The sequence below is a fragment of the Carettochelys insculpta genome, chromosome 1 (assembly GCF_033958435.1).
Source record: "Carettochelys insculpta isolate YL-2023 chromosome 1, ASM3395843v1, whole genome shotgun sequence".
NCBI classification, from domain to species: Eukaryota; Metazoa; Chordata; order Testudines; family Carettochelyidae; genus Carettochelys; species Carettochelys insculpta.
In genome coordinates this window covers 312,042,312-312,181,517 of record NC_134137.1, presented here as the reverse complement: position 1 = coordinate 312,181,517, position 139,206 = coordinate 312,042,312, and the positions used below count along the sequence as shown (strand labels likewise).

The 139,206-nt window shown below is 45.6% G+C and overlaps 2 protein-coding genes across 14 annotated transcripts; one reads left to right on the top strand and one right to left on the bottom strand.

The window, feature by feature from the left end:
• The first annotated feature begins 17,628 nt into the window (after positions 1–17,628).
• Positions 17,629–42,692, top strand: MDM2 (MDM2 proto-oncogene). Of its 11 annotated transcripts, none has more exons than XM_075013186.1 (14): positions 17,629–18,615; positions 19,036–19,120; positions 21,181–21,219; positions 24,954–25,028; positions 25,653–25,786; positions 27,423–27,468; positions 27,597–27,637; positions 27,739–27,788; positions 29,206–29,273; positions 29,403–29,493; positions 33,266–33,420; positions 34,463–34,621; positions 36,310–36,387; positions 41,051–42,692. In XM_075013186.1, the coding sequence occupies exons 1-14, from the start codon at positions 18,269–18,271 to the stop codon at positions 41,615–41,617; spliced, it is 1,935 nt and encodes a 644-aa protein (XP_074869287.1). In that variant the 5' UTR covers positions 17,629–18,268; the 3' UTR covers positions 41,618–42,692. The 11 variants fall into 11 exon arrangements, with proteins under 11 accessions (XP_074869287.1, XP_074869278.1, XP_074869315.1 ...); XM_075013177.1 differs by having other exon boundaries at positions 17,631–18,615; positions 33,263–33,420; XM_075013239.1 differs by lacking the exon at positions 17,629–18,615 and adding an exon at positions 18,790–18,938 and having other exon boundaries at positions 33,263–33,420.
• A 15,561-nt stretch (positions 42,693–58,253) lies between these two features.
• Positions 58,254–133,942, bottom strand: CPM (carboxypeptidase M). 3 transcript variants are annotated; one of them, XM_075013143.1, is made up of 9 exons: positions 133,821–133,942; positions 133,506–133,662; positions 96,493–96,590; positions 81,376–81,548; positions 78,846–79,030; positions 78,434–78,604; positions 71,390–71,542; positions 64,097–64,245; positions 58,254–60,239 (listed from the first exon to the last, which is right to left on the bottom strand). In XM_075013143.1, exons 1-9 carry the CDS (start codon positions 133,824–133,826, stop codon positions 60,006–60,008), a joined length of 1,326 nt encoding a protein of 441 aa, XP_074869244.1. In that variant the 5' UTR covers positions 133,827–133,942; the 3' UTR covers positions 58,254–60,005. The 3 variants fall into 3 exon arrangements, with proteins under 3 accessions (XP_074869244.1, XP_074869264.1, XP_074869254.1); XM_075013163.1 differs by lacking the exons at positions 133,506–133,662; positions 133,821–133,942 and adding an exon at positions 94,642–94,836 and having other exon boundaries at positions 96,493–96,557; XM_075013153.1 differs by lacking the exons at positions 96,493–96,590; positions 133,821–133,942 and having other exon boundaries at positions 133,506–133,804.
• Positions 133,943–139,206: the final 5,264 nt, after the last annotated feature.

Below are 139,206 nucleotides of genomic sequence, written 5' to 3'. Positions count from 1 at the left end.
CAACCCCCCTACCCACCACCCCCGCAGCCCTGGGTCCAACCCCCTGCAAGCCCCAGCTGAACTGCACCCTCCCACCAGCCCTGCCACCCTAACCTGCCCCAGGCTTAACACCCTGCACCCTCCCAGGGCCCCAACCCACGCCCCCCCCAAGCCCTCACTGACTGATGTGAAATCAAGGTACATGAGGGTTGAGTGGAACACAACCCTCAGGTACCTTAAGGGATTACTGTAGTAGCATTGGAACACCCACTGCACAGTGTACAAGGAACTTTGTCTTGGAATAGATGTCCCGATTGGTCACATTATGAGGATGGTAACAGAGTAAGCCGTGCTAGTCTATACGCTGTCAAAACAAAAAGCAGTCAAGTAGCACTTTAAAGACTAGCAAAATAATTTATTAGGTGAGCTTTCGTGGAACAGACCCACTTCTTCAGACCATATCCAGACTAGAACAGACTCAATATTTAAGACACAGAGAACCCTCCTTGCTTACTGTTTTTGGTTCTCTGTGTCTTAAATATTGAGTCTGTTTTAGTCTGGATATGGTCTGAAGAAGTGGGTCTGTCCCACGAAAGCTCACCTAATAAACTATTTTGCTAGTCTTTAAAGTGCTACTTGACTCCTTTTTGTTTTGATTATGAGGATGGGTGATACACGGATACTAAAGAAGGTCTTCTATGGCCAGCTTGCTCATGGAAAGCACCTATTGGTGGTTAGTATAAGCGCGATAAAGACCCCTTAAAGGCCAATGTGAAGTCACGCGGCATATCTCCCAGTGATCTGGAAACTTGTTCAGGACAGATTGTCCTGGTGGCAAACAACTATACAGGCTCTTAATTGCTTTGAGAGTCAGCATATCCAGGCACTACAGGAAAAGTGAAGGCCCCGTAAAGAAAGTATGCTTGCAGTTGACGGCTTTTTATGATCGGCTCTTCTGATCAAGGATTGGTTTAGTTATTCATCAATGGCGTCATAGAAGATGAGATCCATTGATTAACAGCTTAGTCCAAGAAGAATCCTGTGTACGAACTTCTCCTTTTTCCATCTTTCTTTCCTGGCTTTCAGGGGAATTCTGCTGCTTGGGAAATGTTATGATAGCTGGAAATGCCATATATGACTTTGGTGCTTTCAGTTTGTTTTTGCCTCCTTACTTCCATGTAGGTGTCCTCATGATTAGGGCAGTAGTGAGGTCTCTGGGAGTAGGTCTACATTAGAGACATTCCAGAATAGTTTACTCCAGAGTTGTTATTCCAAAATGAGCTATTCTGGAATAATGCATCCCTACTACAGTGAAGCCCCAAAATAAGCACAATGTATTCCAGAATAGTGTGTCCACACACAATAGAGCCTTTTTCGGATTAGAACCCCAGGAAGCACTGATTCCAGGCCTCTAATTCAAAATACTCTGTCTACACAATACCTTTATTTCGAAATAGCCCTTATTCCTTGTTTACACAGCCCCTGTTCTCAAATAGCTATTTCAGAATAGGAGCTATTCCTCTTAGGGTGAGGTTTACTAAGTTCGAAATAAACCATCCGCATTGTATAGATGCTCACAAAGTTGTTTTGAAATAGTGGCCATTATTTTGAAATAACTGCTGTGTAGACATGCCCTCAGTGTGCAGATGGGTCACCTCATCTCAAAAAATATATATTGGAATTAGAAAACTTTTAGAAAAAAGCAACAAAAATTATTAGGGGTATGGAATGGCTGACATGAGAAAAGATTGATAAGATTGGGACTTTACAGCTTGGAAAAGAGGCAAATAAGGGGAGATATGATAGAGGTCTATAAAATCATGACTGTCGTGGAGAAAGTGAATAAAGAAGAGTTATTTACTCCTTCCCATAATACAAGAACTAGAGGGTCATCAAATGAAATTAATAAGTACGAGGTTTAAAGCAAAACAAAATTCTTCACATAACTCACAATCAGCCTGTGGTACTCCTTGCCAGACGATGTTGTGACTGGGTTCAAAAAGAGCTAAATAAATTCATGTAGGATAGCTCCCTCAATGGCTGTTAGCGAGAATGGGCTGGGATGGTATTCCTAGCCTCCATTTGTTGGAATCTGGGAATGGGTGACAGGGGATAGACCATTTGATGATTTATCTGTTCTGTTTATTCCCTCTCTTGCACCTGGCATTGGCCACTGTCAGAAGACAAAATACAGGGATGGGTGGACTTTCGGTTTGACTCACTATGGCCATTCTTGTAACTTGTCTTGTTGCAGCAGGAAAGGGGATTGTCAGCCCAGCCCAGCAATGGAGGAACTTTTTCCTCATCACTGAAGTTAAGGGAGGAGAAGTGGGACCGACACAGGAGTCTATGATTAGTCTCCCTCATTCAAAGACCTTTTGCAGTGCATCAGGTTACAGCCTTTCTTCCAACTGTGCCAGAATCTCTTCCTGAGTCTGTGGATACATTCCATATCTCCTGATTTACACAGACCAATCTGTGCCCCAAGACCTGCGTGTCAACTTGGCATTGGCCAAGATGGCCATCCATTATACCAGGAGAAGGATGCTTAGTGGGGAGTTCTCTGCAACTCTGAGGCCTACTTCTGATCCCTTGTTAAGTCACACATGCAGGCTGAGTTACTCTAGGTGGTGTCCACTGACTCTTTAGTCCTCTTTCAGGAGACACAGGTGCTGTTGGGGTGATTCTTGGCTCAGTGTCCCCTTTCAGTTTATCCTGTTTTTCACCTTATGACCTTCACGCCCTTCCCTACTTTTCCACTGGTTTATCCCCAGGATTTATTTTGTGGCCTGGTTGAGGGAGAAGGCCTTTAGCTTTGGGAGGGCTTGGGCCCACATTTTCCTGGCAACCACAGTAGCTACTATAAGAAAATCTGCAAAGAATATCTCATTGTTAGTAATACCAGTTCAGTAAACAGACAATGACAAAATGTATGGAACACACTGCCCCCTGCTCTCCCAGTGAGTCTCAGTTCTGGAAGGGCACCTGCACATTCAGTATCTTGAACATTAGTGAGTTAAATCTCTATACCAGTCAGGTCCTTAGCCTCTCTTTTGAAACTACCATAAAGTGTGACAACACTGATGGTTTTCAAATCATAAAACCCCCCTAGTAAGTCATTTTGTATGGAGAATACCAAAGTCTTTTTTATCGATTAGTAGAGATTTAAACAAATGAGCTGGAGGTGGAAGGCTCTGCATCTCTTCACCAAATGCCTGCATCCACCCATGCCTTCTTGTAAAATATTAAAATGTGATGGAAAACTAAAAACAAAGACTAAGAAATTTAAAACAAGTTTCATTATGAGACAAACTTAAATAGAATCAAAATGTAGGGCAAAGTATATGTAAGGTGAGCATGGATCATCAGATAAAATTGAGTACAATTCATTTACTATTCAAATTATGCTCCACTTTAGCAGAGGAGTGGATTAGAGGATCCAAAATACATGACTTTATAAAACTTCTATGATCCTATTTTGCTTGGTTTTTACAGCACTGCCCCCCCCAGGTGGCATTGTTGCCAGGAAACAATTTTTTTTGGCTGAATATCTGCTACAGAGAATGGATCTTAACTCTCTGTCTGATTCAACCCACAACAATGACCTCTTGAATATCTTTAAAAGATGTTCCCCTAAAAGTCCCTTGGCAACAACAGCACAGTGGTCTTCTCCAAGAACTAGGAAGCTTCACAGTTTGCAACTTTTTTCTCCTCTGCTTCTCACCTCTTTCCTTTTTAGTGCTATTTTTTCCCCCAGAAGCCTCATTTCTTTCTTTTCTTCAGTTTCTCCTGTAGTTTGGCAGATTTGGTGGATTTACTGCCGTGATGTCCTCATGGGTCTTTGGCTCCATCGATGATGATAACCAGAAGGCTGCTTGCGTGTGCGTTCAATGATGCTGGCACAATGATCCAGCAGAGGTCCCCCAACAGCCACAAACCAGATAAAGATTGAAGGCACCGGGCCAGGTTTATTGTAGAGCAGTAACACTTGTCAAGTAGACTGGACTGAACCACTGAACATATGTACCTGCCACAATGGACTGAAATTTCCATTCCCCCCTAGGTCAGACAAAGACATCCAAAACACCACATTATATGCAAGTACAAACAAGTCACACCTCACTGCTGACTAGTAACAGAGAGGGAGCCGTGCTAGTCTATACACTACCAAAACAAAACGCAGTCAAGTAGCACTTTAAAGACTAGCAAAGTAGTTTATTAGGTGAGCTTTCGTGGGACAGACTCACTTCTTCAGACCATAGCCAGACCAGAACACACTCAATATTTAAGACACAGAGAACCAAAAACAGTAATGTCCTCCTTGCTTACTGTTTTTGGTTCTCTGTTTCTCACTGCTGACATATCAGATTGCCACCCTCTGATGTTGTCACGTTTCCACCCTCTGACACCACTTGGATACCACCATCATGCTGTACCTAGTGGTTTGATTAGATCATCTCTTATCCAATCATGATATCATTTTAGGTTCTTTCCTCAGCCTGGGTCTGTATCTGTGAGGAGTGAGTACCGACGTTTTTTTAATGAGCTGGTGGTACCTTGTGATTTTAACTTATGACCGGTACCAATTATTGTTCTAGTCCTAGGCTGATTACCAATTAGCATTTTGCACTGCCAGCCCTGTCTGTACTAAGTCCTGTTATCAGGGGCTTGTCTCTTGCTCCCAGCTTAGCTTTGCTTTATGTTAGCCATGTTTTGTCCATTGCTAGCCTCAGACCAGGCCTGTGCTACATGCACTTAGGCCTTCATCTTACTACAGTTCCTTAGCCAGCTTGATTTCATAAGTCTTGCACCAGTTTTTCCAGTCTGGTGAGACCTGCTTGGAGCAAGATTTGAGCCTCATAAGCTACCAGTGGGGGAATCCCCTGTGTCTTCTCAATTTCAGAGTAAGTCGAAAGAATTTATTCTTAGAACAAAAACAAGTCACCTGCAAGAACTGCTCAGCTTGATCAAGTTTCTGTTCAGTGCAGCCCACTCCACAAGACCATATGCTGCATTGAGTTGAACGTGTACAATGTTAGCAGTTTTCCTTTCCTGTGGCAGTGTGATACTTATTTTGGGCAACCTTGTGTCAACCACCTGGGGCATATTTGCCTCTCTCACTGAAGTAGTCTGATTATTCATCACTATCGTGGGGTAGGAGTATATCTGAGTCTAGATTAGTGTTCCCTGTAAGTTGAGCACTTGGGTGGCCACCAGGAAAAATTCAGATGCCACCAGCTGGTTAGCAGAGCACCCACAGATTACTTGTTTGTCTACTGGTGGTACACATCTGCAGGTGCCTGCACATAAAATTTGTTCTGCACATGAATGAAAAAGTAGAGGGAACATTGCTCTAGATGCAGGATTGCTTCACCTTACATTAGCTGCCTTTGGGGGAAGCTAGGGGGAAGATATGATGGTTTAGTGACAGTTACGTTGCGACACAGCAGGAAAGAGAAGGAAGGAGAGGAATGAAACAGAAACAGATTAAAATACATCGAACATAAGTAAATATGTAACTGTTAAAATAAATCCCTCTCCTGTTATCTCCCTCATGCCTCTGCTTTGCCTGTGGACAGTAAGTTGTCTGTGTATACCCCAATCCTATGAGCAGTTTTGTACATGCTGGCATAAAGGGTAAGCAAATGTGTTAGCATAACTGGGGCTGTAGGTGTGGGGGACATGCTGGAAGGTGAAGAGGCAATGCATGAAAGGAAGAAGTGAGAAGGACAGGCAGATGATGTAGGAAACAGAAGAAATTCAGAGCTGAGACAGGCTGTTTCATGAGACTGTATTCTAGTTTCAACCCGCCATGTCTACAAGAAGCATTATAAATGTGTGTAACAAAGAATCAGAAGGGATAGGAAAGGCAGACAAAGGTTGCGATAGGATTCTAAGGGGTTACACTGGCTAAGGCCACGTCTACAAGAACTTGGGTCTGAGTCAGCCTTTTTTTTTTTCTGACAGGATATCAACACTACATAATAACATCAGAAATCTCCCTAAGCTGCTTGCCTAGACGTTATCAGTTTGCACCAGAGTCTTGATTAGCGACTGGAAGGGAGGATGGGTAGTGACTTTATGAATTAGTGGGAAGTGTGGAAAGAAGCATAAGAACATTTACAGGAGTGGGGAAAATTGTGCTAACATCATCAAGGCAAGATCAGGTATGTAGTGTGGTGCTACACAAAGAGAAACCTTACTGGACGGAAAAATCCCACAGGGATTTTTTTGTTGGAACCAAATGGAAATGTAAGCAGACTGCAGTCATCCAGTTAAAAGGCTGCCTCTTATGTATCTTTCCTCCACCCCTGCTCCAAATTGAAGCCTGGATATACTCCTGTACCTGTGCCTAATCCCAGCAACAGCAGAATCTCTGTTAAGGGGAGGGATGGGAAATAACTTTTGATGGGGGTGCCACTCCAAGATTTTGGTACGTGGTCAAGGACTGTACTTTTCTATGGAGGAGGTCTTGGGTCTGGGACTGAGGTTTCCTGCTGAAGGGAGCTCAGGATGGGGGACTGAGGTGCATTACAGGGTTTGAGAGGGATTTTGGTTGAAGGAGGGGATTGTGATCTGGGGTAGAGTATTGAAGAGCAGAGTCCAGGAGGGGATATGGGTGCAGGAGAGGATTCTGGCCTGGGGGAGGGATGGAGGAGCGGGTGGAGGGTCTGGGAGGGAGTTGGAGTTTAGCGGCAGGAGCAGGCTCTGGCCAATGGAAGCTGAGAAATTGTGCTGCCCTGCCTCCAGCAAAATCTCCCAGCTCCTGTTGGTTGGTTTTGTGCATTGCTCCCACCTCCAGCAAAATCTCTCAGCTCCCGTCGGATGTTTTCTGGCCAACAGGAGCTGAGAGATTTTGCGGGGATAGGGGCAACATCTGAAGCTCTCCTCTCTCTGCAGCCTTAGGGGAAGGCCATAGGCCACATCAGAAGACTTGGTGGGCCATATCTTACCTGTCCCTGCTATAAACTATTAACGTTTGTTGTGTTTTCCTCTAGTTTTCAAACTGTAAGTGCTGGTTTAGCTGTGCCAAAACAGAGCACGACTCCAAATGTCTCTGGTTCCTTTCTCTTCTGTAAGATGGTGAGAAGCAATCCTTTTCCAGGTTCTTCCTGTTTTTCTGGCTCATCTTGGTTCAGTCCAGGGGTGAAAGTAACTTAAATTTCTTACATGTACTCTTGTATCTCAAACCTCTGGCGGGTGGGGGAGGGGAAGAAGGCAGGGCAGGAGGCTGAGGGGGTTATGATACAACAATTCCTGTGAGAAATTTCAGCATAGGGTGTAGTGCAGGGGGTTGGGGAGTATCAGGGGGTGGAGGGCTCAGGGCAGGGGGTGGGGCTGTGGAGGTGCACAAGTCAGGGCAGGGGCTTGAGTGTGGGAGGCTCAAGGTAGTGGGATGGAGGTGCGTGTGGGGGTGCAGGAGTCAGCACTGGGGTGAGGAAGGGCTCAAGACAAGGGCTTGGTGTATGGGGGTGCAGGAGTCAGGGTTGGGGTGAGGAGGAGCTGAGGGCACGTGGTGGAGATGTGGAGGAGTATAAGAGTTAGGGCAGGGGGTTGGGGTTGCTGTGTGGTGGGGTATGCGGGGAAGACGGGGGGACTGAAGGGCGAGATGAGGATCAGACAGCTAGCAGAGGAGAAGCGAGCGCACAGAAAGCACACTAAAGACTTACCAGACACCCACCACATCTGCAAGAGATGCAGCAAGGACTGTCACGTCACAGTAGACGCTGTTAATGAAGTCCTCAATTGAAACTATAAAGGGTGCGATCCATAGTCTATGCAGACTGAAGGATGCCTACTGAGGGGGACTGAAGCCACTTCCCCCCACAAGAGTCCTACCACAGTGCTTGCTGCTCCTGTTCCTGTCACAGATGGGGAGCGAGAGCTTAAATGCACAGCTCCTCTGCCACCGCCCCCTCCAGCCAGAGCCAGGAACCCAGCAAACAGCACTTCCCCTTGCTGCCTGACAGTGGTGGAGGGGAACAGCAAGCAATGTCCCTCCTGTGTGACTCTGCAGAGAGAGCAGGTTCAGCCTCCCTGCCATCCCTAAAGGGTTGGAGGCTTGGGGCTGAGGCAGGGGCTGAGGGCACACCCCCATTTGCTTGTCTGGCTCCTGCTACTTAGTATGGCAGCCTGTTGCAGAGCACCAGCACGCAGGCTGGGAGCGGGCAGCAACCTCTTGTGCAGCCGAGCACCCCAGATGGTTGGCTCCTCGAGCAGCGCACTATGGCGCACTGGCATGCATTCACCTCTGGTTCAGTCTCTTTCAACATACTCTGAGCTAAGGCAATTATGAAGACTGTACTTGATTGGGTGGTTGTCTCTTCTCTGCTTTGTTTTGTGAGAGGCAATCCCACTGGGCACATCCCGTTTTCCTGGCACAACCAAACCCTTCCGTTGCTTTTAAGTTATGAGAAGATGTTGCTTTACATTATGGTAAGAGGAAGCTGTATACCAAATTGGGTGATCCTGTATGTCACTGTTCAGGAGGGGTTCTTGATGAAACAGATACACTCTCTAAAATACATAGGAGATGTTCTGACTAGGGAGTATCAGAGGCGTAGCTGAATTAGTCTGTATCTTCAAAACCAACAGAAAGTCCTGGGGCACTGGGGAAGTATAACATTGTATAAGTATAACGTTGTATAAGGGGACATGCTGGATACATTGTATATGAGAGGGCATGCCAAAATATGTTACAAAGTATCTGAGGGAGCACACGTAGGGACAGTTAGCTTTTGAATGGAGAAGCAATTAAGATGGAGCCAGCACGTCTAAGAAGCAGGCATCAGAATGGAAGGTGTGAAGGGCAATTAGTTAAGTTAACTGGAAGCTGTTAAAGGAGATTGTTAAGGGTGGCAGGTAATTGAAGAAACGTGACTGGTCTCAGGGATCTTGAAGGGTGGTGACTAAACTCTTTTTCTTCTTTTGTCTGTAACTTGTCTGTAACTTGTTCTCCAAAAAACTGTATAAATTAAGAGACACAAGCCCCACTCGGGGGGGCTCACTTCTAAATGTATTAGCAGAGCGGCTTTGCTAATAAAACAGAGTGGTCTGATAAATTGTGAGTCTGAGTCTAACTTTGACAGCACCTTATAGACTAACAGATATTTTGGAGCATAAGCTTTCGTGGGCAAAGACCCGCTTCGTCAGGTCTGACGAAGCAGGTCTTTGCCCACGAAAGCTTATGCTCCAAAATATCTGTTAGTCTATAAGGTGCCCCAGGGCTTCTTGTTGTTTCTGCCTAGTAAGGTCACAGTTGAACTGAGTGTTTTTTATAAGTCAAGAACACACAACGAGTGTTTGTTATAAAAAGCATTTTTGGGACTGTACTAGCCGTGTGTTTTTAAGAAGCCATGGTACCTCAGGTTGTGGTTTTGTCAAATTAAACACTGTTGGATCGGGTCATTACTTTTGCTCAGGAAAACACAAGGAGCTGTGTTGGCAGTTCAATAAGCAGTGCTCTTCCCTCTGAGGCCCTAGCCCTTAAAAAATATTCAAGGTGGCTGAACTGGAATGGCGCTAATGGAAATCACAGCAGGCATTTCTTCAAGATAGTTGAACTCCGGTGCAGATGACTGCCCTACCGTGCTCCATACAATGCCTTCTGGAAAGCCGTCATGTGATTGTGCTGCTAGCTAGCCTCAGGCAGACCCCAAGGCTCTCCCTCTGACTGGGATCCAGATAGAACTGATTAATTCCACTATCTGAAGCACTCACTATGCCAAAGATGGGCCATCTTCTGACTCTGGATGACACTGAATAGAATCCTAGATAGTGCTGTGACAAAATTAAGGACCTGAAGGAGCAGTATGAGGTCCCGGCGAGGGTATGTCCGTACTACATGTATATCTACTACAAGTGGTACAGCAGTAGAGCTGCAACACTGCAGCAATACTACTGTAGCATAGAGTGCTTTTTCTGTCACTACAGTTACTCCACCTCTTCAGAAGCAGTAGATTGGGCAATGGAAGAATTATTCTGTTTGCTGACCAGTTTCTACACCAAGGCTTAGGTCAGCTTAATTATATCTCAGGGACCCCGGGTGACCTTGCTAGGGCCATGTCTGCATTACAAATTTTGGCTGATGCAAACATTGGCATATACTACTGACGTAAGCAAGATCTGAAGGAATGCCTCCCTCACAGCCAGCTGGAAGGGATGAGAGACCCTGGGGTGTGTCTGTGTAAATCAGGGGTGATCCCTGGTGGGTCCCCAACTCCACATTTACCTCTACCTCCACAGGTATCGGGTAATCACACCTCTCATCGGTTGCAGAGGGCTGTTCACAGCCAATGAGAGTGGCAGGAAGCAGTGACCCAGTCCATTCCACATTCTGCTGCTCCTACTGGCGGTGAACAGCAATCCATAGCCAATGAGGGCTGCAATTGCCCGATCCTTGCAGAGGCACAGATAAGTACAGTGGCAGCTGCCCCACCAGGGACTAACCCACCCACCTATCAATAGAGTTTGCTCTTGCTTTACACATACACATCTCACAGAGCTGGAAGGGACTGCAGGAGGCCGTCGAGTCCAGTCTCTTGCTCTCTTAACAAGGCCAAGCACCGTCCCTTTTTTTTTTTATATAACCTGTTCACCCCAGATCACTACATGGCCCCCTCTGGATTGACTTCACAACCTTGGGTTTAGCAGGCCAAGGCTCAAACCCTGAGCTACCCCTAGATTTGCTATTCAGCTGATGGAGTGGTATTTTGCTCATTGTAATCAACATGATTTTTGACACCAACAGTATTTGTATTAAATGAAGGGATAGCTGAAATATGGTTACCAATGTTTGTAATTTTTGTGGGAATACAGGAAAGTAGGACTGTGCTGAATCTGTTACAAAGGGAAGGGCTCGCAATTAACCAGAAAAAAAAAAAAAGAACTTGCTAACTGGGGGCTTAACTTTCAGAGCTCTTTGAGGGTAAGAGAGGGAAAGTTAAAGCAGGACAAGCACAGAGTCCTGCATTTGGGACGGAAGAATCCCAAGCATTGTTACAGGCTGGGGATGGACTGGCTAAGTAGCAGTGCAGCAGAAAAGGACCTGGGGATTACAGTGGATGAGAGGCTGGATATGAGTCAACAGTGTGCCCTTGGAGCCAAGAAGGCTAATGGCATATTGGGCTGCATTAGGAGGAGCATTTCCAGCAGATCTAGAGAAGTTATTATTCTGCTCTATTCAGCACTGGTGAGGCAGATCTGGAGTACTGCATCCAGTTCTGGGCCTCCCCCCCACCAGTACAGGAAGCATGTGGGTGCACTGGGCAAGGTCCAGCAGAGGGCAACAAAAATGATTAGGGGGCTGGAGCACATGACCTATGAGGAGAGGCTGAGGGATTTGGGCTTATTTAGTTTGCAGAAGAGAAGAGTGAGGGGCGATTTGATAGCAGCCTTCAACTTCCTGAAGGGGGGTTCTAAAGAGGATGGAAAGAAGCTGGTCTCAGTAGTGATGGATGGCAAAACAAGGAGCAATGGTCTAAAGGTACAGGGGGAGAGGTGTAGGTTGGATATTAGGAAAAAATATTTCACCAGCAGGGTGGTGAAGCACTAGAATGCATTACATAGAGAGGTGGTGAAATCACCTCCCAAGAGGTTTTTAAGTCCTGACTTGACAAAGTCCTGGTTGGGATGATTTAGTTGGGGTTGATCCTGCTTTGGGCAGTGGGCTGGACGAGGTGGCCTCCTGAGGTCCCTTCCAGCCCTACGATTCCGGCAAAGGTTATTTTGGACGGAAGGCTTATAAACCTGCACCAACTGCATAGACTGGTTTGACAGGTTCCCCCTTCTACTCTGTGTCTCCCTCCCCACCACAGATTAAATAAAGTAGTTAAATAGATGTCATTAGCAGCCTCTTTCTTATGTTAATTGTGGTGATGTTTCTTCTATCCTGCCTACTCTGAGCTGAAATTACTGAGAGCGGAAATCTCTTGAGACTGATGGGCAGAAGTCAGACCCAAGAGACGGATAGCAGCAGATGATGACTGACAGCCAGCAGGGCAGCAGTAGTGAGACATGATGAGCAGCCAGTGGAGCGACTAAGATGCCTCTTTATCTCTCTCCCCACCCCCTCCGATGGACTCTCCCAATGCACCTCTGAACTCTGGGCTTGCACTGACCAAGGGCAGCAACTGTAAATGGGCATGTGATGGGAACATTTTCACTGCTGGACCTAAGAATCTGAGGGGAAAAGGGACATGACTAACTTACTTGAGGTGGGACTTTTACTCATGGTTTATGTTTCTGAACACTGTTTGCAATGTTTTACCAAATGAATGCCAAGTTACTTCCCTCCCTTTTATTAAAAGTTTCTGCAATCAGAGTATATGCTTGTGAGTTGGGAAGTATTGCCTCTCAGAGGTGCCCATGGTTGGTGTGTTAATTGCTCAGGCTAATATGTGGGGTCTGAACCTGGGTCTGTATTGGATTGATGGACAGGAATCCTAGATATTGGCTACGTCTACACGTGAAGCCAACATCGAAATAGGCTATTTCGATGAATAACGTCTACACGTCCTCCAGGGCTGGCAACGTCGATGTTCAACTTCGACGTTGCGCGGCACCACATCGAAATAGGCGCTGCGAGGGTACGTCTACACGCCAAAGTAGCACACATCGAAATAAGGGTGCCAGGCACAGCTGCAGACAGGGTCACAGGGCGGACTCAACAGCAAGCCGCTCCCTTAAAGGGCCCCTCCCAGACACAGTTGCACTAAACAACACAAGATACACAGAGCTGACAACTGGTTGCAGACCCTGTGCCTGCAGCATGGATCCCCAGCTGCCGCAGCAGCAGCCAGAAGCCCTGGGCTAAGGGCTGCTGCCCACAGTGACTGTAGAGCCCCGCAGGCCCGTAGAGCATCTCTCCAGCTGATGGCCGCCATGGAGGACCCGGCAATTTCAACGTTGCGGGACGCGGATCGTCTACACGGTCCCTACTTCGACGTTGAACGTCGAAGTAGGGCGCTATTCCGATCCCCTCATGAGGTTAGCGACTTCGACGTCTCGCCGCCTAACGTCGAAGTTAACTTCGAAATAGCGCCCAACGTGTGTAGCCGCGACGGGTGCTATTTCAAAGTTAGTGCCGCTACTTCGAAGTAGCGTGCACGTGTAGACACAGCTATTGAATCCAGCTCTGGCTGATGCTGTGCATCTGACTCATGCATCTGACGAAGTGGGTCTTTGCCCATGAAAGCTTATGCTTCAAAATATCTGTTAGTCTATAAGGTGCCACAGGACTTCTTCTTGTTCCTGGTAGAAGGGTTACACTTAGAATCATAGTTTCGGTGGGGGTAGCTGTGTTGGTCTGTAGCTACATAAAAAACCAGCAGTCCTGTAGCACCTGAAAGACAAACAATGTTATATATTAGGTAATGAACTTTCATGGGCAAAACCCACTCCAGGAGAGCTCATAATCTTATCTGCTCCAAATCTGAGGAAGTGGGTTTTACCCACAAAGCTCATTACCTAATAAATAAAATTGGTAACCTTTAAGGTGCCACTTCAAATCACGCATACTTGTCTGCTTGCGTTTGTGTTTCCTGTTCTTCTGTAATTGGTACCATTTGTGTGTTCTGGACTAGGGAGAGGAGAGATCTTGGTTCACAGCACTGAATAGATGGAAGACAGCACCCACACCTTCATGGGGCAGCAAAAAAAACCAAAAGAAAAACAAAAGACATTCATCTCTTTTATATAGACAAGTTCTCAGCATTGCAATGGACCTTTCTCAAGGTTGCCACTATTAATGTTCTCTGGTCAGAAATAGCCAACTTTGAGGGATGAAATGACATCTGTCTACTTTCCGTTTACACACTGTGATTTATGCCTGGTCAACATTAGGAAGGATTTGCTGGTATAATTCTACCAGCAAATTCTTCTTGCAGAGCCAGGGGGTGGGGAAACTTTTTTTGGGTTGGGGGCCACTGACCTGTAGACAAATCAGTCATGGGTCACACCAAAAAACAAAACAAAACAGAACAAACCTCCTCAGTGATGTGGTTTCCAATTGTAGGGGGGCCTGGACTATGGGGTTTGGGTGGGAGGGAGGGTGCAGGAGCAGGCTGTGGGGTGAGTGATCTGGGCCAGAGGGGAGTACATAAGTGTGCTACGGGTGGGGAATCTGGGTGGGAGAGAGCAGGGGTGTGGGTGCAAGGGTTTGGGTGTGGGGTCTGGGAGGGCGGGGTCAGGGTGGGGCTGAGGGGGCAGGGTGGGGATGGGGAGTTGGTGGGAGCGAGGGTGCAGGAGCGGGGGTCTGGATGGGATGGGGCACAGGAGCGGTATAGGGGCATGGGATCTGGGCAATGGGCATGCAGCCTACCTGCTCACTCCCAGATGCACATGGCTCTGTGCCCCCTCCCTCCTCTCCCAGGCACTGCCCTCTGCTGCTCTGATTGACCAGAATTCTGGCCAATCAGAGCAGTTGTATGAAGCCTCCAGGCAGCACTGCTGAGGCCACTGTTGCACCCCCCTTTCCTATTCCCCCTTCCCCTTCAACTGGGGGAACATCACAAGCTGCAGCAGCACCTGGAGCTGCTTCCTGCCCCGGCAGAGACCACGGTCTGGATCTGGCCTGTGAGAGTTGGGGCTGTGCACCCTCAAACCCATCGCCGGCGAGATGCTATGGGGGGAGCCCCAAGCCTTGGGGTCCAGATTCAGACAAGTGGTGGTCCAGCTTGTACTTTGTAGAAGCTGAGCATTCCCCAGCCCTTTTGTAGAGACACAGGTTATACTGCCAAGAGTGCTTTTACCAGTATACCTCAACGTGTCCCAAACAAAGTCTGCCGACAAATGGACACCTTTTGCTAGTATTAATGTGTCTACACTAAGGTTTTTGCCAAAACAACCATGTGATTGAGGGGGTGCATTTTTCTTTGTACTCATAACTGATATAATTATGTTGGTAATACTTTTGAGTGCGGGCCAGATTTTAAGTGACACTAAAATGGTGCCTAAACTTTCCAGAATGTTTTATGCATCAGGAGCTGACCCTAACTACAACAGCTGGATAAGTTTCTACATTCCTTGAAGGTGACATCCTTTGTCAAAAATAGCTCTTTTGAGTCTATTTTCTAGCATAGGTGCAGCTTACAGCTCATTTATATGGCATAGCAACCTGGCTTTCCCAAAGGAGAAGCGTCTGTTGTATCAGAGAGGTAGCCGTGTTAGTCTGTATCTTCAAAAACAAGAAGTCCTGTAGCAACTTATAGACTAACAAATATTTTGGAGCACAAGCTTTTGTGGGCAAAGACCTGCTTCATCAGATGCATGAGTGGGGGGTCTGTTGTAGTATACCCCATACAGGTGTGGGGAAAACCTATTTCTATCTTGCAAATGAAGTAATTATGAAGCATGTCATTAGGTGGAGTGTTCCTTTTGTATCAGAATGGCTTCAATTTCATCATCGTCATCATCATAAATAACTGTGGGCTCAGCGCCAGTTGGTGTCTGATGCCTCTCTCACTATTTCCTTCCATCTTTCCCTATCCAGTGCAAAGTGGCTTAGTTTGTGTAGACTAGCTCTGCCCATGTTCCAATGGATAGCATATGTGTTTGGTGTAATTTTCTTTCGGTAGCCAACTTATCGACCCAACCCTGATTGCTCGATTGGTATCGCAGACCTTGTTTATCCGGCAACGTCCAAGCTGGCATCTTTTAACATTTGGTTGTATTGGCATCAGATTTCATTTGTATTGTTGTTTGACAGTCAGCACATTGACACACATCTGACCAATCCTCCTCCTTCATCCAGGCTTGGGACTAGCATGGAGCTCTCAGTGGCTTCATGGTGGAGTTCTTCAATTTCCCTGTCCCTTAATGAGCAATCACAGACATGTTGGCTATGGCCCTAATCATGTCACTGGTGGGCAGGGCTTCAAAGTGTAATGGCCTCTTTTTGTTTCTGAGTCATTGGAACAGTGGGAATATTTACTTACCTAAGGGCACACTCTGCCATTCAGCATAAAAGTATCACACTGTTTTGTCTATTCTAGAAAAAAATAGTCTTACAATAAAAATAGACTTGTATTGCAGCAATTGCCTATAATCCTGCGACTGTACCTGTGGTAGCAAGCAACAGTGTAGGCACTGTAAGGAAGGGAAGAGAAAAAAGCTCATTTGCTTTAACATCACATAAAAAACTGTCTGTACCAGAGGCTTAGTATTCAATTGCCAATTTAAAAACAGAAAAGTAGATTTTAAACTAGACCAATTTTCCATGGACTGGCTACAAATTCTTCCTGAGAATCTATTTTTATCCAAAAGTTAATAAAAAATCATGGTCAGAAATCGTTCCCTGTTTTCTGGGAATGGCAGTTATCAGCTGGCTTAATAGTCAAGCTTGCTGGCTGAGGAATGGAAAATGATAAACATAACTACCTGTTTTTGAACATCTGGGCTATACTAATCAGAAAAAAGCTTCCTGGTGATTTAAAAAAACAGGAATGCCAATAATATACAGCCAAAACAAGATAATGTTACAAACTCAGCTACAAGGCCTGATACTTTGACATATATTTATAAAGACCAAACAAATGATCTCTGTTTTGAATGTAATAGCTGCTGTTGTGTTGTTGATGTAAAATGTATTCTCTGTGTTTTTATTTTGCTTCAGTTTACTAGCTGCATTCTGTGTAGAAATGACATCAGTTTAATCATTTCCTACGATTGAGTAAAAACCATCACTGCTGTTTTAAGGCCAACTGGAAAATTTCTAGCACGTCAACACTGCACACTTAAATACTTTTTGTACGCATACTGTTCTTGTAATGATTAGGTTAGGTTCTGGCTACATTTGGTTAGGGAAACAAAAAAGCAGTCAAGTAGCACAGATCCTGCTTTGTCAGCTGCAAGGCTAGGGCATTCCATCCTCATGAAAACAATCTTTCTGCATTTTGACATTCTGGAGATAATGGAATGTAAACACAGCTCAAGAAGTCTGACAATTATTTAAATGCCACTCGTTATAACTGCTTGAACCTTGAGCTTTGTGTTTTAGAAGGATAACAAGACTGTCTTGCAAATCCAAGTACTTACACAAACATCCAGATTTAATGATTAATGGAATTTTTTACAAGATCCAGTTGCTGGACAAATACAGTTTTTCAGTGAACAAGCCCAGGCATTTGTCTGTCTCTTGTACAGATGTGAGCATAATTACATTATGACTACAGCTGTGCCACTAGTGTCATGGCATAGCCGCTTCCTATTGATGGAAGAAGTTTTTCCTGTCTCTGTAATTAACCTACCTCTCTGAGAAGTGGTTGGTAGCTAGGCTGCTGGAAAAATTCTTCTATTGAGTGAAAGGTTTCTACACTGGGGGGTGAGGTAAGCCTAATTGCATCAAATAGTGAACAAAATTTCTCAGTCTTGAGTAATGTAACTAGCTCAATCTTACTTTTAGGCATAGACCACGCCTATATTAGTTGTCATGAGCATATAGCTTTATTGAACTTTGGTAGCTATCACTCATTCCTAACAGTAGTACATCTTTAAACATTATCTAAAACAAGATCATATACTATAGTGAAAAATCTCTCAGTATCTGAAACAATTCTCAGATAACTTCATATTCTCCATGATGTTCTAATTTAAGCAATGCTATACTATATTACAGTTAGAATGGTTACATAATAGAATTAAACACCCTCCTTCTCACTTTTCCTCTCCTAGCACTCCTAAGTAATACAGGTAAAGGCATGGAGCTCTATTACCTAAACAATTAACAGTATAATTAGTAAATAATATTATTACAAATGAATTCTATTTAATTTACATCTTTTTAATTCAAAAGTCCTGTATATTCAGTCCCTGAACTAGGGATGATGGTGAAGCTTTTCAAGCCTGCTCAATAAGCTGTGGCTAGGTGACTGAGTGCTGTTCAGCAGGCCAGGCTTAGACACCACCAGATAGGGGCAAACCTCTACCCAGCTGCTCATGTGGTGGCCAGGCTGGCCCTTGGTGCTGCATGGGGCCCAGCCACATTTATGCACAGGTGAAGCATGAAATAGTTTATAGTCTTAGATTAGGCACAGCTACTAAGCCACACGTTTGTGTGAGCTGCTCAAGGTACACATATCTCATAGAGCTGAAAGAGACCTTGGGAGGTCATCAGTTCCAGTCCGCTGCCCTCTTCGTAGGGCTAAGCACCGTTTTTTTGTTTTCGTTTTTTTTAAAGTGTATTTGCTCCACCTGCGTACATGGCCCCCGCAAGGGCTGAGCTCACAACCCTGCGTTTAGCAGGCCAGTGCTCAAACCACTGAGCTATCCCTCTCCCTTGGGTGGCCCCCGCATGGAACTACTCGGGCGGGCGCTGCGCGGGCCACTTGTACCCGGGGAAATCCCACTCCCCGGTTCACAAAAGGGTCGGGGCGCGGCGCACAGCCGGGCTCCCCCCGCCGCTGTGCCTGGGCGGCTGGAGACAGCACCTTGGCGCCACGCCCGGGCTAAGGACCAGCCCCTCCCCCCGGCCGCTCGCGTTCAACGCGCAGAGGCCCGGATGCAGCGCGGGCCGGGCAGGCGCTCCCGGCCGCGAGGGGGCGCCGCGCGCCGCGGAGGGGAAGCGCGGGTGGAACGGCGGCGCTCGGAGCGGCCCTGCGCTCCGCGTAGCGCTCCCCCTCCCCCGCCGGGCGACTGGCGGTGCGTGGGGACGCAGACGGGGCGCAGGGCCTGGCTCGGGCGGGGTAGGCCGGGCGCTGCGCGGGGCCTGCCCGGGAAGGGACGCCAGGCGGCCGCGGGCGGGGCGCGAGGGGCCGGAGCGAGGCGGCGGCGGCGGCCCAAGCCCTGGGGTGACTCAGCAGCGCCACGCCCCGGGTCATGCTCAGACATGCCGGGCCGCGGCCCGCGCAGGAGCTAAGCCCCGACTTGCCTGCGCCGGGTGACGCTATTTAAAGGCGGCCCGGCCCCGCCGCCAGTCGCCAGCGCCGCAGCTCGGCCGCGCGTTCTTTCGCGGGGGCGCTTGGGTGAGGCGGGGCCCGCCCAGCAGGGAGCGGTCAGTGCGGCTCGGCTCGGCTCGGCTCGGGCCCGCGCAGGCTGCTCACTGCGCTGTCTTCATTGCAGGCAAATGTGCAACACCAAGATGTCCGCTGGGCCGGACGAGCGCTTGGCCGCCTCTGCCGTTACCCCCGCCGGGCAAGAGGCGCTGGTGAGTAGCCCCCGGCGCTCGGCCACCCCCGTTGTGCTGCGGGGTCGGTTTCAGGCACCCTGCCGGGAGAGGTAGGTGGCGAGAGACGTGGTGCTTGGCTGATTGCCCCTGCCTCGCCGCTGAGGAGCTGCTGTCGGGAAGTGAAGGCGGGTTCCTGTAATGGCCCGGTTGTGGGGTAAATGAGCTTTCCTGGTTGGGCACGGCCAGCCAGCCTGCCTGGGCCTGGGCTCGGGGGTGCAATTACACCTGTCCTCAAAGGACCAGTTGTGACTGGTGTGCGACTTGAATGCCAGGTCTGAGCCCAGACCGATCCTCTGGGCCAGGCAGCGTATAAAACCTACAAAAGAGCACTTACAATTGAAAAGTTGAGACTCCTACTCAGAGCCCTGGGAAGGTGCATGTTCTGCACCGCATGGTGTTTGTTGCATTTCTGAGAGAATGTCAACTGTGTTCTTTCATTTTAACCAGGGGGCATTGGTGTGGGGCTTCCAGGGGAACCACTAGTTGTGTGCCCTTGCTCCACCCTCTACCCGCTCCTGCTCCGGTTCTGGTTCCACCTGCCTCTTGTGAAAGTGTCACTCCCCTTCCAGTGAGTGTGGGGACTGCCCTTGCACTCTCTGGAAGTGGCAGGATGCTGTTGGGGTGGTGGTGGTGGTGGGGGCACTGAGGGGTACATGTGACATCCTGTGAACTCTCATATATCACTCCTGCATTTAACTGTAGGCTCTTTGAGAGCTTGCTTGTGTTCATCCAGTGTAGTTTTGTGTGCTTGCCAAATGCACCTGTGCTGGAAGATTTTCCCTTAGCAGAATCCGTAAAGAAGCCAGGTCAGGCCTCACTGGAGTGACCCTCCCATGCAGCACTATGTAGAGTGCTTCTGGCCCCTCCACCCTCAGTTCCTTCTTGCCACCAGTGACAGTGGTTGGAACCTGCTGATCTCAGCATTAGCTGTTGGGCATTTTGCCTCTTAATAGAAGCTATTTTTAGTGAACCTCCGGGCATACTACTTCCAGTCACCAAGATTTAATGGATGTGAACAGTAGCTTGACGACAGCACAGTTACCTGTTTTCTTAACTGGTGTTTTTCAAGATGTGTTGCTCACCTCCATTCAAACTCCTGCTCTCTTTCCCTACTGACTGGGTTTTCCAGCAAAAAGAAACTGGTTTCTGTGGTTTCTTTCACATCATATGTGACTTAGGTTATTTAAAAAGTTAGTGTGCTATTCCAAATGAATTTACTTTGTTAGAATAGTTAAGCAGTTTAACAGCCTAGAAAGGTAGGAAAACATGCAAAAATGCCAGATGTTCATCAAAGAATACCATGCAAAATCAGAAGCTTTGTCAGGGAAGTTTAGGCAGTAATTGTAAGGGTTTGCAATGTCTGGGTGAACCTTTGTGTTTGTGTAGAGCAGTGGTGGGCAATCTGTGGCCTGACGGCCACCTGGGGCCCACAGACCCCATGGCTACCTTCTTTCCCCACACACTTCTCACTGGGGCACCAGAGCCCCACACTTCCTACTCTGTCCCTTCCTTTCCAGCACTTTTGGAACACTGAAATCACCTGATTTGCACTCTGTCCTTGAGCCTTTTCTTCCTTCCTCATAGAGCTGGAACACTGCAAATCAGCTGTTCCTGGTTGTTTCAGCTCTGAGAAAGAGGGGGAAGGGTGGGGACAGAGTGCTAATCAGCAGATTGGTGGTGCTCGAGTCCTGGGAGGGAGCAGGAGGATCAGATAAGTGCAGGGCTTTGGTGCCCCCACTGTGCAAAGAGGCACATGAGGGAGAAGGGGCTACAGTTGGAATCCCAGTGGGTTCATGATTTGTGGTTGCCCATCACTGGTATAGCATCCCATTGAAATTGCAAGGCTCTTTTTGTATATAAGGTTCCTCTCAGACCTATGTAGTTGGAGGATCAGAGCTTAAATAATTAAGTTCTGCCTACCTATGTCTCTATTTTAGTGGGATGTTGTTTCATTCCCTTTAGAAACCCATTGTTAAAATTACAAATGGTCACTCAGTCAGGCAACAGTTCGTCTAGCCCGGAATCTTGTCTTCCTACAGTGGCTGCTGCCAGATGCTTCAGAAAGAATGAATTATATGGTGTGATGTATTCAGTGATCCATCCATCCCTGTTGTCCAATCCCAGCTTCTGGCAGTCAGGTTTTGGGACACCCATGGCATGGACGTTGCATTACTGGCTGTGTTGGCTAATACCCATTAATGACCTTCTCTTTCACGCAAATGGTCGGACCCAGCTTGGTGCCAACTTCCTGCACCCAAACTCCTTCTCGGAGCTTGCACCTGTCACCCCTCCCACACTACCCTTTGACCCCAACCTACAGCCACCCCTGCAAAAGCGAGTGAGGCTGCAGGAGACTGAGTGATTGGGGGGGAAGAAGTGGATGGAGTGAGCAGGGTGGGGCATCAGGAAAGGGTGGCTGCTGGCTTGCCCATAAATTTAAAAAGTGAGATGGGGCATAAAGAAGTCAGAGACCACTGATCGATAGGTATTCTATTTAGTGCCTCATTTGCCTTTCTCTTAATGGTTTCTAACGTTGTTAGCTTTTTGACTGCCACTGCACATTGAGTGGATATTTTCAGAGAACTGTCTCCAGTGACTACAGTAATCTTTCATATCTAGCAGCCCCAGTACCAGGAAGTTACTGGATATTTAAATAGTCTAGGTTACAGAGAGGTATACCTAGCAATGCATAACACTAAAGAAAAGTAAGATGAGTGGTTAAGAAACAAACAAAAATGTGTACAAACAATAGTAGTATTGTACACTTAAACTTATAGGCTATGTCTACACAAGACTCCTCTATCAACAGAAGTGACTGTTGGAAGGGATTTCCTGGCAAAACTTCTGTTGACTGATTGCGGCTACACTGGAGAGTTTTGTTGACAGAAGGGCCTTCTGTTGACGTAACTCATGGAGCGCCTACACACTTAACGCATTCTGTCAACAGAGCCTCGACAGAACTCTGCATTTTCCTCGACAGTATTATCCCTCCAAAATTTGAGGCATAGCAATCTCTGGATGCAGTTCTGTGCACAGAAGTGCAGTGTAGACACTTGTGTCGACAGAGGGCTTCCACTTGCCAGGGAGCCCTCTTTGCAGAGCTGCCATTCTGCTTTCTGGCACCAGGGGGCAGTGCAGCCTGGCAGTTCTCTGTCAGTGGAGCAAGTTGTGAATGGATGCAATCTGCTCTGTCAACAGAGAGCAGCCAGACTTCCCAGCCTTCTCTCGACAGAATGGCTGACCAGTGAACTGGAAACCTGTCGTCAAAAGGGCCCTGAAGCACCTACACAGCTGTTTTGTCGACAGGAAATTATCAAGAGAGGTGTTACGTGGATTGGTGTAATGCTGCTGGCGGATGTGCTGGGTTGAGTTGACAAATCACATTTTGCATGTAGATGCTCGGCAGTTTTTGCCAAAGAGCTGATGGAGTACAGTAAGCCAGTCCTGCAAACCATCCCTTGGATGCCCCTCCAGATGCTACCACTGCTCCTTCCCTTCAGGGAGGGGAAGGGAATCTGGACCCGAAAGCACTGGCGAGCAGAACACACACCCAGTTCATCCTCACTGCAGACTTGCTGGGGGATTTCTTGTGATTTCAACTCATGTTAATCCAAGACATGCAAATTGAAATTGTGTAAATTGGGGTTTACTGTATGTAAAAGGTTGCTGCGAGGAGTAAATTTGTCCCAGGCAGTGTGACCTGGGGAAGCTGGTGGGTCAGAGGGCCCAGGGAAGCCAGTGGGTGAGAAAGCTGGGGCTCTTCCCCAGCTCTGGCTTGCTGGCCACTTACAGCAGGCCAGTGAGGCCAGGGAATGGAGCATGAGGACTGGCAAGACTGGGCAGGAAGACAGCAGGCAAGCTTTGGCCTCCCTGGGTCTGGCAAAACACCTGTTCTGGGACCCCTCAGGTTCCAAGGATGCCAGACCAGGGAGGTGAAATCTGTACTGAAGTTAGATTTACTAGCCTGTAATTTCAGTAATTTTTTTTAAAGAAGAAAACACTTTTGTTAGCTATCTGTCTGATATCTGGTATAGAAGCTACTTTAAACAATAGGTTATATACCACAGTTGTTACTCTAGGTTCATGTTTGAATTCCTTTAGAACTCTTGGATGAATACCAATCTGGTTCTCGTTACTTTTTACACTTATCCATTAGTTCCAGAATTACCTTTACTGATGCCTCAGGCTAGGATGGTTCCTCAGCTTTGTTACCTAACAAGAATGGCTAAGGTATATGGGAATTTTCCCCGTATCCTCTCAGTGAAGTCCAATTCAGTGGCCTTGTCTTCCTTGACCGCTCTTTTAGCGTCTCAGTCTCCAGTGGTCTCACTGGTTCTTTGGCAGATCTACTGCCTCTGATGTCTATTTTAGAAATTGCTAGCTTTTGTGTTTTACTGGTTTTCTCTTTACATTCTTTTTGGCTTCCCTAATTGCACTCTTTAACACCTGATTTAAGTTTTTTGTTTTCCATTGTATGTCCTTCAGGGATATTGTATTGTCTGTTCCTTTCTATTGTATGCCTTTCAGTGATATGTTTGTATTGTTGGGGTGAGCCTATAGGTAAGCTGCTTAACACTTTCCATGCAAAAATAAATGTCATGGACTCTTTTTTGTTTTTAGAAGCTATAACTGGTTCGTAGTTTGCATCACACCTTCAAAATATGGCAGGGGGAAGATCCTTGAGCCAAAGAGCTGTCTGTTTTATCCCATGATATTTTGCTCAGGCTTTTGCTGAGATCTTCATTTTGGGGGGAAAAAACCGTTTTCCTTCCCTCACTTATTCAGAAGTATTTTGTCACAATGCTGAAGTAATTAAACTTGAACGTTTTAGGATCAGATTCATGCTGCTGTTGAAGCAGCAACAGTATCATCACTCTCTCTACTGGGAACAGTTAAGAACTGTTAGATCAGATTTAGTCTTAGAAGGGGGTGGGGAGCAGGGGAAGAGACAGGGGAGCTTACACTCAGCAAATAGCTCCCATGAGCTCTCTTCCCTTTGGTTACCATATGGGCAGGTGTTGGTGAGAGAGCTAGGCTGACTCCACCTCTCCGTCTTTAGGATAAGTCTTCTACTTACAAGCCAATGTTGTGCCTTATAATTCAAGGAGGAATAGTCTTTGCTACATTGGTGAAATTTCAAGGTTCACAGCCAAGTGATTGTATGATTTGGGACTGGGGGGGATTGTTGGTTTTATGTAGTAGGATGTATCTCTTCTTGAAAAGAAAAACCTAGGAAACGCTTAAGTGTGTTTTTTAAAAAAAATATTTAGACTGCAAAGACGTTGCATGTGCAACCTTGGTATAACCTCCTTGTGCGTACCATTGGTCCTTTCCTTTCTTTTTTGTTCCATATGCAGAATAAATTTTACGTGTGTTGAGGCATATGCAAATGTGCAGTGAGTAGAAACACACAATGCCAGGTGGGTGGTTGTGGGTGCTTTGCTCATCAGCTAGGCAGCATTTAAATCTCTCCTGGGTGGCTGCCCAAGTGCACTCCTTGCAGGGGACACTGGCACATACATACTTCTGCACAGTTTTTAATTAGGTGGTTATACGTGGATTTTCACAGGGTCCCAGTTTCATTTGTTGCAAACAATGAATGCATGGTGAGCAGACACAATAAGATTGCAAAGGGAACAAAACATCTGCCATTTCCTAACTTTGAGTTTGATAATTAACCTAAATAGCACACTTTTTTTTTTTTTTTAATGAAGTTTTTGTGGGTGTAATCTATGGTGCTTTGGACTCTGGAGAGGATGTGCATTATAAAAATGCAATATGTTGTTTGCTTTCATCGTGTTTTTCCCCCCAGGTTAAACCAAAGCCCTTATTGTTGAAGTTGTTAAAATTTGCTGGTGCCCAAAAGGACACTTTTACAATGAAGGAGGTAAATTATCAGAATTTTGCATTAATAATAACAAAAATATCAATTTCATTCTTACAAGTTTACCGTACTTGTTAGTTACTCTATAACAGAAGAAAAATAGTGTGGTTTATTAGATAAGGAACAGTTGTAGAAATTGGGAGATTGTTCTGATCCTGGCTCTACCACAGTCTTGCTTTGTGACCTTAATAGCTATATCACACTGTAGCTGTAAAATGGTGTATTGCGTATTGCTCTGAGAACTACAAAGGAAAACCGCTATGTAAAGTGTTATTTTTTGAAAAACCTTTTTGCTATTACTGTGGAGTTGCAAGTGATACAGGTTGAACCTCTCTACTTTGGCAAGTGTTCTCTGCTGTTTAACTGTGATTTACCCCCAATGTCTTCTAAGGGCCCCATAAGCAGAGAAAGTGTTGATAATACTGCTAGACAACGTTGACCTTCTGTGGTCTGGCAAATTCTCTCATTAGGCACTGGTCAAGTCCCTAAGGTGCCAGACTAGAGAGGTTCAACCTGTGTTTGAAATGAGAATAGAATCTTCAGGGTGTTTGTAATATGTTTTATATTGGTTTTATACTATAAAGTTAGAAATATATTTACATTACCTCTGTTTGACTTACATTGTAGGTAATATTCTATCTTGGCCAATACATTATGTCTAAACAATTATACGATGAAAAACAGCAGCATATTGTGCATTGTGGAGGTGATCTTCTTGGAGATCTATTTGGTGTACCAAGCTTTTCGGTGAAAGAGCACAGGTAAAATTTCATACTCTCATCATGAGAGATCGGTATGAAAAATATGTAATATATTGAATATAGGTATGAGTTTCCAGTTTGTCGCGTATTTTATTTGTGTAAGTCACAACAGACGAAATCCTCAGTTGTATGCTACCTGACCACATGTCTAGGTTTTTAAAGGGAGTTGCATTTATAACTACCAGGCCACCAAAGCAACACAGACTTCTGAGGTTCAATCTTAGGGCTTTTGTCCACTTTGAAGAGAGGTTCTCCAGCCCTTGCATTAATAGCATCATAATTCATACTGTGCACATGTACTTAAGACTATCTCCTTCCAGTTATGATCTCCTTAATCATAAGAGATCAAGTATAGTAAAATGGGTTGTAGAGAAGAGTCACATGCTGTTTTGCTTTTCTCCAATCACTTACGTCAGGGGTGGGGAACCTTTGTTTTAGGTCAGGGCCCTGACTCACAGAAAAAGTTGTTCGGGGGGGCCACTCTCAAATTAAAAGGGGGGAAGAAATTCTCATGGATGTTTCCCATCTGTTAAGCAGGAAAAATAATACAAGAGGTGCTCATCTCAGTCAGTCAGTCAGCTCAGGACACCAGGGTTCCCCTCACATTCCAGTCCCATAAGTGGCTGAAGCACCAAGGCTCAGGGCTTCCTCTTAGTGATACATTAACTCTTCTGGGGGCCCAGGGCCAGTAGATTCCCTCCCCCACACCCCTGAGGTGAGGCCAAAGTAAGGGTTTCCTTGCGTGGCAGAGGACTACTGGAGAGTAGGGTGTAGATGTGGCATCTTAGCAGAAAGTAGGGTGGGGCGGGTGTCAGGGAGAGAGGGTGTGTGCAAGAGCAAGCTGGGGGATTGATTGGGTGTCTGAGCAGGATGGGGCAGGGGATTAGTGCGTTTACCTGGCTCAGCTCCTGGGGGAGGGTGCAGGTGCCTCAGCAGTGCCCTTTGCTAGTAGACACCACTCCTTTCTGCTCTCATGGGCCAGGAATCTTTGCAAGCTAGTGCAGAGGATACAGATTCCCTCCACTGCCATTCCCGGAGCTTCTCTTGATTGCCATTCCTAACGCCATCCAGGCAGAGCCCTCAAGTTGAATGAGGCCTGGAGCTTGCCCTGGTCTGGACCATAAAAATCAGAGCTGCTCTTCTTCCCTCAACCACCCCACCCCACCCCCCTGTATGGAGGCTCAGCCAGCTTGCCTTGCTGCGGAAGGAAAGGGAGCCCCAAGCCACCAGACTGGCTCAAGGCAACCTATTGGCAGTAGGCGCCTCATCCGTGACCTGTACAACTTATCGGTGCACAGTGACGGTGACTGAAGATTTCCCTTTGCAGCCTGCTTGACTTCTTTCTGAAATAGATTATATTGCTTCAGAGCCAGCGTGTATGGCCTGGGCCTTGATATAGCCCTAAAAGTTGAAGATGATGTGCTTTGGATTTAATCCTGAAATAGCATTATACACTAAAATCATTTTGAACCATGCTTAGTGTTAATCCAACTACTGTTTAATTGAGAACTGGCTTTTTGACAAAACTGAATCTTTCAGAAGAAAATGTCTGATCTTGTTGATATTTCTCACTTAAGAAAATTTCAAAATGGAGTTTTAAAAACTCTCTTTTAAACGTTTTTTCCCTGTTTTATAGTGGTGTGGGGAAAGAGGAGAGAGAAGCTTACAGAAGCAAAATACAAGTTAGTGTAATTTTCCCTCATCAAAATAAAATGAAAACTTCAAAAAATTCTGTGAAAATACTTAAGCAAAACAGAAACATTCTTATTTCTTTTGAATTTTTTCATAAAATGCACTTTCCTCTTTTCAGTCAACTCTAATCATGACCTACAAAACAGTCAGCATTTTCAGGTTGGGTTACTTCTACTGTAGTTTGGTTAAATTTACCACAGTAAATATGAACACCTAATTTATAAATAAGTGTACAAAATGTCTGTTTTGTCCTTTTTAAGGAAAATACACTCAGTGATTTCCAGAAACTTGATAGCAGCCAGTCAACAAGGTAGGCTAATGTTTTATGGTGGCTTTCCAGTGTGGAGTGTTGCTTTCATTAAATGGAGAAGTTCTGAAAACTATGTTATCTTACATTGCAACCAGTAGTCGATTAACTTGAGTCATTGATAGTGGATGAAATTATTTTCATTTTTGGAAAAGCTGTTGGAGGTGAATTACATCTTTTACAAAGAAACTGTTTAAAGTCCTTGATGGGTCTAGCACAGAAAATGGACTTGGACTTGAACTTGCTCATAATGAAGTGAGTGGCAAAACTTCCATTGTCTGCAGAGGAAATACAATAAATAGGGTGTGTATGCAGACTTTGATTTTGCTCTCTTTAAATATTCAACTCACACTAAGAAATACATTTTAAAAAAATTGAAAATTTGTTCCTCCTTAGCTATCCTGTATAATTTGAACTAATATTTCTTGTGTAATAGTAGAAGTAGTAAGAAAGGAACCTATTCTTGTGAGCTTAATAAATCATATATAACAAGTTCATAAAATGAATTGCACTCTATTTAAATTTATCCATGTCTGCAAGAGAAGAATGGGCTGATGCAGCTGAGATCTAACTTAAATTTAAGAAATGAATTAAATAAAAGTTTAGAAAGGGATGAAATATTTGTCTCTCAAATCTATATACATTTAATCTGCTTGTTATGTTGTGTGTGTGTGTGTGGTCCCCCCCCCCCAGTGTTCACCACCTAATATCTCCCATTGACTTCAGTGGGTGCAGTTGGTTGGTCAACACTTGAACAAATCAGGTAAATACCCTAAATATGGATTTTGGGGCTTAACATTAGACTCTTGCTTTTGAAAATCTTGGCTAGAACATCAGAGTAGATGGATAGAATTAGAGAAGATCCAAAGATAAAATCAAATCAAATAAAGAGTATATGTGCTTACTAAAGTTTGTTCTAAATGGAAAATAACTAGTTCCATTGTGTAGTTCACAGTTCATCCTAACTGTGTAGTTAGGACAGTCAATTTTGTGTCTGATCAGTATATTAGTGACTGTCAATATCTCTTGTAGAACTTTGAGGTCTTTTGTAAACCAGGGGATTTTGTATGTGTCCCCTTGCATATAGTGTTGTATGTTATCGTTTTTTAATGCATTTTTTATTTATAAGAATGTTTGGGTTTTTTTCCCATTTTTCTTTCATCTTTAGAAAATTCCCAAGCACATACAGTTACATTTGTTTTTCTTTTTCTTATAATTGTGTATGTAATATTACAAAGAACCACTGAACATTTCCGAAGAGTACAAACTGATTTTGAAAATGTCAGGTATACGCTGAATCAAGATTTAAAATTAGTATGTTCAAAGTATTTGCAGTTTACATTTTACAACGCTCACTGAAGTCACTTGAGCCTGTAGGTACTTTCTTTCTGATGCAGTGCATTATATGTTTTTCTTTAAGAATCTCTGGAACCGAACACATCTGAAAATGAGACCAGGTGCCAACTTGAAAAAGGCAACATTCTAAAGGTGATCAGACTACTTGATAAATTCTATTTTTCTTTACCACTGAGATTTGGATGTTGTGGAAAGATTAAAAATTAGTTCAGTGCTATCCATATTAATACTATACTTTGCTTAATATTTGTGTTTAAACAGGAAACCATGCAAGAGTTCATGGAAGAGAAACAGACATCCCCTAATTTGACTGCTAGACCAGCTACCTCTTCTAGCACACACAGTGAATCTGGTATGTTCACATTTATAATGTAGGATTTTCAGTATTTGTCAACCTTTCAAAAATGCATGGCCATAGCGCACACTTGTATGTTTTCTGTTCTGGGGGAATGGAGGAATCACATTTTAATGTTTCAGCCGTTGTGAAAGGTTACCAGAATGGTGAGCGAAGGGCTCCACTGTTTATCCATAGAACAGGTTCAGTGTAGGTAATGGCAGTATGCTCATCACTCGTTTAACGAGTACTTGACTTACAAGTACTCACTGAAAAGAGGGAGACACATATGTACCAATGCTCACTAGATGAGTGAACTTCCCCCCACTAACACAAGCCAGCCGCTGGCGGGGGCTGCGTGAGCAGCAGCCCCGTGGCTGGCTCCCCGGTCGGGGGCCCGAGGGATGGGCAGCCCTGTGGCTGGCTCTGCTCCAGCTACGGGGTCCCCGGCAGGAAGAGGGGCTTGAGTCCAGCAGCCTGCAGGGTCCCTGGTGGAGGTGGGGGGATGGGCAGTGAGTCCTGCAGACCCCCAGCTGGCTGTGCACCAGCTGCTGGATCCTCGGTGGGGGGGGCGGGGGACCAGCAGCCCTGTGGCTGGCTGTGCTCCAGCCATGGGGTCCCCGGTGGTGGGTGGAGCAGAGAGACTGGCAGCCCTGCGGCTGCCTCCGCTGCAGCAGCAGGGTTCCTATGGGGGGCAGGGGAGTCCAGCAGCCCTGTGGTGAGCCGCAGGGTCCCTGGCGGGGGGGCGGGGGGCAGCGGCGGCGGAGCAATGAGAGTGGCAGCCCTGCAGCTGAAGCTGAGCTGGCTGCGGGGCCCCTGACCGGGGTGCGGGGAAATCTGCAGGCCCCTCCCCATCCAGTCCCAACATTCCCCTGCCCCAGCCCACTCCGAACACCCACCCCATCCTGTTCAGTTCCAAACCCCCTGCCTGCCCCACCACCCTCCAGGTACCTTTGGTGCAGCCAGAAGGAACAAGCCGCCGCCACCTCCACTGAGCTGCCTACAGGTTTTAACCCTCCCTCCTGCTTATGTCCCCAAACTGCCCCCAGCCTTTAACCCCCTCCCAACCCCAGGTTCACGTACCTTTCAAAAGCAGCACCACCTGCTGCCCCTCCCAGCACTTGGAACCAATCAGAGTCTTTTACACCTATTTTAATAGGCATTTAGTGTCCCTCTTACGAGTTTTCTCCTACGAGCAAAAAGTTAAGAACCAATTGTGCTTGTATTGCAAGGGATGAGTGTACAGACTTGTGTTTGTACATCTCCTAGGCTTGCGGCTTTCAGTCTTTCCATTTGCAGGGCCCTAAAAAAAAATCTGAATGCAAGTGCATACCATTTTCGGAATCTGTGACATAGACGACTTAGGAGACCACAGAGACTAAGTGCTATGATGATACAAATAATAATAATAATCACACCAGAACAGTACAGCCCTGATCTTCAGGGACTATCGGCAGGGTGATAGGGTAACTCAGTCTCCATGCCAGTTCAGTCCTGTACCTTTCTGCTGTCACTGACAAGGGTGTCAGTTGTGTTTTTAATTTGTGATGAGGACATCATCTCCACATACTGCATGCAGGCTATCAAGCTGATTGTCAGGTAACCGTTCATACAGTCACCAGATTATAACTTTGTGGGTGCTGTTCGTAACCTACTTGCATGAGATTGAAGTTAATGGCATGGGATGAAAGGCTCTATTTTACCCAGTTCCCTAGGTCCAGATTTCTAAAAGTATTAAGTAACCTAAATATTGAAGAAATTGTTGGCACACTAATTCTCTTCTGTACCTCTTCTCTCTCTATGGCAACTTAATATTTACTGTCATGGAGAGGTAACCGTGTTAGTCTGTGTCTTCACAAAACAAAAAAGCTGTCTTGTAGCACTGGATCCAGAGCTGAAGAAGTGGGTCTGTCCCACGAAAGCTTATCACCTAATAAATCATTTTGTTAGTCTTTGAAGTGCTATGGTTAATGTATCCTTAATCTGAGGTATTGATGCTGATACTTAGTAACTGCAGTTTGTGGATATTTTTTTAGTGCCATGGGCTTTTTCAGTTATGCTTAACCTGCAACTTCTTGGCATTGGTGATTTATAACTTTTAATGACTGGAAATTTCCTGTGCATAATGCATGTATCAACCTGCATTTTATCACTTATTGTCCAGTGGTTCTGGATAGTTGTGATTAGTTGAGTAACAACTTTTCACATAAAATCATAGCATGCAATTTTTTTTTTTTTTTTTTTGTATTCAGAAATACTTGCGTGATCTATGTAAGTTTATTTGCAATATACTCATCAGTGTAGTATTTAGGCAGCAGTCATCTTAGCCTGTTTTAAAAGTGTACTTTAATTATAAGCCATTTACGCTATATTAAAAGAGCTCTTTTTAATGTAACTCAAACTGGTAACAGGATCCAAATTCACAGTTCGGGTATATAACTTGTAATGCTTACACACAACCCAGAGTAATCGCATATTCTTTGCCTAATTATTGCAAGTTTAATCACTAGCTTTGTTTTTCCATCCATTTATCAGTTTATTACAGCCTCAACATTCTTTTAATATAGTGGTTTTATTTACAGTGGTTTTTTTTCAATTTATAGGCAATCTTCCCATTAAACCACTGTGCTTGTTACATCGGGGTGGTAGCGACTCCTTTGGAGCTGCTACTATTCCAATGTAAATATTTAGAGCCTTGTGTTGGCATGTCATCAGTACATCATGGAGTGATGACAGCTTAACGAGGACAGTGATGGACAGGAGCAACAGTGGGTCTGGGGGTGTCTAAGTTTGAAGGTTGGGGCTCTCAGGGCAAAAAAAGAAAAGAGGGACTGAACCAAGAATTATCAAGGGAAAGTAAGAGGAGTATGTATAGGCGTTTCGTTCTGTTTTCTTTGAAAGCTGCAGGTACCAGGCTCAGAGACCCTAGGATGGATTTTTGAAACTTTTTTTATACAGTGCGAAGAAGGGATTGGGAAGCAGAGCAAATGTGTGAAAGGCACCTGTAGGGTTCACCAGGCTACGTTTAATGGTCAATAAAACAACGTGCCAATCCTGGTAGGGCATTTCACTCCACTACATTTATTACATGCTGACTTGCGAGTTGCTTTTTAAGTCTTTGTCAAGTTCTTTTATAATACTTTTTCTTAATGCTAGTGGAGTTGAATTTTGGTACATTTATTCCCTATTCCCTCCTTTGTTCTTCTAGAGTCCAAAATACCTGAAACCTCTAAAAAAACAAAGGTTACTGCCTTCATACCTGAAATTTTTGAGCTCTTCAGCTTAACCCAGTGTTTCCACAGTTGACCTCTTGAACATCATGTTTTAGCCTTGAAGGAGTTCTAAGTGTGGACTTACATCCCTGTAAATTGGAGTTATAATAGAAATCCTGATACCAATAAATACAATGTTATGTGACAGGCTAAAATAAAATCCTGAATTTCCAGAGAGAGAGAGCAGTTTGTTCTTATTCTTTATCTCAATATCTATTGCCTGTGGAAGTCACTATTTGTGCATCTTAATGATGAGGCACTCAGCAAAAGACAGTGTGAGAAGTGGCAGTCTTTTGCTCACTTTATGCCTTATTCTTTTAAGAATATGGCAAGAATGTGGTTCACCTTTTTATAATGTTAAGTGCCTTAGTTTAATCTTTCCATTGAAAAACAAAGTAATTTTTATATTGAAGTTCTGAATAAGTAAAATCCAGTTTAAACATCTGCTAAAGTGCATGTGCATTGTGCACTTCATAGATACCTTTAGATTAATAAGCTTTTTCTCTTTGGCACAGAAGAAAGCTCTTCAGACGAGCAACCTAGTGAAAGAAGGAAACGGCATAAGTCAGACAGTATTTCACTAACATTTGATGAAAGCCTTTCTTGGTGCGTTTTAAGTGGGCTATGTTGCGAAGGAAGCAACAGCAGCGATTCAGTAGACTCTGCAAGTCCTGTAAGCAAAATGTGTTTTGTGTGTGGTTTTAATTATGTTGAATTCTCAGATTTCCCAGATATGCATCTTGACTATCACATTCATATTTGAAACAAATAATGCTTCTAGTGATGCCTGAGTGTTGTATTTTATGTGGCTTGGATCATAAAACTTAGGCAGAATTTTCTTTAATCTTCTGTATGAATATTCAGAAAATGAATTTAAACAAGTTCTTAGGTGTTGGTACAGTGAAAAGATAAGTGGTGCCTCTGAATTAAGTATGACTACCAGAGGGAGTGTTTAGTAATTAGAGTAAGTTTACTTATAAAATGTGGGTTTATATTTACATACTTTTGTTAGAGCATTTGAGATTTGATAAATAATTCTATATATATTGCCAAATTTCTGTGCATAAATGAAATATTTGTTTAAATTCACACAATATTATCTGCTTTTCTGTACATTTTAAAAGTTAGCAAATACAGGTTGAACCTCTCTCGTCCGGCACCCTTGGGACCTGACAGGTGCCTGATGAGAATTTGCTGGGCAATGGGAAGTTCAATTTTTTTTTTTTTTAGCGCATTACCAACACTTCCACTGCTTACTGGGCTCTTAGAAGACATGTAGGGGTAAATGACAGCTAAATAGTAGGGCAGAACACTGAGAGCCAGGACTGGTGGCTGTAAACAAACTTTATGGAACCATGGGAGACTTGGCTACACCCTTGATATGTGGTCATCTAGCTATCATCATGCAGGATGAGGGAATTCCAGGTTAGAGAGGTTCAACCTATATAAATTTAAACTTACAAGTTTTGGAGCCAGTTCTAATGTACTTTTAATTTAAAAAAACTAGAAATGTTAAAACTTGTGCATCTTCAATATAAATCCCAGCATTTTGAGTGGTATGAGGTATTTGTCTGACATGACTGTTTTGTCTCTGGCGGGCAGCCATTTAAGCAGTATCTGCCTGTATAATTATGTTTAAATATGCATGAAGCACTATGAGTAATAAGAATGAATTAATGAAGCTAAATACATTGGTTCTTCCTCCTTTTTTCCAGAATCGTCATGCCAGCTCGTTAAGTGAAAACTCAGACGATTGGTTTGACCAGAGTTCTGTTTCAGACCAGTTTAGTGTTGAGTTTGAAGTTGAGTCCGTTTATTCAGATGATTATAGCCATAATGAAGAAGGGCAGGAGCTCACAGATGAAGATGATGAGGCATGTATATTCATTCCTCTCTGCAAATAAGAAATGTTATTGCAAAAGCATTTTGTTGAACTCCAACATGAAATATTTCCATAATAGTCTTGACCGTGTGTTTTGTGTGGCAGATATGTACTGCCATTTTTTATAAAGTAAACTTTCATATCTGGCAGCCCTGGGACCAGCAGGTTGCTGGATACTCAGATAACAGAAAGGTATACCTACCAATACTAACACTAAAAAAAAATTAGCTATTAAGGAACAAACGGATGTATTCAGAGTACTTCATGTACTGACGACAGTAGTATAGTACACTGTAAACTTATATGGTATTTGCTGTATTAATTTGTCTTGACTTCCACTATACTGTACTTGTGGAAAACTTAACCAACATTTTAACCATAATTCTATTTTAGTTATTTTACAGTTCTGGATGATAGAATGCTAGATGTGAAAGTTTACTGTATTGAGTTTTCTTCATACAAACTTAATCATGATTCTGCAGAAAGCTCTGTGTTGACAGAGCCCATTAGGGTCACTGTATAGGGCCTGAAGGAACCATTACAATTATTTAACCTGATTTTCTCTGTAGCGTTGGACACAGAATTTTATCCAGTAAAAACTGCTGGCTGGCTGAAGTCACTGGAGTTCAGTGCAGGTTCACTAGTCGTCTTATGCATGGTTTCTTCCAGGATAAAGGCCTTAGCTTGGAATACGTACATAGAACTTTACTGGAGCAAAACTTCCTAATTCTTTAAAAGAAAAATTGATTAAATTGGCAATGTATCTGCATAAAGTTAAAGGTGAATAGAAAGTTTTTTTCCAAAATGTATTCTAAAAATCTGTTTAAGATCTTCTATCAGGGTTGCCAAAATTACTGATCCTTTGAGATGCGTATGACAGCCCTCAAACTTGAGGGCAGAGGCGCACATGCTGGGGCTCAGCACTTTGGCCCTGTGGGATGTGCCTACCAAGATTGCAGTTTCAGCCCTGCTATTGCTGAAGCCTCAAGTCCTGGTGGGCATGCACTGTGGTGCTGAAACTCCATGACTGTCCTGCCCTGCTCAGGAGAAGCCACTACTGCACCCCCGTGCTACAAGGCAGAGGTTCCACACTCCTCCCCAACCCCCCACTGTGATAGGTGGACAGTGGAAGGGACGAGGGCATTTTGGAAGCCATATGTTAACACTAAAAGACATAGCCAGACTGTGACTTATGAGCCAGACTATGGCTCTGTCTCATGTTTAAAAGACAGCATAGGTAGCCTTAAAAAATTACAAACCTCTAAGATGCTGTGTTAGAAGAATTAGCATCTTTCATTTTTTACTGCGTTGACTAGTGAAATATTTGTATGGCTAAAGATTCTAACAGCTCACGTTATCCGTCTGAGAGAGGCCCATTGTCTCTGTGTATTGTACAGCTTTCAAAAGGTTGCTCGCAAATGAGAACAAAAGTTTCAAGTTGATGATTGACTATAGTGTTAACGATGTCCAAAAGTAATAGTGCCGCTTCTTTATTTGGTTGTGGTTAGTTTACACCTGCATCATCTAGAGCTTAGAAAATAGTTCATGTTCACCTGGTAAAAAGTTTTAAAAAACAAAACTGTTTGTGTGCTTTCCTACTTGTTTAAGGATGTCTTTATTGAGAACACTAAAAATTAAACACCAACTAAAAGGAAGTTAAAATGTATTTTCTTCCATCAGGTATATCAGGTGACCATATATCAGACTGAAGAGAGCGATACTGATTCATTTGATGAAGACCCTGAAATTTCACTAGCTGTGAGTAAATCCCTGATTCACAGGTCTTGTGAAACAAAAGGTCAGGACTAGGAACATACATGACTTCTTTCATACTAGGAAAAATAGTTGTTTTGAGGTCTTTTAATTACTGACCTTAAATCAGTTTTTCCCTGTGTTGGTTTAAAGTCACAGGCACAGGAATTTCAGATTTCACTGGCACACTCAAACAAAAGCTTAGGTCTAATTTTTTGTTTTAAAATAAAGGAATAATTTAAAAAAAAAATCTATAATTTTTTAACTCAAAGGTAGCATTGTTTTTGTCTATAGGAAACCAAAATAAATCTGCCCACTGGCCACTTTAATTTCTGTGTACACTCTATGTGAAATGAAGAAAAAGCAAAAAGATTACATATTTAAAATTCACTGTTTTAAAATTTTCTAGAAGATCAAAAAGGTCAGTTTTTTTTCTGTTTCATGTATAGTAAGTTTTCTCTTTTAATTTCTGCACATTGACGTGTCAAATGTCAAATTGTGACTTCAGACAATCTTAAACTAAAAATGGAATGTTTCTTAAAATTGCCAATATGAACTGAGAAGCACATATGTGAATTAGACATCCAGAACATGTCATTGGCCTTAACCATGTCTGTACTATGGAGCCAAATGTAATTCCTCTGGAACTATAAGGAGGTTTTTTGTCACACTGAATATTTTTTTAAGTTACGTTGTAAGATTTCAATAAATAATATACCTTTTATAATTGCTCTTTGTTCACATTTCATGTTTGGCTATGGCTAGACTGCAGGCTTCTGTTAAAACTTCTGTTGACAGAAGCTTTGTCAATAGAGCACATGCCTGGACTGCAGATCTCCTGGGCTTTGTCAACACTCGCATTCCTCTTTCGAAAGAGGTATGCAAATTAGGTGTGGATTTGCACATACGGCACCTCATTTGCATATTTCAAAATAGCTTCTTTCGAAAGAACACCACCAGTATAGAAGCCTTTTTATGGAAAGAAGGATTTTTTTTGAAGATGGCGGTTTACTTTCGAAAGAGCAGTGTCTACGCTCTCTTTTGAAAGAAGCAATTTCGAAATAAGAATAGGCAAATGAGGTGCCATATATGCTAATCTATGCCTCATTTGCATTTCTCATTTACCTCATTTGCATACCTCTTGTGAAAGAGGAATGCAAGTGTAGATAGAGCCTTGGGGGAGAGCTGCCAGTCAGGAGCGTTTTGTCAACATCCCTGTACACCTCATTTCACGAGGAAGAGGGGATGGGCCAAATGTCAGAAAAGCCTCTCCTAACAGAACTGGTGGCAGTTCACATGTTTTTTGCCAACAGTTCTTGGCAATGTGGACACAGCCTTTGACGAGAACAAAGGCATCCAAAGCAAGCATTCTAATTATGGTGTTGCCAGCTTCAGCGCCGTACTTAACTCCCCAAAATTCACACCACCTTGAAAATGGAATTTATATACATTTGTTAAATACGCTTAAGACTGAAAATTAATTTTAAAATGTCTTTTTGTGGGGAAAAGTATCAGAGGTATAACCACGTTAGTCTGTAACTTCACAAATAACAAGCAGTTCTGTGCCTACTTAGAGACTAACGTTTATGAATTTAAAAGTACGCATTCTTCTACAAATTCAGCAATTTCACCACAAGGTTACAGAGGGAGACATCTGAATTGGCAAACAGTCTTGTAGCACTTCAAAGACTAACAATGATTTATTAGGTGATGAGCTTTTGTGGGACAGACCCACTTCTTCAGATCTGGAAATCCAGTTAAAAATAAACTGGCAAATTGGAATTCATTTACAATTTGACACATTTAACATTGGCCTAAATAGAGATCTCAACTGGCTTATCCATTACGAAGGCAGTTTCTCCACCTTTGATATTCACAGATTGAGATACACCCCACTTCCTGTAACAAACTCTGGATTCCACTGCAAATCAGTCTGATGAAGTGGGTCTTACACCCACAAAAGCTCTTTATCTAATACATTTGTTAGTCTCTAAATTGCCTCAGGACTGCTTTATCTTTTGAGGAATTTACCATCCAGTGACAGACTGAGGTTTTTGGTGACGGAGTCTTGAATAATGAACATGCTTTGAATGCCTCTATAGTTTAAACTTGCTATAATATTGAGCATAGGTTACACATTAAACTTTTTTTTTTTTTTTTTTTTTAGGATTAATGATAATTTTTTCCACAGTATCCCAAATTAGAAGCTTTTATTTCCACAAAGATGGTAGAATGAGAATTACTCAGACTTTCAGAAGAAGCGTTCTTTTAAAATAGCTGCCACCTTCATTTGATTTCAGTAGTACCGAAGCAATCTTGCCCTCAGTTGGTGATTTTGAGAAGAGCTAACTGTTAAGTGTAACTAATGTTCTCTACCTTGTGACCTCCAAAGGGCCATTTGCTAAAGGCTACTTCTCATGTCTTTGACAGTGGAAGGCTATAGCCTTTTGTAAAAATCTTGATTTATGGTCTCATTTACACTAAGAATGAATAATGGCAGCTACTTCGAAACAGGGTTTTGTAAAATTCTTTGTGAATTTTTCTAAAGAAGATTGTGTGCATCTGTTTGCAGGGGTAAATTTTCAGTTAAGAAAGTGATGGCAGATGGTTATTAATCCTAAACCTTTTCTAGGACTATCAGGAGTGGGTAGGAAGAACAAATATGTGCTTAAAAAAGGTTAATCTAATCTGGGACAACAAACAAAAAGTTTAATCACAAATGGGTTAGATTGGGGTGGGGAGTGGCAGCTGTACTTCTCAAGTTCTGTACACAGAATGAACTCTGCCACAGGCTATGACGCTCCTGGTAGATTGTGTGAATACCCAAAAATACATTCATGCATCCTCTTGGATCTGAGGCTCCACTCAGCGAGGCTTATATATTCCACTGGCTTTTTGGAGGAATGCAGATTTTCCACTGGGGTCTGCTAGGCTTTTTATTGACTGGAGACAGAAAACGGTGGGCTGCTGTCCCAAAGTATTAGGTGATATAGCACCTACTAAGATAAATGAATTTAGGGCAAATATTCCTTGGAGTTGTTTCAACTTCTGCAAATCCATACAGGCATTAGTTACTGTGTTCACAATAGTAAAAGAGAGAGAGCGCTGTGCTAGTCTATATACTATGAAAACAAAAAAGCAGTCCAGTAGCACTTTAAATACTAACAAAAGAACTTATTAGGTGACGAGCTTTCAAGGGACAGACCCACTCCTTCAGATCATAGTATGTTCTGTTCTGGTATGGCTATGATCTGAAGGAGTGGGTCTGTCCCATGAAAGCTCATCACCTAATAAATTATTGTGTTAGTTTTTAAAGTGCTACTGAACTGCTTTTTTGTTTTATGTTCACAATAGTTTTCAATGCTCAGTAATCCAAGTTCTGGTACAACATAAGAATGGTTCCTATATGAGGTACTACTGTGTACAACCTAAAATAGAATCTTCATCTATAAATGAGTTTTAATATATGGTGTCACTACAAGGCACACCTAAAGGTATTTGAGTGCCCTAAATTTGCATTTCTGTACTTAAACATGTTTAAATTTTATTTGTGTAATCTTAACTAAGAATATCCTGGGTTTATAATGCTTGGTTTCAGCATAATTACAGCATAACTGTCATGTATTTTTCCTAAATTACTGAAATTGACTTGCAGCCATAATTTTACTTAAATGTAGTTGTATGTTTCTGTATCTGTATTTGCAGATTTAGAGAGGTAAAAGATTAGTTGTTAAAACACATTGGCCATGTCTACACTAGCACAAATGGATTACTAATGAGGCACTGAAATGCATATTCAGCGCCTCATTAGCATGCTGCCGGCCACGGCTCTGCAAAATTGCCGTGTTTCTCTGCTGTGTGGCTTGTCCAGGCAGGGCTACTTTTTGAAAGGATCCCAGGAGCTTCAAAATCCCCTTATTTCTATCTGCTGATCTTCTGATCTGCTGCTAGGAATAAGGGGATTTTGAAGTTCCCAGGCTCCTTTCGAAAAGGAGCCCTGTCTGGACAAGCCACACAGCAGCGAAAAGCAGCAATTTTGAAGAGGCATGGCTGGTGCACAATTCAGGTATGCTGCCTGGCTGCGTTTCCACATGCCCCTTCTTCCGGAAGCGGCAAGCTAACAAGCTAACCAGAAGATGCTGATGAAGCGTGGGTGCAAATTTTCCACACGGGGTTCAGAATCCGGAAGAAGCTCTTCCGGGCTCCGAAGTACACGTGGAGATGTGCAGCCCGCAGGCATCTTCCAGAGCGGGGGAGCTTCTTCCGGACTTTGAACCCCGTGTCGATATGCCAATGAGGCGTGGAAAATTTGCACCCACGCCTCATTAGCATGCTGCTTCTGGAAGAAGGGGCACATGAAGACGCAGCCCCGCGTAACAAGACATTTTCTTTGGTGGTTCTATTCTTTGTTCAGGTTTGAGATGTGATTTTTGGATGTAAAGCTGTATGAGCTATCATTGCAAGGTTGAGAAATTGTGGTGTAATTGATTTTGACCTTGGACTTCATAAAGCTCCTGCCAAATATCTGAAAATGTGGTGATTGACCAATTTACAAATATTGAGGAAATAATTTAACAGTTAATATAGTTTCTTGATAATATTATTGAAAGAGTTCAAGGATATTAGGCATGTCAAATAGCTTATCTATTTAACTTTTAATTCACTGAAGGATTATTGGAAGTGCACTAAATGCAATGAAATGAACCCTCCGCTTCCACGGCATTGTCCCAGATGCTGGGCTCTTCGGGAGGACTGGCTTCCTGATGAAAAGAGTGACAAACCTGAAAAGCGAAAATTGGAAAGTTCCACACAGCTAGAGAATGAAGAAGGCTTTGATGTTCCTGACTGTAAGAAAGTGAAAATGGATGAAGATAAAGATCTAAGTGCTGGAGATAGTGAGGATACAACAGCACAAACATCTGAATCCCAGGAGAGTGAGGAATACTCTCAGCCATCAACATCTAGCAGTGTCTTCTGTAGCAGCCAAGAGGATTGCAAAGAACCGGAGAAAAAAGAGACAGAAACAGAGGAAAGTATGGAATGCAGTCTACCACTTTCTAGTATAGAGCCCTGTGTCATATGTCAGAGCAGACCTAAAAATGGCTGTATAGTTCATGGCAAGACAGGACATATTATGTCCTGCTTTACTTGTGCACGGAAACTGAAAAAGCGGAATAAACCCTGTCCAGTCTGCAGGCAGCCAATTCAGATGATTGTGCTAACTTATTTTAGTTAGAAGGAACTTTAACATAACTGTGGAAAAAAGTTTCAATGGACGTTCCATACAAGCTTCCATAGACAGCAAATAAGAAACTATTTTTGTATGTTTAACTAAAGGTGTAATATTTTGGGTGACTTTACTTGGTTTTTTTTTTTTTGATTTAATGAAAAGTCGCACTGAAATTGGTAGCTTAACCTGATATTCAGTCTTTTGGGGACGGGACGTGTGTGTGTGTGTGTGTGAGAGAGAGAGAGTGTGAAAATTCTAGATTGGGTATCTGTCACGTTTGCACATTACAAACCTCAGTAATGACACTTGACGACTGGATAGAATATCCATTTTAAAATAGTGAATTTAATGCATTTGAGAGGGGAAATAGATCTCGTGTCATTATTGTGAAAATCAATGTTCTTTTGCTCAGTAAAAAGTCACAAAATTGATAACTTCAACCTTCCAAGTTTTCTACAACTTCCAGTGTCTATTTGGGGGAAATCAGAACTTCCTAAGAAGTCCATAGGAAGAATAAAATTCTTACTCTGTCGTGGCTGAGATGTAGATTTGTTTATCAGATCAGGTAAACTTGGGGAAAATATTTTGGAGACTACTTCAGGTCAACCAGATGTGATAGGAAAAAGAACAGACTAATTAGTTTAGGCCAAAAGTTACAATGAGGGAAGAATGAAGTTAGGGTAGAGAGCCTTTTATTTCAGTAAAACAAAAGTGTACACTTCAGATGCCATAAAAATGATCACATCACACTTAATAAATAACTTATTTGAATTCTGCTTTGATTGGTAGTAATTGTAGGTGTTTGTGTCACTGCTGTGAATTGGTTGAGACCTATTTCATATGATTTGGTAGTCTGTTTTGCTGAAGATGAATAGGTAACTATATCACTGTTTGGCACATTTGACTGACCCAGCAGATAGGCCAGCAATTGAATGACTAAAAAAATTTGAGCTGTGAGGACACAGCAGTGGTGTTGTGTGTTGGCCAGCACTGACTGACTGTCAGGGTCTGGACCCCCTCATCCCATTGGGGGTGGGTTGGATGGGTCAGAGGATGATGGGCCAGTTGACATGATCCCCAAAATTTGTCGGGGGGGGGGGGGGGCGGGGTTGTGGCTGCAGAGCCAGTCAAAATGGTCCCCTGGGTAGCAGCAAGCCCTCAAAATCTTAGGTGCCAGGGGAGACTTCCCCCTGCCCCTGGCGACAGCAAGCCCCTGAAAATATTTTTTGTGGGGTGGGGGGATCAGTTGAAGCAGTCCCCCTGGGTGGCACCAAGGCCCCCAAAATAAGCTTTTTGTTGGGCGGAGGGGGTCAGTTGAAGCAGTCCACCACCCCGGGCAGCAGCCAGCACCTTAAAAATCTTTCCTGCCCGTGGAGCCCTCATTGCATGGAAGCCAGGGCCTGGTGCTGCCTGACAGTATGGTCTGCACTGCACAGCAGGCACATTCTTTTATTGTGTCGGAGCTAGTCATGTATGTGGCTGGGTGTGGGAAAGACCCCGACGGCACCTGTCTTGGGGGGTGGGGGTGAGGGCTGCAGAAAAGAAGTTTCTCGGCCTCTCTTTCATGCACAACCACCCCCACCCCATGGCCTCGCTGCTATGTGCTGGGGTGTGGCAAGAGCTGCAGTCAGCACAGGGGAAAAAAAAGTGCTCAGCTTGCAGGGATAGAGACAGAACCATAAGCTTCACGTCGGGGCTGTTTTGAATGGGTAGATGCGCTGATAGCAGAGAAAAAAATGTGTCTCTCATACAAGCATAACCACACAGCCATGGGCTTCCCGGTGCTGAACTCAAACTCGTGGGCTTCCTGTTACCCAGTTCCTGTGCACCTGGGGAACAGCGGAGATGGAAGCAGCCAGAGCGCAGCACTGGGGGTGGGGGGAATATTGTAGGGTACATGCAGGACAGCTGTGGAGGCTACTGAAGTCAATTTTTAAGACATGGTGCTTCCACACTAGCCTTCATTTGGACTTTAAAATTTGAAATTAATGCTACGCTCAGCTGGTTTTGACTATGTTAGGATATCTGTATTAGTGCTCCCTAAATCCAGCTAATTGTATTTACAGTGAAGATTGACATTATGCTGAGCTAAATGCATGTTAAAGAGAGAGGCCCAGGCATTTAAATAAGGATGGAGAAACCTCTCCAATTTTGGAATAGGCTAGAGCTGGGGTCAGTAACTCACGGCTCCGGAGGCTGCTGCCGCTTAAATGATGCCTGGAGTTGAAAAGGGATTTAGTTGGTTGGCTTAAGTGGTGGCAGCTTCTGGAGCCACAGACCAGTCAGTCAGGTGCAGCGGGGGGCAAGCCAGCAGTGTGGGGAGCCCTGGCAGAGGAAGCTGGCATGGTAGTGAGCCCTTCTTGTTTCCCTGCTCCCTCCAAGTGGGGAACATTAGCCTGCAAAGGAGAGCTGGGAGGAGGGCGGCCGAGCCTGCCCCTGCTGAGCTGCGCAACTGCATGGAGGAGGAGGCAGGCAGGAGCAGTGGCAGCGCTCGGAGCTCAGCAGTGGCGGGTAGATTGAGGGGCTGAAAGCATTAAGCCTGTGGATGAGGGGGCAGATTTGGGGTGAAAGGGGTTAAGCCTGGGGATGGGGTGGGGGTGGATTTGTGGGCTGAGGCAAGTAAAGCCTGGAGATGGGGTAACTTAACTTTCTAACTGGTATAAATCATTGTGTGTGTGTGTGCTGTTCTTAAAATAGGGGTGAGAAAAAGCACATTTGATATTTATTAAGAACTGTCTTGTATTCACATGCGTTGTGGCTTTTGAAGGATTGATTTGTGTAACTGAATTTGGAAAATGGCTCTTCTTGCTATTTTGGCTGCAGACCCCTGGGCTAGAACTATGGTTGCAGGGTTTCTGCAATGCCGCTGTGGTAGAGAAACTCCTTTCCGTCTTCAGGCAGTGATGATCTTTTAGTTGTTTTTAAACTTACAAACCTTTCATTGATAAAACATTTCCCTGCATGCACATCTACTGTTTTATGGTGGTGTTTGTGATAAACAGAACAACAACTTGCAAACAACCCCTGCATTAGACCAAGCAGCAAAATGATCTGGGGACTGTTAGGGCAGTGGGGGCTATAGAGAACAATACAAAATCATGTTCAGGATTAAGCAGTAAGTACTGTTGCTCTTGCTACTTTATATGCTCCTATTCTACTCTCATAAAATTTGCATCATAACAAATGCAGCCTCTTTGAATTGCACTTCTAGTTAGCATAGTGGGTACCTATTCTTTGTTCCCTGCTTTGGAGATTTTTTTTTTTTTACAAAAACAAATTTATTTATTTTTTTTTTCTAATTCACAATCATTTCTTCTTTGAGTGGTCGCTGTGGGTGCTCCAAAGTAGGTGTCGGGCTCGCCCGGCGCCACAGATCAGAATTCTTCTAGCAGTTTCCACCGGATCGCGCATGCGCCAATGCGTGCCGCACCCTTGGTCATGTGCGCGATCTGGTCCCCGCCAGTTCCTTCTCAACCGCCAACAGCTGCAGACGGAATCCGCTCCAGCTCTAAAAAGCTTGAGATAGATAAGAGTTGTTTTTATTTGTTAGCTGGTTGTTCTTACTATTATACAAAAAAAAAAAAAAAAAAAAAACCATGCAAAATACTGGGATAGAAGAATGGAGGGAAGAGGAGCGGACAAAGAAGGCTGGTTAAGCCGTCCACTACCCTGAAGGCCGTGAATGTTATTTGGGTTGTAGAACGCACTGATTAGCGGCTAAGTACCCTATTAACAGTAAAGACTCACCGCAATGTCTTCCTTGGGGTTTAAGAAGTGTGAGTCATGCCGTGAGGCTATGCCGACCTCTGATGGGCATAGTAAGTGCATTTGCTGCCTGGGGGAGTTCCATGTTACCCAGGAGTGTTTGCACTGTGCTAAGCTTACAGCCAAGGCCAGGAAGGACAGAGAGATGAGGCTCAAAATGGTTTTGTTTGATAAGGCCCTTCAGCCTGAGCCACCGGAGAAGCCTCACACAGAAGGGCCTTCTGGGTCGCATAAAAGGAAGGTGGCTTCTTTGACCCCCCTCTGTACAAAAGAAGAGGAAACTCTCCCCAGCTCGATACTTGCCAGCGGTTTCAGCGAGCAGGATGAGTGGAACACAGAGCCCTGAGCTGCGGGCTGCTGAAAGCGGCAGCGCACGTGGCCGGGGCCAGGCCTCTGGCTACTCAGCAGTCGGCGCTGAGGGTGCCGTGGGCACCAGCGCGGCAAGCGCCAGAATCGGCGGCACCGCTTCCCGTGGCACTGACTCTCACGGTGCCGCTGGTGCAGGGGCACCCAGCACGGGGCCTGGCGGCGCCGGAGGAAGCTACCCGCGCGGCACCGCTTATAATGGTACCGAGCACGGCACTGACAGCGGGGCCGAGATCCCTGGCACGGGAGGGGGTGGCACCCACCCTGGAGGGGTGGGGGAAAGCTAGAGGCAGAATCCGGCATCTTAGTCCATCTCCAGGCAGGGCTGCGATGCCGTTATCACCCAGCACGCACCCCCGGAGATACACATGTTGCAGGGCGGCAACTCCAGCGGCCTATTTCAGACCTCCCTCTCCGTTCCTCCAGCCACCTTCACCCTTTTTGGGCATGGATCCCTATGAGTACTATCACATACCAGCTTCACGATTATCAATGTCGTCACGGAGATCCTGCTCTCCCAGACATCATGGGTACACACTGCGATCGTGGTCCAGGTCTCCATCACCCGGCCCTTGTCCATGTTGTTATGGCTCTCCTCGTCATACTGAGCACCGACATCGGAGGTCCAGATCCAGGGGCAGATCCCTTCCCACTCCTCACCAATACCCCCGTGTAAACTCTCGCTGTGGGAGAGGAACGCAGCTGTCCCAGGGGGAATTTGGTCCAGACTCCCGAGACTTTCCTCCACAGCCCATGAGGGAGCAAGCATACTAGTGAACTCAGGAGCCAGAGGACTTGGGGGAGGTTTATCCTAGCAGCTCCTCCTCATCTTTCCCAGATGAGGCAGTTGTCCCCAGGGATGTCTCCCCTCTGGATGGCCTTAAACAATTCCAAGAGCTGTTCAAAAGAGTAGCTTTCACGCAGGACATTCAAATAGCAGAGGTGCAGGAGAAGCATCATAAACTCCTGAAAAATTTGAGATCCCTGGCTTCATCTAAAATCGCTATTCCACTGGACGAAGCCATTATGGAGTCAGCCACTAACATATGGCAGACTCCGGCCTCTATTCCGCCTACAAATAAAAGGGCAGATAAGAAATACTTCGTCCCAGCCAAAGGCATGGAATTCCTGTTTAGCCACCCACAGCCCAATTCTTTGGTGGTCGAATCGTCCCAGCAGAGGTCGAAGACGCCTCAGTACAAATCAGGGGGGTCAGATAAAGATGCTAAGAAATTAGAGCTGTTCGGCAGGAAGGTCTACTCCTCTTCTACCTTATTACTGAGAATGGCAAACTACGCGGCACATTTATCAAACCATAACTTTGACAGCTAGTCCAGACTTACCTCTCTCATGGATTCCCTCCCGGAGGACAAGAAGCCGGTGTTAAAGGCGATCGTCCAGGAGGGCTACACGGCCTTGCGAATGGGAGTTCAGATTGCCCTGGACGTGGCGGACACAGCAGTACGCTCAACAGCCTCAGCAGTGGTAATGCGTAGGGAGTCTTGGCTCCAGACGTCTGGTATCCCCAGAGATCTACAGGCGAAAATCGTGGATCTTCCCTTCGACAAGGAAAAGCTGTTTGCAGAATCAACCGACTCAGTCCTACACTCTAGCAAAGATTCGAGGGCCACACTTAAGACCATGGGTATCTACACTCCTCCATACAAGAAAAAGAAATTCTATCCTCAGCAAAGGCGCTATGCTTACCAACCACAACGTGCACAATATCAGCGAGGCTATGACCAAGGGCGCCATCAACAGCAGCAACAGTACAGGGCTTCCAGGCGACATTCTCAACAAAGTCACACAACCTCGGGGCAAGCCCAGAGGCAGCAAGTTTGACGGGTATGTCGAGGACTGCACTATCAACACCATCGCTCAATGCCACTCTCACCTCATGTTCCATCATCTCCTCAAACCGTTCCACTCCCAGTGGCAAAATATCACAACAGACAAATGGGTGCTGGAAATTATAGCCATGGGTTATGTGATCCCCTTCCAGTCACTACCACCGACGAAACCTCTCACCTGGCCTCTTCTCAGGGACCCTTCTCAAGGGGCGAGGCTGAAGCAGGAGGTAGATCACCTCATGTTCATAGGGGTGGTGGAAAGAGTACCGGAACAATTCCAAGGGAAAGGTTTTTACTCACGATACTTCCTAACAGAGAAGAAAACAGGAGGCTGGAGGCCAATTTTGGACCTTCAGGGCCTCAACAGATACTTGCGCAAGCAGCGCTTCTGGATGATTACAGTTGCCTCCATACTTACGGCACTGGACAATGGAGACTGGTTTGCAGCCCTCGACTTACAAGACGCTTACTTTCATATAACACTCCCCCCGGCACACAGACGCTTCCTCCACTTCACGGTCGGCGGGGAGCATTTCCAATACAGGGTTCTTCCATTCAGCCTATCCTCGGCACCCAGAGTCTTTACCAAAACCCTGGCAGTGGTATCAGCTTACCTGCACAGGCAGGGCGTGTTTATTTTTCCATATCTGGACGACTGCCTACTGAAAGGGGCCTCAAAGGCAGAGGTCCTAGGCATGATACGCGTTACCGCGAACACGTTTACTTCGCTGGGCCTAGTTATCAACCTTGCAAAGTCAAAGACCGAACCCACCAAGATACAGAGTTCATAGGGGCGCGCATAAACTCTATTGCATTGAGAGTATACCTGCCTGACGCCCGCTTCCGCACCATCAAATCCTTGGTGCAAGTCACGATGTACAGCCCCGCGGTGCCTATCCTAACATGCCTGCAACTGTTGGGGCACATGGCGGCTGCCACGTTTGTGGTACAGAATGCCAGGTTACACATGCGAAGCCTGTAGCATTGGCTGGCAAGCGTTTACAGACCAGCAGCCCATACCGTTCACAGGGTAGTATCGCCCACGACGGAGGTACGGAAGTCGCTCGCATGGTGGGCAGATCCCAAGAACCTGCTAGTGGGAGTGCCCTTCCACCAACCACAAATTTCCATTTTTCTCACAACCGACGCCTCCCACATAGGATGGGGAGCGCACATGGTCAGCAAGGTGACGCAAGGGCTATGGTCCCCCATGGAACAGACACTGCACATAAACATACTGGAGCTCAGAGCAGCGTTCAATGCATGCAGACATTTTCGGAAATACTTGCATGGCAAAGTAGTCGGGATCAATACCGACAATACCTCCACCATGTTCTACATCAATCAACAAGGAGGGGCACAGTCCCATGCGCTATGTGCAGAAGCAGTCCGATTGTGGAATTGGTGCATTGCCAACAACATAACGTTGAAAACCTCGTACTTGCCGGGTGCCCACAATGTGAAGGCAGATCAACTGAGCAGGCGCTTTGCACTCGCGCACGAATGGCAGATCCGCTCCGACCTGCTACAGCGCATATTTTGTACATCGGGGTTTCCCCAAGTCGATTTGTTTGCCACCCAGCGCAACAAGAAATGCCCTCAGTACTGCTCCAGAGCAGGAATAGGGCAGGGGTCCCTGGGGGACACCTTCATGATCTCATGGAAGGGCCCTCTACTCGTTTTCCCCCCACAACACTTATCCACAAGGTTCTGCAGAAAGCCAGAAGGGAGAGAGCTCGCATGATACTCATAGTTCCAACTTGGGACCGACTAACAATGGTTTCCCCTGCTTCTGCGCATGACGGATCGTCCACCACTCCGCCTACTGGTAGCGCCAGACTTACTCACACAGGCTCAGGGGTCCATAGTGCACCCGCACCCTCAGGGACTCCGCCTACAAGCATGGTTAATCCATGGCTCAGCGCCGTAGAGAGTACGTGTACGGAGGGAGTAAGACAAGTCTTAGAGTGTAGCTGAAGGACCTCCACCAGGAGGACTTACGAACAGAAATGGACACGCTTTACCGCCTGGTGCTCTGCCAAACAGTTAGCTCCTCTGGATGTCCCTATAACTGTAATTCTAGAATACCTGCTGGACCTCAAATGAGACGAGCTCTCTCTATCCTCGCTAAAAGTCCACCTCGCAGCTATATCAGCTTTTCGGCACAAAGAGGAAGGGCCCACTGTATTCACCCATCCTATCGTCACAAGGTTCTTGAAGGGGCTGGTAAACCTTTACCCTCCTCGAAAACCGCTACCACCGTCGTGGAGTTTGTAAGTGGTACTCCACACGCTATCGGGACCACCCTTCGAACCATTAGCCATGGTACTCCTCCAACTACTAAGCATGAAAACGACCTTCCTTCTTGCGATTACATCAGCCTGCAGGGTGAGCAAGCTCGCAGCAGTGATGGCAACGCCACCCTGCACAGTATTCTCAAAGGAGGCAGTGATCTTACGGTTACACCCAGCCTTCGTTCCGAAAGTTTCCTCGGAGTTCCAATTAAGAAACCAATAGTATTACCCTTGTTTTACCCGAAGCCTCACAGCTCCAGCAAGGAGGCACGCCTGCATCTCCTAGATGTGAGGAGGGCGTTGGTCTTTTACATAGACAGAACTAAGCCCTTCCGGAAAATGGACAGGCTTCTGGTATCTCTCGCTCCCAGGTCGAAAGGGGAAGGCCTCTCTTCCCAGAGAATTTTCAGACCACATTGTGTCCTGTATAAAACTGTGCTACAAGCTTCGAAAGACCCCCTTGCTAGCCCCGCCCACAGCTCACTCCACCAGAGCGGTGGCGGCATCAACGGCCTTCTTTAAGGGAATCACATTGAAAGACATTTGCAGAGCGGCGACTTGGTCATCCTACGACACCTTTGCCAAGCACTATGCCCTGCATCGGGTGCTCGATGAGGATACCCGTCTGTCGACAGCAGTCCTCTCAAGGGCAAGCTGCACATCAATCGAGTACCCACCTCCTTACTTGGGGTTACTGCTGGGTAGTCACCTACTGTGGACCACCCATGGGGACCACTCAAAGAAGAAAGAGAAGTTACTCATTTGTAGTAACGATCATTCTTTGAGATGTGTCCCCATCCTCCCCACTTCGGATCTCTGTCTGGTGTTTTTCAGGAGCATCCGGGGCGGTTGGTCAGGGAACTGGCGGGGACCGGATCACGCACATGACCGAGGGCGTGCAAGGGAGCGGTGCGCATCGGCGCATGCGCGATTCAAAGGAAACTGCTAGAAGAATTCCAATCTGCGGCACCGGGCGAGCCTGGCACCTACTGTGGAGCACCTACAGGGACACGTCTCGAAGAACCATCGTTACTACAAGTGAGTAGCTTCTCTATTTCCCCTGCTAGCAAAGTGCCTTTTTGCTTTGTTTTATTCTTTTACTAACGTGGAAAACTTATAAGCAGTCTGCAAAGTTGGATTCCAGAGAGAGATTATTCTGTGTAACCCTTGGAATGCTAGGAACTTGCCCATAGCCAAATTGATTTTGTAGTTGCATGACTATGAAATCTGGCCATTAAAGGATAAAGAATTTTATACAGATTGTGGAAATGAGTCAATAAAACCTTTTGTTTTTTCACAGCACAGTAGAAGTGAATATTTCAGGGCTTCATGTCCAGCACTCAGGAGTGCACATGGTTCTCCTGCAATACCTAATCCAGACAGAACTATATCAATTTTCCAGAAGTCTGTCCAAGGACATGGAAGTATTCTTTATCACCAAAATATATAAATAAACTTTTCCTAATATGGTAAACAATTTGCCCCAACATACTCTATTTAAAGACACTCCTAAGACATGGCAGCTGTCCTAAGAAACCAGGTTGTCAAGGTTTGCTCTCATATCCTTTCAACGTTCTAGTCTTCTAAGGCTTTTTCACCAGATTAAAAGACTGAAAGAAAAAAAAAAAAAGATCCCATGTACCCAAATAAAATTTGTCCAGTACTTTGCTTGTAATCCTCAAAGTCTAAGAACGGCCTTCATAAACATGCCTTAAAAATAAATTGGAGCACCTCAATCAACTGCCAGTTTTTCCTGTGTTTAAGTCCTCATTTGAACTCTGCCCCAGACTGTTTTTCACAAATATTTGACGCATACCTGAGGACCCAGAGTTCATCATGAATGATACCCCAGTTTTTGTAAAACAAGGCAAATTAAATCCAAAGCAGGGTTAATGGTGATTGATCTTCAGTACCTCTTCCTGTCATATTTATAATACATATAAATAAATTATAGACAAATGGACAAGTATTCCTTTAGTTTGTGCAGTTATCAATGCAAAACAAAGTTCACAGGCATATTACTTGTACATTGAGCTCTTTGAACTACTTATTTAATGTCAGGTTAGTTTTAACTCTTAATTTATTATCACTTGTAAATATTCTTGTATTTTTGGAGACCATAGTAATTTTTGTCAGTTTTAACTTATTGGGTGTGGGGCGAGGGGCGGGAGATGAGGTGGGTGAGATCTTTTATTGGGCCAAATGTTCTTGGGCATGTGAGACTAGCTTTTGATCCACCTATGCAGAGTGGAACATATTATTTAGCATGAATAGTACATATTCTAATGTAAGGGACTATTCACGGTAGGGTGGTCCGTTAACCTCTGCAAAGACAAAAAGGGGATCAAGAGATTGTAGATTGGATTTATGGTTCATTGCAATGTCTGTTCAATCCATGAATTGTAGCAGAGTTATGAATTTAAGCTGCCAGGTTCATCTAGGTGGCTCACCTAGGCCAGGAGTTCTTAGGAGTCTGCAAGCTGGTTTTGGGGAGCCCACCAAACATGGCAGGTGTTGGACTGTTGGAGATAAGGGCAAGAAAGCTGAAGCCCTGAGCTCTGCTGCCTAGCACGCCCGGAGGCTTGCTGGCGCATGGGGCTGAAAACAAAGCCTGAGCAATTTAGCTTCCTGGTGCCCTCTGTGGCCCCCAGGGGTTTGCCCTGGTAGCTACCTTCTAAAGCCAAGTCTGATTTTTATATGTGGAAAGAACAGTTGTGGAACAGGTGGGCTGTGGAACTTTCAGTGGAAAGCTTCAGAAAAAGGTTGAGAACCCGAACCTAGAAATGAATTAAATCTTTAAAACAGTAATAGTCTTACTCCTTCATATACTTTGCTTTCTAGCTACATAGGTTACGTCTGCACAAGAGGCTTTTCCCAGAAAAACTGGGCATTTGTCGGGAAAAACCACCGAGCATCTACATGCAAAATGTGCTTTGTCAACAATCTGACAACAAAATTAAGCACATTTGCTGGTAGCGTTATACCTCTCCCTGTGCAGGAATAATGCCTCTCTCAACAGTGTTCTGTTGACAAAACAGCTGTGTAAATGCTCTTGGGCTCTTTTGTTCACAGGCAGGGTTTTGGGTTCACTAGGCAGCCCTGTTTGCAGAGCTTTCCAGTCAGCTGTTCTGTTGAGAGAGGGCTGGGCAGTCTGGCTAATCTCTGTTGGCAAGAGCGGATTGCTTTTTCAATCTGCTTTTATGTGTGGGTACAACCTGTCAACAGTAGTTCTGCCAGGAGACCCTTCCAACTGTCACTTCCATCAACAGATGACCTCTATGGCTACATCTACACAAGAAGCATGTACTATGGGTGCAATATGATACGAAGTTATTCTTACAGTACAACAAACAAGAGGTGCTTGTGCCTCTTCCATAACAATGTCTGTTTCAGTTTTAGTTTGTGTTGTCAGGGTTTTAGAGTTCTGTGAAATCCACATTAATGCCAAGCGCAGGTTGAATTGCTAGGGTTGCAGCAGCAGGTGGACAGGACAAGCTTCATGGGTGAGCTACGTGCAGGTGCTGTGGTCAGAGACCAGTGGATGTAGAGGAGGAACAGGGGACTAGGACCACAAGGTAGAGCAGGAGTTAAGGGAGAAGAGCCAGCATATGGCTCTTTAAGACCAGCTTTTGCAAACTCAGTTCCCTGCTGTCAGTTGTGTAACAAAACATTGATCTGTATAACAAGCTATAACCTCTTGCCCACCTCTAAGCAGAACTGTGAACAATAGCTGTTGTTTCTGCACAGGAATCAGACCATTCCACATCCACTGAATCAACAAAACTTGCAGAGCATCCACACTCTCCACGTGCTGTTGACTGAACTCGTCACTTTTGTTGACAGCCCTTTGCCTCTCCCTCCTGATGCAGAACGCGTTTCTTGACAGAACCTGTTGACAAAAAACTACGTGGATTCCCCAGATGGCCCTGTCTCCTGTGCTTGGTGTTGGCCGTTCTGTCGAGAAAGCGGCTCAGCAGTTTGGTTGCACTCTAGACAGAGCAGATCAACAGAGCGATCCTGTGCGTGGTCACAATCTGCCAACAGAAGTTTTGTTGGAAGATATCTTCCAACAGGAATTTCCGTCGACAGATAGCTGTAGTTAAGATGTACCCTTCCTGGTTTGGAGACAAAAGCTGGGTCTACACTTGCCACAGAAGATTGAACGCTTAGGTTTGATCTTCTGGGGTGCCATTTCACGCATGCGTGAAGCCTTGCGCTCCAGGGTCACTGTGGACCCCAGAACTCCTTGCAAGCTGCAAGGATTAAGGAATGCCGATAGGAGGAGTGCTCCCGTCGGCATTCTGCAATGAGGACAGGGCCAAATATCTATGACTGCAAAATCGATTTTTGGTATACAATTGGCGTACCTAAAATTGTGTTGCAGCCTTTGATGTTCAAGGTAAGTGTAGACCCAGCCACAGGCTTTCTCTTTTTGGCAGTCTTCTGCTTTGTGCTTAGGACTGACCAATTTCTCTCACTGTGTGGAGTGGGGAGAAACAGTCCATAGCACACCTGGAAACTAAAGTCTTGGCTAATAAGGCGTTCTGACATTAGCTTAAAAATTGTGGTGTAAACAGGATATTAATTTTTTTTAAAAAGCCCAGAAATGTTGCTGACCTCTTTGCAATTGACTAACAAATACAGTTATGTAGGCAAATAGAGGGGGTGGACCCCAACCTGTCTACTTAGTTATTATTTACTATGTGACAGAGTTATAAAAATTCCCAGTAATTGAATCTTTGTACTATACTGTAAAAGTTAAAATTTATTAGTAATACTTTAGAACTTTTCTCATCTCTTCTTATAACATACCCCCTTTTAAAAAAAAAAAAAAAAAAAAAAAAAGTACCCCAGTACCCACAATTTTCAGACATGCAGTTTTTTTACCATTGTAAATAACTTAATTGTAACTGGTTTGGTTGGAAGAAATTGCCTTAAGGCAATAAACTTGCCATCACGTGTGATTGTGCAAAGATGATAAATAAAAAAAAATAGACTAGCCTAAAATGTCCATTTTTATTCATACAAACATATATATTTTTATGCAAACATCAATGAACACTGATCAATGAAGTTACAAAAAAAAGTATAATTAATGCAAAAATCTGAGCTGGTTTGGATGAAATCAGATGTTCAAACCTAGATTTCAAGCTGCTGAGGGTCACAATTAAATCAGTTTCTGATATGGTTTCCTGTGTCGTCGTCTTTCAAAGCTGCAGTTTTATTTTTTTTCACAAGGAATTGGTCCATTTTTAAACTTTTTGTTATTACAAATGCTAAAGTAAATTGTACAAATAGTAATTTTATCACTTCAGATACCAGGCACCGCCAGCCTCCTGCTTTAACCCAATCCCCCTCCTCGCTGTAATCCAATGCCGGTGACTCACCATCACCTCTGCTGCTAGCGCCACTGTCATGTGCTTCTCCCTCCATGTGCTAGGGAGGGACACGTTTACAGAGCAGTGCACAGGGCTCTTGTGACTCCAAGCATTTTACTGCTCAAAGAGCTGCATATGGCTCCAGCAGCCGTACCTTCCAGACTTCTCTCACGTACCCCTCAGGCTATGTGTATCATACATTGAGAAACTGCTTTAGAAATCTGGTATTTTTCCCCTGGATTTCTGTGACTAGTGCCCTTAAGTTTAAAAAGTGATTTGTTTTTAAAAAGATAAGCTTTTTGTTTGCAGACTGAATATTGTAATGGACAATAGGGTGAGTTAAATCTTGAAAGTATTTGCTCACTCCTGCAGTTTTTCTGAATGCAAAATTCCTTTGGTCTTTGAGACAGCATATGGAGCACAGGATTGGGACCATGCTCATTCAAAATAAGATCACACTGCTTTGTAGTGATTTCAACCAGCTCTACACTACTGGGACCACTCATAGGTTCATAAATTATTTTAATGGCTTAAAATTTTATTCAACACATTTTAATGTGTATTTGTAATAGCAAATATCAATACTGTGTCAGTGGCCATTAAAAATAGCATTAAAATAGTGCATGTACAACAGATTTCTTTCAGCGAAAAACTTCATTGTTGGAAAAATACAGGATATAGTTGAATTATTTTAGTCCTTTGTATGAAATCACATCCCTCAAAGAACTTAAGGTTTTATTTTCTGTTAATAAAATAAGCCACAAGCAATAAAAAATCTTTTGGTATGCCGCCTCGTGTGTGTCTTCTAATTTTTTTGTTCCTGAATGTGTTACATAGTTATCAAAATTATTTGAAGGGTTCAAGGTCCATTATTTCTTCGTTTAGAGAATGAGATCTGTTTTTCCTCAATGCCACCATATACAGTAAACCCTTGATTTAATGAACTAAGTGGCAGGGGTGGCTGTTATTCCCAAAAGTCCATTAAATGCAAAGGTTTATGACCAACCTCTCCCCACCCTCCCAAAAGCCCAACCCTGCCACTCACCAGAGCTGCCTCTGCTGGATCTGATAGGTTTGGTCCTACCTAGGGCAGGAGGCTGGACTTGATGGCTTTTTTTAGGTCTCTTCCAGCTCTGTTTATTGTTCTGATTCTGCCCATTGATCTGAACTAATTTGGGACCAGTCACAATAGATTGTGGGAAATGAGAAAGTAAGGCAGGGTGGATCTGAAAGTATAACTCGTACATCATCGTCCATCCATGGCTCAACCATTGGTACTTCAAAGTGCTGGGGCAATGCCAACATCCCTTTACTCCTTAAAAATTTTGGTGTAATGTTAGATCAGCATTCATCTTTCTTAAGTGAGTGTTGTCCCCGTCCCCCCTGCATACAGGATCCCTCTAGGTTTGCCAAAAAAAGCCTGTTTTCGTGTTGCTTGTGATTGAGATCCATATACAGAAAATATGAGTAGGGTTATGCATATATGCTGAAAATTATGTTCTCCAGGCCTTGTAGTTAAAGGCAGATGAATATAAGGTGACATACACCTTAGCCATTCTACACTAGCTGACTATGTCAAGATAGCCAGCCCAACTTCAAAAATAGTGTCATGTCTACACACACTGTCCGCTACTTTAAAGTTGAAATTGACAGTAGGCAGCAAAATCGCTAGCCCCAGCAGAAGATGGGAATAATGCCCTCCTTCCATGTTTAAGTAGGGCATGTAGATGATCCGTGTCCCACTACTTTGAAACAGCAGGGTCCTCCACAGCAGCGATCAGCTGAAGCCTTGAGATGGGCTGTGCAGCCCCTGCGGGGCTCCATGGGCGCTGCACACAGGAGCCCTTAAAGCACCATGGACCCAGACTTCCTGTGGCAGGAAGCTGAGAGCGTGCAGGCAGCAGCACAGACACATGCACACCCTCCAGCGGCCCCAATCCAGCACCCATGGGAGCCAGCAAGCTTCTTGAGGGCTCCCAGTTGTCCAGCTGGGGTGGGGGTGGGGGGCAGCAGGGCTCTCCTGCCCTCCCCCAACAGATGGCTGCCAAGCCCTGAGACCCGCTGGGGAGGAGGTGCTACAGGTAATGGGGAGCAAGTACCAGACGCATTTGCCTGGCTGGCCAAGGGCCTGGCCACCTGGGGTCACCCTGCCCACACACCAGAGCACATCAGGGCTGTGTCTACACGGGCACAAAACTTCAAAACAGCCATATTTCGAAGATTACTAATGAGGCGCCAAACTGCATATTCAGCACCTCATTAGCATTAGGACGCTTCCAGCTGCGGCGCGTTTGAAAGTGCGCGGCTCAGCATGGCTACACAGGGTTCCTTTTTGAAATGACCCCTGCACCTTTCAAAATCCCCTTATTCCAATCAGTGAGCAGGATAAAGGGATGTTGAAATGTGCAAACCTGGGGGGGGGGGGCGCCTCTTTCAAAAAGGACTCCCATGTAGCTGCACCGACCCACGTCCTTCCGAAAGTGCCGCAGCTGGAAGCGTCCTAATGCTAATGAGGCACTGAATATTCAATTCACTGCCTCATTAGTAATCTTCAAAATGGCCATTAGCATGGCTATTTCGAAGCTTTGTGCCTGTGTAGACACACCACCCCCCCGCCCCCTGCAGGAGTAAAGTCAAGGAGCTGCCGCAGGATTACAACGAGCTCAGGGAAATCCTGGGCTCCCACTACAGCCCCTCCCCATCAGCCACCCTTGAAACCATGGCTGAGGAGCCCACCCGGCCTCGGCGCTGGTGTCTGACGTGGAGGCCAGTCCTGCACCCCAGGGGCCCCCAGAGAAGCCCGTCCCTGGGACAGCGGGTGGGGGGGGGGGGATCCAGTGACAGGAAGCTCCTGAGTGACCTCCTCTCCAGCAGCATCAGCAGGGCATCTGCACCCCCCCCCCCCAAAACTTATAGGGCAGTGGGGGGGGGGGGGGGGAAGGACATGACCCCCCCCCCCACGGCCCAGCCAGACCACAGTCCCCCCCACCCCCTCCAGCACTTGCTCCCCCGACAGACAGTGCCATGTCCCATCACCCCAGGTGGGGGGGGGGGGCTGAACCCCCCAAGGGGGCCGCCCACAGGGACACCATGCCCATGGCCCAGGGGGGGCAGTGGCCCAGGGCCCAGTACTAACAGCTGTCCTTGCTCTTTCTGCAGCTGCCCCATCTGACGGCCACAACAGCGCTGCGATGTCCCTAGTGCTGGACAGCCCACTAGGACCTCACACCATGTCAACCAGCCACAGCGGGGACCAGGCCGCCATCGCGGGAGCCAGCCATGGGCGGCTGCTGACCCCCAGGTCCTTGCGACCCTCGAGCACTGCCTCCAAATGGAGAAGCGGGTGCTGGCCTGGCACCAGGAGGCCGGGGTGGTGGGGTGGTAGTAGTGGTGGTCCTTTATGTGGACTTTTGACTGCATTGCCAGGACCCTGGAGAGGCTCACAGACTGGCTGCCTTGCCTGGCTGCTCCAGCAGCGCCCCCCTCTCCGCCCATTTGCTCTGATCCAACTGACAGAGACCAAAAACTACAAGATCTCTACCAAATATTCATAAACTTGAATTTCCCACCAGGAGAAATTAAAACACAAATCGACAGGGCCAGACGAATACCCAGAGACCAGCTACTCCAAGATAGGCCTAAAAACGCCAAGAACAGACCACCACTGGTCATTACCTACAGCCCCCAACTCAGACCACTGCAACAAATTATGAAAGACCTACAACCTATCCTTAATCAGGATGCCACACTCCAGAAGGCTCTAGGTGACAGGCCTGTTCTCTCCTACAGACAACCTCCCAACCTTATGAGGATTCTATCCAATAGCCACAGTCTGTACCCCAGGAATACCAGTCCTGGGACTTTTCCTTGCAACAAAGCCCGCTGCCAGCTTTGTCCACATATCTATTCTGGCGATACCATCACTGGACCTAACCAGGTTACTCACAAAATGCTGGGTACATTCTCATGCTCCTCAACTAACATCATATACATCATCATGTGCCAACAATGCCCAGATGCTTTGTATATTGGACAGACTTCAGACTCTCTCTCAGACAAGGAGTTAATGAACACAAAATAGACATCAAAACATTCCTGATCCACAAACCAGTTAGTCTACATTTTAATGGAGTGGCCATTCTGTTAATGACTTAAAAGTCTGTGTTTTATTGAAGAAGAATTTCCAGTATGCTTGACAAAGAGAAGCTGCTGAACTCTCTTTCATATTCAAATTTGACACATGAACACGTAGTTTGAACCAGGATGCAAACTTTCTGGGACATTATAGGGGCTCTTTGGCATACTTGGCTTAATCTAATTCTTGACTTCACCCCCACCCCTCTGCTCCCTGATTTGCTCACCTTGACAATTTTTTTTTTCCCCTGATTTGTCAACTTTGATTACTGTTTTGGTTCTCTATGCCTTAAATGGTGAGTCTCTTCTGGTGTGGCTATGGTCTGAAGAAGTGGGTCTGTCTCACAAAAGCTCACCTAATAAATTATTTGGTTAGTCTTTAAAGTGCTACTTGACGGCTTTTTTGTTTTGATACTATACAGACTAACACGGCTCCTTCTCTGTTACTTTTAAAAATACAGTAATCTTGATTTTAAAAAATCTAAGGTATTGAATTGTACAGTAACGTACACTCTTTGCAATACAATGTTTTTAGCTTTTAAAAACACATCTGTGCATCAACATGTTAAGAGATTGTCTTCAAGTTTCACATATTTCATCCCTGGCTTTATGTGAAAACTGTACACAAAACAATCATTAAAGCCAAGAAATGCAAAGCTGGTTTTAGTGCAGCTGAAGGGCTCTGAAAGCTCTGATAAAGAGGTTTGGTAGGACATGAAGCATCTCTTGGTGTGATGGAGACATCTGGGAAAATGAAGTCATATTTCAAAGCACTGTAGTTTTCGGGACCATTTGGTACTTGTAGTGCTTTTGGTATTGATCCAACTCCGGGTGCTGTAGCCTAAGGACAAACAGGAAAATGTTTTTACTAGCTTGGTTTAACATGCCAGCTCTAATAAGTTTTAACTTCATAATTTACTTTATCAATATTTTAGAGGGCTTTTTTTGCATATAATGAAGAAATTAGCTATAATGCTCCTCTTTTGAAAATTAAGTAGTTCATGAATACCTAGTAAAGATAACGTAAAGGTACAGAATACATTGAGAAGAAAGATAAATATGTTAAATGAGTTTAAACATATCTGCAATAACATTGCAGTTAATGGGGAAGAAAATATACCTGGCAATTTTTTTCCAACAGAAGAAAAGGGGTTTAGGAAATGAACTTACTCATCAATATCATTTGGAAATCTTTTGGGGAAACCCTGTTGGATGGCTCAAATTATTGGAACAAAAGAAATGTAGTGTGAGTCAAGTGAGCTTAAATAAGAATAGTCTGTTTGATTATGAGGCTAGGGACAAGAATTAGGGCTGGGGGTGCTTGTCTATATTGGGTGGAAATATCCACAGGTAATAATGAACACATTAGCATGAACCCTGACATCAGCCACGGTTTTTCCTTGTTGCCTGTTGTGTGCATTATCATTGAGATGGGAACTTCTGCCACGAATAGGCTTCACAACTAGCACCAACAGCTGCCATTCATTGTGCTGGCTGTAGGTTGGGAAGTGGTTTTTTTTTTGGGAAGGTGAGATGCTAGTCTTCCGATAAGTGACTGTGTAAAAATGGCAGCTTCTGCCTCAGTCAATCACCTTGCAAGGTACAGCATCTTAAGTGATGTTTTTATGTGTTAGCTGTCGCATCAACACAGTCAAAACTGGGTGAGCAGTGACTTTGTTACAATTAGTTAAATCAATTAAATGCTTTTGAAGCGGTGGCTGATGCAGTCAACGGTCTAAGCTGACCTGCAAAACCAGACACCTGCTCATGCGCCACCCCTTCTCCAAGGCTCTGTCTCCATTTCCCCATCATTTGTTCTGCCCCACCTTCATTCACCCTCCCTGGGCTGGGTGCAGGAGGGAGTGCAGGGTGCAGGTGAGAGTGCAGGCTCTGGCATTGGGCTAGGGATGAGAAGTGTGGGGTGTAAGAGGGGCCTCTGGGCTGGGACAGGACTTTAGGATGTGGGAGGCAGTTCAGGGTCCCGGCAGCACTTAGCACGGCTCTCGGGTCCCTGCAGCCTCTCAGCACGTGGGCAGCCAGGGAAGGTCAATGCGCTGCCCTTCTGCCCACAGGGACCACCCCTGCAGCGCCCTTTGGTTGCAGTTCCTGGGCAGCTGAAGTGTAGACTCAGCACTTGGGGCAGGGCCAGTGCACAGAGCTTCCTAGTCTCTGGCTGCACGTTGCACAATGGGGCTGCAGAAACCTGGCGGCTGCTTTTGGGAGCCACATGGAGCCAGGGCAGGTTGTGAGCCTGCTGCCTTAGCTCTGGGCCTCCACTGTACCACCAACCAGACTTTTAGAAGGAAAAGTCCAGCTCCATTACAAACCCTGATATGTGTTTATAGGGCTGGTAGAATTCAGTATCTTATCTTGGCAGCAGTATTGGAATTTGATTAAGACAAACCTGCCACTAGGTGAAGCCTGTCGTGTTAGCATCCAACTGTAGAAAACACTGACCATTTGTCCAATGTTGCACTCCTTTGACAAAATACATTTTCTTACAGGCTGTACCTCCCTGGTCCAGTGCTCATGGGCCCTGAGTAGTCCCAAACCAGGGCATCTACAGGAACACAGACCATCACGGCGGGCCCTTCTGCTGCTGCCAGCCACGGGGCTGTGCTGCTGAACTCAGGCCATGGGATCTTACAGCCACCCTGCCTCTTCCTTCCACCTCCTCCCACCCCCCAGACCCTGCTTGCTCAATGCTGACCCCTCTGCTATTGCCAGCTGCTGAGCAGGGGTGAGGAGGGCTGCTCAGGGAAAGAGGTGGCTGGGGGCAGCATTGCCCAACAAGGTTCTGCAGCCACCCTACTGCTTCCCCAGAGCATCTCCAACCCCACCACCCCATAAGCTTGAGTGCCACGTGAGCTATTTGTGGCACTGTGGAAGCTCTGGGAAGATGGAGGAAGAGTAGCTGAGCTGGGGGGCCAGGCCTTTCCCCAGTAGTACTCCAGCTCAGAAACACCTCCAGGGCTGGCAGGCCACAGATGCTGCCAGACTACAAAAGTTCATATGCTCGAGCAGGCGTGGCCTCCTCAAAGCCACATGCCGGGAGCACCGTCTCCCGCTCTCTGTGCACGTGTCCCAGAGCTTGGCGGGAGAAGTGTGGTGGTGACAGCGCCAAAGGTGGCTCCGGTGAATCACTGGCATTGAATCAGAGCAGGGTAGGGAGGTGGGGGGTGTGTGCCTGGCCCTGGGAGCGAGGTGGGAACGGGGACTGGGTTAGGGCAGGGAGGCTGCGGGGTGCCTGGTGCTGGGGGAGGAGGAGGAGGGCATTGAGCCACGTATTATATAGTTATTTTTATATATCTATATATAGAAACCGTAGTCCCTCCAGTTATGCGAGGGTTCTATTCCCACACATCCTCACATAACTTGAATTTCCCGTAAGTCAGCTGGCGGGTGAGTTTTTCCCCCAACGGAACGTGTTCTGCAGCTGGGGAAGCAGCTGGAGCGCCAGCATCTGCTTGTGCAAGGGAAGTCGGGGGTTGGGCGGGGACAGTTGGGCAGGGTGAAGCCTGGGGTGGGTTATGGATGCAGGGGGAGTGGCAGGGTGGAGTTGAGCTGGGGCTGCATGGCCCTGTGGGGGTTGAGCCACAGCCACCTACGGGGGGTGTGCGTGTGTGTGTGGTGAGCTGGAGCCAGGTGCACAGGGGGCGGGGTGAGCTGGAGCGGTGCATGTGCAGGGGGGCAGGGGTGGTAAGCTGGAGCCACGTGTGGAGGGTGTTGAACTGGGGCTGCGCAGTGAGAAGGAGAGATTGAACCAGGGCTGTGCGGGGCCGGAGGGGAGAGGGATTTTGAATTGTGCTTAACTCGTGTTAATGCAAATTAAGCGCAACTTGAAATCGTGCATTTTGATGGCTTACTCTATATTAAATATAAACAAATACATACTGCATGGCTCTTCACTCTCCATTGCACTCCACCGCTACTTTGGCTCTAACTGGTTGGCCACGCCTGCTCCAGAGGTCCAATCTGTGCTTATCTTTCTGATTCACATAGGCCAAAATAATAAGGTGCCATGTTTTACACAGTCACTAAACTAGAAACGTTCAGAATAGTAGGCTTGACTATTTATATTGCATGTTCTGATATCTTTTATGGATACTATCAGTTTATTTTTAAGCTTTCTATTTTATTTGACAAATTGTCAACATGTCAACAGAGAGAGAGGAAATATCCTTAAGTGAGGCTCTAATAATTTCTGAAGCACCATTTTTCTCTTGCTGTCTGCTTCTGTAAATTTTGATGATCATTAATGGAAATATTTTTGTTGGATTGCCATTGTATGATGAAATTGACATTTACTGACATCAAATCAAATTGAATCCTGCTCATCCTAAAAATAACCAAATACTATTTATAGAGGCCTAAGAATGAAAGGGATTTTGTTGTCCTGCCAGTCCTTGCCATGGCCCCTCTCCTTGTTCCGTGTTCACAGGAGGCCTTTCGTACGGCTCACCTTTCCGTAAGTAATTGGTATTGCTAAACTGACGAATATTGACTGAGGTTAAGTGAATGGACGTTATTGGGAGATAGGGGAACCCCAGCATCGGGCAGACGCTGCACATCTATTTTATGAAAGCAAAGAAAAATTCCAACCCCCAACACCATAACTTGACAGGATCCTGGTGCTAGCAATTTCAAAAACTCTTAGAACATAATTTAGACACAGATTTCTCAGAGAAGTCCTCTTACATTAAGCACATAGGTTCCAGGCAGGAGGAGAAGGTAATATTCTCCCTGTTGATTGGTTCTGTAAGGACAGACATGTTCCCTTCCTTTGGCTTCCACTATTACGTTTGGCATAGGCTGTCCATTCTGGTCAAAAACTTGACCTTTGATACCTATGAGGCAGGGACAGAGTATGTAAATATGACGGATGGTTTCAGTTTCTGGTCCAGAAAACCCAGTCTTTTCATCATGCATCGCAGCATATGCTTTCATTGATTTCCTCCCAAAACTAGACAGCAGAGCCAGACACCTACGTATTACTAAAGAAGATTAATAACAGCAGCACAGAAGCCTTGGCTCTTAAACCAGCTACCTTCCCACCACGTTAAAATGCAGCATTGTCAGCTTATGCCTCTCATTCTCTAAAGGTACACTCTTGTAGCTTACACTGCTAGTGCCACATATGTTCTCTACAGCAAGAGGGGGAACAGAGCGATGGGGTGGGTTGCCAAGTGCAGGCTCCGGCCAGGAGGTGGTCACCTAGAGGGGGTGCCAGCCAGCAGCCCAATGGGACCCTCAGGCAGGCTCCCTACCTTCCATGCTCCCAGATGCTGCTACACAGAGCCAGCTGTGAGAGCCATGTGTTTCTGTGTGTGCTGAGCGCCGCTGGGGAGGTGAGGGGTTCCACACTCTACCTGCACTGCAAACATGGCCGAGGCAGCTTGCATTGGCCGGAAGCTGAGAGACTGTGCTGGGAGCAGCACAGCGTGAAATCCCTTTTCTCTTTCCCCATCACAGGCTTGTGGTGCTCAGAGAAGCACATGGAGGACCCCGCAGCCAGACATCTTTAGTGCTGTGCAGGGGCACAGAAGGCACGGAAGATGGGGGCCTTTTGAAAGGACCCCCTGGATTGTGAAAGCCCCTTCTTCCCATTTGGTTTTGGGAAGAAGGGGCTTTCGAAAGGCCTCTGTCTACACTGGCGGCGCACGTTTCGAAAGCGCCACTTTCAAAATGCATGTGGCCACTATTATGCTAATGAGGCACTGCATATGCATGACAGTGCCTCATTAGCATCTGCTGAAGTGGCTCACTAGCATCCCCCCTTTGAAAGGGCGGTGCTAGGGTAGCCACGGCCTTATAGTTTCTTCCCCTCTTCCTTGAATAACAAGCCAAACCTGTCCTTGGTCTCCCTCCTGCTTCTCATATATTTGTAGATTGCAGCTGGGCATTTAATACTGTATCCTTGAGAAACTGCCGGTTCTCCTTAACTCTCCTTTATCCCTTAGATTTTCTTCTTCTGAGACTTTACCTACTCGTTTTTGAAATCTGCTTTTTGAAGTCTGTTCTCTTTATTCTGTTGCTCTCATGCCTTCTTTTCTTAGAATTGTGAAATCTGTCATCTCATGATGCCTTTTTCAATCAAATAAACTTCTCAACCAATTCTTGTCTGCTGGTCAGTGTAAAATGGCTATCACTCTTCCTCTACTTTTTGAAACAAAAACTGTTCAATACATTCCAAGAACTGAAAAATTTGCCTTATGCTGTATTAATTTTTTCCAAAATATATCTGGGAGATTTGTTCTCCATTACTTCCTGCTCTTGTGTTTTGGCTATTTCTGTTGTTTGCTCTAGAAATACCTTATTCACTTCCTCTACCTGAACTGGTTCTCAATAATAGTCCCTTACCATGGTGTCATGCCAATTTTGTTTCTTTTTAGCTTTACCCAAAGACTTTCAACTGGTTTGACTCTTACCTCCTTCAGAACCCCAGAACTGTTATACCAGTTCAAATTCTGTACGTAGAGTCCCATTTCAGAGGTGTAATATTAAGTAGGGCTATCCAAACATTTACTCACCTGAGGGACCACACTACCAGCTGCAGCATGTAGTTAGGCAAATTTCAGGCCCTTTCATCTTTAATCGGAGAAACATAGCCAATGGATAGCACAAGTCTTGGTCTGCACTGCTTTATTAGCATCTAAAAGCCCATGTACACAGGAAAGTTTTTTGGGAATGTTTTTGTACACAAACTTTGGTGGAATAACAAATCCAAAAGAAGCAGCTATGCTGAGACCACTTGTTGCTAAAAGATCCTCTTGCCTATGAAAGATTAGTACATTGTAGAACCCCGTGGGCTTCCACTCATGGTCCATTTATTAAATTACGTAAGGGAAGAAAGCTCATTTTGGATAGCTACAACCCTGCTTGCGTTTTTCCCTGAACACAAAATAACCTGAAGCCCTTAACTTTTTTTAACTAGTCAGAAAGAAGGGATTACTTAGATCAGTGTTTCTCAAACTTTTGCTACCAGGGAGCAACCTGCTGCCTTCCTAAATTGTGTTAAGGTGATCTGAGGGACTGGGGCCATCCACAGAATGGTCACTGAAAAACAATGACACTTTGTGTGTACTGTGAATGCAGGGAGTGATTCCCAGCAGAGTTGTGTATAAGTACAATAAAATTCGTTTAATCTGGCCTCTAACGATTAGGAAATCCTGATTGTCTGGCATCTGGCAAAAATAGTCCAATTTATGGAGATAATCCAGCAAAATGCGATGGTCTGGCATACAGTAGTTCCCTGAGATACGCGAGGGCTGCGTTTCAAGCAACCCATACACACCCCGAAATTCGCATAAATTGGAGGGCTTGGGTGGTGGGTTGGGGCCGTGGGAGGTGGGGAAGGCGGGTTAAGCCTGGGGTGGGTTAGGGCTGCAGTAGGGCCAGGGGGTGGAGTTCATCCAAGACGTGTGGCGGTGGTGCAGCTGGAGACACATGAGGGTGGTGAAGGAAGCTGCAGGATTGCAAGGTAGAGAAGAAGCTGGGGATGCGCAGGAGTGGTGAGCCACGACGAGGGGTTTGAACTAGGGCGTGGAGGTTATGGTGAGGTCCAACAGTCCAGACGCGCCAGATTAAAGGAATTTTACTGTACTTATGTTAGCTTTCACCAGTGTATGTACACATGAGCAGGGGAATCACACCCCTAGCTCACAGTGCAGATGTGGTCTTAGATTGCAAGCTCTTCTGGGCTGGAACAGTTTTCTGTGTCCATACAATGCCTCACACAGTGGTGTCTTGGTCTGTGACTAGGGCTCAAAGGATCTATGATAGGCTTAAAGAGCAGGATGCACTTCTGCCTGTCAACTGTGACCATCTCCTACCCACGCTTTACAAACATGCGAATTCTATACTACCCTACAGAGCACATAACTACGTTAACTAGAAATTTGCAACTATGTTTTCCTCCCAGGATATTAGAACCCATAGGAGCAGGCCCCTATTTAAGCACTGAATGCCCATAAGGTCTATAGGAGTAGTCACATCATATGAAAACTTAAGCTGTTGCACAGGGCTCAAAGTGGAAGTATCTTATGTTAATGGGAATACTATGCTTTGGGTTAGGCTCTGGTTAATTCACCCCTCACTTCTGACCTCTTGAGTTGCTGCACTCTAGCATTGCCACCTTCACCCACATGGTGGCAGAGTTGCTGCATTTCACTAAAATAAAAACCTCCCCTAGTTGCCTCTCTCTAAAGTGAAACCTCAGATCTGTCTTTAACTAGCAAACATCCCCATACAAACTACCATCTCCAATCCCACACAGCTCCCTGTGAATGGCACAGGATCCTCTCACCGTCTGAAGTCTAGCCATCACTTTGAGGTGCACCACACTAAGAAGATAACTCATACTATGCCTCAATTTGCAGGTTTAGAAAAGAAGTTTTACTCCGGTCAGTTCTTTGACTCTTATCCCATTCCTGGCTGACAAAGGACCTGGGAAGGTTCCATGGGGGTGACACGAGAGAACACTCTGCCTTCTGCTCAGCCCCTACTGGGCAAACAGAGCAAATATTCCTCTCTCTGTCTTTTCTCCATCATACAAGGTAGCACATGAGGAGAACAGGCAGAGTTTCCTTGGGGGGGCTAATATCTGACAACTGCAGTCTATTGCAGTGTTGTCAAATCTTAAAATACTCCATGTCTGTCTAAGAAACACAGCTTCCACACGCATGTTTTGTTTTTGTTAAAATGAAAAGTAAGACTGCAACCTGGTCAAAAAGTTTGAACAATGTGGTCTCAGTACATCCTAATGGCTAAGAAACCAGAAGGCCAATAAAAAGAACCCAAGTACTTTTTTATATCTTGCTGAATTTACACTGATATTGGATGGGGGGCGGGGAAAAGACAGGGCATGACTAATGAATACGGGTACGATGATTAGTAACAGAGAGGAAGCCGTGCTAGTCTATACACTATCAAAACGAAAAGCAGTCAAGTAGCACTTTAAAGACTAGCAAAATAGTTTATTAGTATTTTGCTAGTCTTTAAAGTGCTACTTGACTGCTTTTTGCTTTGGTTACAATGATGTGATGGAGGTCACAGAAGTCATGAGAACTGTGACATTTTCTGCTCCAGCCCAGGGGTTTAGGGGCCAAAGCTGTCAGCTGTCGAGGACTCATAGCTGGCTTGTGCAGTGCAGGGGACCTGGTGTTCCCAGATGGCATGGTGGCAGTGGCTGCTGAGCCTCCTATCCCCTTACAGCAGGGTTTGGTCTCCAGGGCCCCTCCTCCCCTGACTCCTCATTATTTTTAGTGAAAAATCACAGACTGATCACAGGCTTCTGTATATTTTTGTTTATTGCCTGTAACCTGTCCACGGCTTTAACTAAAAATAACTGTGACAAAATCATGGAGGGGCTCCTCGAGGAAGTCATTTGGAGGCACTTGGAGGAGGAGGAAGTGATCAGGAATAGTCAGTATGGATTCATGAAGGACAAGTCATGCCTGACCAACCTGATTAGGTTCTATGATGAGATAGGGGAAAATCAATGGATGTGATTTATCTTGACTTTAGCAAAGCTTTTGATACAGTCTCCCACAATATTCTTGTCAGCAAGTTAAAGGAATGTGGATTGGATAAATGGATGGTAAGATGGAGAGAAAGCTGGCTAGAAGGTCGGGCCCAGCGGGTACTGACCAATGGTTCGATGTCGGGATGGCAGTCGGTTTCTAGTGGAGTGCCCCAAGGTTCGGTTCTGGGTCCTGTTCTGTTCAACATATTTATCAATGGCCTGGATGAGGGGTTGGATTGCACCCTCAGCAAGTTTGCGGATGACACTAAGCTAGGGGGAGAGGTAGATACGCTGGAGGGTAGGGACAGGGTCCAGAGTGACTTAGACAAATTGGAAGAGTGGGCTGCAAAAAATCTGATGAGGTTCAATAAGGACAAGTGCAGAGTCCTGCACCTGGGCCGGAAGAATCCCAAGCATTGTTACAGGCTGGGGTCCGATTGGCTTGGTGGTAGCTCTGCAGAAAAGGACCTGGGAGTTGTAGTGGACGAGAAGCTGGACATGAGTCAACAGTGTGCCGTTGTAGCCAAGAAGGCTAATGGCATATTAGGTTGCATCAAGAGGAGCGTTGCCAGTATATCCACAGAAGTGATTGTTCCTCTTTATTTGGCTTTGGTGAGGCCACATCTGGAGTACTGTGTCCAGTTCTGGGCCCCCAATTATAGGAAGGATGTGGATACACTGGAGAGAGTCCAGCGGAGAGCGACCAAATTAATTAGGGGGCTGGAGCATCTGACTTATGAAAAAAGGTTGAGGGAATTGGGTCTGTTTAGTCTGCAGAAGAGAAGACTGACAGGGGACTTGATAACAGCCTTCAACTTACTGAAGGGAGGTTGCAAAGAAGCTGGAGAGAGGCTGTTCACAGTGGTCACAGGTAGCAGAACACGGAACAATGGTCTCAAGTTGCGGTTGGGAGGGTCCACATTGAACATAAGGAAAACTGTTTCACTAGGAGGGTTGTGAAGCATTGGAATGGTCTACCCAGCGAAGCAATGGAGTCTCGATCCCTGGAGGTGTTTAGGTCTCGGCTCAACAAAGCCCTGGCAGGGCTGATCTGATGGGTTTGGTCCTGCCTAGGGCAGGGGGCTGGACTCGATGGCTTTTTTAGGTCTCGTCCAGCTCTATTGTTCTTTGATTCTATGAAAATCTTAACCTTATTAATGAATTTGAACACAAAAGGCTGGCAACATACCGGTTGCCAGCTCCTTCCAGCTAGCTGCTAAGTCTGACACCTCTGTAAAGCCACAGAGGAGTGGGAACAGCCTTTTGTTTACTAGCAGTACAGCCATACTTTCTACTGTGCATTCTCCCCATGCACCTACCCACTGTACATTCTAATCTTGTCTGCCCAGCGTTGGCTGCATGCCCTGCTCCCTGTCTGCATGTGTCTGCACCAGAGACGGACCTTCTGTACATTTTCAGACCCCCAGAATCTGTGTAACTCCATTTGTGTCCTGAACCCCTAGGACGAAGGCAGAGCCTGGCATATTTGTCCGACTACTCAATGGGCCCTGTCTCTAATTTTAGGGTTCAAATCTGTAGCCTCTCTGCACATAGAAGCCCCAGAGAGGTCAATGGGAACCCATGTGCAGGGAACAGCTGCAAAAATGGGATTTTAATTGGTTCTTTGAACCCTGGAAGGCCCTCAGGAATAAGGAAGGCAGATGGATTCTGTTCTTAATACCTTCCAGAATCTAAATGAAGCTATCCCACAAAAAAACTAAGTCCTGCCCTTCCCCCATCTGACACAAATGTTGTCAGTCTTCGTTTAAAAAAGCTTTTTCATAAATGTCTCATAGAAGAGTTTTCCTTCCACAGCCTTCTCTTAATCTGTGCTGCCCATGACCTGTTATAGGTGTGCAATCCAGACATACATGCTTTGACTGCTGTACATCACTAATGTGGCCTTACCTGTATGACTTAAATAAAGCTAGATTGATGGATTTGTTCACATATGCTTAATTTGGAGATCTCCTCTCTTCCTCCAAACCCCAAACTCAGGCTAAATGGGGTTCACCTATATAGTTCAGTTTTTTTAAAAAATTGGTTTGCATTTTTCTTCAGAACCATCTATGAACAAATGCATTCACAATGCTAATATCCCAGATGTCCCAGTCTCTTCTCATCAGTGTTTTCTGTCTCTCTATTCTCTCTTAGCAGTCATCAGGCTCTCAGTATTGTTCCTAAAACAAGGACAGCACATACAGCTCTCTGCTACATTTGTCTCTTAATTCAAGGCAGTCAGACTCAAGAAACCCTGATTTCATACTGAAAGGCAAACTCCTTATAGAGGTAGTTCTTGTGCCTCTAGCCTGCTACTGGAGAGCCCATTATAGGTCTATCAAAAACAACAAGAAGTCTTGTAGCACCTTATAGGATATATATATGTACGTACATGTTATTATAGCAGCATAGCCTACACGCCATTGGAAGTTGATCAGATGAAATTCAAAATACAAAAGCCTACTCACCGAGATGAACTTGTTTAATGTATTCAGTCAAAGCAGCTTTGTTGTCATTCCAGAAAGACTGAAGTTGACTTGCTGGTGGATATTTACAGCATGACAACTCCAACGTAATTTCAAAACATTGTCCCCAGATGTAGTTGTAATCTTGCATCCCACCTAAAAAGAGGAATCTGTTTGATTATTACAGTGGGTACTGCTGAGTTAAGACCTAGAAATGGACTAGCAGCAGTGTTCCCTGTAAGCTGAGTGCTTGGGAGGTCACCCAAGGAGATTCAGATGCTGCCCAGTTGATTAGCAGAGAGCCCACAGCCACCCACAGAGGGCAGCCTTTGTTTTATCTGCACATGCCTTGGTGTACAGAACAAAATTTATTCTGTCCATGGATGGAAAAAAATAGAGGGAATACTGATTAGGAGACATGAAGATTTTCCTAAATTCTAGCCCTCCTGGAGAATTTCTTTAGATTATGATGCAAGAGCAATTCACTCAGACAAATTATTACAAACTGGGAAGTGCAATTGCTTTTTAATCCTCCAGTCTGTTAGATTTATGATCCTTTGTTGAAAAGCTACTTAAATAATTTTTAAAAAGCCCCATGGTGCAGTGGAATTATTAGACTAAAGCTACAATAACTGTAAAGGAAGGACACTGATTCCAAGCCTTTTTCAAGTACTCATATCTCAATGGGGAGACAAAATTACACTTTATTACTAAGTTTGTTGTTCTCCGTTGTGCCTCAAAATCCTTATAGCCACATGAATTATGAATGTGAGGAAAATGTGCTCTCTTTAAGAAAATTGTTTCGGTGTGGGATTATGTTGGCATGCTAAAATGAATTGATTTAAATTTGGGAGATAAATATGTGTAAAACATATTGGTAGGTAAGCAATGATTTAGCTTAAAATACATTTATTCAGTTCTTTAGTTGTTTACAAATAATGTTAGAAAATGGTAAATTATATTTGTTGGCTAGGTTTATTGCATGTGTGTCAAATTATTTAGATGGAAATAGGAATTAAATTAGAAATTCACAAACAGCATTTATAAGTGTTTATTAGTTAAATAAAATTTAAATGCACTAGACACAAATGGGAAAATGTATTTTTATCCAAGTGTGTTCTGCATTAAAATTGCTTCATTAAATATTAGGAAACATTATCTGTAGTTAGTGAATGCAACAGTTCCTAGTCACTATGTTTTTCAAGATATTAGAAATAGTATATCTCACTCTCTCACAATTAATTTTATTCATAGATTAGATGAGGAAAACAAGCTTTCACATTTTTTCAACTCCTGACTGGTTCCTTAAGTTTGAACTAACTAACTAATGAACTGAAGTATATGAATAAATTTTCTCTCTCTGTCAAAAAGAGGTTTCTGCTGTCAAAATCTGAGATAGCAGTACAACACCTCTAGTTCTAGGGGCTCAGCCAGTGCCTTCTTCCAGTTCAGTGGTTTGACTCCCTATAAAACTTTGGCAGCAAATATGTATCATTTGAACATATATTTTTATTTAAATTATTTTAATAGGTTATGGTAAGCTGTGATGATAGTCAGTTTGTTACTTTTTAAAATAATTTACAAAACATCTCATTTGTGTCAGATGGGGAAATGAGGGGCAGGGGCTTACTTTTTGTGGGTTTGCATCAGTTAAATTCTGGGAACTATTAAGAACAGAATTCATCTGCTTTCCTTATTTCTGACAGCTTTCCAGGTTTCAAAGAATCAATTAAAATCTCATAAGCCATTGAGCACACAGAGAGCCCAATTTTGCAGCTGTTCTCTGCACAAGCCTTCCCACAGACCTCTACTGGGCTGCTGTATGCAGAGCAGCAACAGAACTGAAGTCACTAAACAAGTCACCAGGTTGTCATAATTGCAAATATAATGTTGTTTATTTTTAAAAATAAAATGTATTTAATTTAAATTAAATTCCATTATATATTTTAATGCAATTTTTATCCACCCTGCTGTAGCAATTAGGCTTTAAAAATCTGGATTTGGTATTTGCGGTATGGAGAACTCCAGAAGGAATGCAGGCTGCGCCAAACCAGGAGGAAGTGTGGTTGAGTAGTTAAAAATAGTTTACTAAATATAGGTAATGTCACTTCTCATAGTCATTATAGTACATAGAATGTGGGTATTCAGGCATTGATATGATTATTTACACAAGGGAATAAATAGGGGCATATTTGTTTCAATGATTAGATATGATTTAGGTGCTGCATATAAATGCAAACTTTGTTACACCAAATGAACTCTATTGATAATTGGAGACAAGTAGCAGAGGGGTAGCCGTGTTAGTCTGTATCCGCAAAAACAATGAGCAGGCCTGTGGCACTCTATGGATAACAGATTTTTTGGAGCATAAGGTTCCATGGGCAAGACCCAAGTCATCAAATGTATTCATGACTGAATTGCATGCATTGATAATTGGAGCTACACTTGATTTACACAAACATGGCAGAAATAAGGATTTGGCAAAGAGTTCTATATATGTGTGCATATTTATTAATGCATAAAAATTAACTCCCCCCCGTTTCCATTTGTGTATTGTGGGAGCAGAGGGGGAACAGAGCAAGAGCAAATGAAAGTGATGGTTTTGTGGTGTCACCTGAGTGGGTGAAAGGCTGGCACGACAGCGGAAAGGGAAGGGAGGCTTCAGTGGCAGCTTGCCAATAGATAGCTGTGTCACCTGGCTAAGAAGGAGCTTTGTGGAGATGTGACAGACACTAATGTTCTGGACAAACTTTATGCAATTAAGATACACTTAATGCAATAAAATTGAATACATTTGGGGTTCATTGTATTAAAAATTCAAGTTTATGAACTATTGTGGAATCGAATGGAACTGTGTTAGCCAGACGACAGGGCTAACGCAATCCACAGGTGATAGGAAGAACTTAAAAGGAATTTTTGGAAGAGTGCATTTCAAGTGGATTGACTCGGAATGAGGGGAGTGCAAATTGATCCCTTTGAACTTATGCCCAGGGCAGAGAAACCAATTGTCTGCTAGAATTACCAGATCAAAAAACCCTGCACTGTATGGAGGGTGGACTAATAAAACAAAACAGTTGCCCTGTAGCACTTTAAAGACTAACAAAATAATGTATTAGGTGAAGAGCTTTGGTGGGGCAGACACACTTCGTCAGATCTGGAGGTAGTGCTGTACTGGAAATGGTGCTGAAAGTGAACTGGCGTGTCCACTATGTAACAGAGGGATTTAAAAAAATGTAAATAAAAACTGACAAATCAGAAACAGGACAGAAGCCGCGGAGGATCAGACTATGGTAGACTAAGCTTGTCATGAGTGTGCCTGTTGTGAGCTGAAGCTACAATGAACATGAAACCACAAGAAAACCCTTTGGATGTCGTTCTGAAGGACTCTACCTATCACAGCTAATTGGGTGAACTCTAGTTAATTAGCCTGTATATAGATTCGTTTTAAATTTTTTCTCTTTCCTGCTCTTAAGAATAAAATAGGCCTGCACAGGCACCACTGGGTGCTTAACTTACACCCAATGTTGCCTCTAACCTTTTCCAACCACGTACGGATTTTTTTCACGCCGGCATGGAATAAATTGTTTATGTGCACCACCAGCAGAAAGAAAACAGCTAGCTGTGGTCACTCTGCTAATCAGCTGGGCAATATTGGAACCTCGCCTCAGAGGCTGCACAAGCACTCAGCTCCCAGGGAACACTGCATTGTCACATGAGTAAGTCAGACTATGAAAAGAAGGCTGCCAGACAACTCTCCAACACCACATTTTACAGACCTCTCTCCTCTGATTCCACTTTGGAGTTCCAAAAGAAATTACAACAACTACTTAGGGAACTCCCAGCTGCTGCTCAGGACCTTATTCACTCAGACACACCATCTGAGCCCCAACCTGGATTATTCTATTTACTTCCCAAAATCCACAAACCTGGAAACCCCGGACACCCTATAATTTTGGGTACTGGGTATTGGCACCCTTACCACCAGACTATCCAGCTATGTGGACTCCCTCCTCAAACCCTACGCCACCAACACGCCCAGCTATCTCCGAGATACCACTGACTTCCTAAGGAACTTACAAAACATCGGAAAAGGTCCTGACAACACCATCCTTGCCACCATGGATGCAGAGGCTCTGTACACTAATATTCCACACAAAGACGGATTACAAGTGATCAGGAATACCATCCCCGATGTCACCACAGCCAGTCTGGTGTCTGACCTCTGTAACTTTGTTCTCACTCACAATTATCTCTGATTTGGGGACAGTTTATACCTCCAGATTAGTGGAACTGCTATGGGCACCTGCATGGCCCCACAATATGCTAATATATTTATGGCTGACCTGGAACAACGATTCCTCAGCTCTCAGCCCCTATTACCCCTCCTCTACTTAAGATACATTGATGATATCCTTATGATTTGGACCCATGGTATAGAGACTCTAGAAGAATTCCACAGAGACTTTAACAATCTGCACCCCACCATCAACTTATGCCTCGATTACTCCATGCAAGAGATACATTTCCTGGACACGACAGTACAAATCAAGGATGGCCTGATCGGTACCACACAGTACCGGAAACCCACTGATCACTATACTTACCAACACCCTTCTAGCTTCCATCCTGCACACACAACTAGATCCATTGTTCACAGTCAAGCCCTTATGTACAATCGCGTTTGCTCTGATCCTACTGATAGAGACCGAAAACTACAAGATCTTTATCAAATATTCATAAACCTGAATTACGCACTAGGAGAAATAAAAAAACAAATCAACAGGGCCAGGCGAATACCCAGAGACCAGCTACTCCAAGATAGGACCAAAAAAGCCAAGAACAGAACACCACTGGTCATTACCTACAGCCCCCAACTCAAACCACTGCAACACATTATTAAAGACCTACAACCTATCCTCAGTCAGGATGCCACACTCCAGAAGGCTCAAGTTGACAGGCCTGTTCTCTCCTACCGACAACCTCCCAACCTCATGAGGATTCTCACCAACAACCACAGTGTATACTGCAGGAACACCAGTCCTGGAACTTTTCCTTGCAACAAGGCCTGTTGCCAACTTTGTCCACATATCTATTCTGGAGACACCATCAGTGGACCTAACCAGGTTATTCACACAAGCACGGGCACATTCTCATGTTCCTCAACTAACATCATATATGCCATCATGTGCCAACAATGCCCAGATGCTTTGTATATTGGACAGACTTCAAACTCCCTTAGAAAAAGAATTAATGGGCATAAACCAGCACTTTAATAGAATGGGCCATTCTGTTAATGACCTGAAAGTCTGCGTTTTACTGAAAAGGAACTTTGATGATTGTTTACAGAGCGAGTGCTCAGAACTCTCATTTATATTCAAATTTGACACATTAACACGTGGTTTGAACTGGGACAGCAATTACCTGGCCTATTATAAGGACTCTTTTATATACTTTGTTTTATCTAACTCTTGACTTCCCCACCCCACACCACACCCCACTCCTGCCGCCCCTCTGCTCTTCTGATTTGCCAACCTTGATAACAGTTTTTCTGATTTGTCAACCTTGATTACTACTTTTGGACCTCTGTGCTTTATATATTGAGTCTGTTCTGGTACGGCTATGATCTGAAAAAGCAGATATGTCCCACAAAAGCTCATCACCTAATAAATTATTTTGTTAGTCTTTAAAGTGCTACTTGACTGCTTTTTTGTTTTGCTTTGTCACAGTTATTGATCCCTCTGTTAGGGTGAGTCTACACTAGGAAGTGACTGCAAAGTTAACTCTGAAGTTAGGCGCTACTTCGAAGTAGCCTGCAGAGAGTCTACACGCATTTTGCCTAACTTCTAAGTTAACTTTGAAGTAGGGAGCCCAACTTTGAAGTCCTTACTTCGAAGCAGGGTATGTGTAGACGCTCAGCTTCCAAGTTGCTTACTTCAAAGTTGTACTTCGAAGTAAGCAACTTCAAATTTACTTTTGTGTAGCGTAGGCACAGCCTGAGCCTCTAAAGAGAAGGAAAGAGAACCTCGCGCCAAGAGCCATCTTTTACTAATAAGACTAGAAGGGCTGTTCAGTGGGAGATACCAGAAGGGAGAGAGAAGGATCCAACTGAGACGAAACCTAGGGGAGCCAGATCCCTGAGAGTGGGTACCCTTGCTGGTCCATAGAAGGAGAGCACAAGTCCAAATGCCCTGAACTGTGATAGGTGGCATGCTGGCTGATGAAGCAGTAAAAGATATGGGCTTGAATAGCGTTCCCTGTAAGATGAGGAGAGATTTAGGCGCTGCCCAGCTGATTAGCAGAGCAGCCACATCTGGCGACATGCTTCTGTATTGGTGCACATGCCTTGGTCCACGTAACAAAATATACTCTGCCCACTGATGGAAAAAATTAGAAGTAACACTAGGGCTTGAAGGCAGGGTGGAGCTGAAGACCCAGTCAGTAGAAGCTGGCCCATTAGCTTGTGTTAGCTACCATATATGTACATGCTACGCGTTGAACCTCTCTGGACAATCACCCTTGGGACCTGAGCAGTGCCGGATGAGAGAATTTGCCAGACTATGGGAGGTCAATATAGTCTAGCAGCATTACCAACACTTCCACTGCTTACTGGGCTCTTAGAAGACATTTAGGGGTAAATTGCAGCTAAATATCAGCACAGAACACTGAGAGACTTGACTGGTGCCTATAAACAAACCTTACGGGACTGTGGGAAACTTAGCCACGCCCATATTAAGCGGGCACCTGACCAACTAAAATCATGTTGGATTAGGGATGTTACCAGACAAGAAAGTTCCATATTAGAGAAGTTCAACCAGTAGTTTGGATACTCCACAAATGTTTGTTTCCTGAAGTGCGCAGCCTAATAAGTTCAAACATGTTTCCTAGCTCAGGTTAATTAGGAATCAGCCCATCTGAATTAAACTCTAGTTCGGACAAGCCACAGAGCTTTCGCTGTCAAGGATGCTGAAATATATTAGCAAGTACATGTTAGAGAATCAAATAAAAGCAGTGGAAATCAGAGGAAATTGAAAAACGGTGGCATTTTACCTTGGATTTGGTACCAGGCATACCCATTTGTAATGCCATCTGGAAAGACTGAGCTATTGCCACACTGATTCCCTTTGTACATGCTGGCATGGTTGGAAGAGTAGGTCATTGCAAGGTGTTTGAAAATATCATCGTCTGGGGATTTGCTATAGCCTTCTAAAGTGCCAGTATCTGTATAATAAAGATGGTACAGGCCAAGTTAGTGTTCAAAAGTATACAATATTGTCTTAGATTAAAAAAAAAAAAAAATGAAGCCCCACAGAATACACATCGGTTTGTGTGATCCAGTGAAACTGTCTCAACTCCTGTAAGTGTGTTGCTTCTCCTCAACACACCAGGCATTTTGTTTTGCTCATGCTGAAGCTGACAGAAAAAAAATGGACCCAAATAGGAAACACAGATATTAGCTTACCTGGGTTACCATTATCAAATGCATAACTGGCAACCAGTGCTCCACCATGCAAGTTAGCAGAAAGAACAAATGTCTCATCTTTTAACCAATTTATCACTGCTTGAGTCTCTGGCTGTACTATGGCATTGTTGCTGTTGAAGGCATCAGGGAAATTCCTATTCAGATCTTCCCCATTCATATTGAACCTTTGAAAGAGAAAACACATTTCTAGATTTGTTAAAATATCGAATCTGAATAGATTCACAATGCTTTGGATCTGTGTTACTGTCTCTTGTGAACAGAGTTACTGGAACAGTACATGGATGGGATGAGAATCACAAACTTTTCACAAAACATGAATTAGTGCCTTTATTCTGCACTGTGAATACTACTAGCCTCTGCCCACAATCAATGATTACTGTGCTCTCCACTTGGAAATATTTCAATTACAGTACAGTGTAACTGAAATATGTCCAAAGGGGGGCATTTGGAGTGATGTTTGAAATGTCACACAAAACATAGTGTGACAACATAGTTATGTAAGCCAAATAAGGGCGTGTAATGCACAAAAGGGCATGTCTGCTTGTTTTGCAAGAAAACATGACTCACATGACTGCCAGTTGTAATGCAGTCATCCCAAACCTGTGGCAATAAAAACTTTATGGAAATCCAAAGCATTTTTATTTCTGACAGTGTTTGATGTTTAAACACTCCCATCCCCTGTGTTTACATGCTTATTTCTTCATTTCTTTTCTTCACTAGGACAGTCAACCCATCTGATTAATTAGCTTTGGTTTTAATTTTAAAAAGTTTCATTGAGTTAGCATCAATCTTTTGGATGCTTCACCCAACGGAAAAATATTTCACCTTCCATTTAAAAATCTTAGACACTTGTTTCAGGAATAAATATCCACCTCACCCCAAAGCAGGACTTACTGTAGTTCAATAAGGCAAAGAGGATATGATAGCCATGGCTAAAGACTCAAGAGAACCCAATTCTTAGCCATGCAAGTCCTCCTCGTGCAATCAGCATGACTGAGTTGCAGGATTGGACACTTGTTCTTCTTTACCTTTGTTAATTTGTTCTTTGACCGTTAGTGTTCTCTTCCTTATCTTTTCTGTCTTGTCTCTTTTTCTCTCTGTTAAAATTTTTCTACTATTTTTGAGCTCTGCAGGACCACCAGCAACAACATGAAAGCATACAAAGACTTGCAATGATTAACTTTTTTTGGCACCAAATGCTTCACACGCAGAGAATCAGCTCTGATTAGTGCAATACCCATTAAAGCCCTCTCCATTTGCACAACCTTCTCCACTTTATTTAGATTGTTTTTAATACTATTTTATAATTGCCTTTTATTAGCATAGGTAGGTTTTGTCTTCACTGGGAACTTGACAGTTCTCCTATCAATGGCCTAGTAAGCACTGCAGGTAGTGTGAAGATGGCCACTAATATTTTCACCCTGTCTTAACTTGATAAATCTAATATGGACATGGGGGTGTAAAAATGCTGTGAGCAGCCTATGCTAGCAACATGGGTGGGACCAAGTGCTAGGGCTAACCTATACTTAAGAGAAGATTGACGCGCTGCAATTGATCTTCCTGAGTTTGATTTTACCACCTCTGTTAAGACTCAGCAAAATCAACCTCTCTGCACTCAGCCATTGACCTGTGTACTCCATGTTATCGTATGGAGTAAGGAATGTTGGCATGAGTCTAAAAGTACAGACAGCCTTGCTTCATGGGAGGCACTACACAGCATCACCCCAGCCATTGAGCTCTCCCTAGCTATCTGTTCCATCTTTGCCTAAAACTGTCTCAGAGTAGAAATCCCAAGAGAGTCATAGGAGGCGTGCTGCCATAGTGTAGGGTGGAACCACATGTGCTTTTGTAATGCATAAAATGACCAATTTCAATGTGAATGCTTAAATTTTCTTTGTTGGTGGGGCAGGTGAGGAGTGGAGGCTTCACCCAATTTGGCATATGTATTGTAAAACCAGTGCATTCATTTATGTCTCACCCCAGCCCCTCGGCAAACTGAAAACTTAAAATGAATTTATCTGCCACCTCATCTTGAAGAGTGATTGGGAACACAGGGCATTCCACTGCCCCAAATTCAGAAATCTGAGATTCTCAGTCAAAGTTAAATCCTTGTGACTGTCTTTATTTTTTGGCATCTTGGGATCCTGAAAAGTTGTACTTTGGGTCAGAATCCAGGATAATCCAAGGTTAAACCATACAAAAATTACAATCATTCATCTCTAGTTCAGAGCTGGCATTCTCCCTCTTTCTCCTCCCTCCCCCCATGTGCTCTTTCTGTCTCTCTCTCTCTCTCTCTCTCACACACACGCACACACACACACTCATAGTGTCTAACATCTTTCTTCAAAGCAAAGCCCTGTGCCCCATTTGTGTGGCCCAAAACATATCCCTCATGTAGCTCTGATGCTATTGTATCCAGCCAAGTGACTGGGTCACACTTGCTATCTCTAAATGTTAATAAAACAACTTCCCTGCTTATGCTCCTCTGCCCCCTCCCTCACATCCTTACCGTCCTTTTGAGTACTGACAGTCAGGCACAGTTGCAGCTTCAAACCCATCGGGGTTCATTGATGGCATGATATGTATCCGGGTGCTATCAATTAGCCTTTTAACAACTGGATCGCTCTCAGCATTGGTGACCAGGAAATCTATCAAATGGAGCAGCAGCTCCCTCCCAACTGTCTGTATTGAGAAGCACAGTTTTTATTTTTTGAGTACACCATAAAGAAATGACGATGCACAAGATGTTGCTTATTTGATCTGATGAAGATAATACCGTAGGATATAGACGTGGCAAAAGCATAACTGCAAAGCAAATGCCCCGTGGTCAATGTTACTTTGTTACAGCTCCTGGCTGCGAGAAGATAAAATGTCATTTAGCAGAAGAGAAAGGAGTGAATGGGAAGTGGTCCCTTTTAACAAGTGATTTTAAGTTCAGAGCGACAAGGGTTCTGTAGCGGAAACGGAACTGCACCATCTAGGACAATGTTTAAGAAGCATACAGATAGGTGTTGTCTGGGACCTGTGCTTTGTTAGTATATTAGCATACTACGTTAGTATGTTAGAATGGTCATCCCATCAGTGATATAAGGTTGTCTGTGCTAGGGGACCTCATTATTACATGAGGCAATCTATTCTTACTATCGTATTTGGGTGCACACAATACACGTTTACACACAACACTTGGCTGTGGATTGCTGAGCTGATCCCATATTGCCTTGGACCTTTGCGGGGGCAGGTGTAAAATGTCCAGGGTGTATATGTATTTTGCACCTCCTTATGCATGTGCTGTTCCCATAAATGCTGCAAATGGCTTGTCTGCACAGTGCTGCATGCCTGTGTTATCAGGGCCACTGACTACACATTACTGCATTCTCTCAGTCACATTGCCGTAACTTCAGCAACAGTCCCGAGCTGCTGACAGATTGACGGTGGGCCTGGTGATATATGCAGAGGTAAGGCGCTTACGTGGCATCTCGAACTGTTTTACATTGTGCTGGGAAGCTGGCTATTTGCTTTGGTTTGGTTGCTGAACTTCTTCTTTTTTTTTGTGTCTCTTTGCAGAAAGGATGAGGTCCAATCCCAGCTTGGGAGGGAGGTGAGCCCACTTAGTCCTTCCATGAAACTGTCAGTTCCACCACACGCCTACTCCCCCACCTCGTGCAGTCATGGTGGGAAGTGGGTGGGTGGGTCAGCAAGGTATGCACTAGTCATTGGGGATGGGTAAAGGAGATCGGTGGATCCATGAGGTCACTGCGAAGCAATCACTACGAAGATGAGAATATCTGTGCAGCGTTGCAGGCACTTGTGCATGGACAGGTGGTATTTAACAGCATGATGAGGGACTACAGTGCTGCGGCTAATGCCAAAATGCCCTAACAAGGCTTTTGTGGTAACTTACAATATACTTTGACTAATGCAATTATCAGGAGGGAAAATCCTGTTTACGCCAATCAGGAAACTCATATTAGAAGTGTGTTATCAATTACCACCTTCAAACACAGTTGTCTCTGGCACAGAATTGTTCTCAATGTGGAAAAAACTAAAACACTGATCATTTGCACAATAAGATAATTATATTACTGATCTCTGCCAAATTGTAGTTCAGGTTCTTCAGAATGTTTATACCGTAAAATTTTTATTAATAGAAGATGATTACTCCCTTCAGAGATGCTAGTGCTGATGTTAAAGCTGCACGTTGCTGTTTGTGCTGGAGGTGGGCCTAAATGGTTTGGAGATCACCAAGCAGAGGACGGGGAGAGGAGAGGGGGTATTACCCATAATGCAGATCTCTTGCTTTCTGAGTACCACTGATGCAGGCTAGAAGTTGATCAAGGAGTGAAAACAGTTGAAGCAGTTTAGCAGAAAGATTGGGGACAGTGAAGTCAAGGGAAATAAGATGGCTGCAAGCTTTGTTGAAAAATACAGATCAGTTGATCAACATGTTAAATAAATGTCCCCTTTGTCAGTTTTCTTGCTCTTGACTACTAAAAGAGATAATGAGTTTTGATGATAGCATCACAATGAGGTTTAATGACAAGTGTCCAAATACAGGAATTCAAAGGGAACCTGATTAGCTGGATAAGGACCTGAATCCAGTTGCTATAAAATCAATGCACTCCGACTCAGCAGCTCCCTAATAATTAACTCTTGTTTACAGGGTGTGGGAGATGGGCAAGGAAATGTCCCCTGGCTTTGCTCGTTTCTTTGCCAAAGGACATGCTAATTTCATGAGACTTCATACTCCCTTCCACTTCAACAAGGCAAGGGGAGGGTGGACTTGGGTGGCCTAATTGGAGCTGGAGGCATGTGCCACTGCAGTACAATCCTATTTCTTCCACGGGGAAGCCCATCTTTAATTAAACAAATTGGAGAGCAGTACACAGCCATGTGTTGTTCCCAACATCCACCTACAAGGCACATCTCCAGTTCCCACACTCCCAATACTGAGGAAGTTACTTTGTGTAGTAACAATGATTCTTGAAGGTGTGTGTCCCTGTGGGTGCTCCACTTTGGGTGTTGGTGGGTCCTCGCACCGGTACTCAGAGATTCTCCTATAGACATGGTTTCCTGTGCTGTGCATGTGCAGTAGTGCCTCCTCATATTATCTGGCAAGCATGCGGCACAGGCCCCTCCATTCCTCCTCTGCCCTAGCAAACAGAGCAGGAGTCCCCATAGCAGGGGAAGGAGGGAGAGAAGTGGAGCACCCAAGGGGGACACATCTTGAAGAACCATCATTACTGCACAAGGTGAGTAAGTTCTTCTTCCAGTAGAGTGCCTGTGGGTGCTCCACTCTGGGTGACTATCAAGCAGTAATGGCAGTCTGGAGGTGGGTTTGGAGCCCAGGAATGATTACAGCTGACAGAACTGCTTGACCCACTTGGATGGAGAGAGAACCTGAGGGGGGAACTTAGGATGAGGGTGAAGAGTGACTCCATAAAGTAGAACCCTGAAATATGTGCACTTATGTTGCGCAAATCTCGGGTTAATGCAAGTCTGAGTGTCAGTCAGCCGGGAGCCAGGCAGCTCCCTGCCACTCACAGGAATGAGGAAACTGACCAGTGCTACTGTGCTGGTCAGTTCCCCCATTGCTGTCAGTGGCAGCAGAGGAGAGCCTGACTCTGGGCTGCCACCACCGACAAGAGCGGTAGCCTGACTCTCGCTGTCCCTGACAGGAGTGATTTCCCTGCTATTGTCAAGGGCGGCAGCCTCCCCACTCCTAACAGGGGAGGCAAGAGTCAAGCTGCATCTCCTGTCAGAGGTGGCAGGCTGACTCTTGGCTGCCGCCATGGACGGGAACTGAGGAAATGACCAGTGCAGCAGCACGGATCAATCTCCAGTCTCCTGTGAGAGGCAGTGAGCTGGGAGCCAGGCTCTAGCTCCCCATCACTCACAGGAGCAGGGAAACTGACCAGCTCTCCACTGCCCACACTGATAGAAGTGGGGAAACTGATGAGTTTTGTGAGCTGGTCAGTTTCCTGGCTCCGCCGAGTAACACAAAATTTGACTTACGCAGGGTTGTGCAGGAACACAACCTCTCTGTGAGTTGGGGGTCTACTGTACTTGGTAAACACTGCATAAGGACGTTCAGCAATCAGGGCAGCAAGCTCCCCAGCCCTCCTGGCCGACATGAGGATGACTAAAAATGAGACCTTCACTGACAGATGGAGCCAGAAACATGTTGCCAGGGGTTCAAAGCGTGGCTTCATGAGACAATAGAGCACACGGTTAAGGTCCCAGATGGGGACTGCAGAACGTGCCAATGAAAAAGCATTTTGCAGACCTGTCAAAAAAAAGTTTGGTGATTGGATGTGTGATGAAGGAGACCCCATCCGCCGCCCACTGGAACAGCGCCTATGCGGCAGCATTCACCCCAACAGCACTAAGGACCAGGCCAGACTCATACAGGTGCAGCAGATAGTCAAGGTGGACAGGACAATACACAGTGTGAAGAGGCATAGGGTGATGCGTGCCCAACCACTGAGAGAACCACATACATCTGCAGAGGTAGGACTTGCAGGTGGACTCCCATCTACTGTTAACAAGGACCCTTTTCACCCCCTCAGAGCATGTGATTTCGGCATCCTGAAATCATGAAGGAGCCACATGCGAAGGTGAAGCTACAGTGGATCAGGGTGAAGGATGCGACCAAAGTCCAGAGACAGAAGGTTGCACCAGGGAGGAAAGGGATACGCAGTTGCCACTGACAGCTGGTACAGGTAAGGATTCCAAGTTTGTCTCAGCCACGCCGCGCCTATCAGGATGAGGCAAGCCCCATCCAGTCAGACTTTGACCAGAAGCTTGTGAATCAAGGGAAGGGGAGGAAATATGTAAAGATGGGGCGCATCCCATTTGATGGAGAAAGCGTCTCCAAGAGACTGCCTCCCAAGGCCCGCTCTGAAGCAGTACTGACGGCACTTCCGGTTGACTTGGATCACGAACAAGTCTATGTATGGCTGGCCCCAAAGCTGGAACATGTGGCTGAGGGCAATTGTGTTGATTTCCCACTTGTGGAGATCACTGAACCATCAACCAAGGGTATCTGTGGTCACGTTTGGTACCTCAGGGAGATATGTGGCCACCAGAGTGATGTGGTGCTGAAGGCACCAAGTCCACCGTTTTATGGCTTCTGCACACAGGGACGGAGACTGAACCCTGCCCTGATGGATGACATAACACATGCAGGTGGTGTTGTCTGTGAGGACGTTGACAGTTCTGTGTGTCAGGTGCTGACAGAATTGCTGGCAAGCATAGCAGACTGCCCAGAACTCCAGGAGATTTATGTGGCGTGCTTGCTCAGTGAAGGATGACAACTTGCCCTGGACTTCGAGGGAACCCAAATGTGCCCTACATCCCATAAGGGAGGCACCTGTAGTGAGGGTAATAGAAGGGGACAGTTAGTGGAACGGCACCATGGTGAGAACGTTGTCCAGACATGTTTACCACTGAAGGGAGGCGAAAACACGGGACAGGGTGGCCACTGATTTGGACAGCGAGTCCTTGGCTGGGGCATAGCATTTGGCCAGCTGGATTAGAGGCACCACGTATGCAGTCTGGCTCGCTTGACCACGTAGGTGGTGGTGGCCATATGACCCAGCAAGTTCAGGCACGCGTACACTGTGATGGTGGGAGACAGTCGCATCACCAGGATGAAATTCAGAAATGAGGGCTCTTTTATGAGACAATCGTCCAGATATGGGAAGATAATCACCTGTGATGTTGTAGGTGGGGGGCAAAGACTGTCAGAATTTTGGAGAACACCCTGGGCACAGATGACAGCCCAAAAGTGAGGACCCTGTCTTGGTAGTGACAGGATCCCACCGTAAAACGAAGGAAGCGCTTGTGTGCTGGATGGATTGTGATGTGGAAATAGGCGTCCTGGAGGTCAATAGCCAAGAGCCAGTCTTCTTTGTCCAGAGCCAGGATAGTGGTCACGAGAGTTACCATCTTGAAATGTAAATAGAGAACGTATTTGTTGAGTGTCCGGAGGTCCAGCATAGCCCTCCATCCCCCCTTCTTTTTCTGGATTAGGAAGTATGTGGAGAAGAATCCCCTGCCCTGAATCTCTGCTGGGACTGGCTTGACAGCACCCAGGCAGAGGAGATGCCATACCTCTTACTCAAGTAGATTCTCATAAGAAGAGTTCCTGAAGAGGGACAGGGTAGGGGGACAGTTGGGGCAGGGAGGAAGAAAATGGGATGGAATACCTGCAGCCCACTAATTCTAGGACCCACTTGTCCAAAGTAATGGTGTCCCAGCAATGCAAAAAGGGGAAGAGGCCATGGTGGAATGGGGGGCAACCAGACTGTGAGACGGCTGGAGTGGAAGATCTCTCAGGCTCCCGACCGAACCCTCAAAACTGCTGCATGGGCTGCTGAGGGTGGGACACCATGAATTGCTGGTGGTGTTGCTCATGAGGCTTGTGCCACTGGGGCCTGTGCCAATCCTGCAGCACTTCATTAGTAATCTCCCAAGATTTTGGGGAGTAAAGGCCCACAGCTGCAGGCATGCTGGCACTTTGAAGTTTTGACACTTCGAAGTTGCTGCAGGGGAGAATTACCCTAATGAGGTGCTGCGTCTTCATCGCAGCACTTTACCTGTAATCTCCCATCACCCTGATTAACATGCCCCCTTCGAAGTTGGGGGCAAGTGTACAACCAGCTGTAGTGTTGCAGCTGCTGCTGGAACTGCTTCCGTGACCTCTGTTAGGGAGGAGTATCGAGCTCGTTTGAATGGTGGGGGAGTTGCACAGTGTCGTACAAGAGTCTTTCATAAAATGCAGGACCTCATCTTTTTTGCAGCAAACAGGTGTTTGTCAAAGGGTAGGTCCTCCACCTTCTGCTGAAGGTCTTTGGGGACCATCAAGGGTTGCAGCCACGAAGTGCGCTTCATGACCACAGTGGAGGCCATGACCCTAGCCGCTGTGTCTACCACATCCACAGTGGACTGGAGTTCTGTACAGGCAATGGTATGCTCTTCATGCATGTCATTTATGAGGGTTGGGTGTTACTGCTCTGTTCGGAGGGAAACAACTTTTGCAGTTTAGAATGACTGAGGTGGTCACAGTTGGCCAGAATGGCTGCATAGTTCACTGCCCATAGGAGCAACATGTCCAATGAATAAACTGCACCCTACGATGTCCTGCTTTTTGCTCATCTTATCCTGAGGACTGGAATGAAAGGGTTTGGACTTATTACAGACAGCAGTGACAAACAGAAAGTTTGGTTGCAGATGAGTGAATAGGAACTCCACGTCCTTGGACACCACAAAATACTTCTTATCGGCCCTCTTGTTAGTGAGAGGACTAGATGTTGGCATCTGCCAGATTCGTGGGGTCCATTATTGCTTTGTCCATAGGCAGCAGAATTCTGGAGAAGGTGGGGGCTGCAGGGCGTGGAGAAGACTGCACCTCCTGTGGGTCCTGGGCCACACACTGAAACAGCTCCTGAAAAGTCCATAAGTCATCTATAGGGGAAAGTAAGACTGAGATCACTGCATCTTCAAGTGAAGAAGAGGAAAGATGCAGTGAGGATCTGTCTACACCCTCCAACAGGAAGTCCCCTGCCTCAGAGTGCTGCAATGGGGGAGGATATAGCACTGACGTGGTGGGCTGTGGTGACACAGGGAGGTCCCTGGACACAGCTGGCAGAGCATGGGAGCAGGGCAACTAGTGAAGAGTGGGCTTTTGTGGATATGGATACTGGTGCGCAAACCATGGTGGGGGTGGCTGTGGATAAGCCATTGTAGGCAGCACATCTTCCCAGTTGGAGTGCATGGCATTGGAGAGCTGCAATGAAAAGACACTCCTTCAGTCAGAGCTGCCCCCTCCTGGGGTGGATGGCTGGTCCCCTGAGCCATGCAAGAACCCCAAACATCCAGATGAACACAGAGATGGAGGCAGCACTAGGGACATACGGTGCAGCAAGCTGGACAGTGCCGGGACCAGTGCCGTGTACGCCCTTGGCAGCAAGTCTGTGTGTGCTGGTGACAGAGGCTTACGCGAGGCTGTGTCCCAGTGTCACTTCAATGCCTTGTCCAGTGCTGCAAGAGAGTGGGGCACTGCTTTGTCTCTGGACCTGTGCCTTGTGTGAGCGGCATGGGGACTTGGAGCGGTGCTGTTTGTGCTCCATTTCCGGCACTGACGTTGGGGTCTAGTTTTTGATGACTTCTTATGCCTGGGAGTAGAAGTGGTCAAAGCCAGGGGTGTCAATTGTTTCAGAGGCACCGAATGCTGGTGGCTTGGCTCCGTGAGTGTCGCCATGAGCAGTGCCATCTTAGATGGTGCTGGGGACATTGCGGCAGACTTTTCAAGTGGCACGGCTTGTGAGGATGGTGCCAGAGGCCAACAACGTGCTAGGTAAGGACCCATGTTGGCGGTTGGGGTGCCAACCAATGAAGAGGGACATGCAGAGTCCTTACCCTTGGTCTCCCGTGCTGGTTTTTAGGTGGAGGGCTGCTCCGGGGCGGGTGGTTGGAGGGACTTGTTGTACAGGTAAGTGTGAAGCCTACTGACTCAGTCCTTCCTGGCCCGCACCATGAGGGCAGGATTTGGTTTGGTGACCCTCACCCAGGCACTTAATGCAGGATTGTGTGGCCATCAGAGGCAGGCATGGCTTCCCTGGACATTGCACATCATTTGAAGCCTGGTGGTGATAACGCAGTAACTAATTCTAACATTAAGCCTAACTAATTTTTTTGGGTTTTTTTTTGTTTTTTAACTTTAACAAGAAAAATAACTTGGATAAGGGAAGAACAAACACTAACTCACTCACTCGCTTTTCAGTGAGAGTGAGAGACAGAGGGAATGCGCACAAAGCTCTGTCTGAGGCCAAGAACGATAGAGAAGGAACTGAGGGACCTGTGCTGTGCGCATGACAGCACAAGGAGGTGCTATTGCACACATGCAGCACGTGAAACCACAGCTATCGAAGAATCTCCAAGCACCAGTGCAGGGACATACTGACACCCAGAGCAGAGCACCCACATGAGCACTACTCGAAGAAGAACACTATAAAACATCTCTCTACAACAGCTAGGTGTAATTTATTCGGTTTCCAGCTGCTGTGTCCATTTTGTTCCTTTTTTCCCTTTCTGTACTAATTTCTCCCTATTTACTTGGAAGGATGGAGCTATGGGCCAAGGTTACTCCTTCCCATGTATGAAAGATTATCTGCATGCCAATACTATTCTTGAGAGCCCAGAACATTCTGTTGATGCTTAACACAGTCTGTAAATCATACATGAAACAAGACATGCCTAGGAATCATTTTAAATCTTTCTATCCGGGTTCGCATGCAGTTGTAGCTGCCACAGTACAAAAACCTTCCACTTGTGCATAAAGTGGTGTAACTAATATCTGTCACACGTGATGTGTTCTCTCATCTGCTCACCCAGGGAGAATTTTGTGCCTGTAATATTTTGGCAGAGTTTTAAATTTTTAAAAGCTACACTCTTCTCTGTAGCTGTTAGAAGGCTAAGGTGAAAAAATGTACTTTGCACATAGATTGGAAAATGGTGAGGTGTGTAGTCCTTTTTTCTCTTGGGATCTGCTATGTAGTTTATCTCCAATTGGCCCTGAAGAAAGCAGTCTCCTGCACAGGTGAGCTTCACTTTCATTCTGAGTGGAGTTGACAACTGCAATTTTCAATCCAGAGCTTTCAACGTTTTCTTTTAAATCTTGTGGGCCCAGTCACCAAGCACGTTGCAGATAGGGAATGAGACCTTGAATTTGCTTGCTATTCTATAAGGGGGACATATCTGTTGTACTCAGTGTAGTTTTGCAGAGGAAACACTACAGTGTTCCATGAGAGAAGGAATGTTACAAGAGCTGATGATTTTACATGCGCCATACCGCCACAGTCCAGATGCAAGGTGACAAAGATAAAAAAGAAGACCCCAGGAAAGCTGTCCCAGGATAGGGATTCCTTCCTACTTCCAGATCACCAGCTGCCTGCACTGGACTGGCTATACTGGGCAATGCACAAGCTCATTAAAACATCACTGATTCCCACTGGAGGCCTTGGATTGTGACCCAGGAATCACTGTTTCTAAGCACTAATACGAGAGATATACACAAATGCTACATCTACACTACAGCAATCTGTCAACAGAAGTTAGGCTATGTCTACACCACCAGTTAAATTAGATTTTATTAAATTTGATTTTATAACACTGGATTTTATAAATTTGATTTGGAGTATCCTCACTTCCCCACAAAGTGGTATTAGTGCTGGCACACTGAATGGCCAAACATCGACTGCTGCGGCAGTGCATTGTGGAAACCTATCCCACAGTTCCCTAAGCCACACATTCTGCACCCTTCCCCGGGGCCCTGCTGCACCCCCACTGCTGGCAGCACTCACCCTGCTGCTTGATTCCCAGGTCCCTGCAGCTTGGGGGGGTAGGGGAGGGGAGGAGCCATGAAACTGACCAGCACTGCTACCAAGCATTCATGAAACTTAATTACCCACTGGGAGAAGTTAAAAACAAACAAACAAACAAAAAACAATTTGACAGGACCAGACGAATACTCAGAAACCAGCTACTTCAAAATAGGCCCAAGGAGGTCAATAACAGAACACCACTTGTCATCACCTACAGACCCCAGCTCAAACCCCTGCAGCGCTTTACCAAAAACCTACAACCTGTTCTAAATCATGATGCTACACTCTGGAAGGCCCTAGCTTAGAGGCCTGTTCTCTCCTATAGACAACCTCCTAACCTAATGAAACTTCTCACTAGGAACCACAGGCCATACCACAGTAACACTAATCCTGAAACCTTTCATTGCAACAAACCCTGTTGCCAACTTTGTCCACATATTTCTGGAGATACCACCACTGGACCTAACCACGTTAATTTCAAGATCAGGGGCTCATTCTCCCATACCTCAGCCAATGTTATATATGCCATCATGTGCCAGCAATGCCCCTTTACTATGTACATTGGACAAACTGGGCAAACTCTTTGCCAAAGAATGAAGGGCACAGAGCAGACTATTAGGAACCTTAATACAGATAAGCCGGTCAGTGGGCATTTCAGTGGAGTGGGCCATTCTGTTAAAGACCCGAGGCTATGCGTCCTACAACAAAGAGACTTTAACAGCCAATTACAAAGGGAGATGCGTGAACTGGAGTTCATGCTCAAATTCAATACATTAACTCTTGGTCTCAATAGAGAGAGCAATTATTTCATGCATTACAAGGACGCTTTCCCTTTCTTTGGTACTCATAATGATCTCAGGCAAGACACTTGTATCTCTCCCTCTTGTCCCCCATTTTAGTTCCATGTATCTGATATGTCAGGTTTTATTTTATATTTTTTGGACCTCTGTCCCATATAATTGTACTAGAAATGCTATTGATCTGAGGAAGTGGGTCTGCCCATGAAAGCTCATCACTGAATAAATTATTTAGTTAGTCTTTAAAGTGCTACATGACTGCTGGTTTGTTTTGTTATTACAGAAGAAGAGAGACATGGATTTTTACCAAAGAGAGGTGATTCCTGAAGAACCAGGAACCTAGAGTAGGGGTGCTTGGTGCATCATGAAGGAAGATTACATGTGCAGTTGCCCTCGACTATGATATCAAGCCTAAACTGGCCAAATATACCCCACTTTGCTCAGTTTATACTTGAATGAGCCATAGCAGGCTTAAAACTTGTATCTGTACAAATCCATTTCCCTATTGGCTGGTACCCAGCTGTGGCAACCTGATGCTATTTGGCACTTAATAACAAAACTGTAGCGCTACTGAACTTGATGAGCAGTCTGTGTGTTCCTTGTTTTTGCCACTGAAAGAAATATCAAAGCCTGTTGTAGTGCTAGTAGTCGTACCAAGTAGAACTGGTCAATCCCCTTAGTTAATTTAAGGAAGTGATGGTTTAGAAAAAAGAATACAGAGTGTGGGGGTAAGAGGAGGAAAAGGAAGTAATTTGAGACTGATTAAAAGCACTCTGTATGCTATGGAAAAATGTTAATCTGCCTTTTTAAAATGTCATGTTCTGTTGAATGGACTTTGAAGATTTCCAAAGTAAAAAACAAACAATCATATTGCTCTTGGCTTTTTTCCTAGTCACAGAGTGAACACTTGTGTGTTAGGCTGCTCATTGGCACATATATCACATGAAGTCATTTAACTTAGGCTTGAGCTGGAAACCTAGCAGACAGGAAAACACAGTCCACTCAATAATTGTACGCATCTTCTGAAAACTCTTCTCAGCATCTTTTCTCCCTCCTTTTTTCATCCTAGTGTGCACAGTAGAGACAATCTGCACATCAGTTTTCACGTGGTTCCTTGTAGCACTTTCTTGGGGTTTTGTTCTTACTGTGACTCAGCAGGTCCGCTTTAATCAACTGTTTCTTGGAACTCTGACAGATGTGGCTTCCACACCTACCTACAGTCATCAAGAGTTAGGAGACCTACACTTGTGAAAATCCCTGGGAAGCATCAAAATATGTGATTATGACAACGGTGTAAACCAGGGGTGTGCAAAGTGGGGGATGGGCAATTTCATAAGGGGCAGACAGCACAAACCAGCCGCTGGATGTCAGGCTCATCCAGCTCATTAAAAATGCTGAAATAAGTTACTATTTTTATGTAGGTGTATTCACATTTATACACTGATTAAGGGCGTTTTTATGTTCTACATACTTATTTTCTTACATGTGCCAAAAAAAGTTTTTTGTTTTTCATATGAACGTAATAAAAATTTCAGTGGGATTGGATTACATTAGTCAGGTTGGGGGTGCCCTGCAAATTCCAGAGATGAAAAGAACGACCTGACATAAAAAGTTTGCTCACCACTGGCCTAAAAGAAAATCTGGGGATACAGAACACATGAACTGCAGAGGTGGGTAGATAGAAAGGTTTGCCTTGACAGGGTTTTTTTACCTCACTAAAACTCAGTATTGAACATAACCAACCAAAATGCCACCCACACAACCACCAGGTCATCCATGTCCTGTCTAGAAGCTTCTTTAATTATAAATTATTTTCATTATACAGAGATTAACTTTTTGTGACATATCAAGAAGCCAACATGACAGATATGTTCTTTCACTCAGGCTAGTCCAACACTGATCAAGAGCCCAGTTTCTTGTAACAAAAAGAATAAGATTGTGGTAATGGAAGGAAAATGATTGTAAACTGCAATAAAAGAATGAGGAAGAGGGAGCTTTCACCTGAGGCCCTGGCTACACTATTGCTATATGTTCAGATTAACTGGTGTGTGGGGTAGAAACGCCCAAGCAGGAAACACTTAGCAGTGTTAATAAAACAATGGGAGAAGCTGAATACTGTGGTGTAACTGGGATCCCTTTTTAATTGTGTAAATTATCAGCTGACTGGAGAAACACAATTCCAACATACAGTCATGACTGAGATTTCAAAATTTGTTTTCCTTCTGCACCGGAACAGACAAAGAAACTTCAAATGTTTTTGTAAAAATGGAATCATTGAAACAGCTGGCTTTGGGTCGCACCCTACGTTTTTTAATTTAGAAAGGAATTAGTGGGGTAGGGGTAGAGAAGGGAAATGATGCATGACAGTTCAAGCAGTAACCTACTAGATTCAGAATTGAGTTTTTCATCCCAGATCACTCGGAATCAGGCAAAACAGGATCCTGAACTTGTGCTTTCCACATCTTGGGTCATTTCCCTACCATCAACATATAGAATGAGGGCAGGTCTACACTAGATCTGAAAGTTGGTTTCAGATAGGCAATTTTACCTACGGCAATTGTGTAGCTGCAATTGATGTATTGGAAATTGACTTACCTGACTGTCTTCACCAGGGAAGGTCGATGGGAGCATGTCTCCTGATGACCCCCCTTATTCCTTGTGACAGTGGGGAGTACAGGGTTCAACTGCCAACCCCACACAGCTTGATTTAGTGTGTCTTTGCCACACGTGCCCTCAGTCTATTGCAGTCCTTGTCATATTGGAGACCTACATCAGTGAGGTGGCTTGATGCTGAGGGAAAACGTAAGGCACCTTAAACACCCTCCAACCCCAGCACTGCCTGAAGTGCGCTGCGGTCCAGCAGTGCTTTAAAAAGGCCCAGGATTCTGGCTGTCTCTGCTGTTACAGTAGCGATGGCATTAGCATCCTGGAAGAGTCGAACATGACCATCATTGAAGCCACCGTCATTCATCAACAACTTCATTGGACTGGTCATGTGGTTCAGATGTCTGATCAGCGCCTGCCAAAACAGATTCTGTTTTCTGAGTTGGAGGAAGGACACAGGAGCATTGGTGTTGACACTTGGGAGAACCTTGACCAGGACCAGTGAAGAACAACCTTGCCCTGTGAAGAGGGACCTGGCCCGGTGGAGAGCAGTGCACCATGAGGGGGTGGCACAATTTGAGAGGTCTCGCTACAGTGCAGATCAGGAGAGGGGGAGAAGAAGAAAAGAGCATCAAAAACCACCCAGGCCCCTCCAACATCTGCCTCTTCTGTGATAAGACCTGAGATTCCAGAATTGGATTGATCAGCCATCAATGGACTCTCAAATAGGAGGGCGACATGAAGACGCCCTACTCGTTATTGAGTGACTGCCAAGAAGCGATGACAGCTAGAAGGTCCTGGCCCTTTAGTGTTGCCAGACCACAGGGCAGTTACCCTCTTTGCCCCCTCTGTCGGCAGGCCCGAGTATTGCATTTTACCCATGGTCACCAATGCTGTCTTCATTAACTAAACACTGCTCACTTTTGGCCTCACTTGGTTATAGCTATTACTACTAATAAAACAGTTCTTTTCCAGAGAGGTTGTTAAATCTATGACTCATTCCTAATTACATTAAAATCTCTGGGCATCCTCATTCTGGATAACATGTAAAGGTTCCTCCACGTCAGCGAATTCAAACGGGCATTAACTGATGCAAGAGAAGGTCTAATGTGCTCTGTGTAAAGTGCTGAACTCTGCAGCCCAACACTTAAATTTCCTCAGATTCTTTGCATGATGTCCCTATGCCACGCACTGAATGTTTAATGTGCCTTCTCTCTCTAGTGGCCCTCACAGGGATATGTAACAGAGAAAAGAGAATGCCTGTTCTCTTTTTGATATATGAAGGAAACCTAAAAGATTTGTTTATCTTAAAAAAAAAAAATGCATATTTACATTAGAAATTCAGGTTTTTCCTGTAGTGGAAAAAGCCTGGTGAACTAATGAGAACGGCAGTAATACAGACCCAAGGGAGAGAAAGTTCAGCTATTAAAAGGGGAAAAAAATTAAGTGGACTGTTAATCTTTTTGTAATGTTTTGTTGATATATTTTGCAGAAAAGAAGTATTTTTGTTAGAAATTAACACATATTCTTTTAATTAAGTGAAGACCTCACACAAATACCAGAGATCCTTCAAACCCAGGGAAAAAAAAATCAGACAATGTTTCTAAGATTTCTTAGGTTCAAGAAAGACAAAAAGAAGTTTAAATTTACATCCTTAAGAGATACAAAGGGCACAGACCTATTTCAGGTCTTTTGTCGATCACCTTTAAGAATTTGGAAGAAAGTAGAGGGGCAAAGCAACCCCAAATAATTAATAATCCGAGTATAAGCAAAATTCCTTTTAAGTCCCTGGTAAAAGTTTTGCTAGAAATGACACGGAAAAAATTGAAAATGTAGGCGTACCTCATCCCCATGCATATTAGCAATATACTTGAACTCTGGTATGCCAATGGTATGTTGGTTTGGAAATTTTCCCAGAATAAGAACCCACAGTTCTCTACCTTTAAAAGAGGAAGAGAAAAAGAAATTAAGTGTCAAGTGATACAAACTGGAAAAAAAAAAGTTAGAAATCCCACATATTCTCCCAATTTTTGACCCATCTACCCTTTATATATAAAGTAGATTTTTAATAAACTTCAGAACTGTATCTTGTCTTCAAAGCCCAAGTTAAAAATGTACCGAGCTATTCGTTTGTATAATAATGATAATACGGCTGAAAATGCAGGTATTATTTGGCCAGCTAGACAATTTTCTAAGACATTCTTTTAAATTTGGGTTTATTGAATAAGAGAGAGGTTCTGGGAGAAAACATATTCACACTGTCTCTCTAAGCACTAAGAAAACAAAACAAAAGTTTCCCAAGGGACAGACAAAATATTTCATCATCAGTGAAGTAGGAGCATCATCTTGCAAAATAAAATATAATGAATTGTTTGTAGGACATCTGGAGACACTGGAATAACAAGCACATTTCTGAGTTAAAGACACATCAGAAATTACTCATAAAAAATTAACTATAATGGATCATCTATACCAATAGCTTTTGTTGTTGTTGGGGACCTGTTCTTCCACATTTACTCATGGGCGTGAAATCCAGATCAGGGCCTAGATTATCAAATTTAAGTTGGCTGCCAAAATGTGACCAGATTTAAGGAGTAAAGTAAGATATTCTTCCACTATTTAAAACTACCACCATCTACCTTTCCCTGAAGGTGAAGAGGTGACAGGAAAAACAGATTTGCTGAAACTAAATACACCTCATGGACCTCAGAACTAACCACAATCAAAGCAACCTGTGTAAAATAAGTATAAAACAGTCAAGTACATGTAAATAAATGGACCTGGGAAAAGTGTTTTGTCAACAAAGATTGTGGAGCATCCACAGACAAAGGCTGTGTCTACACTAGCCCCAAACTTCAAAATGGCCACACAAATGGCCATTTCGAAGTCTACTAATGAAGCGCTGAAATGCATATTCAGTGCTTCATTAGCACGCGGGCAGCCACAGCGCTTCGAAATTGATGCGGCTCGCCGCCGCGCAGCTCACCCCAACAGGGCTCTTTTTCGAAAGGACCCTGCCTACTTCGAAGTCCCCTTATTCCCATCTGCTCATGGGAATAAGGGGATTTACTAACATACATACTAACAGATCAGTGGGCCTGCTTTTGCAAAAATTTTTAAATTTATGGATGTTTTAAACCAAAAGCAGCTCCCCATGTAATGTATGACTCTGATACACATTTAACCCTAAATCTGACTTCATCAAAATTGACAGAATATTTTAACACAATCAGCAAATATTTTTGCAACTGCTAGAGCTTCTACTTGAAAATACAGATTGAACTTCTTTAATCCGGAACTCTCTCGTCCTGCACACTCTGCAATCTGGCATGATTTTAGTTAGCTGGATGACCACTTATCATGGGAGTGACCAAGTTTCCCATGGTCCCATAAAGTTTGTTTACAGCCACCAGTCCTGGCTCTCAGTGTTCTGTGCTGTTATTTAGCTCTAATTTATCCTTAAATATCTTCTGAGAGCTCAAGAAGCAGTGGAAGTGTTGGTAAAGTGCTAGACAATACCGACCTCCCATAATCCAGCAAATTCTCTCGTCCGGCACCAGTCAGGTCCTGAGGGTGCCAGGCAAGAGAGGTTCAACCTGTACTAGAGGCATTTTATATTTGTAAATCTTCAAAATCAAGTAAGTTTACTGCATACTTTAAAATGTTTGGCTAATCAGTTGTGTGTTCTAATATCAAATACATTGGGAGATAGGATAATCAGTACCAAAGTGCTTTGCAAACAAGGCTTCTTTGGGAATATGTCAGTATACAATCCCCACCCCCGCAACTATAACCACCCCCTTTGCCCTCCCAAAACCAACCCAATTAAAAAAAAAAGCCAAGAATTCACCAAAATTTTAATTGGGTTAGTATTGTTCAGCCAGATCTATTTATGCGCAGTATGTGCCACGCTTTTTCCTCACAGTTAGTAATAACCATACAAATAGTCCCACTGAAGTCAGTACAACCGCCTTCGGAATAATTAAATGTGAGGACGCTACAGGTTAAAAACTCGACCTATAAGCCAAAATTTTGTTCTGTACATTTGAGGTTGGCAATACTGTATGCTTTTATAGCTATCGATTGCATAATTTGAGTTCCCATATCAAATTGAGAAGATTGCATTTAGTTAAATAATTCAACCTTAAAATAGGATAATATTTAAATAAAAACCTACCATATTGTTATTGTAGGGGAAGGCAGATGCCTCTAATGAAAACAACAGCAACAAATTATTAACTTCAGCTCAATTTTTGTTTGAATAAGGACAGGTGGATTTGGTTCTTAGGATTATTGAAGGGTAAGAAATAAGTTTCTATTGGAAGAGCACTGAAAGGGGAAATACCATTTCCTCATGTCCATCCTCAAGTTTAAATAAAATGCTATGAAAAAGACCTCTTATGGACATCATTACATCTACATACAATATACTCCTGACTTATGCATAGGTTGTGTTCTTAGGCAACCACATGTAAGTCAAATTTCATGTAAGTCAGGACCAGCTGGGGAGAACCTGCCGCCTTTGGGTCCCGGTCCTGTCTGCGACTGGCTCCCTGATCCCGTGAGCGGCGGGGAGCCCAGATCCAGGCACACCAGTGCTGGACAGTTTCCTTGCAACCAGGAACAGTGGGTAACTGAGAACCAGGCAGCAGCCTGGCTCCAGGATCATCTCCACTTGCAGGAGCTGGGAAACTGTCCAGCTCTGTTGTTCCTGGATCTGGGCTCCCTGCCACCCATGGGAACCATGAAACTGACCAGCGCAGCAGCGCTGGTCTCTTTCCCGGCTTCTGCAAGCAGAGGGGAGCCTAGAGCCAGGCTGCCAACTGGTTCCTGGCTCCCCGTCACTCACAATTCTGATTCGAATTATTGCCAGGAACGCCTAAGTGGAAATCATGTAAGTCCGGGTCTACTGTACTCCAAAAACATGCCCAGTTGTGAATCCCAAATAGAGGGAAGCATTTACTCCACATAGCCAGAAATCTAAAACGGTATGACAGCAATGCTGTAGTTCAGAGATTTACTACATCAATGGAAGGATTTTTTTTTTTTTGGTCCATAGCTGTAGTTAACCCATCTCCTCAACAGGTGGTAGTTAAGTTGATAGAAGAATTCTTCCACTAATTTAGCTATAGTGGGGTTAAGTTAACCAAAGCATGTCACACAAGACATGATTTTTTTTTTTCACTTGTCTATGGAATGTAGCTAGGTGCAGGAAAGGCTTACCTAACATCCTGAGATGGACAGTAAGAGAGAGGTAGCCCTGCTAGTCTGTATCTTAACAAAACAAAAAGCAGTCATGTAGCACTTTAAAGACTAACAATTTATTAGGTGATGAGCTTTTGCGGGGCAGACCCACTTCTTCAGATCTGGTCTCAATGGAGATAGCAATTATCTTACACGTTACAGCTTCCATCTCTTTGATATTCATAGTGATTTCAGGCGAGTCACTTAATAGACACACAAAGTAATTTTCGCCCCCCTCCTCCCCAGCCTTCATCCCTCTTCTGCCCTACGTACCTGATTTGTCAGTTTTCATTTCAAGTTTTTTTGTTCGTATCTCTCTGTTGTATAATTGCCATGCCAATTCGCCTTCAGTACTATTTCGAGTAGAGCACTGTCTCCAGATCTGAAGAAGTGGGTCTGCACCACGAAACCTCATCACCTAATAAATTATTTTGTTCGTCTTTGAAGTAACATGATTGCCTTTCCCAGAGACGGGTGGGACTTAAACTCCACCCCGTGTCTCAGCAGGTCTTACTGGCTTGCTTTGGGCACCTAACAATGCCCATTCATTGCACAGGAAGCCTGAACACCTAATTCAAAGTTGTGGATTCACTAGAGCACAGGATATCTAAAAGTTAGGCATTTTAATGCCTAAAATCCTTTGTGACTCTACCAACAAAGAGGTGTCACCACACTGTCAGAAAGGTTAAGGCAGGGTTTCCCAACCTATAGGTCGAGACCCAAACATGGGTCATGATTACATTTCAAAAGGGTTGCAGGCTGGGCTGAGCAGCTCCACAGGTGCCATTCACACCCCTCAAGTGGTTCTCAACTTCTTAATTGGATTAACAGATAGTTAAGACAATCCATTAAATTGAGAACCATTTCAGCTGCAGGGCAGAAAACTGCATAACTGAGGAGCAATGCCCAGCTCAGGTAAGGTGGGGGCCTGAGGCCGAGGTTGGGAGGGAGGGCAGAGCTGATCAGCTCCCTGGCTTCCAGCCTCTGCAGGAGATGGAGTCCCTGCCCAGACCCCAGCAGGGTTCCCCCAGGCCAGCTTCCAGCTGCAGGAGTCGGGGTTCCCCACCAGCCCTGGCCAGGGTTCCTGGGTGTGGCTCTGCCAGCCAGGGCTCTGCCCCAGCTGGCTTCCAGTTGCAGAGATGAGGGCTCCCTCCATGCTGGTTGGGGTTCCTGCAGCTGATGCTACTGGCCAGAGCTCCACGCCCCAGATGACTTCCAGCTTCGGGGCTTCCTGTGCCTCCCCTAGCTCCCTCCAGTCTGTGAGTCACTCCTTGCCCCTGAGCGAGACACGCTTAGCCCCCTTCAGCCCGAGTGACTCCCCTAGCCCCTTCCAGCCCAAGTGTGACTCCCCTAGACTCCTGCAGCCCCTGAGTGACTCCTAACGCCTGAGTATGACTCCCCAGCCCCCTCTAGCCCCCTCCAGCCCGAGCGTGACTCCCCAAGCCCGAGTGTGGGGTTTAAGCCAGGGGGAGCAGCTTGGGGATAAGTGTCTTTCCACCACCACAACCCTGACTAACTATAGTAAATGTTGTGTTATTAACATATTTCCCCTTTTCTATGAAATAACTATTATGAATACATAAACATGAGGGGGCACAATTTTATATTCTTGCCTCAGGTGCAAAATTAGCTCATTACGGCTCTGCTTCCTCTCGCCCCCCTCCCCGGTTTTGAATTGCTGTGGGGGTCACCAAGTCTTCCTGAATTGTCCAAATGGGTCCCCATCTGAAAGAGGTTGGGAACCACTGGGTTAATGAGAGAACTGGAGCTACAAGACGAATGAGGTCATAATAAAAAAAAAAAATATCAGACCAACTTCTATCAGGGAAAGAGAACTTTCACAGAACTCTCCTCAGCTAGAGCTGTTGTGTATTGACCAGGTACCTCACACAATATTTAGACTGCAATAGAGATGTGCTGAAAACAATGGCCATAAAGATCCTATGAATAAACATCAGATTTGGGTCTGCCATTGGAAAAAAACCAAACAACCAGCCAGCCATGAAGTTTTGTTTGTGTTTCAAGGGAAAAAAATCTCTCTGTTGTTCTTCGCTATTGTTGTAAACAGCCTGCGATATTCTGAGAAAATTAGAAGACAGCCTGTACTTAAAACAGCATTTGCTGACAGACCACATTCTGTTGCTGGTGGTATCAGACTTCGAAAGCATCTGCGAATATCTTGGCCTTCAATGTGACAAATATAGCTGCAGTGAAATGACATGGCAATAGAGAATAAATAACAGTTAAAAACATGATTTATAAGGTGGCAGAAGCATGCAACAGCCCTCCATTTTGCTGTAATTGGTATGTTATTGTTTTGCACAGTTGTTTTTAGAAGTGTGTTTATTGGCTTCCCTTGGAGCAAGGTGATAGTATGGCTATTCTTGGTTTTACTGTACTAATTAAATATGACAAAATAACAACACAGGAGCAAGGCCAAGTTCCAATATTAAGGGTGTGGCAACAACTCATCTGTAAGAAATGTCAAAGAATGTAATGCATGAAAATTGGTGCTATGAGCAGATTACTCTGGTTATGTTATTTCAAAAAAGAGCAATACACTTTTGAGTGAAAAATTGTTTGCTCTGAGCAGAGTAAGGCTGTTGAAAGGTAACGAAAACAAGACTGAGTTGGAAATCCTATCACCTGTGCAGTCCTTTGTACAAAATATAAAGGTTCACAGATAAGTACCAGAACTTGGACAAAGACATTGTTAGTATTCTTATGGTTGTTGGATGCAAACAACTTGTTTTATTTCTTACGATGTAAAGGTTCCAAGTATCTCAGTCACTGATATGCTGTAATGCTTGCAATTACTATCAGTTACCAGAGTGACTGCACTCTGACCCCTCCTGATCTTGAGTACACCCTTTTTCGGAAATCAGGCTTCAAGTAATCACATCTCTGGGGCTGTGTCTACACTACAGTTTTGTTTCAAAGGAACATCTTTCGAAAGAGAACATCGAAAGATGCTCTTTCAAAACAGAGTGTCCACGCACACCAGCAGGGACCAAAGGTTTGGTCCGTTCTTTCAAAAGCCCCCAGCACAATTTTGAAAGAGAGCGTCCACACACACCAGGGCGCTCTTTCAAAAGAGCAGGGACAGGAAGTGCCAAGGGCAGGGTCGCTTGGCGGACGAGCCCTTCCAGGGCTGCCGCCTGCCGTCCCATTAAAGGGCTCCCCCCACCGTATCTCAGCCTGCACACTCTGAGGGCCAGCAACCCTGTCCCCAGGCAGCGGGCACGAGAAAGAGACAGACAGACAGACAGCAGAGGTGGCATCCCAGGCCCCATGGGCCCGAGCAGCACCCACCCCCCCATCACAGCAGTAGCCAGTGGCTCTGGGTGGCCACCACAATAGCCACACTCCTAGACACCATCCTCAGGGCGCAACGTCTCCAGCCGGTCCCTCGGGTCATCTGCCGCCTGTGGAGCTTCCCCACAAGCAGCGACTGATGCGACCGGCTGGTGCTGGAGGACCGGGGTGATGACTGGTGGCTACAGAACTTCAGGATGACCAAGGGGACATTCCTGGAGCTGTGCCAGTGGCTCACCCCAGTCCTCCAGCACCAGGACACACAACTGAGGCCAGCACTCCCCCCTGCACAAAAAGGTGGCCATCGCCCTATGGAAGCTGGCCACCCCGGACAGTTACCAATCCATCGGACGCCAGTTCAGGGTGGGCAAAGCCACCATCGGGGCCATCCTTGTTGAAGTAAGCCATGCCCAGCTCACACCTAGGCTGCTTGTGGTGGGCGGGGGGCAGCCTGGTGACAGGAACCATCTGGAGAAGGGCAGGCACCCTGGGCCAGGGGCAGGGACGGGCATGGATGGGCACCCCAGGGCCAGGGGCGAGGATAGGGCTGGGCATGGGCGGGCACCCCGGGGCCAGAGGCGGTGATGGGGACGGGCACGGGTGGGCACCCCGGGGCCAGGGCAGGAGTGGGGACAGGCACGGGTGGGCAAGCCACACCCCACCCCACCCTCACGAGCGCGCCCCCCTACGCCCTGCAGGTCATCCGGGCGATCAACAAGGTGCTCCTGAGGCAGCTGGTGTGAGTCAAGGACCTGGACTACGCCATCCAGGGATTCCAGGAGCTGGGCTTCCCCAACTGCTTTGGGGCCCTGGATGGCACCCACATTGCCGTCTGGGCCCCGGAGTACAGCCACGGGGCCTACATCAATCGCAAGGGCTACCACTCGGTGGTCCTGCAAGCCCTGGTTGACACCAACAGCCGGTTCGAGGACATCTATGTGGGCAAGGGTCTTCAGGAACTCAGGGCTAGGACATCATATGGCCGAGGGGACCTTCATCCCCTGGCGGCAGCTCACACGACGAAGCCGCCCTGCATCTTGGCGGACGCGGTCTAACCTCTGCAGGCTTGGCTGATGTGGCCATACACCGGGCACACCCAGCCGAGCCAGGACCTTTTTAACGAGTGGCTGAATCGTGCCCAGAACACTGTGGAGCGGGCATTCGGCTGCCTCAAGGGCCATTTTAGATGCCTCTACACCAGGTTAGAGGCGGGCCTCCCCAACGTCCCGGCGGTGGTTGGGGCCTGCTGCACCCTCCATAACCTGGTGGAGGCGAAACACAAGCCCTATATGCAGAGGTGGGCCGCCAAAGTGGGGCATGGACACGAACAGCCCCCTGCTGCCCTGTGTCACCAGGCCCAGCAGGACAGGGTGCGTGTAAGGGAGACCTGAGCCAGGCCTTTGAGCGGGGGCCACGGTAACCGACCCCACACTGCATACTCCCCCCCATCCTGCACACACTCCCCCCCGCACCTGTACTCTGCGTGCACGTGCACGTGCACGCGCACGCACACACACCAGCACCCATGCATAGGTGACACAGGTTAAAACATAAAAATAAACTATTTACTCAAGAACTGTGCCCCTCATTTTCTAGGGGGAGCTATATACATGTAGGGGGAGGGTAAGTGGGGAGAACTATTTACATGCGAGGGGGGAGGGTGAAAAGGGAGAACTATTTACATGGCAGAGGGGAGGGTGGACGGGGGGCCGGGGGCCTCACCCCTCCAGGGGGCTCGATGGCTGGGAGCCCTGTCGCAGCCCCCTTCCTCGCCAGGGCTGGGCCAGACTGGGGCCGGTGGCACAGGGAGGTAGGGGTGTGGCTCGGGTGTGGTCCCTGTGCCTGTGTCGGGCTTGGCACGGGAGGGGGGAGGAGGGGCGCGGGGGCTTGGCCTCCACCTGGCCAGCAGGCTGTGGGCCAGGCGGATAAGGCTGGCCAGGGGGAGGTGGGGAGGGAGCAGGGCCTCCAGGTCGGCCTCCTCAGGGGGGCAGGGGGCTGTGGGATTGGAGCCGGGGTCGGGGGGAACTGCTGGGAGGGAGGGGGCATGCGGGTGCGGGAGTGACCTGCGATGGAGTGGCAGCAGGGGCCAGGTGGCCAACCATGGCCTGGGTGAGGCCGTCCATGTTGGACCCCACCTGGTCCCATCCCTGCTGCTCCATGGCAAGCCATTCCCACACGACACCTGCCAGCTCCCACAGGGTGGCCTTGTGGGCCGTGTCCCCTGCCTCCTCCTCCCTGGCCTGGTGTCGCCGACGGAGGGACCGATGGCGGCCCTGTGCTGTTCCAGCCCGAGGCCTGGGCCGCTCCCCCTCGCCCTCAGTGGTGGGGCTCCCCGGGCCTGTCACAGGGCTGGTCCAGCTGCTGGCTGCTGGAGCTGTGGAGACAAAAGGGGAGAGGAACAGGCCATTAGTCCCAGTGAGGGACCCCCTGAAGCCACCCAGCTGTCCTGCCTACCCCATGCCAGCGGTCCTGCAGGGATTGCATCCGGGGTTCCCCATCTGGGGTGCGGTAGCGCTGGCTCTCCTCTGCCTCCCTCGGTCCCTCTGCGACCTGGCGGCCCGTGGTACTGTCCGGCCCTCAGGGTGCTGGGTGCCACACATCAGCCCTCTGAGATGGGGATGTTGGCTGTGGCCACCCCAGGTGGGACTGCACGCCCCCCTCTGGCCCCGCGGCAACCAGTGTGCACAGTACTTACCTGTGGGTCCCTCCAGGAACTCGGGCAAGGAACGGCTGGAGGGGGCCAAGCTGGATGGGCCCAAGGGGACATCGATGATCATCGTCATCACTGGTGTCCTGGATCCTGGGGGTCGCCTGCGGGTGGCCAGTGGTCCGGGCCAGTCCTTCCCATCAGTCCCCATCCCCGTCTCCTCCGGCTCAGCTGAGGGGGCGGCAGTGTCCATGTACACGGCTGGGGGGTCCAGACTCCTTGGGCCCAAGGAGGCGGTCAAGTTCTTGGAAGTAGGGGCAGCTGGTGGGTGCTGCCTCTGACCGCCTGGCCGTGTCCCAAGCCCGACAGTAGGCCTGCTGGAGCTCCTTCACATTTGACCTCACCCGGTCTGGGGTCCAGGTGGGGTGACCCCGGTCAGTGAGGCCCCTTTTCCAGGTGCTCAAAGGCAGGGGTGTTTCGGTGCCGGGCCCCCATCAGCTGCAGGGCCTCCTCATCTTCCCACAGGGCAAGGAGGTCCTGCAGCTCGGCCTCTGTCCAGGAAGGGGCCTGACGTTTGTGAGGGCTGGCTTCCCTCCTGGGAGGACGGGAGTCCTGGCTGCTGGCCATGGTGCCGGAGGTGCTGCTGCTTCCCCTGGGGCGTCGTGGCTGGGAGCTGTGTGGACAACAGCGTGGGCTCCCTGCTGCCTGCACGCTCTCAGCTTCCTGCCTGAGGGCTTCTGGGAGCCTGCGTGCTGAAAGGCGGCTGGACGCTGGAGCCATAGAGCTCTGCTTGTGCTGTGAGTGGCGCTGCCACCTGCCAGCTGATCGCGGCCAAGGAGGACCCGTTCTTTCGAAAGATTGGGCCACGGAGCATCTACACTTGTTCTCTTTCAAAATTATCTTTCGAAGGAGGGCGCTTTTCCCATCCCGGGAGTGGAGGACCAACTGCGAAAGAACGGGGGAGCTCCTTCGAAGTTAATTTCGAAAGAGCGCCATGTCAGTGCAGACGCGCCGCAGCTTCTTTCGAAAGAACTCGGTCTTCCGATCCTGATTTCAAATGTATTTGCTAGTGTAGACGCACCCTGGGGAACAGGGGGAATCCTGAGATTCTCTAGCCTCAGACAAGGTCTCAGGCTGCAGTCCTCTGGTATTAATTATGATTACCTGAGTTCTGGTGTCTATCCGTAGTTTTGTTCTTCAAGAGCAGTGCTAAGTGGCCTCCACTGACCAGACAGCCTTCACAAAGCAAATCACTATTCGTTTAGGACCAAAAACTCCTGAAGAAAAATATTTTAAAATATTAAAATGTAGGTCTCTGTGCCTGCCTGTCTTCCTTAAGGGTTACCATTGCCTGGCAGGCGCAGCTGCTTCCGACACTACTCCAGGGTTTCTCTGTCCTTTTTAGTCACTGACGTTGGCCATTTTTCCCATACAAAAATCGCATTGCAGAATACAGGCTCTCGCTTCTGTTGCCAAAAGGCTGCTTTCGTTGAGAAAACTTGGTAGTGCAGACACACCCCTTGTAAGTCCGCAGTCACTCCTCACTCTCTCCAGAATACCTTTTTAAACCATTTAGCTCTCTAGATCCCAGCCAGGGCAGGACATACCTTACTGCTTGTTTTCCCTACAGGCCCTGTTAAACTAAATACAGACAGTCCCCGACTTATGAACACATCAACTTGCGACCATTGGTACTTATGACCAACCTCCAGCTCACCCCCACACGTGCCCCGGATCACCTCCCCCAGCAGGCAGCTCCAGCCACATGCCTAGGGATCCCCTTCAACCCCCACAGACCAGGCTCCGACCCCTGTGCCCCAAACCCCCCCCACACCCGTGCCTCAACCCCTTTGTGGCACCAGATCAAGCGCAGCGCTCCAGCCTGCCCCCCACTCAAGCATTCTGCTCCAGTGCACCCCTATTCAACCCCTCCCCCTCCTGGCTCAACCCACCCCCGCAGCCTCAGCTCTCCCTCCCATGCCTGGGGCTCCAACCCCCCTTCACTCAACCACCCCGCCCAGCTCAACCTTTCCCTCCTGCGCCCCCAGCTCATACCATCCCACTCCCCGCACTTGGAGCTCCGACTGGCAGCTGCTGTCTGTGTACGCAGGGGTCCTATCCCCCCTGCCAGCTCAACCCCCCACCCTGGTTCACCCCGTTCAACCCCACCCTCTGTCCAGCTCAACCCTCCTCATCCCCAGCTGACCCCCCCCGCCCAGCATGCGCAGGGCTCCAGCTGTCAGCGGCTGCAGGCGAATGAGGCTCTACCCCCCACCCCAGCTAACCCCCTCTGCCCCAGTTCACCCTGTTCAACCCCCCACAAGCCCCCACGGCCCCAGCTCACTCTCCCCGGCACATGGGGCTTTGGCGTCAACCTGCACCCGGGGCTTCCATCCCCCAGCACATGGGGCTCCAGCTCCAACCTCCTACCCACCACCCCTGCAGCCCTGGCTCCAACCCCCTGGTTGGGCTCAACCCCTGCCCCAACCCCCTGCGAGCCCCAGCTCAACTGCACCCTCCCACCACCCCTGCCACCCTAACCCACTTCAGGTTTAACCCTCCTGCCCCTCCCGGGGCCCAAACCCATGACCCCCAAGCCCTCCCCGATTTACACAAAATTGAAGGTACGCAAGGGTTATGTGGAATATAATCCTCATGTACCTGGAGGGATTATAGTATAAGGGTATTTCCAATTTACAACCAAATCGAGTTACAACCAGGTGTTCGGAACGTAACCTGTTCGTAAGTCGGGGACTTTCTGTACACTCACTTGGGGAAATAGCAAATAGTCACTGTACCTACACTGGGTTTCACTCATATGGCATTCATGAAATTACCACACAGCAATTCCATGCACAGCAACATTTTAGGATTGTCCATTCTGACTCCAAAGGGAGACAGTCATGTGCTTCAGTGTTTGGTATGTCTCAGCGTTCTAAATACTGTAGTTTTATATTCTGTTTGATTATGAGGGGTCCATGCCTAGAATAATTCTGATTCTTTAGAGCAAGGGTGGCTAAATTTACTGACTCTTTGAGCTGCGTGTGATAATCTTTGTAAGTGTGAGAGCTGGGCATGCCGGCCAGGGCTCCAGCTCTGCACCCCAACCCTCTGCAGGGCAGAAGTCCTAAGGCCCAGCACCTCACCACTAGGCAGAAGCCCATTTTCCAACTCCAGTCTGGTAGATAGAGAATGTGGGGAGGGGGGAACTCCGTGAGACACTCTAACTGTACAAATGCTGCCTGTGGCTCACAAGTTTGTCATCCCCTGCTTTAGAGTAACAGGCCATTGCACTGATGGACAGATCGTTGCCCCCAAATATTCACACAGGTCACACAGATGTTGGCACAAATGCCAGTTATTACACCCATACTAAGTATGTCCTTAAACACCTAACAGCAGTAAAAACTGCTTGCATGCCATACAATTGCTGCAGTAGGAGACTGAGATTCAGGTTTGTTTTAAAACATGGTTTCAGTATAATATTCAATGCCACCAAGAAGCAATGGCTGTTGATGGGAAAAGAACATCACTGTGACACAGAAAAGGCCAGTTAAGGCTGAACAGGATCTCCGCGTCATGTACAATAAAAAGCCTTGTATCTCTGTTTTACACAGCCTATAAGTGAGCAATTTTGCTTCTGGACTTGCCAGTTGCTGGAAAAAAACAATCCACTTTTACAATTAAGGAGTTCTTATGCCAACACGTGAAGTATCCAACAACACATAGCAGCATCTGAAACTGCTGTTACATGTAAGTACAGAAAAATTGCTAAGGGCAAAACTTATTATCATTAAATTTCAGACACGTGCAACTAAAAAAAATAGTGATAAAATGCTGACAAGTGAAGACTGTTCATGTTGAGCACAAATGAGGTGCAACAGGGTTAGAATGAGTTTGAACATAGCACTTCAATTAGCAGATTAACATGAAGTTTCGTATTACTCCATGAGTAACACAGGCATATACCTACACATTGTACTTTCTCCTGGAATCTTTAGTGCTAAATGAACCGTAATTACAGATGCCTCAAATGTCACAGATCTATGCCAGACAATTTCAACACCCTAATGAATGGTTAGCAAAGCTCTCTGGGGAACAAATTATTTCCTGTACACAACCATTCTATTAGAACTCAATAATATCTAGAACAACCTTTTTTTTAAAACAGGAAACACGAAGTTCAATGCAGCATCACAAACACATGGGTCATACGAATCCAGATGCCGTTTGTCCCTATTTAGTAAAATTTTGTGCAAATGACAAGAGAAATTTGTTTTTAAATTGGAATTTTAAAAATCAAATCCGTAAGTCTTAAATAAGTACATTAGAAACAAAGCCCTTTTAATCTGAACAGCTGCTCTAAGATTCTGTCATTGAAACAAGAAACATGATCACATTCTTAAGTATTAATGACAATCTTTTAGCAAAGTGTCTTTAACAACTTCTACAATAACTAAATTTGAAGCACGATGGCTGCCTACGACAAATGGTGGGACAGCTCCTTGTCACTCTCAGAGACACTTTCTAACGTCCTTTGTTTCCCTTTGACTTTGAGATATCAGTCTGAGGCAGTGTGCATCAAAGTGTGCTTTGTACTTTAACCTAGTTTTCGGCTGCCAGATGGGAAAAGTATTCACTGCACAACTGGCAAGATTAACAAGTCTTATAGAGCAAATGTTTACAACAAATTAAAAGCCAAATTGCATAGGGTAAGAAATAAAACACAAGTCATCCGCTGTGCAGAGGTGGGTTATAATAGTAAAAGGCCCTGAACCTAGTTAATAATTATTTGTCGTAACCCACCTTGCCTGGATACATGTGGTGGGAAGATTACTACAGGTTGACCCTCTCTAATCTGGCATTCTCTGGTCCAGCAGAATCTGTGGTGAGGCATGATTTTAGTTAGCCAGATGCCCACTTATCATGGGTGTGGCCAAGTTTCCCACAGTTCCATAAAGTGTTGACAGCCACCAGTCCTGGCTCTTGGTGTTCTGTGCTGTTATTTAGCTCTAATTTACCCCTAAATAATCAGAGAGGTGGCCGTGTTAGTCTGTATCTTAACAAAACAAAACAAAAAAAAGCAGTCCTGTAGCACTTTAAAGACTAACCAAAAAAATGTATTAGATGATGAGCTTTCATGGGCAGACCCACTTCTTCGAACGTGGAATATTCCCTAAATGGCACCTTGGATCTGAATAGATGTCAGGGGAAGTTCAACCAGGTTTGTGACGGAAATTAATATTTGCACAAGAAATTATTTTAAGAGGGAAAACTGGCTTCCTGAAGAGAGAGCTCAGGTTGCAGTCCCTCTAGCACAGAGGCCCTCAACTCTTCCAGACTTTCAGGAGGCTGATTTGTATTTTGTACCCCCAACTTACATGGCACTTAGAAACTACTTGCTTACAACAATCAGACATAAAAATGCAAATGTGTCACAGCACACAAATACTGAAAATTGTTTATTTTCTCATTTTTACCATAGAATTATAAAGTAAATCAACTGAACATAAATACTGTACTTGAATTTCAGTGTATAGTACATGTGACAGTAGAAACAAATCATCATCTCTTTGAGGGGGTGGCCAACCAGTTAGATTTGAAGAGCCAAAATAGCAGTGGATAGTGTGCATAGAGCCACATATTATATAATCTATTTTTAGCCAGCTATCTAAATAGAGACATAAAAATATAGACACACAGACAAAAATAAATATATCATGTGGCTCAGTGCCCTCCCTTCCCCAGAACCAGGCACCCCCAGCCCCAACATTCTAACTAAAATCCCCCTCCCCTCCACTGATCCAGGCACCCCCAGTCCCCTGCTCTAACACAATCCCCCACCCTCCTCCAGAGCCAGGCACACACAACCCACCTCCCCACCTCTAACTGAACACCTTCCTGCAGAGCCAGGCACCGCCCACCTTGCTCTCACTCAATGCCCTCCCTAGAGCCAGGCAGCCTCATCTCCACCTCTCTCTGCTCTGACTCAATGCCCTCTCTGGAGCTGCCATCTCTGCAGGCACACATTTCTCCCACCAAGTGCTGGGGCGCACGCACAGAGCGGTGGACAGCATGCCCAGAGCGCGGCTCCAAGGAGGAGCCGCCTTTAATAGCTCAAAGAGCCACAAGCTGACTACCCTGGTCTATATGAAATTTTAGTTTGTACCGACCTTCTTAGTGCTTTCTGCATAGCCTGTTGTAAAACTGGGCATATATTCACACGAATCTCCCCGGAAGACCTCTGCGTATTGTGGATAAGAACTACTTCTCTAAAAATCTGGGCTATGGTGTCATTCATTTACCCGTTCGTCAACCCTCTGCACAGAGCCCACTAGGCCTTCAGGGACTTGTGTACTCATTCGTGGTCACTAATTTGTCTATGGATATCTAGAGAGATCGCTCTACCTGAATTAGGTAATCCTGGAGCAGTGGTTCTCATCTTGCAGCCCAATTAGCCCACAGCTGGAGCCCAACTGTGCGCTAAAAAAATTCAAATTTTACCACTCCAGTTTGGCATGGGGTAGGGCTGGCTGAGGGGGAAAACAGCGAGAGGCAGCCCTGCTGGAGTGCTCCTCCCAGCAGCTATCTGGTGAGCGCCACTGGGGTCATGATGCAGGAGATGAGGAGAGTGAGGCTGAGAGGAGGCTCAGGTGTGGGAGCTAGGAGTGTGCAGGGGTACTGCAGCACCCCCAGATTTTATGTGAGTCTCCGCTTCTGGACCTGTACTTAGGGCTCTGATCCTGGCCTCATGGTGGGGTCCCAGTGGATGGAATGAAGCCCTATTTTCATGCCCTTTTCAGCCATCCTGCTGCCTTTGTTCCACTCCCACCATGCTGTGCCACTTGGGACCCAGAGCCTGCCTCCTGATCTGCTGGCCAGGGGCTGATGTCAGGGTGTCCCCCCAACTCCCACCCATCATGTCCCCAGGTGAGGACACCACACCCATTGCAATAGCTCATGAAGTAGGGTCCCAGTTGTCCAGTTTTCAGCTGGAATGCCCGGTCAAAAAGAGATCCTCTTGGCTCCGATTGGCCCTGCTGATTGGGCTATTAAATGTCCAGTCAGCAACACAGTGGGGTATGGCAGGCTCCATTCTGACCTTGGATTCATGTGGCTCCCCATAAGCAGCCAGCACTCCTGTGCACTGCCCTTCCCCCGAACACCAGCTCTTCAGATACCACAGGCCATGACCTGGGGCTAAGGGAGCCGCCAGGGTGGTGCCTATGGGTGAGAGCAGCACGCAGTGCCCCCCATCCACCCTTCTGTCTGGGAGCTGGACCTGCCATCCACTGCCAGAAGCTGCCTGAGGAAAGTGCCACCAAGCCAGTGCCTGCACTGCAAAACATCCTCCCACATGCCTATCCCATGCTCCAGGCACGAGCCCCATTCCACTCCCAAATGCTTTCCCAGAGCCATCAGCTCCAATCTCCAAGTGGAGCCCTCACCCTCCTCCGAAACCACAACCACCTGTTCCAGCCCTGAGCACCCTCCCACATACAAACCCTCATCCCTGGCCTCACCCCATGCCCTGCCATGGCCCTCACCCCCTTCCTATGCCCAGTTCCCTGTCCCCAATGGGCAAGTGAGCATGGGTGGAGGAGAAGAGTGACTGGGGTCAGGGCAAGGGGGTTTGGTTTTCTGCAAACCAAGTGGGCAATCCCATCCTGGAGCTGCCCCCATTGTGCCACCTGGAGACTGAGCACATGGCCAGTTCCTCAGCAGCAGCACCATTTCCTCAGACAGCCCCTCCCTCCACCCTCAGTTACTCCCCTCCTGGCACACAGCCCCAAGCTAACCCACCCTAAGGGGGGATGCATGAGGGGCTCGCAGGAGTCACATGCCTGTGGAATTCACTGTCAGCACCGTGCCACCTCCAGACGAAGAAGTGGGTGGGGTGAAGCAGGGGGAGGGGGCATGGGCAGAGCAGGGGCAGAGAAGGGGATAGGGATTAGGGGGAGCTGTGGTACGTGGCCAGTGCTCCCTCCCACCCTGGAATCCCTCTCCAACAGTCACCATTGCCTCGCCTGGACTCTGAGCTACACCTGGCCTTCATGCACCTATGCCCACCTGCACCCTGAGCTACTGCCCTGTCTGCACACAGCCCCCACCTACACCTTTCCCTGCACACTAAGCTACCCCTACTTGGGCCCTGAGTGGTTTTCAAACTTTTCACCTGAGCCTCCACTTTGCATTATAATTTTTATTTGTCTCCCACTGTCCCATTATCTGCAGAATGACTAGTCTCCAGGTGCTAAAGCAGACCCTGGAATCATGGTTAAGGCTGCTTCTCCCAAATCTGAAATGACGCACTTGCTCTGATCCCCAAGGGACTTAGATGTTGCACAACTGAGCATTGCAACACCTAACTTTCAGGTGCCTAGAAAGTCACAGGAACATCACTCTGAGACTTAGGTAGGAGATAGGAATCCAAATGTGTGCCTGGGCTCCCCCCTTCCCTGTGTGTGTGTGTGTATGTGTGGTTGGGCTCCCCCCTTCCCTCTGGGTGTGGGTGGGGGCTAGGCTCCCCCCACTTCCCTCTAGGGGTGTGCACATGTACACCCACTTTAAAAAGGCCTCAATTAGTAACTGATGGGTGCAGTGCCATAGTGACACACATCTGAGTAAGTATCAGAGCGGGAGCCGAGTTAGTCCGTACCTTTAAAAACAAGAAGTCCTGTAGCACGTCATAGACTAACAGATATTTTGGAGCATCAGCTTTCATGAGCAAAGACCCGCTTCGTCAGATGCACGAGTGGGGGTTCCAGAAGAGGGTCTAAATGTGTAGGCTCAGGAAAAGGAGGGAGTCCCAGTCAAAAGGAGGGCCAGAGTTTACAAGGTCAGTTCAGTCACATAGGATGTGGCCCATTATCAGTAGCTAATATGGAGGTGTGAACATCAAGAGAGGAGAATCTGCTTTTGTAATTGGTCAGGCACTCCCAGTCTGGTACTAGTACTGGTGGGAGTTTTGAGGATTGCAATGATTAAACCCCTAAATACTTCTGTGAATTAAGGCTTGTGCAAGGGCCTTTCCATATGAACAGGAGGTCATCAAGATTTCACCATCCTCCTTTGTTAGCCCTCTGCTAGTTCAATATCTTTAATTACACTGTGTGGCCGTTTCTACACAGGCCACTTCCTTCAGAAGTGGCATGCTAATACAGGGAGTGAAAGATGCTAATGACGCATGGATGCAAATTCCCTGCGCCTCATTAGCATAACCTCAGGCGATCCGGAGTCCGGAAGACCGTTCTTCCAGACCCCAAAACGCCGCGTAGAAGCACGGCCGCTGGGGGTGGGGGTGTGGGGGAGGGCTTCTAGAAGGATGTGCTTCTTCCAGAAGCCCCTTCTTCCCGAAAATTTCTGGAAAATTAGGAAGTGGCCTGTGTAGAAACGGCCTGTGTGTGTTTTAGGTCATTGCAAAGCACAAGTAAAGGCACAGAACAGATTCACAAACAAATTATCCCTCACAAAACAACATGGAGTTTGAAGCTGGATTTGTATGTCTGCATACACCTCTATCATAGTTAGCATTTGCACAGCTAATCACTCTATTTCCACCCACAAAAAGGAAACTAGCTTTTTTGAAAAAACCTAGGCCTCTACTCTTCAGTGACTTGTCAACCTCTGACTGTTGCGTTACCAAGACTAGCCATCTCAGGGCCATTTGCATTGAGACACACAAGATGGGAGCTCCCAGGAGAGCAATACTAATTGTAACTATATGTAATGTAATACATTAAATTCCTGCTTACTGAAACAGAGAAATACATCAATATACACCTCAGTGGCCTAAATGCAGAGCTGAGGACTAACAAAGGAATCCATTTGGATCCACAGCTCCACTTTTAGTGCCCCAAAGAGGGAAAACCCTTGTGGCTTTGGAAATGGTCCAAAGATGGACACACATGTCTGGCAGTAGTCTAGAAAATGCAGCTCTTTTCCTCCCCACATTGCTGGACTGGCTGAAGGAAAGCAGCTGCTCTAACCATTTAGAGCAGGGACTTCATCACCTCTGACAAAACACTGCTTTCCTCTCAAAGGCAAGACAAATGCAGACAGGAGGGATCTGAGACAAAACAATGTGTAGTACAGGGTACTAATTTAGTTTCTACTTACACACTTTGGGTGTCTAACTGGAGGTACGTAGTTTCTTTATGAAAAACAATACACAAATAAGATCACTGTCATACAAATAGTTTTTAAAAAGCACCGCATATTACTTTAATCTCATTCTCAAAGAATGCAAAATGAAAACGAAAACAGCTGGACCTTGTACTGTGACATGAAGGTCAACAAATCTAGGAGCTGACACTAATTTCACACTGGAGGACCAGTCATTGAAAACTCTTTCATGATTAAACCACACTGTACGCATTTGTTTTATTTTTGGTGTCTCAGCTGATTTCATATATTGTGATGTTGCACAGGGAGAGAGCCAGTCTGAGATAACCAGAAAATAACTTTTGCTGGGCTTACAAGAAAAAGCACCACAAACTGCCTATGGAAATGAGTTTAAAAGCACAGCAGATCCTGGCACACAGATCTAATGTGCTCCCAGTAAGAAGTGACCCATGAATAGTAGAAGAAATTTTGTTCTATAACAGCATTTCTATCTGAGTCACTCGGAACTCCACTATAGCACTCCAGGAAATGGCACTTTACAGGAAAGGGAAAAGAAATTGCTGTAACTTGTTTGTTCCACGTAGCAAATTCCATTTCTTTTACAGTCATCTACATATTTACTTTCTAGCATTAGTTAAGGAATAGCATTAAAAAAACCCCACACATACTGAAATAAAATCTACTGTGACTTTCACAAGGCTTTCAGGTTGTTAATTTCACCAGCTGTTTTGGTTCACAGGTGAACATTGTATTATCCATTTGCTTTACCTGCTCATTCTGTTCTTCTCAGCAAACAAGACTTAAAAGCTATAAGAACCTTGCTGATAGGGGAAGAAAGGCTTTTGTAAGTTTAAAAATCCTGGCTGCTTCCAAGCACAGCAGAGAGGAGGCGCAATCTGACATGTCTGTACACGCATGCAGTTAAAAACAAGCTTGGGTGCATCTCTCACCTTAGAAAGAATTTTTCAATACGCTAGTTTCAAATGACTCAGGCTATGTTTACACTTAATGGGAACGTTGACAGCTGCTACGCAATTTTAGGCACGCTAATTGTGCACTTAAAATTGATTTTGCAGCCATTGACATTGGTCCCTGTCTTCACCGCAGAATGTCGGCAGGAGTGCCCCTCCGCTTACATGCCTTAATCCCTGAGGCTCACAAGGAGTTCCGGGGTTGACATTGAGCATTCCATCTTCCATGGCCAGTATAGATCTAGCCTCAATGATTATGATCTGGATGATTTTTTTAAAGGAGTTTGACCCAGTTCAATCTTGGTCACTTAACAACTGATAACCTAAGTATTTCTGTAATAGAATTGGGTTCTATACAAATAGAAGGGCATGGTTTGTTTTTGCTGGGTTAGGGTTTTTTTCCTCCCTGAGATGTGAGTGAACAGTATTGTTTTTCTATGTTGCTATACCAGATGGCCAAAGTACAGTCTATGAGACGAATGCAGATTAAGGGGAACTATATGGCTTGGAGACACCACCATCTTCAAAATGGATGGGTGGTCCATAGAAGCTGATTTTGTTTGGCTAAAGATATACAAGATGAACCTCAATATTAACAAACAATTACAATCTTCTAAGTACCATTTTAAGTGGACATGCTTCTTGTCATGGGGCCTCTCCACCCTTCATGAAAACTGGCATATGAATATGAATACGCATAACTTAAAAATGCTTTATGAAAAACAGATCATGTAACATGCCATTTTTAAAGTTGCTGTATCTGTATATCCTATTTTTGTACATGAAACATTCTTGTATGTGAAGTTAGGAATTTGAAGCGTGATTCTGTTTTTAATTCTAAATATGCTAATGAGGGCCATTGGTGATACATTAGGAACTTAATGGCTCAGTACTCAAACCAACCACCCATTAATGGTTTTACTTCTCCTGTAAGCCTAAACTGTGGCTGGTGCTAAAGAAACATGATACCATGCCAGCTTGTGCTGGAATCCATTTTGAATCTGGTACTTGTCCGTGAGGATGGGGAGACTGGACAAAGGGCTCCTATCCTGGGGGAAAGTCTACTGAAGAAATGAAAGCAATTGAGTCTTTGTCTTCAGCTGGCTTTCGAAACTGCCTCCCCACCCTACCAGGATACACATGAAGAGACCATGAAACAAAGAAACATAGTTAAAGATGAAGGCAAAGCTGCAGGGCACAGGTCAGAAAAAGATCAACTCTGGCCTGAGATAAGAACTTGCATGTAACAAGTTTCTTAGTGCATTAGAATTAGCTTGCATCTCGTTTATTTTGGCTTCATAACTTACTTTGATCTGCTTGTTTTCACTTGCAATCACTTAAATTCTACTTTTTAACTTAATAAAAACTACTTTTATTTATTATCAAGCCCAGTGTAAACAACTGTTATGGTGGCGGGGGGACAGGGGGTGGCAACCACTGGGCATATCCCCTTTTCATTGATGAAGCAGGCAAACCTCTTCACAAGCTTTCTCCGCATAACACTTTTACACAGAATAACATGGATTTATTTGGGGTTTCAGTCCCTTTTGGGGGTTGGGTTCCCAGGTACTGTCAACAGCTTGATGCAGGTTGAAACTCCTAAAACTGGAACTCTCCTGCCCAACAACATCCGGCATCTAGCAGGACGAGCGATGTTACTGGACCAGAGATGCTGGGGTGGGAAGTTAGCTGGGAAATCCTGGCTCCCTTGGACACAGGAGCCCCATGGGGCTTGCGTCCTTGGCCAGAGGTACAACCAACTGGAGCCAGCCACTGCAGGGCTGGGGCTGCACCCAATGCATGCGGAGCTGAGCACTGCTGACAGCCCAGAAAGGGCCAAAGCCAGTCTCCACAGGGTCAGGGCCAGAGCTGGCAGCTTGGCTGGGTACAGAGCCGGTCTCCACGGGACCTGGACTGCACCAGCAGCCCAGTCTGTGCCATCGCCAGCCTCAGGGGCCACGATGGCAGCCCAGCTGGGGTTAAGCTAGTACCACATGGCCATAGCCATGGCCATAGCCATCTCCAGAGCCAGCACCTGCAAAGCCTGAGCCATGTCTGGCAGTGTGTCCAGGGCTGGAGTGATCTCCGTGGCTGGCAGCCTGAGAGGACCAGGTCAGTGTCAGCCCAGCAGGGGCTGAGGTCCAGGCAGAAGGTAAGGGAGTTCTGGGGCTGGAGCTGGGATTCACAAGTGGAACAGCGCTAAAATCTTCCATCAATATTTTTAATTGAAAGTGGATTTTTGAGGAAAAATTTAGAAAAAAAAATCAAAAACTAATTTTGTGGAAAAAATTCATTTATCAAAACGTCAAATCAAAAAAATTTAGAGCTTGCCATGTCCTCCCAAATATAAAGTTAAAAGAAAACTGTTTTACACTGGAAGGGGGAGAGGTGGGTTACTTAAGCAGCTCCATTTATTACAATCACAGGGGGCACAAACAAAATGTAACCTCTATATATCACGCATATATAAATTTTAGTCATACTGATAGGCTAGAAAGGCCTATTAAACATCGTGAAACAATTACAGCCAGGTAACGCAGTAAGGTCTCAGAGTATGTGAACTCGGAGTGCATGACCCCGCTCTTACGCGTCTGACCCTGGACCCCACCACCTCCATTTAAACCACCTGCAAGCGGCTCTGGTTCAAGATGTCCCGGCCGCCCCGTGAGGCTCCAGCACAACCCCCTTGCCGGCTCACAAGCTACCCTCCCCCGCCCTGCAGGGGTCTAGCATGACCCTCCCCACCCCACCCCGCCCCACCAGCTCGTAAGCTGCCCACACCGCATGGCTCCAGTGCAACCCCCACTCCCGCCGGCTCACATGCTGCCCGGCTGCCTGCCCACCCCACACAGCGCTGGTGCAACCCCCTCCCCGCCCCACTGGCTCACAAGCTGCCCACCCACGCTCCCTGCCTCGTGCAGCTCCAGTGCAACCTCCCCACTGGCTCACCAGCCAGGCACGGCTCTGGTTCTGACTCAACTCCCCGCCCCGAGGGTGCATGGAACGGAAAAACCCGCGAGGGTGCATGGAACGGAACCCTTGCAGACTCTGGGACCTTACCATATTCTGTATTTTTCACAATCTATTATCCTTGGCACAGGGGTCTGCAACCTGCAGCTCTGGAGCCGCACGCAGCTCTTTAAGGACTTCTTTGTGGTGTCAGACACTATAATTGCAAAGTAAAAAAAACAAACCAAAACCAAAACCAAACAAAAACCACCCTCCTGGTTATTTTCAACAAACAATGAACATTTAAAAGCCCCAAAATGAACAAGTAATATCTAAATAGCAAATGATACGTGATCTTGAAACACTGGATAATTCCCTCTAGAATCCTCCAGAGGAAGAGAAGGTTTGGGACTGCAAGTCAGGAAGACAGTGGTACAAACACACACATAAACTGTGAGGAAATAGAAACAGAATTTATAAAGTTTGTGAATGTCCTGCAGTAAACACGTATCGCACTGCCAATCATTGTGTGCGCACTGTTCTTAAAACAGGGATTACAAAAAGTATGGTTTGACGTTATTTATTAAGGACCATCTTGTATTCACATGCATTGTGGCTCTTGAATTACCGACTTTTTTTACCAAATTGGAAAAAATGGCTCTTCTTGACATTTTGGTTGCTGACCCCTGCTTTAGCAGTTTTCAAGTGTCTGGGTCAAATGATCATAGTCACATGAGATATGTATAAACCCAAGGAAACTACAAGTTTCAAATTAAGCTAGTAAGAATCAAATTCAGTCCCTCAGTACATTTCAATATTGGACTAAAACGTATATTTTAAAATGTATTAGTTAAAATGTTATAATGAATATGTCTAAAAAGTCTGGTGTAGACAAGATAAGCGGTATTTTATCATGGCTAGCAGAGGTGAACAAAACTATTGGCTCTGGGTTGGCAAAGAGCTAATAAATATAAATTAAAAAAAACCTCACCTACCCATTTTAAAACTAACATTCACACATCTCTTGTTCTTGGTGGTCAATCGAGAACAAGCAGGACGTCTTCAAGTCACCCTCCTATTTGTGAGCCCATTGATGGCCGATCAGCCCAATTCTGGAGCTGCAGATCTTATCACAGAAGAGGCAGGTGTTGAAGGGGCACCAGACGGCTTTTGACGCTCTTTTTTTCCCTTCTCCACCTCTCCTCGTCTGCACTGTGGCGGGACCTCTCAAAACTGCGCCATCCCCTTACAGGTTACGGCTCTCCACTGGGGACAGTCTTGGGCAAGGTTCTCTCAAGTGTCAACACCAATTCTGCACTTTTTCATGTGTGCCTTCAGCACGTTCTTATATCACTCCTGCTGGCCTCCAATACTCCTCTGTCCTTCCTCTAATTCAGAAAACAGAATCTGTTTTGGCAGGCACTGATGAAGCATCTGAACCACATGAACAGACCAATGAAGTTGTTGATGAATGACAATGGCTTCAATGCTGGTCATGTTCGACTCTTCTAGGACATTAGTGTTCATGTGCTTATCCTGCCAAGAGTCTTCTGAGACAGCACTGAGAATATTGTTCACGTGCCCTTAAATTATGCTTGTATGTTGTCCAGTTTTCACATGCATATAGTAGCACCTCTAGGCAGTTGCTGAAAGATTTGGTCAAGGGAGTCTAGGACCACGGTGGAGGAGTGGTTCAAGAGCTCGTTATAGTGCTCCCTCCAGTGAGAAGGAATGGCTTTATTGTCTTTCAAAATTTGGGTACCATCCTTTGATCCCAGGGGATTGATTTCATGGTTTCTCAGTCCATAAACAGCTTTAGTAGCATTGAAGAAACCTCTTGTATTGTTTTGTCTGAGAGATTCTGGAGTTCTCACACCTTGTCAGTCCATCACTGGTTTTTCCAGAGTCCTTGTTTGACATTGCACTTTTGCCTTGGCTTTGGCATGTGCTTCTCTCTTCATCATGCAATCAATGTTGCTTTGCCAGGCCCTAAAGGCTTTCCTTTTTGCTTCAATCAAGCGTTATTTCCACATTGTTCTCATTAAACCAGGCCTGATGCTTCCTGGTCTGGTAGCCAATGGTTTCTCCACATGCTTCAATGATGGCAATTTTCAACTGACACCAGTGTTTTTCCACATCTTCAGGGTGTACTGTCGGCAGCTTCCTTTGGAGCGCTATCTGGAAGTCACTTCATCTGATGGGGTCCTTCAGGTCTCATACATTGATCTTTTGTTGGATCTGTTTCCTCTGACTTCTCTGTTTGGTGACAATCCTAATCGCCATTGTGGATCGATTAAGGTGGTGATCAGTCCAGCAGTCATCAGCACTAGTCATTGCATGTGTGAGAAGGACATCACACTGATCCCAAGCAATGATGATGACATAGTCTATGAGGTGCCAGTGCTTTGATCGAGTCTGTTGCCATGAGGTCTTAAATTTGTTTCTCTGATGGAACAGGGTGTTCATGACGACTAGCTTATATTCTGCACATTTTGCAAGGAGGAGCATTCCACTGGAGTTACTGCTGTCAACTCCTCCTTTCCCAATGGTAGTCTGCCAGAGATCCACGTCTCTTCCAACCCTTGCACTGAAATCCCACAAGAGAATAATCTTGTCTTCTTTAAGTACGTCTTTCAGAACTGCGTCCAGTTGGGCGTAGAACTTTTCCCTCACGTCATCTTCAGTGTCTAGAGCTGGTGCATAAGCACTGATGACAGTTGCCTGTTGGTTTTTAGCAAGCTTCAAGCAGAGAGTCATGAGACACTCATTGATGCCAACAGGGACTTCATTCTTAGTGGCAAATCCTACTCCATGAGTTCATTTTTCTTCCTTTGGGGTTCCTTTCCAGAAAAACGTTTACCCTCCAGCTCCTCCTCTGAGCTGTTTGTCTTCTGGTCTATGTGTTTCTGCCAGGGCAGTGGTACCAATGGTGAATCCATGCATTTATGAACATACGCATTATCTGGTATCTTGTTAACAAGCACTTATATGCCACAAGCAGTGAAAAAGACCACAGCAATGTTAGGTGAAAGAGGAGATAAAGGGAAAGATGCAGCATAAAAGGAAGAACCAGGAGAGCCACATATTCACAGAGAGTGAGCAAAACTTCAAATAAAACATCATAGCAATTTTTAGAATGCCCCACTTTTGAGGCCTCAATTCAGGGCCCACTAATGTGTCAAATGTTCCACTGTCTTAGAACTAATATAGAAAACCTGAGTGACTATGTAATCCACAGATCTTGTGTCATGCTTAAATAGTTCTGTGAAACACCAGCACAAGATAAATGTAGAGGGCAATGTGCTATCAAAGACCAAGGACTTGGAGAGACAAGCCAGGTCTGTATTAAGCAGTCAAATGAAACAACAGAAGATAAAGGTTATGTTATTCATGAATGTGATTCACACAACGTATCTGGGCGAAAAGATGTGCATCATTTTCTCAATATGCATTGTTCCCTGTGATTTTTTGGGTTAAAAAAATACGTTTAGCAGTTAGTCATAAATTCACTAATGTAGTGAGCCAGTATGGCCTCCTGCTGACTCAGAGGCAGGGGAGGCTGCGCAGAGGCCCTGGTGGGCGGGCCCGGAGCCAGAACGGCCAAGGGCGGGGCTTGGGACCCATTAAAGCCTGGGCCTCCGGGCAGGGAGGGAGTGCCTCCGTGAGCTCCCCGGCTCCAGGGGCAGAGAGCCTGCTACCGGCCGGCCGGTCTGGAGAAGCAAGCCCCCAGTGGCCTAGACCTGCCAGGCCAACCACGGATCCAGATGCCCCAAGGGACCTACCCGGACTTGCCAGACCTGCCAGGACCCTCACGCTGGTGGAGACTCTCCGCCTTAGAGGAAACCCCGGATGCTGCCAGACCGGCAAGGGTGAGTGACCACGAGGCCCCAGGAGCAACCTGCCCCAGAGCCCCGGTGGACCCCTGCAGCCCCCAGGCCCAGGATCGCCGTGGGCCCACTGTGCTACCGTCGCCAGACTACCCCAATGACGTGGACATGACCGACTGGTTGGAGCCCCCAAAGGTGGATGATCTGGAGGGGGCTGACCCGGTGGGACCCCCTGACCAGATGGACTGGGACCTTCCCCCGGTGGAGGTAGAGGTAGGGGTAGGAAGTGGCCTGGGGAACGACGCTCCCAAACCCATGGCAGTGTGTTGCAGCCTGGATCCCCACTGCCATGGTCGTGTGTGAGCGACCTCCACAGCCCCGGGCCGGGTTGCAGTGGAGTGGGAGGGCCTGCGACCCCCTACCCCCTCCTTGACGGGGCAAGCCCGTGCTGGGCCTGTGCTCAAACCCTTGTGCTGTTGCCCCGCCCCAAACTGAGGGCTGGGCTTGGGCTCCAAACCCCTTGTGAACTGCTGCCCCACCCTGAACTGAGGGCTGGGCCTGTACTACAAACTGTGAACTGCTGCCCCACCCTGGACTGAGGGCTGGGCCGGGCTTGTATAAACTGTGAACTGCTGCCCCACCCTGAACGGAGGGCTGGGCTTGTACTATAAATTGTGAACTGCTGCCCCGCCCTGAACTGGGGGCTGGGCCAGTGTTATAACCCTTTTTGGTTGCCGCCCTGCCCTGAGCCAAGGGCTGGGCGTCCCAGGACCCCTACAACTAATAAACTGATCAGTCTTAAAATTAAAGATCTGGTACAGTAATCAGCTTTTATGGGGCACACATGTATGGGTAATCATTGAGGTGGCTGCATGCAGAGTCTTCACCAAACACAGCACTTGGCTTCTTTCAATAATGGGTGGTATTGAGAAACATCCTATACACATTCCACACACACCTGTCAACTGACAAACTGCAAGTTCTTTGGGAGCAAGCAGAGAACCAGGAAGGAATAGGGAGATCTAGAGCTAAATTCATTCTTGGGAGATCCCTAGGTCCCAAGTTCTGACATAGATTTTTCTCTGTGAACTGGAAGAAGGCAATTAATTACTATTTGTTGGCTTCCTCATCTGTAGCAAAGGGATAATAAAACCTGTCTCTCAGTAGTGTTAGAAAGCATAAGTAATGTTTGTAAAACATTTGAAATTCATGGATGCACAGAGCTAGAGAAAGGCAAAGCACCATTAAAAGATAATTGCACTCTCAGCACAACTGAGGGGGAACAGTGGGGTATTCTGATAATGCTGACATTATTTCTATTGAAGAATATTTCAAAAGACTCCATAGGTTTCTGCATTGGAAATACTTCCAAACATCTTGTTAATTGCCTAAATTGTCTTGCAAATTCCCCACCTTTGGTGTTCACAGGAACTGCACACATTCTGCTGAACTTAATTTGCCTCATCTACTGGTCCCAATGGTGAAAGGAAACCCCTTTTTTCCCCTCCTTCCTTCCCCACCCCACTTTCTCCCTGCTGTATAAACTCTGGATTCTAATTCTCTACTCCAATAATCTGAAGAAGTGGGTCTTACCCACAAAAGCTCATTACCTAATAAATTTGTTAACCTTTAAGGTGCTACAGGACTGCTTGTTATTTGTGAAGCTACAGACTAACACGGTTCCCCCAAGACTATTTCCTATCAATGGGTATGGTTCGATCACCAAAGTTAAAGAGCAAATAAAAATGATTAAAACTAAGTTGTATCCAGATGCAAGATGTATCCAGGTGCAATGCTGAGCCATTTTTGTACAGACACTTGCTACAGAGACAGAAGGGATTTTCTCTTTTGCATGGTAACACACAGCTCCCACCCCAGCAAAAACAGTAGCTAAATTTATGGATGAATTATTCCACTGGCCTATTCCACACTAGGGCTTAGATTGACTGAATTACAGAGTATGCCTACACTAGACCTGGCAATCACGCAGCTGATAAGTCAATTTTAGTTATGCAATTGGCGTAGCTAAAAATCACGTATCAGCAATCAACTTCAGTGGCTGTCTGTATGGAAGAAGGTCGATGGGAGCGTTTCTTCCATCAACCTTCCTTAATTCTCACCATTTGCGAGGAGTTCTGTAACAGCATAACCAGTATGATTTCTCCAGCCATTTTGAGAGGCCTATAGCTTGTCTGCAGCCAGGCTAAAGAGCAGCAGCCATTAACCGTGAAGCTACAAGTCACATACTCACATTCCAGCACAATAGTAGCATATCAGGCTGTTAAGAAGAAGGCCACATCCTAGTGCCGCCCACTGTTAAACAGATCACAAGATGGGTAAAGTATCGGAGGGGTAGCTGTGTTAGTCTGGATCTGTAACAGCAACGAAGGGTCCTGTGGCACCTTATAGACTAATAGGAAAGTTCTGAGCATGAGCTTTAGTGAGCACAGACTCACTTCATCAGATGCTGGTCTTGGAAATCTGCAGGGCCAGGTATAAATAAGCCAGAGCAAGGGTGGGGATAACAAGGTTAGCTCAGTCAGCAAGGGTGAGGCTTACTACCAGCAGTTGATCTGGAGGTGTGAACACCAAGGGAGGGGAAGCTGCTTTTGTATTTAGCCAGCCATTCGCAGTCTTTGTTTAAGCCTGAGCTGAGGGCGTCGAATTTGAAGATGAATTGTAGCTCAGACACTTCTCTTTGGAGTCTGGTCCTGAAATTTCTTTGCTGTAGGATAGCTACTTTTAAGTCTGCTACTATGTGGCCTGGGAGATTGAAGTGCTCTCCTATGGGTTTTTGTATATTGCCATTTCTGATATCTGATTTGTGTGCGTTTATTATTTTACGTAGAGATGGGTAAAGGTGGGTAAAGAAAACTTAATTAACAGCATTTTGTCTGGCAGGCAATGACTTATCAATGGCTGAGGTGGGACCACCATTCTCGGATGATTGTCTTCACTTTTCTACTGTTTTTTGTATGTTCTCTGTCTGGTTTAATCACTCCTGTCTGCTGTATAATTAATTTTGTTAGGTGTAAATCAGTCAAGGTGGTGGGTTATGATTGGTGAGGTAATTCTGTTTCCGGGGGCTATTATTGGTTAGTAAAATTGTACTAAAATAATTGGTCAAGGTATAGCTAAGCAGGACTCAAGTTTCACTACTTAAAAACTGTGGTTCCAAGAAAGAAAGGAGGAGGAACTGAACATCAAGAGGGGGAGAAAGAAGAGTAGAACATCAAAGGGAAAAAAGAGAGGAAGAGAAAATCCAACAGGAGGGCAGAAGGAACACCTGAAGGGCTCACCCCCAAGAGTCCCCAAGACCCTGAGGTGCAGCAACCAGCATCCAGAGAGTGACTTTGTCTGTCCCAACAGTGGAAGTCTGCCTGCCTTATCAGGACTGGTGAGCATGATACTGTGTACTTAGCATGTATTCTGCTTTCTGGTAATTATAAATAAATAGAGAATAAGAATATTACTGTGTAAGGCTTTTTTCAGTGGCACAGATCCTGCATACCTGCAGGGAATTACGCCCTGAGCCCTAGGAATTGGGTAAGGGTGGGAGTTTAAATTTACAGGGTCATGCCTTGAGCCCTATGGATTGGGTAAAGGTGTGTTCATCCCTGAGTGTGGAAGGGATAAGAAATGTGTGCGGGTAACAGTTCCAGGGTTGACTTTGACCCTGGAAAGCACCATTTTGCGCGTGTACGAAACAAAACCCTGTAAGATCGACCTTGAACAAGTCGATCCTCCATGGCAGTACAGATATAGGCTCAGGAGTATGTATGTCTAACACATCTGAGCAGTGTAACTAGCTTGACCTAAGTTTTAGGTTTAGACAAGGTCTAAAAACTATATGGAAAATCTGTTCTACCAGAAGACTATTGAGCTGCTGAGTAAAACCCAAAACTAGGTATCTCAGCATTCTGAAGATAATTGAGATGCTTTTGATTCATAGACCTTCCAGACTAACTGAGAAGAGATTGTATTTGGCTTGGTTAGGATGATATTAGCGCTATCTATAACTTCTCTAATCATGTGCGACTCCTTCAAAATGTAGAACAGTCTACTGAGAGAAGCCAAATCTAAAAGCAAAACTAGTCTTCAGTTTACCTGCCATCAGCTACTTCCAGATCCATAACACACACATGCTTTGGCTGATAAACAATGTAGGGATCATACAGAACCACTGTAAACAATCTTATTGTATTGTAGTTTTACTTATTTCAACACTATACAAAGAGTATTTACCTATTATCAAGGCCTTGTAATTAAAATCTGCAAGTCTGCTTAATTTTTAAAGTGGTGGTTGATTAACATCCCTAAAGAAAGATAGAGGATATGTCCTTACAGTATGTTACCAGGAAAGAAATATTTGTGTCACTTATTAGTAACAACTGAATCCACTGGAATCTTTTTCTCCTCAACCACGGGCCTCAGTTACACTCTGAAAGTTTTCCAAAACTTGTTACACTGGCACAAATTCAGAGTAGTTCTGTTAAAGACAAAATATTACACAGCTGGAACAGACAGACATGGCCTTTGTTCTACTGTCGGATGGTTATAAAAGTTTAAACTAAAAACAGGATCTGGGCCATTCTCTCCCCCCGCCCCGCCATGGGTGATTTCTCTATTTACAGACCCTCCACTCAATTAGGCAGTAAGAGCTGCCTGGCACTGGAGAGCTATAGGCACACTCTGTTTTGCGGGAGGTACAAAGTAACTTGGGATCCAAATATAGATTTGGTTTTAATTAAGTAATTTTTGGTATGCTTATTTAACGGGGGTGACTAAAACAACAATTATTCTTATTCACTACTATTGAATACTACTACTAGGTATAATGCAGTTTGTGACTAGGAGCCCAGTCAGCGAACAGGAGCCCACTGTGCCAGACAGTGGAAAAATGCATTAAAAAAAAAGACTGAACTCTCAGGGTGAGGAACAAAGTGTAAATCAAGAAACAACAGGTGGATACACATTAAGAGCTCAGTAAGAGTGTTTTGTTTATGGCTGCTTTATATTCTGACCTACGTGTTTAGATGTTTTTCAAAAAGGAAAACACATGCCTGGCCAAAGACACATGCCAAACAATAAAATACCAAATGTTTAATGGGTTATCAGACATTTCTCAATATTTCTGTCTTGCACAAACTTCAGAAGAAAAGTGCTGAGTAGCCCTGTCCGCGGCGGTCCCAGAAGGGAAGGGGGACTGGGATGGCCACTCCAGCTCAGCCTGGCCAGAGCAGCCTCCGTCTGCCACAGAGGGGCCACTCCCCCCCTCACACACACTTAACCAATTAAATGGGATTTTACATCCCTACTGGGCACCACTCGTTTGGCTGCACATCCAGAATGTGGAACTATAAGCTCTGTCCTGTCAAAGCTCTGCCCCATGCATGTAAAGCCATGGGAGGGTTAGGGGGAGAGAAAGGTGGGAGTACTTGGTCTGTTAGACAATCAATCTGCAAAAAGCACTCAGCTATGTTTAATTTGCATTACACCCAGATGCTGAAGTCTCCAATTGCTTAACTGGGAATTGCAAGTTTAAAAAAAATTAAATAAAAAAATAAAGATGTTTTCCCAGATTTGGCCGCATATCACCAATCCCCAGTTAAGCATTTGGAGACTTAAAAGACAGAGGGCATCTGTAGGCATTGTTAGTAAGGTGAGCTATCTAGGGCCCCTCTTAAGTCCCTAATAACTGTGTTGGCTCATAAGAGGAAATTGTGGTGAGCCACAAATATACATGCTCTTGAGGAAGAGCTTGTGATGCTTCTCTTGCCACACATTTATACATACCTCTGTTACTGACATAAGCATTCTCTTTGAAGGGCTCCACCTGAAGACCACATTGAAGTTGTGACTTGTACAGAATATGACTGCCTGGTCCTTTATAAGAGTTTCTTTCACGACATTTGTGTACTCTGGTCCATTTCATGTCCAGATGGAATTAATGATATTGTTTCAGATACATACCTCTTCTTTAGATCTCACCTCCCTTTTTTGCTATATTGATAGCTTACCAGATAAGGTGCACAACCCTCAGACTTAAATATTTGGGTACTGGGAACCTCCTCAGCCCAGAATTCATTCTTCCCACTAGCCCATCCAAGGAGCTGTTAGAGACAGGTTAAACGAGGAAGTATCTTCTATTGCACCAATATCTGTTGGTGGAGGGTACAACCTAAAGAGCTCTGCATAGTTCAAAAGCCTGGCCCAACAGAAGATATTACTTCACCAACCTTCTCTGTCTCATAACTGGGACCAATACAGGTACAACACTGGAAAAGAACTATTGCTGACTTTCTAACCTTATTAATTAGTCCCTATAGCAAACTTGCATCACTTTTTGAGTCATTATGACTCCAACCATGCAATGATCTCAGTGAGGATGGACATTTCCATCAGGTGGAATTCACTGCAGAGTGGAGATTTCATGGGCTGATCAATGTTCTGTTTAAGAGTGGTGCCTTAGTTACACTTAAATATCCTTTATAATCCAATCAAAGGTACAGCACATGGTCCTAGGATAATAGCCAGTGTTCCCTAGAAGGAGTGTGCTTCTGCAGCCACTTAGGAGAGATCTAAATGCTGCCCAGCTGATTATCATGATTAAAACAGCTCTCACAGGTAGGTTTTCTGTTTCTACTGATGGTGGACATGCACATGTCTCAGTGCACAAAACAGTTATTCTGCAAATTAATAAAAAAAGATTAGAGGGACTGTTGACAATAACTATAACCTGGGCTTTCCTCTCTTTAGTCATCTAAGGATCATATAAAATCATTGCAACAGTAAGATGGAATAAGTGCTGGGTTTCTAGGAATAAACCATGTAACTATTCAATAAACAGATTGCAGGTAGTAAAAAATATTACCCTAAAAATGAAATTGGAAAGTTCTGCATTTATTATCAATGACCATATAATATTTCAGACTGTCAGATTAAATTTTTCCAACTACAACATGGATGGGATTTAGAATAACAAGATCTGCTCTTTCTTATCAACAGTCTAAAAAAATTCTGCAGTCAGAATCTGGAAGATAATTTTGTTGATCTAGGAGGCAGAAATAGAACATAGCTTACTTTTTCAAAGCTATGTTCAAAGCTATTCAGTGCTAACTGTGGCAGAAGAATTTGTTACATTCAAAGTAAACAGACAGATCTATTATATCAGTTCCCATTATTAATGGTATTGTAAGTACAGAAAAAATTGGCCCACAGAGCAATTAAAATTAGGAAGTTGTCACTTTTTCATAGACATCTTTCTGACAGTAATCTTAAAACTGAGTATTACGAAAAATTAGATACTCATTCTGTCCATAGGCATAAAGGTATTGTAACAGAGAAGCAGTAATAATAATGGTTACCTGCTCAAACAGCACATCTACAATAATGCAAAAATGCAGTGTGCAGATCTAAAAATCATAGCAGGAAGACCAAATTCTTCCCTGACTTAAACCTTATGCAAACCTACTGACTTAAACTTCATTGCAGGAAGTGTAAACCAGGGCAGATTTTGCACAGGAGAAGGCTGAATTAACAGTATTTAGCCCAGGATCTGAACAGTAGCATGAAAAATCCTTCCCTTTTTCTCATCCTCCCATTACCTCAACTTGCTTCCTAGTTTTCACTAGATTGGTATAAGGTCTTATGCTACATTGTACAAGGCTGTAAGTTTAGATAGAACTTTCAGTAGGTCCTGCAAATCCACAGAAATCTGCTTCCTATCCGCAGACCATTTTTGCAGCTAGTGGATCAGACACAGATACAAATGCGCACCGCTCAACTTACTGGCAACACCTGGCCAGCCTTATTCATCTTACGCAAGCTGAAGGGCACAGAACACTCAGGGCCAGCAGCCAGAGGTAAGGGCTAGGTGGCAGGATGGAGTCAGGGCTGATGCAGCACCTGCTCACTGTACCACTTCCTGTCCAGCAGCATCTCAGGCAGCACCAGCATCCCCACAAGGCCCATATAGGCAACACTGGCCATGCTCCCAGTCTGTTGGAACCTGCACAAAAGGAACCACCTTGGCCACAGAGAATGGAACCACTCCACCCTGCTGTGAAGCAACATGTGAGCTCCCAGGGAGCAGCACACAATGTGGCCACCCCTGCTCCCAGCCTTGGGCCCCACACTGCCCTCCCCTTATTCCCAGTACCCATCCTCATGCTCTCTCTTCTGTGAAATACTCAACTTGCCCTCCTCTCCCCACCCCGCTACCTCATGCTAGCCGGTGTGGGATGGCTTGGTGCTGCAGGTGTAGATACACATAAAAGACCCCTAGCACACCATGGGTCAGATGCACATTGATTCTGGTGGATGTCGATTGGATGCAGCTCCACATTTTTGTATCTGGGCAGAGCTCTAACTATTAGTCGTAAGAACAGGCAAACTGGGTCAGATCAGTGATCCACTGTTCCTGTCTTCAGAAAGTGGTCAGTGCCAGGTGCTTCGGAGGGAATGAACAGAACAGGCAATCAAGTGATCTATCCCACGGGATCCATTCCCAGTCTCTGGGAAACAAGGATTTTATTTAAGCATGCTTTCACATTAATACCAATGTTGACTGGTATCTAGCCAAAAGAGAAAAAAAAGCAGCCATGTAGCACTTTAAACAGATCTGAAGAAGTGGGTCTGCCCCACAAAAGCTCATCACCTAATAAATCATTTTGTTAGTTTTTAAAGTGCTAGAAGACTGCTTTTTTGTTTTGTGAAGATACAGACTAACACTGTGACTAGCCAAAACAGAAGAGCCTGAATTTTAAAAATCAAATTCTCTTTCAGACAAGTACTGTTGTATTTACAAAACACCAAGTCACACATTTACATTTACTTTTATTTTTCACTCCACTTAAAGGAGCAACTCTAGCTACTATAGCTCTTCATGCTAATCTGCCTATAAAGATACATCTTCTTATGGTATACAGTCATAGATCTGACCATTCCTATGATTGCTGTTGCTTAAGTAAAAACAGATTAATCAGGATTATGAAAACAGATGTTTCTCAAGAATGTAATTGCTCATCTGGAACTTTATACCGCATTTCTTAGAATAATTTGCTAGTTCCTTGATCAAAGGAAAAGTACTGTACGTAAATTTCATTTATTAACACTTCACAAGACATGCAGAAATGAAGTGGGTCTTTGCCCAGGAAAGCTTATGCTCCAAAATGTGTTAGTCTATAAGATGCCACATGACTTCTTGCTGTTTTTTGAAGATACAGACGAACTCGGCTATTTCTCTGAGAAATGTCAGTGTGCTGTGTCCTCACTCAACTGAGTTTGTACGTCTTTAATAAAAAGGCACAGCTATGTGTCTCTCAGAAAGTGCTAACATCTAAAAGATAAATGAGGCTAAACAGAGGCAGAAACGTCAGGCTACAACTCGCTATGTTTTCCCAAGAGGTTGGAAAGTTCGTGTTCCGCCTGGGTTTTACACCCACTGCAGGATACCTTGCGCGGACAAAGTCTGCTACTACCCTTTGGTATGGGAGCGGTCTGTAAAGGCAAACGCACACAGGCAGGGATGGAAATAGAGCCAGGCTAGTCCTGCGGCTGTCAGCCACCCAGGCTCCCAGGCACAAGGCGCAGAGTTCAGAAGTCGCCTGTGTTTGGCTGGAAGTCCCCAGCCAAAGCGCGGTCCGCTGGGAGGGGAACGAGGAAACCCCAGGCCCCAGGGCGACGGTCCGGCGGTTTCCTCTGAGCTGCACATACTTCGCCACCTCCCTGCCCCTCCCGCCGGGCGCCCCTGGGGCTGGCCTGGCCGCCGCCTACCTGCCACGGAGCGGCCGATGCTGCGCAGGGCGGTGATGGAGGGGTGCCTCTCGTGCACCTCCCGCAGGAAGGAGCCCAGCTGCTCGCTGTCGTGGTAGCCGAAGTCCAAGGCGCGCAGCAGCGGGAAGAGCAGCGCCAGGCACAGGCTGCCCGCCTCCTGCAAGCAAACAGAGGCCGGGTCACCCGGGGGGGTCGCTGTCCCGGCGCCTCCATGTCGTCCCCCCACCCGCCAGGCGCCTCCTTGTCGTCGTCGTCGTCGTCCCCACACGCGGGGCTGGCTGTGCCCTGGCCGGACTCCCCGCCGCGCGCTCCTACCCGCATGGCTCTGCCTCCCCGCGCGCCGGCCGGCTCCGCTCTGAGCCGGGGGCCGACCCTGCCCGCGGAGTGACGCGGCAGCCGCCCAGTCAGGCTCCGCCGCCCGCCCTCAGGGGAGGGGGCGCCGTTCCTCCTGCCCGCCGGCGCCTGGGGAGCGGCAGGCTAGTGGGCGGGGCCGGGCTGCCCGGCGCGCGCCAGTGCCTGTGCCCCAGGAGAGTGGCTGAGTTGGCGGTAACCGGCAGGCGGTTTCCAGCCCGGCGACTCCCTTGGCGGCCGCGAGCTGCTGAGCCGTGGTAGGGGAGGCCCCGGGGTGGAAACCCGCCGCGGGTTGCCGCGTTCTGCCAGGACCGTGGCTGAACCTCGTCACAAAGGAGAAGCCGGTCCACGATCCTGGGGGGAGGCCGGCGGGAAGGGGGCTGAGGCGAGACAGACCAGGCAGGGGACGGCTCCTGCCTCAGTTTCTCCAGGGGTAAATGTCCTACGGGGGGCTCTAGAAGTGGGTGGACACGAAGCCATAAGGTCCCCCCTCTCTGTGGAAGGGCTCCACGGGACCCCACCTAATCACGGGGGCAGCTAAAGGAAAAGCAGGGACGGGGAGGTACTTTGCAGTATCCCAGCCCCACCTCTGCAGCAGCGCCACGGAACAGGCATTCCCATAGGAAGCCTTTCAAAGCTCTCTCCTCAGATGAGACGCTGATTTATGCATTGGCTGTGTCTACACTTGGCCAAAATTTCGAAATGGCCGTGCTAATGGCCAAATCGGAGAATACTAATGAGGCACTGACATGAACATTCAGCACCTCATTAGCATGCTGCCTGCCCTGGCACTTTTGAAGTGCTGCAGTTCAATCCCACACGGCCTGTCTACATGGGGCCCTTTTCAAAAGGACCCCACAAATGTCAAAAATCCCCTTATTCCTTTTCTTCAGAAGAGTTTCTTTGGAAAGAAAGAGAAGCAGTGTAGACGGGGCTCTTTTGAAAATAAACCCCACCTTCAAAAAGAGCCCTTCTTCCTGAAACAAACAGTTAAGTTTATTATCTCTTTACTATTCTTAATACTAAACAAAGGCCAGTGACCATAACATATTCCTTATGTATATCTCTATGTTCGTGATTTTTTACTGAAAGTGTAGTCCTTTTAGCATTAATACATACCTCATGTCAACTTGGTGCAGGATAGGGCAGTGGACTGAGTCAGGAGTCCTGGGTTCTGCCCCTGTCTCTGCCACTGGCCATGGCCATGTCTCTATTTCTTCCTGTTTCCCCAGCTATAAAATGGAGATAACGTTTGTCCTGTGCCCCTTGATTTCAGCGGGACTTAGATGCCTAAAAACCTGCAGGATCTGTGTCTTGAGCACAACAGATGAAAAGTGCTATGTAAGATTGGGTATTATACTCTGAAAACTCCTAAGATTTAATTGAAGGGACTACAAGCTACTTCAGAATCAGTAGTATAAAGTTTTATTGACAATTTTTAATCAGTAGAATGAACCAAATGTAGTAATGCAAATAACTGGGTTATTACAAGAATAATAATATTTGATGCCTATGACTTCATCTTTAAAATGCCTTACAAATATTATATAATTAAGGGTCTCACCTTCCATTTCTTTCACTGAAGTCATTGGCCGTGTCTACACTAGCCCCAAACTTCGAAATGGCCATGTAAATACGTATTCAGCACCTCATTAGCATGTGAGCGGCTGCGGCACTTCGAAATTGATGTGGCTCGCCACCACGCAGCTCGTCCCGACAGAGCTCCTTTTCAAAAGGACCCCGCCTACTTCGAAGTCCCCTTATTCCCATCTGCTCATAGGAATAAGGGGACCTCGAAGTTGGCGGGGTCCTTTCGAAAAGGAGCCCTGTCGGAACGAGCCGCATGGCAGCGAGCCGCATCAATTTTGAAGTGCTGCGGCCGCCCGCATGCTAAGGAGGCGCTGAATATGTATTTCAGCGCTTCATTAGTAAAATTCAAAATGGCCATTTACATGGCCTTTTCGAAGTTTGGGGCTAGTGTAGACATAGCCATTGTGAGTTTTAGTGCACAACAGCTGTAAATTCTAACTGCTTTATTAGACAAGTGTAAACCACTTTTACCATTGTGTTTTTACAGTAATTAGTACATCTCTGTAAAATATACATATTTTGTAGGAGTAACAGTATTTCCAACTCTGAATGTTCAAAAATCATACATCAGACCCCCCAAATCACAATATTAATTTTAAAATCATAAGATCTTTAAAATATTTTTGTTTCTGCCAAAGCACTTGAATCATTTTCATTTCAGGCTTTTTGCTATAACCATGAAGATTAAAAGTGCACTACATTTTAAAAATAAAATTTTGAAAAATTAGTTTCTCATCCAACAGCATCTCTCCAGGGAATGGGACTCTTAAGAAAAACATCAAATACTGAAAGATTCACAACAAAATTGCAAGAAATGGCCACAATGTAATCAAACCCTTTGCCTCTCCTGGCAGGTATCAGCAGAAGGTGTATGGACAGCACAGTATCTACAGTCTCCTTGTTCTCACTTCCTGTATCTGGACCCACTCTAGCCCTTGGAAGTTGGAAGAAGCACTTATAAGGAAAGTCCTGCTCAGCCCCTGCGATCCAGGGGTGGAACATATTCAGTGCAGACAGAATCTTCACAGAATTTGGCTCCAACTTCAACAAATCTGTACTGCACATTTACACACTGAGACTTTTTAAAAACCCACAAGTTACCCACATTTTAGTTGTTTCCTAAATCAACAGTGTGATTTTTCCCCCATCTCCCATCCCCAGTGTCCAGCCAAATTTCCAGTTCTGCTCTGAAGCACTGAGGTGCTAGAGTTTCTCAACCACATAGGCAGTTGTAATAATTTTTGTTAACAGGGCAAAACGATATATTTTCCCCCATTTTCATTCTTGGAAACAGCTAACCCATTTTTGCTGAAAATTCAAAACAAAACAAACAACAACAAAAGCCTATGGCAGACATGCCCAGCAAATAAGCATTCAGCCCAAGTAATTAAAGTTTGGCAAATCCATGAGCATATGAAAATAGGGTCTTATAGTTGTAAGTATCAGGCAACTTCAACTATATGTAGTGCTACCTACTCTGACAATAAAACTGAAAAGGATTGGATTATTTCTACAAAATAAAATAATTTTCTTAGCTTGGACCAAGTGTAACTCCATTCATTTGGAAAGAATGAATTTTAAGACCCATTTCCCAAATTTTTCAACATGGGTGGTAGATGAAGGTGCAGTTAGGGAAGGCAAGCTCCAACTCTGCTCTTTCTTTTAAAATTCTCTATCTTGTGACACTTTGCAATGAAAGTAAAGTGTCAATAGCGTAAACCTATTTTTCTTAATTGCCCAGTGCAAGGTCTATTTCACCTTCTTCTGACATATCTTGTGGCAACTCATCGTAGCACCCAGGAGGTGCACTGCTCCCTCCCCTCCACCAGTTCCCCAGCCAATATTTTAATTGCTAAATGGGGTGCTTCCTCATGTTCCCACCCCGTTCCTCTGGATGGCCCTCCCTATACCCTCATCCCATGCATGCATCAGTCATCTGCTGATCACTGTCAAAGATAGTATGCTGGACTGAACGGACCATTGGTTTGGTGTAGAATGGCAATTTCTGCATTCCTATTAGAAGAAAAGTCTGTGATTAAATAAAAACTGTCAAATCTTATAAAATAATTTCAAAGCTAAGTTTCTAATTTCAGGGCTGCTAGAAAGATTATCATAATGTCCTCATTCAAGTGAATGGGGAAGAAAGGCCAATTTCTTCAGCCTGTAATTAATCTAAGTCATAACCGATCATTGTTGGTCATAGTTGTATTGACAGTCATGAAAAATCAGATAAGTACACGACTCTGATCCAAACACTGGTGAAATAATGAGAATGTAATTATTAACTTTGAAACAATTAAAATTTGATGCAGTCACAGCTGTATCACCTTTTTGAGATCATGCAATCCCTAATTGTAGTCAACATATCTACGGAGAAATTTACATCATGTTCATAGCTACGTATATGTTTTTAAAATGTTCAGAAGGATGGATTTTTCCCACGACAGGTATTTAAAAGTTCAAGTTAACCTGCTTGTAATAATTTGGTTTTGTTGGTTCTATTATATACAATTCATTCTTGATCTGCATTCTAACAGATGACAATACAAAACACAAATACACTTGTTCCTGAGTTTAGTTCAGCTGGTTTATTCAGGAACAAAACATTAGACAAGTATCAGAGGGGTAGCCGTGTTAGTCTGTATCTGGAAAAAAAAAAAAGAAATCCTGTGGCACCTTATAGACTAACATATTTTGGAGCATAAGCTTTTGTGGGCAAGGACCTGCTTCATCAAATGCAATGTAGTAGAGATTCCAGGAGGATCTAATTATACAGGCTCATGAAAAAGAGGGAGTCCCAATCAAGAGAAAGGCCAGAATTGACAAGGTCAATTCATTCAGGGAGGATGTGGCCCACTTCCAGCAGCTAATATGGAGGATCCTCACTTCTTGTTTGATTGTGCCTCGTCTTTGTTAGCTAGCAGCATTCTTGAATGCTAAAAGTGGTGCCTATATGTCACGGTAGAATTGTTTAGAAAAATCACTTAATATTTTTTATTTAAATTTTACAGTATTTTTTCAGTACTCATAGATGTGGTCAGTAATATTATTTTGTGACTTTCTTTCCTTGCACTTAAGTGCTACCACTTCAGCTTTATGAATATACTCTTGGTCCTTTGAATAATTCTGGGAGTTTTGCCACACTTAGTTTCCTACCTATAATCATCTTTTTTAGCTATATGGGCTGGAATAAATGTCTGTTTGGGTTGGAAGTAGAGGATTTTTTGAGGTGTAGTACTTTGATTTATGATGTACAGTATTGCTGGAAAATATTGCCAAGTTGCTTTGATAGCTGGACTTGTTGATATACATATGTCATAGAATTTGAATGAGCCTTGCGAGGTCATCAAGTCCAGTACCCTGCCCTTTCAACAGAGCCAAGCACCCTCCCTGACAGATTTTTTTTTAAACCTGTTTTGTCCTTGACCACTAAATGGCCCCCTCAACGAAAGAGCTCACAACCCTCAACTTAGCAAGCCAATGCTCTAACCACCAAGCCATGTATTCACCAAATGTCTGAAACAGAAGTTAACATAAAGAGAGTGTAAAATAACTAGCTTCTGGATGAACCACTGGCATTCAATAGTTATTTTTATGTTGATAAAATTCATGTATTACTTTAATAGAAAGGCCGGTAGCATGAAATAACACTAGATCCACCTTTAAGGGGACTCTGGACTGGGCTGGGGAAGCCAAGGGGTTCATGAAATGGGAAGGGGATCCAGGCTGAGGCAGAGGATTGGGAGGCAGGAGTTGGGTA

Excerpts from the sequence above, each read along its gene's own strand:
- CPM (XM_075013143.1), bottom strand. Across the intron at positions 78,605-78,845 it reads ATTTGATAATGGTAACCCAG|ATACTGGCACTTTAGAAGGC; the intron begins GTAAGCTAATAT and ends TTTATTATACAG. Across the intron at positions 71,543-78,433 it reads TGCCTGGTACCAAATCCAAG|GTGGGATGCAAGATTACAAC; the intron begins GTAAAATGCCAC and ends TCCTCTTTTTAG.
- MDM2 (XM_075013177.1), top strand. The coding sequence starts at position 18,269 with ATGGAACTACTCGGGCGGGCGCTGCGCGGGCCACTTGTACCCGGGGAA. Across the intron at positions 27,789-29,205 it reads GATAGCAGCCAGTCAACAAG|AATCTCTGGAACCGAACACA; the intron begins GTAGGCTAATGT and ends TTTTTCTTTAAG. Across the intron at positions 29,274-29,402 it reads AAAAAGGCAACATTCTAAAG|GAAACCATGCAAGAGTTCAT; the intron begins GTGATCAGACTA and ends GTGTTTAAACAG.